At 37.5% G+C, this 144,179-nt stretch overlaps 1 pseudogene; it reads right to left on the bottom strand.

Moving 5' to 3' along the window:
* Positions 1-53,476: 53,476 nt before the first annotated feature.
* Positions 53,477-111,903, bottom strand: LOC149190978 (OBERON-like protein pseudogene; annotated as a pseudogene).
* Positions 111,904-144,179: the final 32,276 nt, after the last annotated feature.

Below are 144,179 nucleotides of genomic sequence, written 5' to 3' on the forward strand. Positions count from 1 at the left end.
GATTTGTTCCTGGCAATCCATACTCCCCATGAAATGATGGGAGGGAGATTTCTCCAGGTCCCCCCCGGGTTCTGATTCCACCAAAGCTCCCAAGCTGTCATAATGGAAGCCCCTTCCCATCGAAGATTCTTCTTTAAAAGGCCTTGCACCACTTCCCACACCTTTTTTGTGAAAGGGCAAAAAAGGAACAGGTGGAGAATGGATTCTTCATCATTTTTGCACAGTGGACATCTGCCTGGACCTTGTAAGAATCGAGCTTGTAAAACATCCCACGTTGGGGCCTTCTTCTTCAGAACACACCAAAAGAACAACCTAGATTTTTTTGGGCATTTTAATTTCCAAAGAGATTTTGCCCACCAAACTGGTTCATCCCAACCTTTCCTTGACATTAAAAAACTATACCCTGCTTTTGGGGCATATGAGCCTGAGTCAGCGTGGGCCCATACCAACTGATCAGGTCTATCCGAGATCCTTACATTGGATCTTGACAATTCCTGGGTAAAGCTGTGCCATTCCTCCCACCAGGTTGGATCTAGATCGAGGTCTTCACCTGATTTCCACGCTTGCCCCCATATGGAGGAGTGACCAATTTTCTCTATCTGGTGCAGATGGAGAATATCTTTTGACTCCAGATGTCTAATGAGGCCCGGAGTTAAGGCATATTGCTCGCTACAACCCACCCAAGGGTCCCTGCCAATTTTTACATTTTCGCCGTTGCCCACCTGCCAGGACAACCCTTGTTCTATGACTTTGAAAGCTTCAGAGGTAGCTTTCCAAATGACTGAGATATTCCTCCTCTGTTTATTTGGTTCTCGGATCCAATTTTCCAGAGGCATTGGATCAATATACTTGCGCTTTACAACTCTTGTCCAAAGATTCTCCGTGGATATTATCCTCCACCCCGATTTGGCTGCCAATGAGGTGCTAAAATCATTAAGATTCTTTATGCCCCATCCTCCCCATTCTTTTGGTCTGGCAATCTTGTCCCAAGCAACCCAAGGGAGAACCGAGTCATCCTTTGCCCCTGACCAAAGAAACCTGCAACAGATTCTCTTAATCTTGTGGAGTATGCCTTTTGGGATCCAGGTCAAGGCTGCCCAGAAAACCGGCATAGCTTGCAAAACTGACTTAACCAGAGTCAACCTACCTGCTCTAGACAACCATTTGTAGCTCCAGTGGGTTATCTTTGCTTCTAATTTTGCCACCAGCCAGTTCCAATCTTGCTTTTTATAAGAATTTGGCTTGAGCCAAAAGCCTAAATATTTGAAGGGAGAGTCCATACTGAAAATTTCAAAAGGAAGAATAGCAGTGATCTGAGAGCTTTCATTCCTGTTGAATCCTTCCATAATAATATGGGATTTTCTGAGGTTGATCTGCATTCCTGTGGCTTTCATGAACAGGTCCAAGATGTTCTTAAGTTCCTTCACTTCACTCAGACTTCCATTAGTAAACAGCAAAATATCATCTACAAAAAGGAGGTGTGAAATGAAGAGATTTACAGCTACTTCCAAACCTTTTATCAAACCTGTCCTTTTTGCTTCCATAATCAGCCTGCTAAGGCCCTCTGCCACAAGGAGAAAGAGTAGAGGCGAGAGGGGACATCCCTGTCTCAAACCCCTTTGTCCTTTGAAAAAGGAGGATGCTGCCCCATTTATTAGAACTGCAAAGCTTACACTGGTGACACACCCCATTATCCAGTTTATGAAATCCAGCTTGAAACCAAGGTGTGTTAGCAGCATCCGGAGGTAAGTCCAACAAATTCTATCGTATGCTTTCGAGAGATCAATTTTGATCACAGCCCCTTTCTTGATTGTCTGTCTGATGCTATGAATTGTCTCCTGGGCTACCCCTATGGCTTCATGAATCTGTCTTCCATCCAAAAAACCAAATTGTTCACTTGAAATGTTGTTTGACAAGATTGGTTTCAAGCGCACAGCTATGATTTTTGCTATGATTTTATACACACAGTTGCAGAGGGAGATTGGTCTAAAATCTTCAAAAGAGTCAGAGTCTTCCTTCTTTGGGATGAGGGCGATAAAGGTAGCATTGAAAGGAGCAAAAATCTCACCCTTCCTTCTAGATTCTTCCACAACTTCAGTGAGCTCATCACCAATAGATTCAAAGAAATGTATGAAGAGCTCAATGGTCCACCCATCAGGGCCTGGACTTTTGTCTTTTGCCATGGATTTGATAATATGCTCCACTTCTTCCTTTGTCACAACCTCCAATAAACTTTCAGCTTCCTCCTCTTCAACAAATCTTGGGAAACATTGGGCAGTTCTGATAATTTCTGCTAGGGTAATCCCTCCCTGAGCTGAAAAGAGATTTTGAAAATGGGCTTTACCCATTCTTGACAGGTCCTCAAAGGAGGATGCTACTCTTCCGTTTTGATCCCTCAGCTTCCAGATAGTGTTAGCGTTTTTCCTACCCCTTGCAAAATTGTGAAAGAACTTAGTGTTCTCATCACCAGCTTTCAACCATATAGCCCTGCTTTTTTGCCTCCACTCCTCTTCTCTCTCAAGGAGGATCTTACTTCTTTGCTTTTCTAGTAATAAGATCTTGTCCTTTGAGCCTTGATTTTTATACCCATCAGCCTCAGGCTCCTCCAGATCTCGAAGTTCAACATCTATTTGGGAGAGATCTTCATTCTGAGACACCTTCCGGGCTTTGGCCCACTCCATAGTTGCTTTTTTGAGTCTTTTTAAATTATCCCAGAAATGGGCTCCCTTATCTCCCGGTGGGGTGATGCCCGGATGTCTCCAAGTATCCCTGAAAAGGACGTTAAAAGACTCCTCCTGCAACCAAGCCGCATTAAATTTGAAAGGCGAAGCAGGTTTTGGGGGCGGACTTTTACATTCCAGTAATATGGGAAAATGGTCTGAGTTCCCCCCTTCTCCAACCCACTGACGGAACATAGGGATGGTGTTTATCAAGTCTTCACTTATGAGAAACCGGTCCAACCTCTTTGCCACCCTCCCCTCCCCAATTCTTCTGTTCCTCCAGGTAGGCTTGACTTTTATAAGATTGACATCAATCAAGTTATGAGAGAAGAGGGTGTTGGTGAAGAAATCTGAGAGCGGATCTTCTCTGGCTGAGGGACCCCAGGCTTCCGCAGACCCAATGGAGAAATTGAGGTCTCCACCCAAGATAACACTCCTATCTTTGATAAGCTCTTTTGATAGTAAGTTATTCCAGAATAACTCACGCCCTTGGCATGGCCCGTAAATATTCAGCAGTAAAAAAGAGGTCCCCATATCAGGGTTTGAGACCTCCAGACCAAGAGCATGGTCCATGCCCCAAGAAATGTTGATCACCATCTTACCTTCTTTAACTCCAATGGCCAAACCCCCCGAGTGGCCTGCTGCATCCAGGGCAAGAAAAGTCCATCCAGGGAAGGAGGACCTGAGCATAGACTCCACCTCTATACTCTTACCAAGGGTTTTTTGTAAGAAAAGAATATCTGGATTGTAACGAGAAATTAACTCTTTTAGAGCCAGTTTTTTGGGTTTACTGGCTAACCCCCTACAATTCCAGGACAAAAGGATCATTTTACAACTTGGTCAGGGGTTATCGCTGCTCTAAGCGCCCCAGTAATGGACATTTGTTTCCCATCGGCTACATCAAACTTTGCTTTGACCTGAGCTTTTGACAAATTTGATTTCCTACCTCTGCCCTTACTTTTGGTGGGTAGGGAAGAAGAAAGACCTAAGCCACCTATCGGGTCAGGAGATTCTAAAGACTTTTCTGGTCTTTTATCCAAAGATCTCAGATTATAATGACAACTCAGAGAAGGAGTGGCCTGCTTGAGGAGACTGTGAGACACATCTTCGCAATTCAAATCTATGCTGGGAATGGCATCAATAAGCTTTTCTACAGATAAACCATCTACAATCCTACAAGGGGTAGAAGTATTGTTTTTAATATTTCCATTTGGTTCAGAAGGAAAAGAATCAGAACAATGAATATGAGGCATACCAGAGGGCTCCTCCATTGCAGTATCAGGATCTTCAGCATTTAGTTCCTTAACGCTCTTTGCTGGGGATTCATTGGTCTTTGGAGTCTTTGGCGTAGGCGTTGCACCTTCTTTGACCGGCACCTCTGCATTTCTGTTCTTTTCCGCCCTATTCCCGTCCTTTTGACCATTCAAGGATTCGTAAGAAAAATCCTTTCTCACCTTTTTCTCCCTCTGTTCCTCTGATTTCTGCGGTCTTCTACTACGATTACCCAGAGGGCAATCCTTAGCCAAATGCCCATATTCGTGGCATCTGAAGCACCGAAAAGGAAGGTGTTCATAATCCAGGGGCTGCTCAAACACAAATTCTCCATACTCAAGTTTTATAGACTCTGCTAGCCCTTCTTTAGGGTTCAAACGCACCAGGATCCGAGCCATTGTTCTTTCGAAAGTATGATGAAAAGACATATCAGCATCGAGGTAGGTGCCTAATAGGTCCCCAATGGCTTTAAAAACTGATTCGACCCATAAGAACGGGGGAAGACCCGGAGCTCTGACCCATACTGGGAACTCATCCGCCTTCTCCCTGTTTGCATCAAAATGCGGTGTCCATCTCTGGAACAAGACCGGGCGATTATCTATAATCCAGTTCCTTTCGACAACCCAGTCAGCATCTTCTCTTTTGGCAAAGTTGACCATGAACCATCCTTTTACTAACAACGCTACTCTAAATGAGTTCGACAAAGAATTTTTCCATTGAGACTCTGCCCACTGGTTTAGTGACTTACCAGATAGAGCCCGCCCTCTGATTCGTCCAACCAGGGTGCATTCCGCCACGATCAAAGCATCTTGAACTTGAACATCCATGCCGAGCACCAGATTGCCTTCAAAAGTCCTCTTCTTTAAGGAGAACTCCTTCTTTCGGCTTGACTCAGGCTTGTCCCGACCCCTATCTGAGACCTCTCCCTGAGGGTTAGGGTTCTCACCCTCTTGAATGCCTGGTTGGATCCCACTGATTACTGCAGGATTTTGGGTCACTGAAGCTCCCCGCGCGCTCTGACTATCTGCCTCCGGAACCACCGTCTCGGCATCCCCTTGTCCTGATTTCCTCGAGTCCCTTCCAATTAATGGGGATTTTCCCACCTTCTCGAGTCGTAACAGTGCATTCCCTTCAGGCAAAAACCCTTCTAGGTTTTTGCTAGGGTTTTGAGGCAGATTTGAGGGAGGACTCCTCACCGTCTGCCGGTTCCCTCTTTCTGAGTCCACAATACCTGCCTTCAAACCCCCGCCTACTGATCTCCAGATGCCGTGTTTGGTCGGGAAGTTGATAATGTCTTCGAGCCCTCCTGAGATCCTGGCTGGAATTGAGATGGGTTTTACCTTGCTGCCCTGTAACCCGACTGAAACCTGTAATGGGTTCTTCTCCGGAGGGAAAGGTGAGAAGGAGACCTTCCTTCCTTTAGATCTTGACCCGTCCACACCTGCCTTAACCTCTAAACAGTCGGGGTTTCTCTTAGGATTCCATGCGGCCTCCGAAAACGGCTCCGCCTCAGCATGGCTGCCGAAAAACTTGACTAGGTTATGAGCGGTTACCTCTTGTCCCCAAACAGAAAGCAGGTCCTCCGGCGCCGGCTCCAGGTCAACCTTCTCGGTAGACTTTACCATGGTGGACAATAACAGTTAAACTGTAATAAAGAAGCCCCGGTATCTGACACTCCACTCTACGCTTAGTTGTAGCTGTCGAAAAATGCTTCGGAACGGGTATCTGACGGTTTCCCAAAAAACCAGCTGCTGCTTCTCCGTTGAAGTTTATCTCGCCGTTCCCTATTAAGCTTCAGTTAAGGCCTAAAAAAGACTGTTAACATACCATAACACCCCTGTCTCTCCGATTAAGGTTAAAAACCGCTGTCTTTACGCTGAGGACCGCCCGAATAAACAAAAGTTCTCCCAAACCGTGACCTTCTTGAGATCCGCCCGCCTCGAACCGTCCGCCAAATGTCTCACCCGTACCGTAGCTGCCATCCTCTGCCCTGGACCACCTAACCCCTGTACTGTAGATGCCTGTCTATGCTAGAACCCTAGGTGATACCAGCTCGAATCCTGCGGCCTCCGTTCGCCTCCATCTCTAGGGTTTCGTCCTCATTACTACAGTCTTCTATCATGGGAATAAGAGTGCATGAACTTGCTTAATGTCGTATGCGTTTCATGTATTATTGTATATAATATTTATAAAATTAAATAAAATAACCATATATTTAATATAAAAAAATTATTATCAATTTTATGGTTTAAAATTTTTCTAAAATAAAAATATAAAATTATAATTTTAAGTGGTTCAAATTTCATTGTAATTCACTTGATATTTATAATATTTATGGGCTTTTCCAAGTTTATGTTTTCTACTTTATATTAAATATGATTGATTAAAATAACAATAAATATCTACAAATTTAAATAATTGCATGGAGAGACTTTAGTCCAACATGAATGATTAGAGGGGGGACTTTAGCCCAAAGTGAATGAGATGTTCTAAGCTTATGTAATGTTATTTAAACTTGTTGATTTAGTCAAATTACATATATATATATATATATATATATATATATATATATATATATATATATATATATATATATCTATATATTAAGAATTATAATTATTAATAATTAAACCATTTTAGATTCAACTTAGCTCTAGATTTGCATAGCCTACAAAGGGATCAAATTTCTCAAGGTGCAAGCTTTTCCTCTAGATCCATCTTAACTCTAGATTTAGTGAGCATAGAGAGGGAATTTTTTTCTTGATGATAATGTTAATGTTTGCTCTATTTGCATAGTTTGGGAAATCTTACAAAGACCCAGGATTTCACATGAGTGAGAGAAAATATTTACTTGATGTGGTTTATAAAGATGTATATGCATCTCCTAGATAGGGAGGAGCAAGTGGAGGGATATGGAGATGAGTGTGGAGATGGGTGTGAGAAATCCATCACAACTTGTTAGATTCCGCACTCTACAATGTTTCTATGTGCTTGAGTTTGTGTTAAAAGGAAATCTAACACATGTTAGATTTTCTTTTACATTGCAATGTTGTTAATCTAGCACACATTATACTTATTTGGTCCTGAAATGTTGTTATGTTCCTGTGTTTGTGATAGAAGGAAATATAGCATGGGTTAGATTTCTTTCAAATTTAAATGTGCTTGTGTTTGTGTTGGAAGAAAATTTAACACAAGCTAGATTTCTTATACTCTATAATGTTGTTGTTGGCAACGTGCGTGTATTTGTGGTTGACATAAATCTAGCACTTGTTAGATTTCTCACTCTATTATGTTTCTATGTGTTCAAGTTTGCGCTAAAAAGAAATCTAACACATGTTATATTTTATTTTACATTGCAATGTTGTTAATCTAGCACACATTAGACTTATTTAGTCCTACAATGTTGTTATGTTCTTGTGTTTGTGCTTGAAGGAAATATAACATATGTTAGATTCCTTTCAAATTAAAATGTGCTTTTGTTTGTGTTGGAAGAAAATTTAACACAATCTATAATTCTTATACTCTACTATGGTGTCGTTGGCAACATGATTGTATTTGTGGTAGACATAAATCTGGCACTTGTTAGATTTCTCACTCTACAATATTTCTATGTGCTTGAGATTGCATTAAAAGGAAATCTAACACATCTTAGATTTTCTCTTACATTGCAATGTTGTTAATCTAGCACACATCAGACTTATTTAGTCCTAAAATGTTGTTATGTTCTTGTGTTTGTGCTAGAGGGAAATATAGCATGTGTTAGATTTCTTTCAAATTTAAATGTGCTTGTGTTTGTGTTGGAAGAAAATTTAACACAAGCTAGATTTCTTATATTCTACAATGTTGCTGATGTCAATGTGCTTGTATTTGTGGTAGACATAAATCTAGAGCTTGCTAGATTTATCACTCTACAATGTTTCTATGTGATCAAGTTTGCACTAAAAGGAAATCTAACACATGTTAGATTTTATTTTACATTGCAATGTTTTTCATCTAGCACGCATTAGACCTATTTAGTCCTACAATGTTGTTATGTTTTTGTGTTTATGCTCGAAGGAAATACAACATGTTAGATTTCTTTTGAATTAAAATGTGGTTGTGTTTTTGTTGGAAGAAAACTTAACACAGTCTAGAATTCTTATACTCTACAATGTTGTTGTTGGCAACATGCTTGTAATTGTTGTAGACATAAATCTAGCAGTTGTTGGATTTCTCACTCTAGAATGTTTCTATGTTCTTGAGTTTGCACTGAAAGGAAGTCTAACATATTAGATTTTCTTTTACATTACAATGTTGTTAAACTAGCACACATTAGGCTTATTTAGTCCTAAAATGTTGTTATGTTCTTGTGTTTCTGCTAGAAGGAAATATAGTGTGTTAAATTTCTTTCAATTTTAAATTTTCTTGTGTTTGTGTTGGAAGAAAATTTAACACAAGCCAGACTTCTTATACTCTACAATGTTTTTGTTGGCAACATGCTTGTATTTTTGGTAGACATAAATCTAGCACTTTCTAGATTTCTCACTCTACAATATTTTTATGTGCTTGAGTTTGCGCTAAAAGGAAATCTAACACATGTTAGATTTTCTTTTACATTGCAATTTTGAGAATCTAGCACACATTAGACTTATTTGGTCCTAAAATGTTGTTATGTTCTTGTGTTTGTGATAGAATGAAATATAACATGTGTTAGATTTCTTACAAAATGTGCTTGTGTTTGTGCCAGAAGAAAATTTAACACAAGCTAGATTTCTTATACTCTACAATGTTGTTTTTCACAATGTGCTTGTATTTGTGGTAGACATAAATCTAGCACTTTCTAGTTTTCTCACTCTACGATGTTTCTATGTGCTCAAGTTTGCACTAAAAGGAAATCTAACCCATGTTAGATTTTATTTCACATTGCAATGTTGTTAATCTAGCACACATTAGACTTATTTAGTCCTACAATGTTGTTATGTTCTTGTGTTTGTGCTTGAAAGAAATATAACATGTGTTAGATTTCTTTCAAATTAAATTGTGATTGTGTTTGTGTTGGAAGTAAATTTAACACAATCTAGAATTCTTATACTCTACAATGTTGTTGTTGGCAACGTGCTTGTATTTGTGGTAGACATAAATCTAGCACTTGTTAGATTTCTCACTCTACAATGTTGTTGTTGCCAATGTGCTTGTATTTGTGGTAGACAAAAATCTAGTAATTGCTATATTTCTCACTCTAGAATGTTTCTATGTGCTTGAGTTTGCGCTAAAAGGAAATCTAACACATGTTAGATTTTCTTTCACATTGCAATGTTGTTAATATAGCACACATTAGACTTATTTAGTCCTAAAATGTTGCTATGTTCTTGTGTTTGTGCTAGAAGGAAATATAAAATGTCTTATATTTCTTTCAAATTTAAATTTGCTTGTGTTTGTGTTGGAAGAAAATTCAACACAAGCCAAATTTCTCACTCTACAATGTTTCTATGTGCTTGAGTTCGCGCTAAAAGGAAATCTAACACATGTTGGATTTTCTTTTACATTGCAATGTTGTTAATCTAGTACATATTAGACTTATTTAGTCCTAAAATGTTGTTATGTTCTTGTGTTTGTGCTAGAAGGAAATATAGCATGTGTTAGATTTCTTTCAAATATAAATGTGCTTGTTTTTGTGTTGGAAGAAAATTTAACACAAGCTAGATTTCTTATACTCTACAATGTTGTTGTTGGCAACGTGGTTGTATTTGTGCTAGACATAAATCTAGCACTTGTTAGATTTCTCTCTCTACAATGTTTCTATGTACTTCAGTTTGCGCTAAAACGAAATCTAACACATGATAGATTTTCTCTTACAATGCAATGTTATTAATCTAGTGCACATTAGACCTATTTAGTCCTAAAATGTTGCTATGTTCTTGTGTTTGTGCTAGAAGGAAATATAGCATGTGTTATATTTCTTTCAAATTTAAATGTGCTTTTGTTTGTGTTGGAAGAAAATTTAACACAACCTAGATTTCTTATACTCTATAGTATTTCTGTTGGCAACGTGCTTGTATTTGTGGTATACTTAAATCTAGGACTTGCTAGATTTCTCACTCTACAATGTTTCTATGTGCTCGAGTTTTCTCTAAAAGGAAATCTAACACATGTTAGACTTTATTTTACATTGCAATGTTTTTAATCTAGCACACATTAAACCTATTTAGTCCTACAATGTTGTTATGTTCTTTCCTTTCTGCTCGAAGGAAATACAACATGTGTTAGATTTCTTTCAAATTTAAATGTGCCTGTGTTTGTGTTGAAGAAAATTTAACACAGGCTAGATTTCTTATACTCTACAATGTTGTTATTAGAAACGTGCTTGTATTTGTGGTAGACATAAATCTTGCACTTGCTAGATTTCTTACTCTACAATGTTTCTATGTTCTTGAGTTTGTGCTAAAAGGAAATCTAACACATGTTAGATTTTCTTTTACATTGCAATGTTGTTAATATAGCACACATTGGAATTATTTAGTCCTAGAATGTTGTTATGTTATTGTGTTTGTGCTAGAAGGAAATATAACATGTATTAAATTTCTTCTGAATTTAAATTTTTCCTGTGTTTATGTTGGAAGAAAATTTAACACAAGCCATATTTCTTTACTCTACAATGTTGTTGTTGGCAATGTGCTTGTATTTGTGGTAGACATAAATCTAGGACTTGCTATATTTCTCAATCTACAATGTTTCTATGTGCTTGACTTTGCGCTAAAAGGAAATCTAACACATGGTAGATTTTCTTTTACATTGCAATGTTGTTAACCTAGCACACATTAGACTTATTTAGTCCTAAAATGTTGTTATGTTCTTGTGTTTGTGCTAGAAGGAAATATAGCATGTGTTAGATTTATTTCAAATTTAAATGTGCTTGTGTTTGTGTTGGAATACAATTTAACACAAGTTATATTTCTGATACTCTACAATGTCTTTGTTGGAAATGTGCTTGTATTTGTGGTAGACATAAATCTAGCACTTGCTAGAATTCTCAATCTACAATATTTCTATGTGCTTGACTTTGCACTAAAAGGAAATCTAACACATGTTAGATTTTCTTTTACATTAAAATGTTGTTAATCTAGCACACATTAGACTTATTTTGTCCTACAATGTTGTTATGTTCTTGTGTTTGTGCTAGAAGAAAATATAGCACGTGTTAGATTTCTTTCAAATTAAAATGTGCTTATGTTTGTGTTGGAAGAAAATTTAACACAATCTAGAATTCTTATACTCTACAATGTTGTTGTTGGCAACATGCTTGTATTTGTGGTTGGCATAAATCTAGCAGTTGCTAGATTTCTCACTCTAGAATGTTTCTATGTGCTTGAGTTTGCGCTTAAAGGAAATCTAACACATGTTAGATTTTATTTTACATTGCAATGTTGTTAATCTAGCACACATTACACTTATTTAGTCCTAAAATGTTGTTATGTTCTTGTGTTTTTGCTAGAAGGAAATATAACATGTGTTATATTTCTTTCAAATTTAAATTTTCTTGTGTTAGTGTTGGAAGAAAATTTAACACAGGCTGGATTTCTTACACTCTACAATGTTGTTGTTGGCAACATGCTTGTATTTGTGGTAGACATAAATCTAGCAATTGCTAGATTTCTCACTCTACAATGTTTCTATGTGCTTGAGTTTGAGCTAAAAGGAAATCTAACACATGTTAGATTTTATTTTACGTTGCAATGTTGTTAATCTAGCACACATTAGAATTATTGAGTCCTAAAATGTTGTTATGTTCTTGTGTTTGTGCTAGAAGGAAATATAGCATGTGTTAGATTTCTTTCAAATTTAAATGTGTTTGTGTTTGTGTTGGAAGAAAATTTAAGACAGGCTAGATTTCTTATACTCTACAATATTGTTGTTGGCAACGTGCTTGTATTTGTGGTAGACATAAATCTAGCACTAGCTAGATTTCTCACTCTACAATGTTTCTATGTGCTCGAATTTGCTTTAAAAGGAAATCTAACACATGTTAGATTTTATTTTAAATTGCAATGTTGTTAATCTAGCACACTTTATACTTATTTAGTCCTACAGTGTTGTTATGTTCTTGTGTTTTTGCTCAAAGAAAATATAACATGTGTTACATTTCTTTCAAATTAAAATGTGCTTGTGTTTGTGTTGGAAGAAAATTTAACACAACCTAGAATTATTATACTCTACAATGTTGTTGTTGGAAATGTGCTAGTATTTGTGGTAGACTTAAATCTAGCACTTCGTAGACTTCTCACTCTACAATGTTTCTATGTGCTCAAGTTTGCACTAAAAGGAAATCTAACACAAGTTAGATTTTAGTTTACATTGCAATGTTGTTAATGCTAACATTTTTATGTTTAGGCTAAAAGGAAATTTAGCTTGTGTTAGATTTTTTTTGCCGTGTAATGTTGTCATTGGAAATATTTATATGTTTGTGTTAGAAGTAAATGTAACGTAGACTAAATTTTTCACACCCTACAATGTTGTTATGTGATTATGTTTGCATTAGAAGGAAATAATATATGCATTATATTTCTTTCACCTTGTAATGTTGCTATTTGCAACATTGTTGTGTTTTTTTATAGGAGGGAATATTTGTACACTATCCCATTCTTAGACCACATATTCCATATAAAGGGCCTTCTAATCACTTCAGGGTTTAACATTTTTAATATTGTAACAATAGTCTATGTAGGCATGGACTAAAACCTCATAGTATCTAAAAAGCATGGTCTAATGTCATAAGCATGGAGATGTCCTAGGAAATATTATTATTGCAATGTTTTTATTGAGATTTTGTTTATGTTTTTTCTAGAAGGAAATTTAGCATCCACTAGATTTGCTTTACAATATGTTGTTGTTGTTGGCAATCTTCTTGTATGCAATAGAATATAGTCTAGCATGGGTTACATTTCCTTTGCCTTGCAATATTTTTAATGACAATGTCTTTGTGTTTGTGGTAGAAGGAAATCTAGCTTGTGCTAGATTTATTTTGTTTTGCAATGTTTTTCTTGGAAATATGAATGTGTTCGTGCCAAAAATAATTCTAGCACGTGCTAGATTTCTTTCACCTTACAATGTTCTTTTTGACAATATCCATGTGTTTGTAATAGAAATAAATCTAGGATCCAAATATTTCTTTTGCTTTGTAAGATTCTTGTTGGCAATATGCTTTTGCTCGTGTTAGAAGTAATTCTATCACATTCTATATTTCTTTCACCTTGAAAAGTTGCTATGTCTTTGTCTTTGTGCTAGACGAAGATCTAGTAGAAAATCTAATGATTGCCATAGTTAATGTTCTTTCATTGTGTTTTGCTTTTATTTTTTCTAAAACAAACTAAGAATATACATGACTATAAGAGATAAATTTTGTGTATATATGATGTTGTTGTAGTCTCTACAATTGTTTTTATTTATTCACAATGTAATGTCTTTTGGAAATGTTCTTATGCTCGTGCTAGAAGGAAGCCTAGTAGATGTTTGCTTTCCTATATTCACGATTAAAAGAACATAATAAATTATTTGGGGATGCCTTTTTTCTAACCTTGATTAGCTATTATTGTGAGTTCTACACTTGTTATTGTTCTTGTCCATTTTGTTACACATATAATGGTGCGAGTAGTTATAGTATTTATAAATTCATATTTTCTTCAATAATTCGAAATTGTGATAACAATTTTTTACTTTATTTTCAGATACCATGGACTATGAAGCTAGTGAGAATACAAAGGAAGCATCCAAGGAAAAAGGAAGTTCAAGAAACACGACACCAAATTCTTTAAATGGTATGACAATTTTAGTTTATACTTTGTTACAATCGTTAGAAATTGTGTTAATAACTAGTTTTTGATTAATAAAGCCCATGGAAATAGCCTTAGGAGTGGGGTTTTAATGAGGACAACCCATACTAACATGGGTATTTTTTTTTCCAAGCAATTTTAACTAGGTGATAACATCTAGTGTCATATACTAAACTTTCATAACATATGTACTCATTTGTTATTGTGCATGTAAATGTAAATCATGTATTGTAAGGTTGTTTAATACTATTTGTTACATCATGTCTTCCATATTTTCCTTTATAGAAATTGTGGACACTGGTGTGCGTGAAATTAGAAGTAAGATAGTGAAGAGAGAAGAAAAATAAGTGATATACAAATGATGCCCCATTCAATTGGTATGGTGGTTTTATATTTTATGTACTCTTTTAGAAATGGTTGGATTAGGTGGTTTCTTTTCTTAGCAATTTTACCCAGGTGATAACTTTTGGTGTCATATAGTAAACTTGCATAGCATAAGTACTCATTTATTATTGTGCATGTAAATGGAAGTCGTGTATTATAAGGTTGTTTAATAATATTTGGTATTTCATGTGTTCCATAATTTTTTTTCTAGAAACTGCGGAATCCGGTGTGCCTGAAATTCGAAGTAAAGTAGTGAAGAAGAAAAAAACAAAAGTGATATACAAACATTGCCTCCTTCAACTGGTATGGTGGTTTTATATTTTATGCACACTCTCTTAGAAACGATTAGATTAGGTGGTTTTTCAATATTTATAAGAACATTATGTGACAATATTTGAAATTATATTTTCATTTTGATTAATGAAATTTTCCTTTGTTGTTATTTGTAGAATTGGTTGGCCCTAAAGAAAATGAAATGTTACAACCATCACTTAAGAAAAATAAAAGTTATTCAACTAAAAAGGCAGTATCAATAACCCCATCTACCTCTACTTTTGAAATGATTAAAAAATATAATGCATATAATAAATATGAGGTTGTGCGAGATTGGTACATCCAAATAGAAGCTCTCATGAATATGTTTCCTGATATTTATCTATTTGGATCAATAGATGGAAACGAGCCAGAGATATTAGGAATAATAATTAATTTCTATTCTTACAATGAAAATGACATTGACTTTGAAGTGGAAGTGATTAAAGAAAATGAGGTAAAATTAATTTCATGTCAAGTGGACTATACAAATTTTAGACCAGATTTGATTGAAGCTTTAAGTACTAACTCAAAAAATACGATAAAGAATTCAATGTTCAAGTTGGATAACTATGAGAGCTTCTCTAAATCTAGACCAAATAGTTTTGTAGATATTTTAAAACACATCGCCATCGTTTTGAGATATCGCCATGTAAGAAGTAAAAAAACATCATCTGTACTTATTCATTTACAACAAAAAGGTAAATTTCTTGATACAATACCAGATGATAAAATCGATTCTCAATTACTTGCTTTTAGAAGGGTATATTTATCTAATTTGGAGAACATAACAGAAAGTGATTTCAAGCCCACTATAGAATTTCAAAAAACTAGGAAAGTTGAATTTGAGACAATAAACCTTGCAAATCAATGTGATGAGATTCATGAAGCCTTCAAGCATTGCTATCTATTTTCAGACTCCTTTAATAGAAAAGTGGCGATTGAAAGATGTAAGGAAGCCCCCAAAGTGTTCAAATTAAGATTACGAGATAATTTAAATGTTCAAGTATTAGTGAAATCATTCCTAGAAAAATTTCAAACCTCATTACCTGATGCTCTTCTAATTCCATTTGACATCAATGAGCTAGATCCATTGGTTAACTCTATCAAAATTATAAATGAGAAATATCTAAATTCTAAGAATATGAATTTTTGGATAGTTGATGGTCAACATACCATTCAAGCAGTGAAAGAAATTTTATCAAATCCTAAATATAATGTATCGACAAAAGCGAAAAAAAATATAAAAAATGTAATGCTTGATTCTTGCATCCATCAGTTGAACCCACTGAGGTGATCCACATTTGTTGTCAAATAAATTCTGCAAATAAGGTATTCTTTAAAACTCCATTTATTGATTATGTGTGCTCGAAAAGACATTTCTTAATTTCCAATCACAAATTAAAGAAAAGGAGGATTGGATGTTCTAAGACGGCTGAAGACAAGGTATGTAATTTTAATTATTTTTACATTTAACATTTTATTATTGTATCTATTTTTATTGTAGATAAATGACTAAAGCTGATAATATAAGTCATTTAAGTATGGGGGAATTTACGCAGTGCATTATATTAGATATCATTTTTTGGGATTCAACTGCGTTAAGTAAGTCATTCAAACGTATGACCATTTTCCATGAGAGGTAGTCGTAACTGACTAATTTCTCATGATTTTTGAATAGTTCACTTAGCACTCATTGCATCGGGTGATGCTCACAGGGGTGAAGAAGTGGGATTGAAACTAGTGAAATGTGGAGAACGAATCACATAGCATCAATCATCACTTCCGGGGCTTGCACCCGGTAACCAGGACTTCCCAGGAGGTCACCCATCCCAGAACTCCTCTGGCTCAAGCGCGCTTAACTGTGGAGTTTTCCCCACAATCAAGCCCACTTAGCTTGCTACCCCATTTGCAAAACCTTAGCAAGTATTGTGCCTCATGAACCATTCAAGTAGAGATCCCTTGACTCTTTTTGAATTTAAGTATGGGGGAATTTACGCAGTGCATTATATATCATTTTTTGGGATTCAACTGCGTTAAGTAAGTCATTCAAACGTATGACCATTTTCCATGAGAGGTAGTCGTAACTGACTAATTTCTCATGATTTTTGAATAGTTCACTTAGCACTCATTGCATCGGGTGATGTTCACAGGGGTGAAGAAGTGGGATTGAAACTAGTGAAATGTGGAGAACGAATCACATAGCATCAATCATACGTTTGAATGACTTACTTAACGCAGTTGAATCCCAAAAAATGATATCTAATATAATGCACTGCGTAAATTCCCCCATACTTAAATTCAAAAAGAGTCAAGGGATCTCTACTTGAATGGTTCATGAGGCACAATACTTGCTAAGGTTTTGCAAATGGGGTAGCAAGCTAAGTGGGCTTGATTGTGGGGAAAACTCCACAGTTAAGCGCGCTTGAGCCAGAGGAGTTCTGGGATGGGTGACCTCCTGGGAAGTCCTGGTTACCGGGTGCAAGCCCCGGAAGTGATGATTGATGCTATGTGATTCGTTCTCCACATTTCACTAGTTTCAATCCCACTTCTTCACCCCTGTGAGCATCACCCGATGCAATGAGTGCTAAGTGAACTATTCAAAAATCATGAGAAATTAGTCAGTTACGACTACCTCTCATGGAAAATGGTCATACGTTTGAATGACTTACTTAACGCAGTTGAATCCCAAAAAATGATATCTAATATAAGTCATATTTTCTAATATTTATAATGATTTCTCATTAGATTATAATAGCTTATTTAGTTTCATTTTTACATTTAATTCTTATTAGTTTATATTTATTATTTTATCAGGTTGATGATGAAATGTTGTGCTCATTCTTCGACTATCCAATTACAATTTTTTCTAATAAAAAAATTCTCTTATATCTTGATGAACGTATTTGGGATAAATGGGACACTGTTTTTAACTGTTACCAACTAGCTACATTAAAGTGTTCTCCAAGCCAACCTGATTTTGAGAACTACAAGAGAAATAATCAGCACAGTTTGACAACAACTACTCTTCGGCCCCTTCAGGGATTAACCATGGAAGAAATTGCTTCAGTAGCAAATAAGCTAATGGATGGAACCATTTGGTTTTCTATTCCACTTAATCATCCAGCAAATGCCATAAAATTAAAAGATTATTATTCTAAATTCAAAACCAACAGAACAATATTGGATGCAATGTTTACATATTTTCAAAGTCATGATCAAAACTTGAATGAGATGAATCCTACCACATTCAACATTCTTGAGCATTATGAAATTAATGATATCATATTTACCAATTTTTTCAACATGGTGGAGGGATCTACTTATGTCAAAGGAACACGTAATAAAAAGATAGAGTCCCTTTCTCAACAAGCACGTGGAGTCCTCAATAGAATGATAAATGGATCAACAAGTGTTCACAGGTTGATAACAATTTTGAATTTGGTTGTCATTTTGGGGGCCCTGATCTTTTGTCAACACTTTTTCACTCTTTTCCATGTCATTTGCTGTTAGGATATTCCGACACATAGGATATAGTTAAGTTCAACTTGGTCTAGTATAGAGTTAGGTTAGAGTTAGGTAAAGTGTGTTTCTTTACCGTTGTACATTTTGTAACTTACAATTCGACGGTCACGATATGTAGTGATCCGACGGTTCACTCTCACCTCGGTATTACCGACACTTGATCCATGGCTTGACACCCGATTGGTCCATGAGTTCTATTTAAAGCGCATGGAGGGTCATTGTTTGGGTAATCCGTGCATGAGAGAAGCTTATGTAAATTTTCATTCTTTGATTAATAAATTGCCTGTAGTACCCACGTTGGGACACGCCGTGGACTATTTCCCTCCTTGCACTCTGAGGGTTTTAACCACGTCAAAAATACTGGTGTATTGATTTGAGATCTGGTTGTGAGCGGTGTCCTTTTGGTGTTCTTTCTGAGGAACTTACCCTGTAAATTCCTACATGGTATCAGAGCTATTTGAGGGCCGCGTCCGTTGGTGATCCAAATCTGAAGCCGGTAGAACTGCATGCGACTGTCGTTTCCTAGATCTGCTATTTCTGACTGCTTTCGGGCCGAGAGGACTGCTCTGTTGCGTTCGGAGCATCTGTTCCAGTGAGAAACCCCTTTCGTTTCACGCGAAAAGGTTTCCGGTAGCCCTAGCTGCGTCATTTTTCAGATCGGGAGGTATACAGTGTTTTTTTTGCAGTTTACTGTTATTTTCTCTCTGCTTATTTCGGCCTCAGTTTATTTAGCCTTTTTTTTAATCGGATCTATACCTTTCATTTCTACGTATGCTCTTTGCCCCGCGACTCTGTGCGATCTGGGCAAATCAGAAACAGAAAGGAAGGATTTTTCTCATGCGTATGCTCTTTTCCCTGCACCTTAGTGTGATCTCGGAAAATCAGAAACATTGAGAAAAATATTTAGTTTTTCGGCTAAAGCTAACTTTGAGATTTTTTTTAAAAATTTCTAGTTTTTTGGCTAAAGCTAACTTCGAGCCGCAAGGTTCGTTTTTCTTTGCATATTCGTGTTGGGTTTTGTGTTTTGTGTTTTGTAGGGAAAAAGAGCTTTCTCAAGGCAAGCACGCAAACCGAGGCCCCCCCCCCCCCCTCTCTCTCTCTCTCTCTCTCTCTCTCTCTCTCTCTCAAATTTTTTGTATAGATCAATTGGTTCAAAGCTATTTTAAGAGAGTAGAGGTCTTGGGTTCAAGTCTCCATTTTGTGGGGGCGGATTTTTTTTTTCATTCCCGCACATTCGCGCACTTTGCCGGCAACGTCAACAATGTTTTTTCAAAAAGCCATAACTTCTTCATCCGGAAGCCTTTTTCAGAGCCGTTTTTTTTAAAACCGCCTATTTTTTCGAGATCTATCCATTGGAACACTTACTTTCAGCATCTTCAGCTTCAGGTTTTTTTTAAAAAATGGAAAGTCCATGCCAAGTCATCCTTGACAGCACTAACTACTTCCAATGGGTAGCCTACATGGAAGATTTACTTAGAAGTAAAGGTCTCTTCAGAATAGCCACAGACCAAGAGAAGAAACCAAAAGATGAAGAAAAGGTTGCAAAATGGGAAAATAGACAAGATCAAGCACGTGGTTTGATAGGGATGTCTATTTCTCCTGATCTTAGATTCCACATTGCAGATCTTGAGACTCCTCATGAAGCATTAGAAAAACTCGCTAAAGTTTTTGGGATTAAAAATGAAATTAGAGCCCATCAACTTGAAAATGAGCTGCTTACTTTGGATCCTAATAATTTTTCTTGCATTGAAGATTTCTTGTCCAAATTCAAGACCCTTAGATATCTCTTGGAAGGTGTTAAAGTTAAGAAAGAAGATGGTAACCTTATTTATTCCATCCTTACTAAGTTGGGACCAGCCTACTCTGTATTTGTTTCCACTTTCCATTCTACAAGGGAAGCTTTCATTTGTTAAGGAAAAGACTACAAGGCCCCTTCCTTTGACTCCTTTTGTGATTCCTTAATAAGAGAACAAGAAAAACTCTTACACCTTGGTCTTCTTAATCTTGGAAACTCTTCCACGAAAGCGTTAGCCGCCCAGCAGCAACCAAATTCAAAGAATCCTAAGAAGTCATATCCTCAAAAGAATGGTCCTAAACCATCTCAGCCTCAAAATGAAAGATCATTTCAGCAAAATGATAAGACCAATAAAAACAAATGGAAGAAGACTGATAGACATTGTAACTTTTGTAATCGAGATGGCCACTTAGAATCTAAATGCTTTAAGAAGATGGAAGCCTTGGAAGCTGCAATGAAGAAACATAACATCCATGTGGAGCCTACTTCAACTTCAACTTCCGGAATGGCACTTTCTGCATGTCATTGTCAATCATCTCAGTCTGGTTATGCATTAAATGTATCTTCTTCTTCTTCTCATTCTCATGAGTGGCTCATTGATTCTGGAGCCTCTTGTCACATGGCCAAAAACCAAGCCATGTTTTCTTCTTTAAATGATTGTAACACCAAAAATATATATATTGGTGATGATAGATCTCTTAATGTTGTAGGGACTGGAACTGTTCATCTAGACAATGGTCAGTTTAATGATGTATTATGTGTTCCAACCTTATCCTGCAACCTTCTATCTGTCTATCAGATAACTCATTCAGGTGAAGGTAAAATTGTTGAATTTTCACCTCATGATGTTGTAATCAAGGATCTAAAAGATCCTAAACAGATTCTAGCTACTGGTCTTGCTGATGATTCCAAAAGGTTGTATAAGTTTCACAACTTTGGGTCATCAAATCTTCCCTCAGTATTTGTTGCTCATAATGATGAAGTGAGCAAACTTTGGCATGAGCGATTTGGTCACTTAAACTATCGCTCCCTTCAGCATCTATGTAAAGAAAATATGGTGACAGGTCTTCCTATGGTATCTTGCAGAGATGGTGTTTGTTCCGGATGTGTACTGGGAAAACATCATCGGGACAGTTTTGACAAATGTGCCTCTTGGCACGCCTCAGCCCCTTTACAGCTTGTGCACAGTGATTTATGTGGTCCTCTTCCTGTTGCTTCATTCTCTGGCTGCAAGTACTTCTTAACTTTCATTGATGATTTCTCCAGACGCACTTGGGTATACTTCTTAAAACTCAAGAGCAAAGTATTTAACACTTTTTTGGCCTTCAAAGCCTTTGTTGAAAAACAATCTGGACGTCAAATTCTTAAGCTAAGAACTGATAATGGTGGAGAATATGTTAAAAACACATTCATCAACTTTTGCACCGAAAATGGAATTCAAATGCAACATACTGTTCCATACACTCCACAACAAAATGGTGTAGCTGAAAGGAAAAATCGCACCTTAAAGGAAATGGCTAATTGTATGCTGCAATCTAAAGGACTCAGTCTTAGTTTTTGGGCCGAAGCAATTAATTGTGCAAATTATATAATCAATCGCACTCCTACTAAGGTTCTAGAGAATATCACTCCAGAAGAAGCTTGGAGTTCCATTAAACCAGATGTAAGTCACTTTCGTGTGTTTGGAAGTGAAGCATGGGCCCATATTCCAGATGAAAAGCATAAAGCTTTAGAACCTAAGAGTGAGAAATGTACTTTTGTTGGATATTCTGAAGATGTAAAAGGTTATAGACTTATTCCATTTAAGTCTAAAAATGTTATCATTAGAAGAGATGTAAAATTTGATGAAAATAAATCGGCCTGCGAGCCTAGTCCGGCGGATGTGCCACCTCTTCCTATCTCTTCTACTTTTGAAAACATTTCTTCTTCAGATGATGAAAGCGAGGATGATAATCCTCCCCCACCTTCTCAGGATCCTCAACTTCCACGATGGGTCCGTGCTACTCGGGATGCAGCAGGTGATCTTGCCGGTGATCCTACAGATCAGCGACGTACACGTTCTTAGTTTGAAAGAGCCTCTTCTTTACTGGCTCAAGCTCCAGTAAATCATGATCCTGACACTTTTGCAGAAGCTTCAGGCCATCCACATTGGGAAGCAGCTATGAATGAAGAATATCATTCATTGATGACAAATGATACATGGGATCTTGTTCCTCTACCAAAGGGACGCAAACTTGTTAGATGTAAATGGGTTTACAGAACCAAGTATGGACCAGATGGGAAAGTTGATAAACATAAAGCTCGTCTCGTTGCTAAGGGCTTTTCACAGGTTGAAGGCAATGACTACACTGAAACCTTCTCCCCTGTTGCCAAAATGAACTCAATCCGCCTTGTTCTTTCCCTTGCTGCCTCTTTAAAATGGGAAGTCCTTCAGATGGATGTTAAATCTGCCTTCTTGCATGGGGACTTGCAGGAAGAAATCTATATGGAACAACCCATTGGCTTCATACAAACAGACTCCAGCCTTGTTTGTCGACTTAAGAAATCCCTTTATGGCCTCAAGCAAGCTCCTCGGGCTTGGTATGCCAAAATGGATAGCTTTCTTTTAGAATCTGGCTTTTCTAGGTGTCATTCTGACAATATTGTCTACACCAAGAAAGTGGGCAACTCTCTTATCATCCTTGTTCTTTATGTTGATGATCTTATTCTTACTGGTAGTGATCCCAACCTTATAAACCATGTGAAGTCCAGCCTTAAAAAGAAATTTGAAATGACAGACTTAGGACACTTACACTATTTTCTCGGTCTTCAAGTCTTGCAATCCCAGGAGGGTATTTTCCTTTCCCAGTCCAAGTATGCTTGTGATATTCTTCGTCATTTTCACATGGAAGACTGTAAGCCAGCCCCTTCTCCCTTTCAGTCTGGAGTCAAACTTTCAGTCTCTTGTACTTCTCCTGAAGTTGATGCTACCTTATACCGTCAACTTGTCGAAAAACTCTTGTATTTAACCCATACTCGTCCTGATCTTTCCTTTGCTGTTGGCCTTGTTGCTCATTTTATGCAAAACCCCCGTGAAAGTCATTGGACAGCAGCTAAAAGAATACTTCGTTATGTTCGAGGTACAGTACAGTTTGGGATTCATTACAGTGCCAAAGCAGCTCCTCTGTTAGTTGGTTTCACTGATTCTGATTGGGCTGGTGACCCTGATGATCGGAAGTCTACTGCCGGTTATGTCTTCACTCTTGGTTCAGGACCTATTACATGGGCTTGTAAGAAACAGGCTGCCATTTCTCTTTCATCAGCAGAAGCAGAGTATCGTGGTGCCGTGGAAGCTAGTAAGGAAGCCTTGTGGCTTCGTCAGATCCTATCAGAGTTTGGCTTTGAGCAGCAGCATCCAACCACACTTTGGTGTGATAATCAAAGTGCCATTCAGCTATGCAAAGATCCAGTCCAGCATCAGCGCAGCAAACACATTGAACTACACATGCACTTCATCAGAAAGCTCATTCATGACCATGTTCTTGAAGTGCAATATTGTCCAACAGATGATCAGGTTGCAGACATCTTCACAAAGGCTCTCACAGAGGCGAAGTTCACTAAACTTCGATATATGCTTGGAGTTCAGGAAGTTGTCACTAAGGGGGGATAGGCTCTAGTGCCTCCTTCCTTCTCCTATTGTGTCATATTTGTAAATCCTTCAATCCTATCCCAAGTTGTTCTTAACGGGGGATGTTAGGATATTCCGACACATAGGATATAGTTAAGTTCAACTTGGTCTAGTATAGAGTTAGGTTAGAGTTAGGTAAAGTGTGTTTCTTTACCGTTGTACATTTTGTAACTTACAATCCGACGGTCACGATATGTAGTGATCCGACGGTTCACTCTCACCTCGGTATTACCAACACTTGATCCGTGGCTTGACACCCAATTGGTCCATGAGTTCTATTTAAAGCGCATGGAGGGTCATTGTTCGGGTAATCCGTGCATGAGAGAAGCTTATGTAAATTTTCATTCTTTGATTAATAAATTGCCTGTAGTACCCACGTTGGGACAGGCCGTGGACTGTTTCCGTCCTTGCACTCTGAGGGTTTTAACCACGTCAAAAATACTGGTGTATTGATTTGAGATCTGGTTGTGAGCGGTGTCCTTTTGGTGTCCTTTCTGAGGAACTTACCCTGTAAATTCCTACATTTGCAACTAGTTTTACATATTGACCTTGTTGTTTTGGATACACTGGCTTTGAAAAAAGAACAATTCCACAAGGGATATTATACTGAAATTTTGCGATTTCTTATAGAAAAAAATGAGTTGAATGAATTTACTACAGTTATGTTAGTATAACTTTGGTTTTGTAATGATGTACGCCAGTCTTTGGAAATTTCCATAAAGAACTCCTAGTTCAACTATAAAATGACTAGAGGAATTTATGAATATAAGTCCCAAAAGAATTATAGTTATGATACAATTATTACTATACATTTCTATACTTCAGAATTAAAAATTTTGGAGGCTGTAAAATAGTCTCACACATTGCAGACACATTTGATGAAAATGAGAGATATTATGATTTCTGGATGAATTTAGTGGAAAAACACCAACAATGTAGTGATGCAAAAGTGGTTATTTCTCTTTATGCAGGGAAAAGTTTAATCAAGGCTTATTGTACATATGGAAGACGAATTTCATGTGTTGTGCAAATAGATTCAGAAAGGACTATCATGTTAAATAATTACAAATCTTTTCAATTATCAAATCTGGGATCAATTAACTTCTTGGAAAATTCAGGTACTACAATTCATTTAATTTTTTTTCTTATAATACTTTGGATACTTTTTTTTCATATTTATTAATTTTCAAAGTGTTTACTAAAATGATTAATGATGGAGATTCTAAAACAAATAATGATGAAAGTGGGAAGAAAAAAAATAATCAACATAGTGCTTATGTTGTTGAAAAAAGTATGGAGATGGAAATAGGAGGAGAAGGAGGAGAGGTAGAAGTTATCATACCAGGTACATAATTTGTTTGGTTTTTTCTCTTGATAATTTTTTAATTTATTTAATTTCCATATTCATAACATTTTTTGATGAATATTATAGGGAATTATGAGATGAATGAAATTAATCAAGACAATGACCATGGAAAGATGGAGATAGAAATGGTTGTTAATCATTGTAACTCTATATTGTTTTATTTTATTATTATTCTAAATTATTATTTTTATTATTGTGATTCATATCATTTCATATGTTGATTATAGTTGGAAATAAAGAGAATGAATATAATGACTAGGGGACTGTCCCACAAAACTACAATCAAGACCAAAATATTATTATGGACGATTATAGATGATTCTTTTTTTGTATACTTGTTTAATGAATTTTGTTCGTTGACAAAATTTATAACATTTTTTTATGCTTATTATAGTAACAAGCAAGGAGAACCAAGGCATTGATCAAATGAAAGCTAAACAAAACTTTAATCAAGAACAAAATATAACATCAGGTACTTATAATTTTTATGCTTGTTTTGCTTGTTATTTAATGATTCTATTCATTTTCACAATTCAAAATATTTTATATGTTTAATTTGGAGACAAATAAAGGTAACCAAGATGATGATGAGGTGCAACGTTACAAATACGAAGATAATGTCATATCATACACTTATAACTTGTCTTCTTGTTTATCTTATTATTCTTCAAACTCTAATGCTTGTAACTACCATAACGTTGTATATTTTTATTATAGGAACAAATAAAAAGGATAAAATTAACAATCAAAATAATGTTAAAGGTGTGTGTGTGTGTTTCTTTTTAAAGGTTTCATTACTAATGTTTTTCTTGGTATTGGCATTTGATTGAAGGTTTAACATGTCTACTCTAGGTCCTATCAAGATGATAAAAGAAATTATTGTTTCATCTATAAATAGTGCAAAAACCACTCAAGGTAAGTGTATCGTTTCAACAATTTTTTTAGTAATTTTTGTAACATGAATAAAATGGTTTGACTATATTATTTTCCATTGTATTACAGTCAAAATAATTTAAAAGAAACTAGTTATTTTTGAACTAAAGGACATTTTCTATCTAGCATCGATGATGAAGCAAAACAAAAGGGCATATTGAGAAAATGGGAGTTGATGTTGATTACACAATAGAGGAAAAATTATTTTGGATTCATCCACATGCCAAATCATTGTTTGAAATGTGTTTCAAAAATGAATCTCTTGACATTGCAATTTGGATGACATCTTTGAAACAAAGGACAACAAGATTTCTAAAAAGGTTGGTTTCAGAAACATTACAAGATAAACTTTTGTTTAAGTGGACTACTTCAGACTGTAAACCACAAAAGGGACATAAGGTCATTGACAATCCAATGAAATTTATACACACTAGATCATTGAAAAAAGTGTGGGAAATGCATACCCAATATGATGCAACCAGTACTGTTGTAGTTGATTATTTAATTGAGAGAGTAAAAGAGAATCCAAAATAAAATGTGATTCTTGCCCTTCCATTCATTGGAGCAAATCAAGGGGATAATTGTTTGATCAATGAGCTATGGAGAATATTGCATAAACTTAACACGGCTACAGATGTGTGAGCTATTTTGAAGGATGTTCAATTACATTTAGAAGTACCTTAAGATTATAGATGTCTATATCATTCTATTATATGTATGAAATCATGAATTATTGATTTTATTTCACAACACTAATAAAAAAATTGTTGATTTGGTTTGTCATTACTAAAAATAAAATATTTTTATTTTCTTTATTTTTGGTGAGATGAATGGTCATTTAATGTTTTCATATCAAAATTTCCCATGCTGTATATCTTTTTTTTTACAATGGATTACATTGTATGTAAAACTAATAGATAACTGGTCTATTTGTTTTAATTAGATCATTATAGTTATTTGCTTTAAATGTGGTTTAAGTTATCGCTATACCTCTTAGAAATTAGTAATGTGAAGGATGACCCATTACATTCTTATAAACCTTTTTATTCCATATAAGCTGAAAAACTATACTAAGTTGTATGTAGCACCAACAATAAACATACAATTTGTACTAAAAGAAGCACAAAAAAAACTAAGGTAGAAACTCTATAAATTAACATATAATTAATTATGTTTGAAATTTAAAAATTGTATTATATTGTATGTGAAAATTAATATATAATTAGTTTGTTTACTTGCACTAGACCATTGTAATTATATTTTTCAATTGCAATTAAATAAATCATTATAAGTCTTAAAATCAATGATTTAAATGGTGGGTCAATGCATTCTTATAAGACTTTTATTCCATACAAATTAAATAAAGGTATTAGGTTGTATGTATAAAGTAAACATATTATTTGTTTGTTCATTTTATTGGGGAAATTGTATTTGTATTTTGTGATACTTTGAACTCATTGTAAAATTACCTTTGCATACAAATGGAAATAATTCATAATAAATATTATCATCATTTTTAAAATGATAGGTTTTTATGTCTTGAAGCAATCAAGTGTTGAAGTGGAGATATGTTAATATCATACATGTGATTGCAGTGCAGATGCAGATGGGAATTACTACAAGTCAAAAGATGTTGTTGATATTTGAAATGGAAGGAGTATTCTTCCAATCATACACCAAAGATGAACAAAAGTTTCATATTCAAAGAGAACCAGATTGGCATTTTGGTGATAGGTCCTATTTTTTAAGCCATTTTCAGTCAGAAGTATTAAAATATCACTTAAGAAATTATGATGTCGCAATATGGACATTAAATATCACTGACAAGTACATCCAAAAAGTACTTGAAAAATCAAATATTGATATATAGGACTTTAAATTTTCATGGGATAGTTCTCATTGTCATTTTGCAAACAAAATTGGATGTAGGGAGAACAAGACAATTTTATGAGAAAATTTTGATTGATGTGTGGTCCCAATATGGCAATAATTATGAAGAATCAAATGTATTGCTAATAGATACAGAAAAGAATACTTATTAATTCATCGTATATCGATCAAACCACATATTGATAAAATCATATACAGGAAAAGAGCAAGATACATGGCTTATGCAAGTTTTATTGCCCTTCCTTAAGACACTTCATCATATCAAACAAGAACATGAGTACATTCGAATGTTCAATAGAACATGTACTTCATTGTAGTTCATGGAGATAATTTCTTTTATAAATTTGTTGAAAAGTACATTCCAATTTTTCAATACATTTTGGACATAGCTTTTGTTGAATCAATTTCTATGATTTTATCTTTTTTGAAATATATGGGAATTTCCAATTATATTAATATGTATATTTCTTATTATTTATAAATGTTTTTGCAATGACTTTGTTGTATCAATTTTTTTCTAAGATGTGTGTGTGCGCGCACATGTTCTTAAATGAATTATTTTCCATTCAAATTATCTTACATGAACCATTGAGGCATGCTATTTTTAATGACATATGTTTACTTATATGTATCAATAATCATATATAAATGTGAAACATAAGTTTTGAAATAGAAATCCTTGCAAAAAAACGTGTTATTCATACTAAAGAAATTATAATAATTTACTTGATAAATGTTATGTGCATTATTCACTATTCACAATGCATTATTCAATATTAAGGCTAATGAGAAATGTGTCATAGGTAAATGATTTGATCTTTTTGAAGAATAATATATGTGATTTCTCAATCGGTAGTTTTCATAAATTTATATTCTTAAATCAATTAATTGTTGTAACTGCAATCATATCATATTGAAAATAAACAAGGCACAAAGTTAGTTATTCATTGTTTACATATAAAATGCACTAATATGAGTGCATAAATATGATATACAATTTTTTGAGATAAAAATATATTTTAAATAATTTTGTATTTCTTAAAAAACATATATATGATGATAATGATCGATAAGTGGATTACCAAGGTTTGATTAGATACTATCATGGATGAATTATGTCATTGTTATAGACATTTTTGGGCCCTACAACCCCAAGCATGAAATGTCCATAAACCAAGGGCTCCTAAGTCCCTAAAAGTGTTGTTCTAACCCCTAAAGGAACAAGGTCAACAGATTACAGCTTCTCCCAGAAGTTCTCCATGAGAAACTGCTTAGAATTGGTCAAAACAGGATCATTGCAGCTGCTCCACTGGCTAAGTGCGTTGCATCTCACCCAAATACACTGTGAGGTGCGTTGCATTTCAAAAGTCCCTTCTGTGGGGTGCGATGGGTGAGAAATGACAAATGGCAGTGTCATTCCGCGAGGTGGAGAGGCAATGGAAGCTTCCAGAATCTTCTCCTGTGACACTTGCCTCACTAAATTTGACCAAGGATGAGTAAGAGGCCCTCAGTCTCCAAGTGGAAGCAAGAACTATCAGAGAGAAGACACTAATCAAATCACAAGCTGAATCATCCCCCTTACAGATATCTATATATGGATCCCTCATCCCAGAGATCCAGAGGCTGGAATTTTGCATATTGTAAGGAATTGTTGTTGGTTTCCTGAGACAAACATCAGATTGTTGGGTGATCTAAGCTTTGTTTGAGGTGAAGAGGGGCTTCTTTGCTGGGAGGTTGATGCTCGGTCAGAACAACCGGTTGTAACTCCTCTTGGCTCTTTCCTTGTTTATCAATAAAAGCTATTTGAGTTTTCCTCCATGCTTTTGTGTCATTGATGCTTGTTACATTTGTATGGTCAATTTACATCTGACCCTAGATTGTTTATGATTATAGATCCATGTCTTTGTATAGTGCTATGCTTATGTGATCTTACAGGTACTTTGTGAAGCTGGGCGTGCAAGGGAGCAGGTAGCTGAGGACTATCAAAGAAGAGAGGGATCAAATCAGGAGATTGGTGCAAGACAAAGGTTGGTCTTTCTGTTCCTCTCTATCTATAATTCATAAAGGAAAAACAAAAGTAGCTTTTCTCTATTTGTTTCTAAGGCATCTGTCACACCTTAGTGGGATAGAGCAGTTCTAAATAGACACTTTTCCCTATAACAAAATGGCGACTCCACTGGGGAAGAATTAGTTTGTTTGTTTATCATTCTTTGTTGTTTGTTTCATAAACTTACAAGTAGCATTCGAACTACATTTGCCATAACAAATGCAAAGTAGACAACTGCTACTTCAATCCATCTACTGGATCTGTTTATGATTTAAACAACTGATTCACAAACTATCTGATTGCCCTTGTGATAGCTCTCAGATCCTCCTTAGATCTACCCCTGATTGTTGCATTACTGATTGCTTTTTTTTGGGCCAAAACCCAAGAACTTAATTGCAAGTTGTGACCCGGAACCCGAAAAGAGTCTCGTTTCTAGCCTAGCGCAGGTACTGTTTAGAGATTCTGAATTTCAGTGCACTTCCCGAGTGGACAACCTGCGCTGCATTTCAGATTATCTGTGTTACAGGTGTGCTGATCAGACTAGCTCTGTGCAATTGTGGCTTCTGTGATTCATTCTTTCCAGTTCTATTCCTGAATTTTGCTGCCTCTGATCAGTATATGTCTGTTTGAAACCCCTCTTCCTTACTGTTATTCCGCCTCCTTTGTACAAAAGAACTGTAGATGTTTTGTTTGTTTGTTGAGTCGTTTACAGTTCTCCTTTGCAAAAGTAGCATAATTGTAGTGTCGTCCTTTGATTTGAAACTATCGCAAGTGTCGATTTCAATCATAGGAAAAAGTTTAATTGTTGTTGATGGTCGATTATCCTGTTACTGTTGCTTTTGGTCTGAATTTGTAATTTTCTAGTGTCTAGAACAAGTATTCATTTCAAAATCGTAAGGTGTTGTGATCGTCTCCATTTTTTGATTTCGAAAAGAAACTTGTTGATATTTGTTGCTTGAAAAGAAATTCAGATTCGTGCATCAACTTTCTTTTTAGCATTCATATACTAAGAAAGTCGAAAAAAAATACATGCATGTTCATTTGCATATAGACAATCTGATTGGCTTGATTTAGGAAAGTTCATTTAGAGTGTGCTCTTTGCTCTTTGTGAAAAGATTCTGTCTTTCTTTTCCCTAGTAGCTAGGATTTTCATTGCATAAAGGAGATAAAAAGTTTGTTTATCATCTTAGATTGTATTTTAGGAATTACATCTACATCTCGTGGTGAACCCGAAAGGCAAACTTCATAAACAAGATCAACTTAAAGTAAATTCAATGAATCTAAAAATGCTTTGGAACTTAACGCACAACATTTAGAAGTCTAGGCTAGAGAGGTATTTCGGCGTCGTAAAGCCTGGTAACTGTTGTTCTCACTGGTGGTTGGGTGATTCCTCCACTTTGAGACGATAAGTGCCAGTACGGACTTGTGTTCCCACGTACCGTCGAGTATATTTTGGGAGACCCCAATAGGCTTAATCCTTTATCCATAGGAAGCCGTGTCTGCCACCCTATCGATCGCAATGCACTGAACACAGAATTCAGGAAGATTGACTGTCGTACCGTAAAAAGTATTCTGCAGTTTTGCGATTGGTTTGGTAATCCCTCTACCTAGATTTCCAGAGCAGTCCCTTTCGTTCCTTTTTAGACTCCTTAACGGAAAAGGTCCATCTGAGCACTTGTCACTTCAGGCTCATTAAAAATCGAAGGAGACTAGAGACATATTTTGTTTTTTCTCGACTCTTAAAAACTGAAAAGACAAGTTGTGTCAAAGCGTCTAAAATTCATTTAATTCGGAAACATACTTCCCCTTTATTTTATTTGATCGAGTAATCCGCAATCGTGGAAGAAAGTCAATTGAAACCCTGTCATTCGCGAAGGCTTACGAGTCACACGTCTTTGTCTCCGGAATCGAAGCCAGTACGGACAAAGAGAACTCGTTTAACCAGTTCCAAATCTCCTATTAAAGTTAGAACTAGTGTTCCAACAACATTAGAGACTCCGGTTACTCCAAAAATTTCTGGAATCCCTGCCTCTACAGAAGAAGTTCAGCAGCCACAGAAGGACGGTGATACTGATCCTAGTCTGAGAGTAAACACTTCTGTTACCGAACCAGTTCCATTTTCAACCGGTTCAGAGAGTCTTGCTCTTCAAATATCTGTCGCTACCGATTCCATACCTTCTTCGACACCAAAAATATTCTACAGACCTGACGGTCTTCCCCTTCCACTTGGTCTGATTGCCATAGAAGAAATTGTGGAAGATCCTCCAACAAGTACTCCATCACAATTTGGAGTTGGGATCACTCTATATCCTTCTTCATCAGAAGTTAGTCTACCACCAGAGGAAGCTCCTGTATAATCTCTAGGTAATCTTTTGGATAGACTACAAATGTCTGAACAACCGTAAACATCTAGGACTGTGTCATTTGACACAGCGACGGCAGAACTCCCTACTATCACTCCGACAATGTTCGTCGGTATACCATCCGTCCCGACTAGCTCTCAATCGCTAGAAGGAGCCCACTCAGGGGCCATTTCGACAATATGGTTTGTTCCTATTTTTTCATCCAGAATAATATCTGGAAACTTTTATGTTGAGTCTCAACAAATTGATCCATTTGGAGGTCAATTTGGGCAATCCGGTGCCCAAGGGCAAACCATTCCCTTGAGTTCTATATTACCACCGTATGGGGGGCAGTATACCCTTTCATTATCCCCTCCGGGAGGATATCCATACTGGAGTTCACAACAACATTCAGGTTATACTGGAATCACCTCAAGCGGTTGGGTACCTATACTACCTCAACAACCAAGAGTTGTATATTCAATGCAACAATGCTTACCTATGTCAAATATACCAACTACGCCAGCTATTGTGACGGTGTCGCAAGTTCAAGCGCTGCCTGTCATATGCCAACCTCAGGTTTCTCAGGTTGTAATGCAACAGCTCCTTGACCCTGCGACTCAACCACAATCGCCGACTGGTGGAATGACACAGGTTCAGACGAGCACAATTACCCCTCATCTTGGCCAAACTATTAGTATCGGGCAACATCACATGGCTTCACAACCATGGCTAGTGCAATACCAACAACCGCAATTCCAACAAGTATACCGAGGATCTGATCAACAAATATTTGCTAATAGTGGACATCCGTACATTCAAAACGGTCAGAATCAACCATTTTACAATGGTCATGCCTACCAACCTTACCAAAGTTACCAGCATCAAATGCATTATGCCGGTATGCAAAGACCAACTGCTCAAGAAATCCCATCTTATCCTGGGTATGCTTCACCTAACCTGAATCAGCAGTTACGCTTTGTGGCAACTTTAGAGTTACCTGATTTAAATAGGTTAACAAACGATCCAATCGCTTACGCCCCTTGGTGGCCAGCGATCCCACATAAACTTCCATCAGATATTCCTAAATTTAATGGAAGTCCAGGTGAAGATCCATCGAATCATGTGATGACCTTTCATCTATGGTGTTCATCAAACACCCTAAATGATGATTCGATAAGACTTCGCCTATTTCAGAGGACGTTAACGGGTTTGGCGACAAAATGGTACATCGAATTGCCTAGAGCTTCGTTCGACAACTTCAGTACTTTAGCCACAACCTTTTTAACCCATTTTCAGTTACCAATAAGGTACGAAACAGGAACAGAACTTCTTACCAATTTAAAACATACAATGGCCACTCACATATTTGATCATATACATGAGTGGCGGCGTCATCGTAGAATGGTAAAAACATATGTCCCCGATCAACTCCTAGCTGAATGGTTTATCAAGTCATTACTACCTTCCATCACGGAAGATGTGGCAAAGGGGGGAGTCGTAATAGAAGAGAAAGTTATTGCTCGTGCGCAATATCTGGACTTGATTTACACTCAGTCCAGCACCAGGGAAAATTTTAAGAACCCCCCCAAATTTATAAATATAATAAATGGGCAAATCTCCATGGTATATAGGAAAAATGGAAGGCTATTTTATCAATAATATAATATGTATATATAATTTTTTGGTGAATCTCTCACCAGGCATGGCGAATATTTTACTCAATTATAAAATCTTGTAAGATCTTGGAAAGTCTTTCACTAAATAATAAAACTTTGTAAAGTCCTAGTGAATCTTATCATAGGCTACATGCTGGTTTAATTCCCCCATTTAAATAGGCTACATTCCAGGTGAATACCATGGGTCAATACCATGTGCCATTTTGGTGAATACCATGGGTCAATACCATGTGCCATTTTTATTTTTATTAATTCTAATATTAGGGTTAATAATGGTTTTTTGCATGGTATTAATAACAATCTAGTCCATGGTATTTGTCCCATGGCATTTTGGCCATAGGTTTCACCTAAATATAAACCATTTTTTGAGTGTTCGTAAATATAAGGTGACTTATGGAGTAAATATAAAAAAATGTTTTATTTTAGATAGAGGAGGAATAACCTGTTGAAGAGTTTTGTGAACCCAATGTTTCGGACTACCAAGTGAGTCCATCATCAGGGGACGCGACAATAGATAATCTTCAATCAATGATGTATCCATGAGCTGGGTTTAGGGTATATATATCTAGGTTATGAGTTTAGCTCTGGACAATCTTAATTTTTCGAAATCTGATGCGTATCCATCATATCCCTTCCATGGTAGGATTTGATATTGTTAAATAGGGAATCCATCCTCTCGTTTACCATACCTCTTTTACAAATATGGTATTTGGTCCATGGGATTCACTTAAATAAAACCTCTTTCTTGAGCCTTCATAAATAGAACGAGGGTTTGGACTAAATATAAAAAGAGGTTTTATTTATTTACGATACATCTAGTTTATTTATATTTTTATACCTTTTGAGTAAGTATAAAAAGACGTTTTATTTATTTACCATACCTCCACTTTACTTATATTTTTATTTGTTTACACCCTTACATGTATATAAGGTGGCTTATGGAGTAAATATAAAAAATGTTTTATTTATTCACCATACCTCTCATTTATTTATATTTTTATTAATTTACCATGCCTCTTTTATAAATATGGTATTTGGCCCATAGGATTCACTTAAATAAAACCTATTCTTGAAAATGGGCGAATGGATTCACTTAAATAAAACCTATTCTTGAAAATGGGCGAATGGAAGGCTGCAAGTCCTAATTTCAAGGGCTAAATTTACCTTTTTCACCCTCTCCCTTAAAATAAGGTGGGCTATTTGAGGTGATTTGTAAAAATGTACTATGATACAAAATATTCGCCCACTAAAAATTTAAAACCCCTTAATTTCGCCAAAGGGTGAACATTCGCCCCTAAAATTATCCTTGTCCGGCACGCTCTACGATAAAATACCTTACGCCCCTAGACCGGAATTATCAATTCCTCCTCCTCCTAAATCAAACAATGACTCTCATGCCAACGATGGCGTGATTGGCACAACAAACACGAAATCGACAAAGGCTACATCCAAAAAGGCCCGTAAGATTTCAAGTCAAAATGAAAAAGATGAACTTCTTGCTTCAGAAGTAAATGCCATATCAAAAGATAAAGGCAAAGAAACCAAACAACTAGGGAGCAGGAAGAAAGGCAAAGGGAATAAGAAGAAACAAGAGGAATCATCACCTGAAAAATCTTCTTCAAACCCTCCTGGAGATAGGAAACCAAAAAATCCATGCCTTATATGCGAAGAGGATCATTGGACCGCAAGTTGTCCACACAGATCTGAGCTTAAGAAATTCTTCGAGAATCCAAAAACCTCCGCAGTGTTAACTGATCCGTTTCCAAATCCAAGAACAAATCTGGTTGAGAGTGGAAATGCTTCCCCGTCTCAAGTGCTAATGTTGTCGGTTTCAAAACAGTAAAATGATGCTTTGATATCGACAAGGAACAAAGATTATAGGAATCCATAGTTGTCGAACAACAAGGATAAAGATCAACCTAGCAGTTCGACAACCACTTCGACAGAGGTTGTGCCACCCACCATTCTTGAATTGACGATAAAACTGCCAAAGGGAGTAGTACACAAGTCGACGTTTAATCCTCACACTAGAGCGGCACAGCATTATAATATAGTGGAAGATTTGGCCCAATCGTCATCCGCTATGTCGACTCTTGAAGTACTACAGAATTGCCCATCCCAAAGGTAGGCTTTATTATCAGCCATTGGTGGGATAGACCCAAAGGATTCCAATCTTGTATCCTTCAACCATAAAGGATACGATCCTCAATTACCAGCTCAACTAGCTTTCCTTGTTCAAGTGAAAGCCCTCAACAAAACTGTTCATCGAACAATTATTGATGAGGGGGCATCAACATGCATTATGTCGATGAGTTGCTGGAAAACTTTAGGATCTCCAACCTTGTCGCGATCTTCGACGACATTAAAAGCATTCGACGGAAGGACATATACCCCATATGGTATCCTAAGTAACTTGAAAGTTGAACTAGGAGGGAAAACGGTAGAAATAGATGTTGAAGTCATCGATGGAAATATTGATTACAACATCCTACTAGGAAGACCATGGATATATGCTATGGCGGCTGTTGTGTCGACCTATTTTAGGAAGATTTCATTTCCCTTTCAAGGAGGGATTACAATCGTTGATCAGCAGAACTTCCTCCCCAATGGTTCTCAAGTTACAGGAAGCATTCCCATGATCCATGGAAGCCCCCATTCGCTTCAAAATATTAGAGTAGGCCTACTAAAAGATCCTATACTAATGGGAACTTTCTCCCTTCCACCTCCAATCAACCTGGCGGAAGTAGCATCGATAGGAACCTGCAATATGGTATCTTCTAAAAAGATCTCAGAAAACGATATCGACATGGATCATGCAATGGTTTTAGCCCCAAGACCAACGGAAATATTGTAGCAATCAATGTTCCTAGCATGGGAGGCAAACCCAAATCAATGCTCATCAAGCGTTTGGATAGATAGGTCTAAAGAATATGGTACCCCTTTAGATCCTTGGTCGCGAGTGCATGTCACCGACGAAGGAATTGTCCAATCAATGGTAACTGAAGGGGCACCATGGAATGATTCCCACCATCGTTCCCTTCTTCTGGATTGTGGAGAAGATACTCAAGATGACCTTTATCATCCTTCAGTTTTTGATTTCCTATCGAATATTGTAAACACAGTGGATTCCGAGCGAAACTTGTCCAACATTGAAGAGACTATCGCCATAAATATATCCACCAAAACAAATGTTGTAGAGAATATTTATGTTGGCAAATGTTGTTCTCCTTAAGAACTGGAAATATATAACGCTCTTTTTCGCGAATTCGGAGATTTCTTGCTTGGTCATACAGTGAAATGCCAGGCATTGACTCGAGTATCGTTGAACATGAAATTAAGATGTATCCAGATGTCAAACCAGTACGACAACGGCCAAGGCAGGTGCACCCCAAGAAGGCTGCTACCATTAAGGCAGAAGTTGAAAAACTTCTCCATGCTGGTTTCATCTACCCGGTTCCTCTAACCGATTGGGTATCGAATATTGTCCCTGTTATGAAAAAACAAGGAACAATTAGAGTGTGCGTCGATTATAGGGATGTAAATCAAGCTTGTCCAAAAGACAACTACCCTACACCCTTCATCGACTAGATAATTGATGAATGCGCCAGATACGAAATCTTTTCATTCATGGATGGATTCTCCGGGTATAATCAAATAAATATCCGCCCACAGGACCAGTCAAAGACTGCATTTATTTGTCTGTGGGGCACGTTCGCATATCGAAAATTACCCTTTGGTTTGAAGAACGCAGGGGCGACGTTTCAGAGGGCAATGAATTATGCCTTCCATGACATCAAAAACATCGTTCAACCGTACCTCGACGACCTACCGGCTCATTCGCAAAGGCGGACTGATCACCCGCAGCATTTAAGAACGATATTTCTACATTGCCGACACTACAAGATATGACTCAATCCACACAAATGTGTATTTTGCGTCAGTTCTGGTCATTTACCTAGCTTTGTAGTCTCAAAAGACGGGATTTGTCTCGACCCATGTAAGGTCTAGGCAATCATAAATTTGCCTCCACCTTCGAATTTGCTTCAGATTCAGAAACTCCAAGGGAAAGCGAATTTTCTGAGGAGGTTCATTCCAAATTACGCCGAACTTGCTAAAGGTTATACACGTCTTTTGAAAAAGGAAGTGCCCTTTGTCTGGGATCAGGTTGCGCAAGCTTCCTTTGATGCTTTAAAAGAATCACTAACGAAAGCATCATTAATGTACGCTCCTGATTATCAAAAAGATTTTAATTTGTATCTAGCTGCAGCAGATACGACCATCGCAATGGTTTTAGTTCAAGAAGTCGATGGAATTGAACACCCTATATATTATTTAAGTAAAAACTTAAATGATACAGAAAGCAAATATTCTTACGTTGAAAAGCTAGCACTTACAGCTGTTCAAGCGATACAGGGATTTCGACACTATGTCCTCTTTCGGAAAACTACCATTCTGTCAGATTACAATCCCATGACTTATATATTGTCGTGACAATTGCTGGGGAGCAAATATTCAAAATGGATAGCAATCCTACAAGAGTTTGATCTGGAATTTGTAAAATCCAAGTCTAAGAAAGCTCTAGTCTTCGCAGAATTATTGTGCGATCTCCCATCATCTTCCAACGATGAAACATCCGAAGAAACAATCGTGGACGAAAGTTTCTTTCTGATATCTTCAAGCAATGAGTGGTATGGAGATATAATAATTTATCTCCAAACCCAAAAATACAAGCCAAACACCTCCCACTCCAAACAAAAAAGTATTTGATACCAAGCAAAAGACTACAAGATCGTCGGTGATACACTTTACCGTCGTGGTATCGATACAGTTCTAAGAAGGTGCCTCACCCATGAGGAGGCCGAAAAAGTCCTGAATGATTGTCATTCAGGCGCGTGTGGGGGGCATCAATCTGGATATGCTACGGTGCAAAAAATATTACGAGCAGGATACTTCTGGACAACAATGTTCAAAGATTGCATAACCGCAGTCAGAAGTTGCCATGCTTGTCAAATTTTCGATAGCAAAACCAGAATACCACCCGCACCTTTGCAGCCAATAGTGGCAGTTGGGCCATTCGCCAAATGGGGCATCGATTTCATGACATGTAACCCCACCTCGACCGGGGGGCATGGGTATATCATAGTCACAGTTGACTATTTTACCAAATGGGCTGAGGCGATGCCTACATTAGATAATACTGGTGAAACAACTGCCCTCTTATTTTTCAATCATGTGGTCGCCAGATTCGGCGTACCACAGGCTATAGTCACAGATCATGGATCGCATTTTCGCAATCACATGATGGTCGAATTAGCTGCCAAACTAGGGTTGTCTCACGACAGCTCTACTCCATATTATCCACAAGTCAACGGACAAGTTGAAGCAATCAACAAGGTCCTAAAGCGCATGCTGCAAAGGATGATTGGAGTTCACAAAAGAAGATGGCACCTAATCCTGTACTCAGCTTTGTGGGATTACCGAACATCGGTAAGGAACGCAACTGGGTTTACACATTTCCAACTGGTATATGGCCTAGAAGCAGTCTTACCAATCCAGTGTGAAATCTCGTCTCTCAAACTCGCAATTGATCTCCTCCCCGGAACTTCAGAAGAAGAAGCTCGTTTCTTGGAATTAATCCAATTGGATGAAACCCGTCGTGATGCCACTTTGGCTAACGAAGCCCATAAGAAACGAGTCAAAGCGCAGTTTGACAAAAATGTCAAACCCCATGTGTTCTCAGAAGGTGACTTGGTCTTACTTTACAACCAAGAATCCGATAAATTGGGAGCAGGTAAATTTAAGTCTTTATGGATGGGCCCCTATATTGTTAAACGAGTGTTAGCAAAAGGAGCCTACGAGTTAATGAATTATGACAGAATTCCACTGGCGCAACCTCGTAATGGGTTGTACCTCAAGTGTTACTATGCATAATGGTAACCGGTATGCTTTTGTTATGTTTTTGTTTTCGCTAAAGTGTTTATTTTGGTCGAGTAATTCACTTTTTACATTTGTTGCAGATGTCAAACCTATTGGAGTCATGTGTTGGATATGCTGACGGAGCGAGTCGTAGTTCGCGGAACCTATCCTCCGCAGCCTGGGCTATTTTTGATCCAAGCGGCGAGTTAGTAAGTTTCAGAGGGGTATGTATTGGTCGATCAACAAATAACATCGCTGAATATAGCGCGTTGATAGAACTTCTCTCTGATGCTATCACACATGGTATACGCCAACTAATTGTCAGTCTAGACTCACAACTCGTAATACTACAACTCACCGGTATATATTCCGTTCGAAACCCAGCTATTTATCGCATGTTCCTAAGGGTTAATATTTTGGAAAGACAATTTGATTTTATTCAATATCAACACATTTCCAGAAACTTAAACACATCAACTGACTCATTAGCAAATTATGTGTTAGATAGACATTTGCAACATTTATAAAAGAAAACATACCATCAATGTTTGCATGTGGATCGTGTAACTTAACCAAAATAAAACTCTGAAAATCAAAAATATATATAACTGTTTATGGTTTACACATAATGTTTTGTAACCAAGACAAAATCGGTCAAATGACCAAAAAACTCAAAATGTTAGGGGGCACCCTAGTCTAATGATGCTCGTGATAGCAAGTCACAGCCTGTGCAATCATGCGTAAGAGACGAGTCCATCTTCTTGGCACACCAGTAGTATGCTGCTGTAACCTCAAAGGTAGCTCGTCAGTCCTCACATCTGGAATACCAAGAGTGAGGCCCTCAACTTGCTCCTATAATGTTGTGAGAGTCTCGGCCACATCGAGGTCACAAAGGATAGCCCTTCTGACGGCCTCTCCTGCTGGGGCAGAAGCTGGTACTCTCAGGCGAACTACTGGATGAATAGGACCAACATCTGCATGTACACATGAGTTTGATTAAAGTCTTGATAGAATAAATCACAAGGACATTATAAATGAAAAACGATAAACAGGAATATGGTCAAAGATTTTACCAATGGCGCCCCACTGTTCGCCATCTGACTGTACTAAATCTGGATCACCCCGGAAGTCCATACCCGCATATGGATACTCAGAATAAACCATCTCCTGACGATCAAACCACCTGAAGAAGGTATCAGAAAATGAAATCTGAGACTAACCAGCATGCCTAGACATATGGTCAACCCATATCTGCATACGTGGTTCAATAGGTGAAGGTAAATCGAGTGCAATATATTGCGGCTGCATCAGTGGTATCTTCTCCAAGGCAAAGGCGGTCAAAATAGAACCATACCCAAAGTTCTTCAACCTCCCGCTCTTTATCTTGGTCAACTGTTATTTCATCACAAGAAGTACTGCGTCGCACCAGTTGAACACTTTCGGTTGGAGCATTCCAAGGCATACTGCATATAAGACCGGTTGGCTACATGAAGAGCCGCACCACCGGCCATCCTACCAAAAGTAAACAAAATAGTCCTGAGGGACCTATCAATGACATCACGGATGATGATCTTGCCGTCTTTACTCGGCTGAGATCCCTCTCTACAGTACTGGCGAACATAATCTCTCACGGAGTCACCTCCTCGGGCCGAACCTGATAAAGAGATGGGGGCACCCCGCCTCAATAATCCAGTCAAGAAATAGATGTCTACTATAGTCAAGGGGATAGATTTGCCCCAGATCTGGAAAACCTGGTTGGTAGGATCCCAAGCATCGAGCAAATACTGCAGTAAGTTGATCTGCTGTCTCATGCTAGAAATGCGGAAGAACTTCAGCAAGCCACAGTTCCGTAGTGCGTTTACTGTAACTGGATCATGTAGGGCAAGCATGTCCTCTTCTTCATGCTCACTTTCTCGCCATGTAATGGTCATTTTACTCCAAAGATCTCTGAAAAGCAAACAAGAGAAGAGTTAGATCCTGATTTTGGTAAGAAACAGGAAAAATTTCCATCAAAAATTGTGCACTAAATTCCTTTTCTGTGCCCAACGCACCTACAGCAGTGTTCTAGGTGCGTTGAATGTCAGATAGCCTTTAGACAGGCCAACATTCAACGCACCTTTCGATACAAAGAGGGTGCGCTGAAAGGAGAACGTGTTTTTCAAACCCCAGGGGCTCAGAAAAACTAGGAATCAAGCTCAGAATGTAAAATGGAAACCATGAAATGGAAGAGCTCAGGTTTAGCTCCTACCTGGTCCAGACGGCGCCGAGAATTGTCCACAGAATCTCCCGAAATCAGCTGATGAAAATCAAAGGGGAAAAGCACCTCCAAAGCTCCAACAAACCAAAGTTCAAATGAAATGGTAAAATGAGAGGTAAAAACACTTTTTCATTACTTTTTACGTAGTTCAAAGTAAAATATTAGTGTTCTAACTCGTTTTCAAGCATATATTGTTCATTTCTGACTAGTTTTATGAAGCATTTGAAAATACAGTACAATCTTTGAAAGAACAAAGCTATTTATGGTAAAATCAAAAAAGGGACCATTCAATCGAGCAGTTTTAGCACATAGTTCAAGCTCATTAAAAAATAAACATAAGACATGAGCAAAGGTTTCCCCCCATGTTTAAGCTCGTTAAAAAATGAACTATTCCCTGGTAAATAACCATCGTGAATGTAGTACTTCAGCCGTTAAAGCCTTGGTCGTGTTTGCACCGTCACCTCCACTTTTTCATTGGCCAATCATTCACCTCTATTTGATTGTTTATCCATTTTGAGGAACAGCTGCGAAGAGTGATTTCACTAGCCATCCTTGTGACACTGCCATGATTGGAAAATTCCAAACCTTACCTGGAATCAGCTGCTACCCGTTTTATCACTCGTTCCTCAAAAGACGAGTCTCCTTTAAGATCTTTTCAACTGACTCGTAAAATATGAAAAGATTGTCGAGCCATTGGCCTCTCCAGCTCATTAAAGGGACAGGAAGTGCTATCCCTCCTCTAGATTTTAATCTTTTTGGACCTGAGGGATTATTACACAAAAAGATCGAGCGCTTGTTTTGTTCGGCTCGTTAAAAGTATCGAAAATTAATCCCTTCTGTATTGTTTTATACTTTTTCGGACTTAAGGGATTAGATGACGAAAAAGGAATTTTGGAGTTACCTTTACGTCCATTTTCAGACTCTCTAAAATTGAAAAGGACCGAGTTATCTTTGTCGTTAAACTCGTTAAAAAGATTGATAGCGACAAACTTGTCTATAGACGAGAACGAGTTTCACTGTCGCTAGGCTCGTTAAAACATAGCGATGGGTTTGCCTGAAGGGCAAATTATAGAACAAGCATATGTTATCCTCCTCAAGCTTGACAAAAATAAAGAGGTACTGGTCAGCAATGGCTGGGGAAAATTGGGAAGAAAACTTAAAGAAACTTTGTTGGTAGCAAGTCGCTCTTGAACATGACACTTCCACTCCGTGTCCGAGTCAGGTTGGGTTGTTTCATTCACCGGTCACATCACCATGGTTACGCCATACCATCCACATTTGGGTTTAATGCTACCAATCCATCACATCAGTGTCGCGGATATGTTCAAGAGAAGTCATTCAGAGAATTCACCTGTGTCTCACCCACTACCATACATTATACTCCATTCTTTCATGACCGCCACCTTGAACCTTATATCACCAGATCGTTTTCACCTTCATTAAAATCATTTGCTCCGTTCCATGTCATTGATGTGGGATTCATTAAGGCCCTCCTATGACGAATCACTTCTTGTCGACATCAACTCATTATCCAAGAAGTTGATCTAGGAACACCCCATTCAGTACTTTGAAGCTTGCATACCTCAATGGCAAGTTTCTCACTTCCGGCGACAGGTTTACATCAATGGCCTTCGACCGAAAGATTTTGCGTGGTATTCGACGCCAAGTCCTTTATTCACACCACGTGAATTGTACTTCAGTACCTTGAGGGTCATTATCATTATCGATGATTCCTCTCGCGCTTGTTAACAGTTTACATCATTGACTGGTAAACAAGCAATGTCTTTCCATGTTCGACTTCAGAACATTTCTCACATGGATCGACTTGTACTTTGAGTGAAGATCAGACGAGATTGAAGACCCCGGATCTAGTTTCATCTATCTAGGCTGTGATATATATTCATGGAAATAAAGACATTAAATGTACATCATTGCTGCACAGATAATCATCCACTCAAAAGGATGATGGCTCTATCAGAATCATCAGTCTACACTTAGACGATTGTCTGTCCTATGTAAATGAAAATGAATTTATAAAATTGAGCATGGGAATGCCCGCCTCAGCTAGATCATGAAAATAGTATGAAGGTAATGTATTGTATTGTATCTTATTACAGGTCTCCTCCCAGCATTGAAAGAACTTCAGATCCTCATAATAAAGCATTTCACCCAACACTAAAAGATTAACAGCCTCATACTTTAGGGGGCAACTGTTATAGACATTTTTGGGCCCTACAACCACAAGAATGAAATGTCCATAGATCAAGGGCTCCTAAGTCCCTAAAAGTGTTGTTCTAACCCCTAAAGGAACAAGGTTAACAGATTACAGCTTCTCCCAGAAGTTCTCCATGAGAAACTGCTCAGAATTGGTCAAAACAGGATCATTGCAGCTGCTCCACTGGCTAAGTGCATTGCATATCACCCAAATACACTGTGAGGGTGCGTTGCATTTCAAAAGTCCCTTCTGTGGGGTGCGATGGGCAAGAAATGACAAATGGCAGTGTCATTCCGCGAGGTGGAGAGGCAATGGAAGCTTCCAGAATCTTCTCTATGACACTTACCTCACTAAATTCGACCAAGGATGAGTAAGAAGCCCTCAGTCTCCATGTGGAAGCAAGAACTATCAGAGAGAAGACACTAATCAAATCAAAAGCTGACTCATCCCCCTTACAGATATCTATATATGGATCCCTCATCCCAGAGATCCATAGGCTGGAATTTTGCATATTGTAAGGAATTGCTGTTGGTTTCCTGAGACAAACATCAGATTGTTGGGTGATCTAAGCTTGTTTGAGGTGAAGAGGGGCTTCTTTTCTTGGAGGTTGATGTTGGGTCAGAACAACTGGTTGTAACTCCTCTTGGCTCTTTTCTTGTTTATCAATAAAATTTATTTGAGTTTTCCTCCATGCTTTTGTGTCATTGATGCTTGTTACATTTGTATGGTCAATTTACATCTAACCCTAGATTGTTTATGATTATAGATCCATGTCTTTTTATAGTGCTATACTTATATGATCTTACAGGTACTTTGTGAAGCTGGGCATGCAAGGGAGCAGGTAGCTGAGGACTATCAAATAAGAGAGGGATCAAATCAGGAGATTGGAGCAAGACAGAGGTTGGTCTTTCTGTTCTTCTCTATCTATAATTCATAAAGGAAAATCAAAAGTAGCTTTTCTCTGTTTGTTTCTAAGAAAGCTGTCACACCTTAGTGGGATAGAGCAGTTCTAAATAGACACTTTTCCCTGTAACAGTCATTGAACTTTTTGAAACGTACGACATCTAATTTCATTATTTAAAATCATTTTTTTTTAATTTGTATTTTAAATAAACTGAAATCATATCGCTTGAGCTATAATTATATTATTGACTTGTACTTAGTTATGTCCATTAATATGTGTGTATAAATGTGATTTATAATAGCCATATATTATGATGCATGTTTTCGAAAAATAAGTCATTTAATTTCTTGATAATAAGTATTAAGTGGACTATTTATACTAATGGGTGATGGCTCATAAGTGAATACTACTCGTTAAATTGTAGGGCATTCAATTTTTAACCCATATTTGTTTTTCATATATTCTTGAATCAACTATTTGTATATGAAATAATCTCATCTCATTTAATTTAATAAGGAATCCATTTATTGACTTTTATTTGTCTATCACATAATCTATTAAGACTGTATTAATCTCATATTGTATTGTTTTGAAACAAAACTCTATGGAAAACAAAATTCTCTTCTTAATAATCATGGAATAGTTAATTAAAAATGTGTTAAGTGGACCATCTAGACTCATTAAAGATATTGTAGGAATTTACAGGGTAAGTTCCTCAGACAGAACACCAAAGGAAACCGCTCACACACAGATCACAGATCAATACACCAGTATTTTGATGTGGTTAAAACCCTCAAAGAGGGAAACAATCCACGGCCTGAGCCAACGCGGCCACTTCAGGCAATTTATTAATAAAAGAATGAAAATTTACATAAGCTTCTCTCATGAACGGGTTAACCTACAAATGACCCTCCATGCTCTTTAAATAGAGATCATGGATCAATCGAGTGTTAAGCCACAGATCAAGTGTCGGTAATACTGAGGAGAGAATGAACCGTCGGATCACTACATATTGTGACCGTCAGATTGTAAGTTACAAAATGTACATAGTAAAGAAACACACTTTACCTAACTCTATACTAGACCAAGTTATACTTAACTATTTCCTATGTGTCGGAATATCCTAACATCCCCCCTTAAGAACAACTTGGGATAGGATTGAAGGAATTAAAAATATGACACAATGGGATAAGGAAGGAGGCACTAGAGCCTATCCCCCCTTAGTGACAACTTCCTGAACTCCAACCATAAATCGAAGTTTAGTGAACTTCACCTCTGTGAGAGCCTTTGTAAAGATGTCTGCAACTTCATCATCTGTTGAACAATATTGCACTTCAAGGACATGGTCATGAATGAGCTTTCTGATGAAGTTCATGTGCAGTTCAATGTGTTTGCTGCGCTGATGTTGGACTGGATCTTTGCATAGTTGAATGGCACTTTGATTATCACACCAAAGTGTAGTCAGATGTTGCTGCTGAAAGCCAAACTCTGACAGGATCTGGCGAAGCCACAAGGCTTCCTTACTAGCTTCTACGACACCATGATACTCTGCTCCTGCTGAAGAAAAAGAAATGCCACCTTGTTTCTTGCAAGCCCATGTAATAGGTCCTGAACCAAGAGTGAACACATAACCTGCAGTAGACTTCCGATCATCAAGGTCACCATCCCAATCAGAATCAGTGAAACCAACAAATAGAGGAGCTGCTTCGGCACTGTAATGAATCCCAAACTGAACTGTACCTCGAACATAACGAAGTATTCTTTTAGCTGCTTTCCAATGACTTTCATGTGCGTTTTGCATAAATCGAGCAACAAGGCCAACAACAAAGGAAAGGTTAGGACGAGTATGGGTTAGATACAAAATTTTTCCTACAAGTTGATGGTATAAGGTAGCATCAACATCAGGAGAAGTACAAGTGACTGAAAGTTTGACTCTAGGCTAAAAGGGAGAAGGGGATGACTTACAGTCTTCCATGTGAAAATGGCGTAGAATATCACAAGCATACTTGGACTGGGAAAGGGAAATACCTTCCTTGGATTGCAAGACTTGAAGACCAAGAAAATAATGTAAGTGTCCTAAGTCTGTCATTTCAAACTTCCTTTTAAGGCTAGTCTTCACATGGTTTATAAGGTTGGGATCTCTACCAGTCAGGATAAGATCATCAAGATAAAGAACAAGAATGATAAGAGACTTGCCCACTTTCTTGGTGTAGACAGTATTCTCAGAATGACACCTATAAAAGCCATTTTCTAAAAGAAAGTTATCCATTTTGGCATACCAAGCTCGAGGAGCTTGCTTGAGACCACAAACGGATTTCTTAAGCCGACATACAAGGCTGGAGTCTGCTTGTATAAAGCCAATAGGTTGTTCCATATAGATTTCTTCATGCATGTCCCCATGCAAGAAGGCAGATTTAACATCCATCTGATGGACTTCCCATTTGAAAGAGGCAGCAAGGGAAAGAACAAGGTGGATAGAGTTCATTTTGGCAACAGGGGAGAAGGTTTCAGTGTATTCAATGCCTTCAACTTGTGAAAAACCCTTAGCAACAAGACGAGCTTTATGTTTATCAACTTCCCCATCTGGTCCATACTTGGTTCTGTAAACCCATTTGCATCTAACAAGCTTTTGTCCCTTTGGTAGAGGAACAAGATCCCATGTATCATTTGGCAATAATGAACAATATTCTTCATTCATAGCTGCTTCCCAATCTGGATGGCCTGAAGCTTCTGCAAAGGTGTTAGGATCATAATTCACTGAAGCTTGAGCCAGTAAAGAAGAGGCTCTATCAAACTGAGAACGTGTACGTCACTGATCTGTAGGATCACCGACAAGATCACCTGCTACATCTCGAGTAGCACAGACCCATTTTGGAAGCTGAGGAGCTGAAGGAGGATCCTGAGAAGGTGGGGGAGGATTTTCATCCTCGCTTTCATCATCTGAAGAAGAAATATTTTCAAAAGTAGAAGAGATAGGGAGAGGTGGCACATCCGCCGAACTAGGCTCGTAGGCTGATATATTTTCAGCAAACTTTACATCTCTTCTAATGATAACATTTTTGGACTTAAGTGGAATAAGTCTATATCCTTTGACATCTTCAGAATATCCAACAAAAATACATTTTTCACTCTTAGGTTCTAAAGCTGTATGTTTCTCATCTGGAATATGGGCCCATGCTTCACTTCCAAAAACACGAAAGTGACCTACATCTGGTTTGATTGAGCTCCATGCTTCTTCTGGAGTGATATTCTTTAAAACCTTAGTAGGAGTGTGATTTATTATGTAATTTACATAGTTAATTGCTTCTACCCAATAATTAAGACTAAGTCCTTTAGATTGAAGCATACAATTAGCCATTTCCTTTAAGGTGTGATTCTTCATTTCAGCTACACCATTTTGTTGTGGAGTGTATGGAATAGTATGTTGCATTTGAATTCCATTCTCAGTGCAAAAGTTGATGAATTTGTTGTTAACATATTCTCCACCATTATCAGATCTTAGCTTAAGAATTTGATGTCCAGATTGTTTTTCAACAAAGGCCTTAAAGGCCAAGAACATGTTAAATACTTCACTCTTGAGTTTTAAGAAGTATACCCAAGTGCGTCTGGAGAAATCATCAATAAAAAGTTAAGAAATACTTGTAGCTAGAGAATGAAACAACTGGAAGTGGACCACATAAATCACTATGCACGAGCTGTAAAGGGGTTGAGGCGTGCCAAGAGGCACGTTTTTCAAAACTGCCCCGATGATGTTTTCCGAGTACACATTTGAAACAAACACCATCTCTGCAAGATAGCATGGGAAGACTTGTCACCATATTTTCTTTACATGGATTCTGAAGAGAGTGATAGTTTAAGTGACCAAATCGCTCATGCCAAAGTTTTCTCACTTCATCATTATGAGCAACAAATACTGAGGGAAGAACCATATTTTCTTTACATAGATTCTGAAGAGAGTGATATTTTAAGTGACCAAATCGCTCATGCCAAAGTTTGCTCACTTCATCATTATGAGCAATAAATACTGAGGGAAGATTTGATGACCCAAAGTTGTGAAACTTATACAACCTTGTAGAATCATCAACAATGCCAGTAGCTAAAATATATCTAGGATCCCTTAGGTCCTTAATTACAAGATCATGAGGTGAAAATTCAACGATTTTACCTTCACCTAAATGAGTTATCTGATATACAGATAGAAGGTTGCAGGATAAGGTTGGAACACATAATACATCATTAAACTGACCATTGTCTAGATGAACAGTTCCAGTCCCTACAACACTAAGAGATCTATCATCACCAACATATATATTTTTGGTGTTACAATCATTTAAATAAGAAAACATGGCTTTGTTTTTGGCCATGTGATAAGAAGCTCCAGAATCAATGAGCCACTCATGAGAATGAGAAGAAGAAGATACGTTTAGTGCATAGCCAGACCGAGATGCTTGACAACCACATGCAGAAAGGGCCATTCCTGAAGATGAAGTTGAAGCTGAAGAGTGATCCAAGTGGATGTTATGCTTCTTCATTGCTGCTTCCAAGGCTTCCATCTTCTTAAAGCATTTAGATTCTAAGTGGCCATCTCGATTACAAAAGTTTCAATGTCTATCAGTCTTCTTCCCTTTGTTTTTATTTGTCTTATCATTTTGTTGAAATGATTTTTCATTTTGAGGCTGAAATTGCTTAGGACCCTTGTTTGGTTTAGGACCATTCTTTTTAGGATACAACTTCTTAGGATTCTTTGGATTTGGTTGCTGCTTGGTGGCTAACGCTTTCTTAGAAGAGTTTCCAAGATTAAGAAGCCCAAGGTGTAAGAGTTTTTCTTGTTCTCTTATTAAGGAATCACAAAAAGAATCAAAGGAAGGGGACTTGTAGTCTTGTCCTTGAGAAATGAAGGCTTCTCTTGTAGAATGGAAGGTGGAAACAAACACAGAGTAGGCTGATCCCAACTTAGTAAGAATGGAATAGATAAGGTTACTATCTTCTTTCTTAACCTTAACACCTTCCAAGAGAAGTCTAAGGGTCTTGAACTTGGACAAAAATTCTTCAATGAAAGAAAAATTATTGGGGTCCAATGTAAGCAACTCATTTTCAAGTTGATGGGCTCCAAGTTCATTTTTAATTCCAAAGACTTTAGTAATCTGTTTCATTACTTCATCAGGAGCATCAAGTTCTGCAATATGGAATCTAAGATCTAGAGAAATAGACATCCCTATCAACCCACGTGCTTGGTCTTGCCTATTTTCTCATTTAGCTTCCTTATCTTCATCTTTTGTTTGGTCTCTTGGCCTGAGGCTATTCTGTAAAGACCTTTACTTCTAAGTAAATCCACAATGTAGGACCACCATTGGAAGTAGTTGGTGCTGTCAAGAGTAACTTGGCATGGAATTTCAATTTTAACAGAAACTGAAGCTATAGATGCTAAAACTAAGTGTTCCAATGGAAAGATCTCAAAAAATTAGGCTGTTTAAAAAAGAACGGTTCTGAAAACGGCTTCCAGATGAAGAAGTTATGGCTTTTTGAAGAAAATTTGATGAATATGCCGACAAAGTGCGGGAATGTGCAGAAATGAAAAATCCACCCCTACAAAGAGGAGACTTGAACTCAAGACCTCTACTCTCATAAATTAGCTTTGGACCAAGTGATCTATACAAAAAGTTTGACAGAGATCTTTGGACCAAGTGAGCTATACAAAAAGTTTGAGAGAGAGAGAGAGAGAGAGGGGTTGAAGCTTTGGGTTGCGTGTTTGCTTTGAGAAAGATCTTTTTCCCTACAAAACAAAAAACACAAAACCCAACATGGACATACAAAAAAAAACGAACCTTGCATATCGAAGTTAGCTTTAGCCGGAAACTAAATATTTTCCTCAATGTTTATGATTTTCCGAGATCACACTAAGGCGCAGCGGAAAAGAGCATACGCATGAGAAAAATCCTTTCATTCTGTTTCTGATTTCCCCAGATCGCACAGAGTCGCGGGGCAAAGAGCATACGCAGAAATGAAAGGTATAGATCCAGTAATAAAAAAATCTAAGTAAACCGAAACCGAAATAAACAGAGAGAAAATAACTGTAAACTGCAAATAAACACTGTATACCTCCAGATCTTAAAAATGACGCAGCTAGGGCTACCAGAAACCTTTTCATGTGAAACGAAAGGGTTTCCTCACTAGAACAGATGCTCCAACACCACAGAGCAGTCCTCTTGGCCCGAAAGTAGTCAAAAACAGTAGATCTAGGAAACGGTAGTCAGATGTAGTTCTACCGGCTTCAGATTTGGATCACCAACGGACGCGACCCTCAAATAGCTCTGATACCATGTAGGAATTTATATGGTAAGTTCCTCAGACAGAACACCAAAGGACACCGCCTCACACACAGATCACATATCAATACACTAGTATTTTGACGTGGTTAAAACCCTCAAAGAGGGAAACAGTCCACGGCCTAAGCCAACGCGGCCACTTCAGGCAATTTATTTATAAAAGAATGAAAATTTACATAAGCTTCTCTCATGAACGGGTTAACCTAGAAATGACCCTCCATGCTCTTTAAATAGAGATCATGGACCAATCGGGTGCTAAGCCACGGATCAAGTGTCGGTAATACTGAGGAGAGAATGAACCGTCGAATCACTACATATCGTGACCATCGGATTATAAGTTACAAAATGTACATAGTAAAGAAACACACTTTACCTAACTCTATACTAGACCAAGTTATACTTAACTATTTCCTATGTGTTGGAATATCCTAACAGAGATGGGTAAAAAATGGTTGTATTTAAAACTTTTGCACCAGAAGACATTGATTTTCCAATCCATATTAGCATTTTGTCATTTTAAATTCTTAAATAGTTTATTTGTGGTTTAAATAATTTCATAGAATCCAATATGACTTGAAGAATTCTATTTGGCTATATGCATTGATAGAAGTTCATAAATGTGATGCATTTTTTAAATGTAACTCTTAATGTAAGTAAATATATATATTTTACAAAACAAATTATAATTAATTGATAATGAGTTTTAAGTGATCTATATAAAGCCATTTATTGACTTTTATTTTCATATCATGAGGTTTAATCTAAGTGTGTAAATGTGGCACTTTTTTTTAAAATAAAAGTCCATGTAATATGAATTGTTTTTCCTAACAACACATGGATTAATTAATTGGTAATGAATGTTAAGTAGATTGTAAAAGTTATTTCAAGGCACGGGTCATAAATAAACGTATTTAAACTTTATGCAACACATGGCATTTGATTTTTCCACCTTTATTAACATTTGGTAAATTTCAATTATTAAATAAATTATTTGTAATTGAATTACATGGCAAAAATGGCTATCCAAAGAGAAATGGCTAAACCAAGGCCACAATGAGAATATAAACCCTCTTTTACAAGAATTGGACCAGCGCAGAATGCTCACATCGAATAGAGAGAATATCCTTTAGTGGGGAAATAATCCTAAAGGAACTTTCAACCTCAATGAAGCCTAAAAAATCATGGCTGCATCTCCTAACTCGCAACCGCACCCCAAATGGCACGCTCTATGGAATAGAGGAACATGGTCCAAAATCACCCTGTTCTCTTGGCTGGTCTTGCATAACAGAGCACTCACATGGGACAATCTTTAGAGACGGGGCTTCATAGAACCTTCTCACTGCGTCCTCTGTGAGAATGATCAAGAAAATATCAATCACATTCTCAATACCTACCCCACTATGTGCTCTCTTTGGGATGACATGGCCATCATCTTCAGGCAAACTGATAGAAACAAGAACTCAACCTGTCATACACTGAGCAACTGGAGATCCTCCATATCCTCCAACAATCTAGTCAACAGAGCATGGAATCTCATTTTGGGAGCCATAGCGTGGATCATGTGGAAAGAGCGTAATGCAAGAATCTTCAAGAATTCAGTGATGACAGCAGAAATGTTAACAGGAAAGATGCGACAGCTAATCACTTAATCCATCCATGCTATGGATATATTGCAGTAAGAGGGCAACATGTCTTTGAATGACCAAAGGATAATCTAGATCCTAAATCTCAAAGCCAATATCACTCCTATAGGAAGGAACCAGGCCTCCACTGTGATGACGCAGGGTAAATGGGGTCTACCTCCGTTTCAAACATTCAAAATGAATTTTGACAGGGTGTCAAAGCAAAAATCGGGAAAAGTCGTTTATAGTGGAGCAGTCAGGGATCACGCCAGTAACATCCATCTTATCTACCATGGAAATCTTGGCATGAACACCAATAATGCTACAGAGCTAATCGCTCTCATCAAAGGCATCACCCTGGCTGATCGCTATAGACTCCTACCTCTGGTGGTGGAAGTAGATTCGTATATTGTCATCAAGATGATGAGAAAACTCCAAAATGGCACTTAGGTGGACAAACTAACACCCAGCTAGAGGCTCTCGACAATCCTGAAGGACCTACAAGGCCACCTCAACAACATTCAAGGTGTCATCCTTCAAGTGGTTCGAAGAATAGAAAATCAGTTGGTCGATGCCATGGCCAATGCTGGCATTCAATCCAATCTTGAAGATTACCACATCCTTTGGCAAGACCTGGAGGAAGGGGAACTCAAAGTGAAATGCATTACCATAAACAATGCAAACCATTAGGCCCTGTAAACATGTAGAGCATGACGGTCTCAGTTTTCCTTAGATTCTTCTATGTATGATTCTATATCAATAATTCTATAGGATGTAAGTGTTCTACTAAAAAAAAATAGGGACTAGACTCGCGCAGATGTATGAAGGCAGACACGGGGAGGTCCCCTCGACTCGCACTCTGCATTATGTATTCTACTGTATTATATTAATATAAAGTCCCACTAAACCTTCACCAAAAAAAAAAAACAAGACAAGTATGTACTAAATTATATTTAGAATGTATGTATGTATAAATGGAATTTATTTTTGAAATAATCATCTCATTGTAAGTAAAAATATATTTTTTAGAAAATTAATAATTTAAAATCAATTATTTATCAATTCTAACTAGTTTATTCTATTTTGAATTGACAACTTTTTCTAACTATGCATTATTAAATCAATTATTCCTATATGTAATCATGTCATATAAGTCAATAAGTCAAGAAAGAATTAATTTATTTTTATTTAACTATCATGTGGTTTAATACGAATGTATAAATGTGAAATTGCCATTTCTAGAATAAAAAACCATGTAAGGAAAATGAATTTTCTAATAAAACATGGATTAATGAATTCACCATGAGCATTAAGTGGACTATTTAAGCTCATTCAAGAGATGGGCCATAAATGGATGCCTTTAAACATTTTACACCATATGACATGCTTTTCCCATCAATATTAACATTTTTTAAATTTCATTCTTAAATAAACTATTTGTAGTTAAAATAATCTCATAGAATCCAACAAGATCAGAAGTTATTTATTGAATTTCATTTAGTTATATGTATTCATATAAGTTTATAAATGTAATTTATTTTTTAAATAAAGCTATAAATCTAAGTAAAGATATATCTTATGACTTCTTTTCAAAAGTCCAAATAAGACTTGGGCATTTAAGGGGTGAGGAGCGGAGAAGCTAGAATTGGAGTTGAAGATAGGGTTTTGGATTCAGGGTACCATGACGGGGAGTGTTGCTCCCTCTGATAGCCAGGCAGTTACAGGAGGAAGTCAGAACGTGGGAAAGAAACATTTCAAAAAACCACTGAGCAAGATCTCAGAAACCAGAAGTCAGGGGACATCTGGGAGAAGCAGAGATTAGGATCAGGAAGGGGATCAACATGAAATGAGAAAAGAAAAGGAGATCGGAGGCAGTAGTGAAAAACCGACTTCCAGCTAGACTACGGGAGTCTGCAAACCTAAGTCAGGCATTATTCCTTGGGCCATATTGAGCAACTTAATGATAGAAGCTCATAGAGATCATATGATGAAGCATGCAATTATATGCAAGTTCATGGGGCTATGGCCAATAGAAAGGGCTTTACATGTCTTGATAAGGAGCCATTGGAAGCCAAAAGGGGAAATAGATTTTCATCTGGGTTCTAAGGGATTTTTCACTGTAGTGTTTGCGAGCATGGAAGACAAAGACAGAGTGTTTCAAGAGGGGCCCTATTTCTATGTTGCGGCAGGACTCTACATGCAGCCATGGATAATGAACTTTATCTTGGAACATGAAACATTCACTTCAGTACCAGTCTGGATCAAACTATATTCCCTTCCTATAGATTATTGGTTGCCAGAATCTTTGAAAACCATAGGCAACAAGCTGGGACATTTTCTAAAAATCTCAGAGGTAACTCTGAAAGGGAGATACACCTCCTTTGCCCGAATATGTGTGGAAATGGATCTATATATAGCCTTGATGGAAGTGACAGTTTTAGAAGTATATGATGAATAATGGGTGCAGACAGTGGACTATGAGCACATACCATTCAGATGTCGCAAATGCCATGAACATGGGAATCTATATAAAGACTACCCTACAATCAACAGGGAAGATAATAAAAAAACCACCGTCGAGAGAGACCATGAGGGTTTCACCAAAGTTGGGAGTAAAGGAAAAGGAGGAAAGCGTCCACACAAGAAGGAAAATGAGGTCAAACGCACAAGACAAAACAGCTTCAAGATCCTAGAGGAAGAAGAGGGGAACAAGGAGACAGTCTAGAACATGGAGAATGTAACAAAAGAATAAGATAGGGTAGCTGATATGGAGGATATCACAGTAGACAACCAGAAAAAGGATGATCTACCAAGCCTAATGGAGATCAGTAGGGACTAGGAGATGATTCCAAGTGAAGCAAGAAAAGAGGACCATGAATTACAAGAGATTCTGGATAGGGAAAATCTAGATCTAGAGAAATTTCTGGAATAAGGAAAAACAATAGGGATGGACTCCCTGCCAAAAGAGGACTATGATAGAGTACAACAGCTCTTTCTCTCGAGGTCACAAGTGAAGGAAGCGGGAGTCAAAATAAATCATGAAAGCTAGGAGCCAAGTGGGGTCAAGATGATGGAGAATCCTCAGGCACAATCTCCAAAGAACTCAGGTAGGAAAAGAGGAAGAAAGAGGCAGAATGAACTGTTGAACGAATGTGGAAAACTATTAATGAACTCAATTTGGATGAAAGATATCACCATTTATTCCTTTACTAATATTTCTTAATGAAGTTCACAACCTGGAACATTAGAGGAATAAGTCATCAAAGGAAACAAAGAAATCTTAGTAACAGAATGAAAGAAGAAAAATCGGACATGGTTTTTATTCAGGAGACAAAATGTTCGATGGAAAAGATAAGAGATATTCATAATAAGTGTTTATGCAATTATGAGTATTTAGAGGTCAAGGAAGATCATTCAGCGGGGGATATTCTCACTTTGTGGGACCCACAGAAATTGGGAATTCTAGATGTTGAAGCATCCAGGAACTACCTTTCCCTGATATGTCAACTTCTAGGGGACAAGGAGATATACATGATTACGAATGTTTATGGACCTTAAAAGCTAGAAGATAATCTCAAGCTTCTCACTTCCCTGGAGGAACTTAGAGAGAGACATCCCACTATGCCCTAGATTGTTGCAGGAGATTTCAATATGATAAGATCTCTTTCGGAAAAAAATGAGGCACTAGACAGCTAGGTAGAGACTCTATGGCCTTCCAGAACTTCATTAGCAACATGGGGCTAGTGGATACTAAAACAATAAATGGAACCTTCACCTGGAACAAAAAAAGGGGAGGGGCCCATCAAGTTGCTTCCAAACTTGATAGATTCATGATTTCAGAGGACCTTTTTCTCTCAGGACCTGCCATGACAACCTCCATTCTACCCTTTGGAGGATCTAATCATTGGCCTATACAGCTGGAAGCCACCTTTATGGGTACTCCAAGAAACAGGCCTTTTAGGTTTGAAACTTCCTGGCTCTCACATCCTAATTTCACTAATAACGTTGAGACATGGTGGAGAGAGGAGTTGAATATTCAAGGTTCAAAAATGTACATGCTCCATTAGAAACTTAAACATATAAAATCTCGTCTTAAAGTTTGGAACAAAAATGAATTTGGATATATATTCAAAGCCAAAAGAGCAACTGAAATGAAGCTCCAGGAGATCAATCAGATCATCATCACAGATGGCTTCACCGAAGAGAGGCAAAAATTAACTGACTCTCTGCAGGAAGAATGGGAGAATTGATGCTTACAAGAAGAAATTTTATGGAGGCAGAAATCAAGAAAACAACGGATTAAAGAGGGAGAAAGAAACACAAAATTCTTTCACAAAACCACCATAGCTTACAGGGCACACAACATAATCACAAAGATCAAAGATTCTTAAGGCATTGAGCTAGTTTCTCACAGTGATATGGAATCGGTACTTGTTCAGCACTTCTGCAACATTGCAAAGGAGCCTGTGGAGGATAGATCTAGGTTCATTGAACATTTCACTCAATATATCCCTCAGTTGATTACCATATAGGACAACCACAATCTCAACAGGCCAGTTTCGGAAGAGGCGGTCAGTGAAGTGATTAATGAAATGCAGAGTGGAAAAGCACGAGGCCCGGATGGATTCAATGTAGACTTCTTCAAGGCTTTTTGGGATACTATCAAATATGATATCCTTAAGGTGGTGGAAGACTCAAGAAGATCCAAAAAGGTACTAAAGGCTCTGAATTCATCCTTCATAGCTTTGATTCCAAAGTAGGAAAATGCCATGACTCCAGATGGTTTTAGACCCATACACTTATGTAACGTGGTGTATAAAATTATCTCCAAAGTATTAGCCAATTGAGTCAAACGACTTCTTCCCTCTCTCATTTTGGAAGAGAAAATAGTCTAAGTGGAGGGAAGGCATATCCTCAACAATATCATCCAAGCTCATGAGGTGGTACACTCTCCCAAAAGCAACAAACAAGATGGTATGATCATTCAGTTGGACCTCACAAAAGCCTATGACAAATGGAGTTGGGCTTACATAAGATCAATTCTAAAAGCCTATGGTTTTGATCATAACTAGATAAGATGCGTCATGGCATCAGTTACCTCAACCAGTTTTTCCATACTACTTAATGGAGCTCCCTCAAGGACCTTCACTCCCTCGAGAGGGCTCAGACAAGGAGATCCACTTTCACCGTTCCTCTTCATCCTCATGAAGGGCTAGGTAGAGTGATTAAGATGGAAAATGCTGAAGGAAGAATTTATGGTATCAAACTTACCACAGATGAAGAGGCCAACACTCATCAACAATTTGTAGATGATACTATGTTGCAGGGCATACCCACCATCAGGGAGGCCAGAGCAATAAAAAATATCTTAAATAACTTTGCTATGGTAGCAAGCACTGAGGTAAGCCTTAGCAAGTCCAAAAGTTTTTTCTTTAATACTAATATTGCTATTCAGAGAAATATTACCAGAATTCTTGGATTTCAAAGAGAACATCTACCTTCCAAATACCTTGGCATTCCTCTTACTGACAAACCGCTAAGCAAGGGAGTGTGGAAACCCATTTTAAATAAACTTCAGGACAAGATAAAAAAAAATGGACATGTAGTTCACTAAATCTCGTAGGATGCCTTATGCTCACACAGGCAGTCTTGCAGGCCATTCCCATTTATATGTTTTCAGCTCTTCCTTCTCCTCAAGGTATGAAGTAGCTAATAAGAAGCATTCAAAGGGAATTTTTGTGGGACAGAGGGCAAGAGAAAAAGAAGCGGGAATTAGTAGCCTGGGACGAGCTTTGTAAACCCAAGAGCCATGGTGGTTTGGAGCTTCATGATCCTGAGACCCTCAGCAAAGTCGCGGGAGCCAAGCTTTGGTGGAGATGGATTAAGGAACCAAATGCCCCCTGGGCTAAGCTTTCGAAACAAAAATATGCCAAGAACTAGTAGGAAAAGGATCATATTAGAGTGTCAGGGAAAATCAAGGGCTCCCATATTTGGAGCCTTGCCTTGGATAATAAAAACATTGTACAACACCATTATTTTTTGGAAATTCAGGCAGGGGATATTGCTCGATTTTGGGAGGATAACTAGAAAAGGGAACCCAACCTTTATAAGGATGAATTTGGAGATCTCAAAAATGACACGGACAAAAAAGGTATGGTTCTGGTAAAGGACTTCTAGGATCAGGGAAGGAACAGTGAAAAATGGAGGGAATTGAAGGAGATACGATACAATGACGAAAACCAGCTGAAAACCAAGGTAGAAGCCCTCACCTAGGAGCTCGAGCACAGAAGAATTCTTGTCTCCTCCTCAACGGATCAATTAAGATGGGGAAAGAACATTGAAGGTAACTTTAACCTCAAAGAGGCCAAACAGGAAGTCACAGTATTTAACTTTGTGAATCTTGATCAGATCTAGAAGAAACTTTGGCAAAGTCCACATTGGATGAAAATAAAGCTTTTCATCTGGCTAGTGCATTAAAAGAATATCTTAACTTGGGAGATTATCCTCAAGAAAGGCTTCATTGGTCCTTCCATTTGTTACCTTTGTGGTGCGCATGAGGATACAATTGAACACCTTATCAACCTCTGTCCTTTCACTTCAAAGGTGTGGGACTGGGTGGCTGCTATCTTTAGACAAACTGACAGGGACAATCTCAGCATATCCAACACTCTAAAGAACTGGAGGAAGAACTTATCAAGGAATGAGATAGTAAATAAATCCTAGATTCTAGTTCCGATTTTTGTCATCTATCATGTGTGGGAGGAGCGCAACAGTCGAATCTTCAAAAACAAAACTCACAGAAACCAACACATAATTGAGAAAATTCTAAGGTGGCTCAAAGATATAGTTAGAAGCTTGCTAAAGACCCTTCCTAAAGATCCTCCCCTGCCCCATGAGGAGATAATTTTACTTCACTTGGGGCTCCAGTCTATTAATCCTTTTGTAATAATGAAGATAGTGAACCTTCTAAACATGTGTGCTACCATCTGGTAGCCTCCTCCATATGGTTTCTTAAAAGTCAATATTGATGGAGCAACGAAGGGAAAGCCAGGATTAGTAGGCTTTGGGGGTGCCATAAGAGATGATCAGGGACAAATACAAATGATCTTCCATGGCCACTTAGGGAAGGCTACAAAAAACATGGTTGAGCTCATGGAATTAGAGTAATCCTTGGAAATCCTAGTGAACTCTGGTTCACACAATGTTATAATTCAAGCGGATTTGGAATTAATTATTAGAGAGACTAAGAAGATTAATAATGGTACCTCTCCAAATAAAGTGTCGAAGCACTGGAAGCTCTTGTAGGTTTTTTACCGCATCTATTATCACCTGCGAACCCTCAAACTATCATATTTGCTCATGTAAAAAGGAAGGCTAATATGTTAGCGGATTGGTTGGTGAATGAAGGAATCACAAATAGGGACAGGGATTCTAGGAATGCTTGGGATTTGCTTCTCCCAGGTAAATTGTAGGAGGATTCTCTATGTAACGCTATCCAGGATATGGATCTATGGACTAACAGGGAGGATCAGAGGAACCATGAAGACCAACGGGAGGTTGGAGGATTGCATACCATCCAACCCATCATGGTTCAGTGATTTTCCAAGGTTAGGATTCCCTTTGTTTGAATGAAGAACGGTTTGATTCAAACTTTTCCATAGGGCAAGGTAGCCCTCGTCATTTGGCCTAGGTGGTGGTTAACAGAGAATCCAGGTGAATGGGATTGGCTCAAGTACTACCCACTGGAAGGAATTAAGGGACAGCATGTGGCGAAAGGTCGGGTGGGTTTTTACGTGAGTCAACTAGTCCAATACCACAATCGGTATATCGGGTGGGGTCTGAACGGTTTTTCATTTTTCTGTGTTTGTCTCCAATTCCACTCTTTGAGCGACATGTTGCGAATGAGGAAAGAAAAACCGCCCTCATCAGGTAGTTAAATCTCGCGTTTCTCATCCTTCTGATATCCATGATGACTGTTGGATCTTAATCAGTGGATCAACAGTGGCGGTTGTGTGTGTGCAGTGGTCGGACCTGAAAAATATTAGAGTGTTATGCTTTAACTTCCTTCAGGTCTATTTGTCTGTTTGTCAGTTTGTCAATTTGCCAGTTTTCAATTTGACTTGTGGTGGAACCTCTTGTGGTTCCATGGCAGGTTTTGGACTTTCCCTTCAAGGTTTACTATGCTCCTTGTGCTTTGTTTGGCAGTTCTCCCTGGTTTTCCGGTTTAGGTTCTCTTAGTTTTGGGAGATTGGGTGGTTTGGCCTGCCCGGCTAATTGTTGAACTCTCACAAAGCGGGTATGGCTCCTTATAAATTATGTATATTTGACTAAGTTTAATAGAAGCTCCTACTCTTACTTGATCAAAAAAAAAGTAAAGATATATCTTATACAAAACTATTTAGAGTTAATTGATAATCAACTTTAAGTGGTTTATTCAGACTACATGAAAAATCAAGTGTCATAGATGAATGCCTTTTAATACATATTTAATCTTCAAAATCAATATCTTAATGATAATTTATTTGTATTTACATTAAGTATTTAATAATTAAAGAACATGGGGACTTATATAAATTTCAACTAAAATACATGAGTTATGTTTCACATTTATTTCTTCCCCATTAAAAATGCTTATCATTTTCTCTTCTTAGTTAAAGTAATGGTCAATCATGGTTTTCCATAGAATTGGTTGACACTAAATTTACATCGAGACTATTCTTGGTTTAGACAATGTTGACAAGGAGAGATCAATATCCACACTACCATCAACTGTGCTAATATTTGAAAACCCTTGCCTCCACTACTTACAAGAAGTCACCACTAAAGTTTCTTATTCACTTCAATTTGTGACACTGTCCATCATAATGCAATGACTTGAATACCAATTTAAGAACTCTCATTTGATGTACTTGGATTTGAGTGGAGATAGAACAATGGTGCCTAACCTTATTGAAATACCTAGATCAACAATGTATAACTTTTATAGTGGATACCTGCATGCTATGGAGATGAATGATGACCCCTTCATTAGTGCTTCATAAAGGCTCAAAGGGACTATAGGAAATTGAGCACAAGAACATTTTAATAAGTTTTTAGTAGACTAGTTCCAATGTAATGCAAGGGATGCCTATCCTTGTCATTTACAATAAGATCCTCACATCACCATCATTCAATCAACAAATCCCCCATAGGTTGGGGGAAAGTGGGTTGGAGTTGGAAGACATAAAGTTTAAATATCGAGGAATCTAGTATGTTATCCATAACTATAATATCTTTATTGGATGTTTGACGTACTAATATGATTTAGCTTAAATCAATTTCTTCTAAGAGTTTAATTTCACACTCCTATTGTGTATTGTTACTATTGTACATAACAACCCCATGTTTGACCTATTCATGATCTGTAATTGGTTTGAAATTACTTGCAAATTATTTTAATGTTGAATCAAGTTAATATGGAGATTTACAAAAGAATGAATGTTGTTAAGGCCTTGTAATAAAATACTTCCAAATTTAATGAAATATGTGTTGTGGGTGAATATGTATGTATTGTGTTAGTTATTTTCTTGGCTTCAAATAAATCCATGGTAAATAATTGGCTAGTGTTTGAGTCTTGATTATGTCTACACACTTCAATTCCTTATTATGTCCATGCAGTTCCCAATGCAGTTGAGTTCCATATATTTAGCTCTACCAGACTGCCCGCATAGATAGTCAATGCTAATGTAGATTGAATATATCCCAAGGATGCCAAATGAAATTTTAGCCATCGAAGGAATTAAATTTTTAGCAAGACCCACTAAAACCCATAAAGTTGCTGCTAAAAAGACATGAATGCATGAGATTTGGGTCCTTCATCTCTTCACTGAATTCATCGATCTAGGCCACAAGGATCAAAACATAGTATCATCTAACTTTCACAATATGTTCATAGTTGGGATTAGCTAGGGTTCCATTTTCATGAGGCATAATCTTTGCTTGTTGTTTATGAAAATTTATAAATTCATTGATGAGGTTTTTTGATGAACATCAACAAAAGTTGTTGCAATATTCTTATATTATGAGCTCATAATTAGATCATTCAAGGGGCTTTCCAACCATTTCCTTCTAAATTTTTTTAGAAATATTTATATTGTGCTCCATGGGGTGTCGATTTGAATCATATGAAATCCAACTTTGATTATGTGCAAAAGGATACATGAGATTGGATTTATGTTTTCTTTGTAGTGTTTGTGAAATAGGGCCAACAAGTAACTTGGTGATATCTATTGAGTTCATATTTTCCTTCTTATTTTAGTTATCATTAGCTTGTCAAAGCCATTTATGAGATCATAAATAGAAATATTTATAGGTTATTCGACTACATAGGCTTATTACGATCATTGAGAAACATGAATCGATTCATTAATGTGTTTACTCACATTTATATTAATAAATGATGATAAATATAAATGAATGTCATGTTATAACATTGAATATGGATACATTCATTATCTCGACCAATTTCCTACATCATTATAGAAATAAAAATAAAAATACATTAATCTTACATTTATTCATTTTTAATAGAGGACAATTAAAAATCACACTAATATAAATTCGTTTTTATTTTTGGTAATATTGTTAATTCTATTAATCTAAAAGAAGAAAATTCATATAGAAATTTTGAATACTGTTATTGACCTTCCAAATTGGAAACTAGACCAATAGTATTGAAGAATCTATCCAAAGGATCTAAGTTAAACTATTTAATTAAAAAAAGAGGATGATGATGATGATGATGATGATGATTAGTAGTTTCTATTGATATGTAGTGTTACACAAAATATTGTCACCATGACTATTTGTAGTTAGTATGGGTCTATCATCATTCATATTGTCCTCCTCAGCAAGTCTCAAACCTCAGCTCTTCATGTCAAGCTTTAAAAATGAGAGAATGTCCTTGAAAATCAATAAAGCTCTGGTTCCGCACTTTCTCTTACTGTTACTTGCGGTCCCGCACCCCTTGGTCATGTTACCTACGGACCTGCCCGCTCTGTCTCTAAAGGAGTGGGTGCGGACCCCTGTGAAAGTCAAAAAGGCGCAAGTTTATTCTTAAAAACTCACTTGCGGTTAATTATGGATGCTTCTAGAAGGAATCTTGATGTGGATGGTTCACTCCTAGGTGGTTCATGCATCCCATAACTAAAGGAACTAATCCCTTGATGAGAGGAGCTTATCCCTTTGAAGGAGGGCTTTATACCTTTGAAGGTGGACCTAGTAACTTCCCTCCATTGCACTTTAAATTAAGGAATTGGGCTGGTTGCTAGGGAGGTTAGAAGCTGAGCATTTTTGAGTGTAAATGCTGTTGGAATTGAGACTTCCTAGTTTAAGCTTGAGAGGAGAGATTACATACCTTTTGGCTTCATTGGGAAGAGAGTGAAACTTGTCAAAGTAGAGGAGATTCTTGCTGGACCCTGGGAGGAGCTTCTACACAATCAAGGCACCAAGGTTATAAAGTTCTTCTTTGATTTAAGTTAATACAATCAGATTCATTTTTCTCAATAAATTGTCTTATATGGTTTGTTTCATGAATTCCTTGATCATCATGATAAATATGCTTTATTATATTTGCTTTTCAGGTGATATTTAATGTGTGTGCTTATTTGTGTTTGCAGATTCTTTACAAGGGATCTCATTTGGATCAACAGAGCGTGGCTTCCACAAACTTGCATTGGACCCGAGGTAGGCATAAAACACCTGTTTGCCTTTATTTATAAATTGCATATTTAGAGAAAGATAGAATTTGTTTGGTTTTCTTGTCGCTAGATATCATTAGATACTAGGGAGGTCGGTCTTGTCTGCAAGAACGACTTATCTGGCCGAAAAAATGGCGACTCCACTGGGGAATTGAATTTTTTATTTTTCCTTTGCTTTTACTTTGACTTGAGAAACTGTGTCTTCGTTTCTGGTTTTTGGCTTGATGTGTGTGGGATTGGGTAGGTTCAGTAGATCTTGAATTATTTTTTGTTTTTCGTACTTTTGGAAGAGGACCACACCCTCTTCTTGTAACACAATGCGGACATCCCCGCACTTTTGTTTTACACACATAGCGGTACCGCACCTGGGTATACTGGGGGCCTACGGACCCTGCCAAAATTTTGAAAAACTTGAAATTTTCTCATTCAATCAACTTAGAATTTGTTTATGTGTTTTTAGCCTCTACCCAGATCTGCACATGACTTGTCAGAAACTTTTCGTAGGTTAATTCCATTGGCATTAGGGTTCTAGGTGAAATTCCTAGAAGTTTTGTGTGCTGGGGTTGATTTTCGTTTTGGTCTTTGTAGTAACTCAGAGCTTATAAGCCTTAGAAATCTTAGATCACCTTGGTTTTTGTTGGCCTTCTTATGAGTCTGACCGTTTTGTAAAATCTTCCTTTGTTGAGGAATCCATCTTGTTTTTCTCGTTGCGAAACTTCGAAAGAACTTGTGTTGAAAGTTTTGGATTTCATTTTTAGAAAAGAAAACAAAAGTTGGTTGTTTTTTGATTAATTTGTGATTCTGGACAAATTAGTCCTTAGTTTGCTCATAACTAAGTAAAACATCCTTGAAAAGAAATCTTGTAAGCTTTTACTTCAATTAGTTTTTTAGAATTTATAGATCTCAAGATTAGATTTTTCAATAGTTTTGAGTGTTTTATAAAAATAAAAAAAATATCTTTTGAAAAAGTTTGTTTTTGTAGTATTTGAGTGTTTGAAAAGAAAAAGGGAAATTTTCGTGAGCATAACTAGTTGTCTCGTTTTTGAGTTCATTGGAAAAGAAAAAAGTTCTTCTTTTGATTTGTTTGTTAAGGAAAGATTTGTTTTTACAAGCATTTGCATTCTCAACTCTTTCTCTAGCTAGAAATTCATTGAAGAAAAAGGATTGTTTTTCATCTTAAGTGCATTTTTAGTGATTTGGAGTCAAGTCTTCACGCCATAAGTTTCATCTCCGCACCTTTTGACTTAAGAAAAAACTAATAAAAATTAACGCTTAAAGTAAAATATATCTAGTAATCTTTTTATTTCTAGGGCTCTTTATCACCAACATAGCTTAGGCTAGCATCTTGGAGTAGGGAGTAATTAACTCTCCAAGATAGTAAAACAAGCAAGTAGTTGTATCTTGTGGTAGGAGATAAATTCCAATTGTTACATCTATGCTCTGGGAAGCTCCTCTTATAGGAGTCAAGCACAAGATCATGTCTGAACCAGTGGGGTAATCAATCCTTCCTCATTGGGAATGATACTAGATATACACGTATTAAAAATGGTAAACCTCGAATTAACCATTGTCGAGGAGCCTGGGGTCACTTGTTGGTAAACCTTGGATTATGTCAAGAAGCCTTCAAGGGGATTGAGCTTGCTACTCTGCCCTTGCGTGTGTATCGGATCACAGACTATTCCCCCGGGTATATTTGTTTCCGTTGGTAACCATAGTGACCATATTCCATAGGATTCTTTCCTAAGGTGACAGTGAAGGGAAGATCCCACTGTACCTGGAGCAGACGTCGGCTAGACTCACTTGGATTTTCTGGGGGGTTCTCTTCACTTGAGACGGTTTAGTGGAGAAAATTATGCCAGTCTATTCATTAAGCAGGTTGTCGAGGTAACTGTTCCAACCGCCATTTTTGTATTGAATTCTGCGATGCTGGATTTCATCACCAACTAGTGTTTTCGGTACGGAAAGTTACTGTTTGTGTGTGGTTTGACTTCCTAGATTCTTTAGGCATGTGATTCAAAAAAATTTGGTTCTTTAGATACTTTAGGTGGTTTTCATTGAGATTTTTCTTTGTTTGTGTGTGAAGTACTTAAAATATTTAATCATGGTTGAATTACCGAGGAAGTCTCGTAGACATCAGGGCCAACCTCCTGATTTTTCACCAAGCCAGCTTAAAGGGCTACAAGCCCTTGTAACTCCTAGTGACAGTAGAGTTGGGTCACCTGAAGAAGGAGATTCTTCTTTGGTTGTACATCCTGATTACCAAGTTCAAGCACCAGAGTAGCAAGTTAGAACCTGTTTCTTTTTCCGAAGTTACTGGTAGTTTTTCTTCTACTAGTGATTTAGCTGAGGAACCTGAAATATCTGGGAAGGTACCCAATTACCGCCTGGGGGGAAACCTCAAGGATAGTACATACCTACTAGACAGTACATTCCTCAAGGTCAACCCCAAACTCAGTATGTACCTCAAGGTCAACCCCAGTATCAATATGTACCTCAAGGTCAACCCCAGTATCAGTACGTGCCTCAAGGTTATCAACCTCAAGGTCAGTACCCAACCCAAGGTTTCCAACCACCTTCCAGTCAATCATTTGTCCAAGGAACTGGAAATGTACCTTTGAATTATCAACCGTACCCTCAATCTGGTTATGGTCCTCGACATGTTCAACCTGCTATGGGTCCATACCCTAGAATGAACTTAGTGTGGGATCCATCTCAATCTCAACAGACCTTGCAACCGAATGTGTAGTTGTCATCTCAATCTGGACAACCCTTGGTTTCTGGTTCAACCTAGCAACCTGTCCAGCCTACTATTCAAACTTCTGCACATTTTGTAGTTTCTCAGCCTGGGCCTAGTTCACCTCTAACTCCGCCTCAAATGACTGCTGCAACATCTGTTCAATCTACCCGCCTACTTCTGGAGTATCTACAGCTCCGGTTTCTACTGTTCATGTATCAACTCCTCAAGCATCTTTACCTCAGTTTGGACCCACAATTCAGACTTCGGTTCAAATGCTTGTAGGACAACCTGGTCCAAGTACAGTTGTCATAAGTCAACCTCAATTTACTTATCAACCGTACCAGGGACGATAACAATTCGGTCCTACTGTGCAGCAGCCAGTCTATCAGTATCAACCTTACCCTGGATATACTTATCAACCAACTCAAGAACCCCAGTACGGTCCGTTTAATTCTGGTTTTCCAGGAGGATATAATATACCAAATGCAATTCCAATTCCTAGTTATCCTGGATATCCTCCTCCTGGGGCTGGTCTCATGACCCAGGGTTTGAGGGACCCTATTCGTCAGTTTCCATTCATTGCAACTTTGGACTTGCTTAATTTGTCGCACCTTACGAATGATCCAATTAACTATCTTCCATTTTGGCCACCAACGCCGAATCAGTTGCCTAGTGATATTCCTAAGTTTGAAGGAAAATCAGGAGAGGACCCGTCAAACCATGTGATGACTTATCACCTCTGGTGTGTGTCTAACTCCATTTCAGATGATTCAATCCGTTTAAGGATTTTTCAACGCACTCTAATTGGTCTTGCGGCCAAGTGGTACATTGAGTTACCGCGAGCCACATTTTATAATTTTAGTTAGTTAGCTACTTCGTTTTTAACTCATTTTCAGTTGCCAGTCAGATATGACAATGGCATGGAATTATTAACTTCATTAAAACAGTCAACGTCCACTTACATTTTAGATCACATTCATGAATGGAGACGTCGACGGCATTTAGCGAAAGTTTTTATTCTGGATCAAATCTTAGAAGAATGGTTTGTCAAATCTTTATTACTGAAAATCACTAAGGATGTAGCTAAGGCAGGAGTCGTTACTGAAGAGCAAGTAATTGCTCAATATCAGTACCTTGACCTAGTTTATACGCAGTCAAGTACGTCACACAAGAAAATCTCGACCTTCCGAAACAAAATCAAATAACTGCAGCTCCTTCAGGGTCTCATGTCGCTGATGGTATGGTTGGTACGGTTAATACTAAAAGTAAGAAGAAATCTTTCAATAATTCTTCTACTATCATAACTTTACCAGATTCCCCGACAGGAGATTCTTCCGTGGAAATTTCTGCCGATATTCATGTTGTAGAGTCATCTACAGCCAAATCAAAATCTGGTGGTAAAAAGAAAGGGAAGAAGAAAAATAAAACAGATAAAAATTCGAAAGAGAAAACGGAAAAAACAGAATCTACTGATGAGAAACGCAAACCTCGTTATCCTTGTCTCATTTGTGACGAAGAAAATTTTACAAGAGACTGCCCTCATCGCACTGAGGTTGTGAAAACTGTCAAAGGTTCCAAAACGCCTGCTATTTTGAAGGATCCTTTTCCTAGTCAAGACAGTAAGATGATAGGTTCTTCCTCAAATGCCTCCGAAGAACCCATAATGATGATGTCCCATGTTAGGATTGCGATGCGATCGCAAGATTATGGAAGTAAAAGTCCTGTTGGTGGTAAGGAAGTAGAATCTTCTAATTCGAACCCATCAACTTCAACTCTCGGTTCCGATCCACTACAGATCGAGAAACCTAACCCAGACTTAGTAATCAAACCGCCCGCCAAGGGTATACTTTGAAAGTTAGCTTTCAATCCACATGCGAGAGTGGCTCAGAACTATAACATTGTTGAAGATTTGGCTATTTCACCTTCAGCAATGTCGGCTTTGGAGGTGTTGCAATCATGTCCAGCACAGCGTAAATTGCTATTGTCGGCTATCGGAGCTGTTGACATTTAGGACTCAAACCTTATAATTTTCGATCTAGAAAATAGTACACCTCGCTTACCTCATCAAATGGCTTTCCATATTCCAGTGTTAGTAAAAACCAGACCTTGCTATAGGACTGTGATTGATGAGGGAGCCTCAACGTGTATGATGTCGATCCAGTGTTGGAGATCGCTTGGTTCTCCCACACTTAATCAATCCCCGACGATTCTAAAGGCCTTTGATGGCCATGGGTTCCATCCTTTTGACATTCTACAAGATTTACCTATAGGTGTTGAAGGCAAAACTGTTAATCTAGATGTGGAGGTGGTTGATGCCCCTCTAGATTACAACCTTCTCTTGGGTCGTAGTTGGTCTTATGCTATGACAGCTGTTGTTTCATCGGTCTTTCGGCTTATAAAGTTTCCTCATAATGGAAAGATCGTAACTATAGACCAGCTAACTTAATTTTCATCTGACCCAGCCTCTTTTGAAAGTATCCAGCATGTCGGCAAAACAACTATCCCTTATAAGGATGTTGGAGTAGGACTAGTTAAAGATTATGGTTTACTAAGAACTTTTCCCTTTCCTCCTCTCAACGTATCACCTTCTACTGCAACCATTCATATGATTTCATCAGACACTATTGTTTATGATGATCCTTGGATCGTACCTTCCGAATCTGAGATAGATTCATTTGGTGATGCTATGCCTTTGAGTCCATATGAAATTGCGTATTAGGCCGTACAGTCGTTTTCCGACCCTTCTTCAACCGAAATTGACTTAATGAATGTGGTCCATGAAGAATCACTTTCAACATAAAACTCATATTCAACAACGTTTTCCGAACTTGTTCACACTGATGAGCAAATTCGTGAAATCCTGTGTGTTGATGATTTACCATGGGAAGATCTTCATCATAGATCTTCGTTTTTACCTGAGATTGATCGCTTTGAAAATTATTTTTCATCTATTTTTACGACTGATTATGTGAAGTAACCTCAGAATCCAATGAAAAATCCTGATTCTGAGTTAAATTTGGGAAACATTTCTCAAACTATTCCTATTGACATTTTGATTAAGCCCGGAATTGTTGAAAACATTCATATAGGTGCCTCTTGTACGGAAGATGAAATTCAAACATATAAGGCCCTATTTCAAGAATTTCGCGACGTGTTTTCCTGGTCATATGAGGAAATTCCAGGAATTGACCCAGTAAGAGCCATGTCTTACGCGTTTCATGAAATCAAGCACATTGTGCAACCCTATCTCGATGATTTACCTGCTCATTCATTACATTGAGCTGATCATCTCATCCATTTACGAGCAACCTTTATGAGGTGTAGGCATTATCGAATTCGGTTGAATCCACATAAGTGTGTTTTCTGTATAGAAATGGGTCAGTTACTGGAGTTTGTTGTTTCAAAAGATGGCATTCACGTCAATCCCTCGAAGGTTGAAGCTATTGTCAAATTGCCTCCTCCTTCGAGTCTTCGTCAACTCCAAAGTTTGCAAGGGAAAGTAAAATTTTTACGTCGATTCATTCCTAACTACGCCGAGATCACAAAGGGTTTTACCCAGTCATTGAAATAGAATACTCCATTCTTTTGGGATGAGATAGCTGACAAATATTTTGATGCACTAAAACACGCATTGACCCATGCATCGTTATTGCGTCCTCCCAACTACAACCAGGACTACTTCTTATATCTTGCCACCTCGCATTCCACCATTGGAATGGTGTTAGTTCAGGAAGATGAATTCGGTAGTGAACATGTGATATATTACCTTAGTCAAACCTTAAATCCAACTGAGCTAAAATATTGACCTGTGGAGAAATTGGCTCTGACAGCTGTTCAAGTTGTCCAACGTTTTCGTCATTACATTTTACTATGCAAAACTATAGTAATTTCCGATTGCAACCCTATGGTCTATATTTTGACCAAACAATTGCTAGGCGGCAAGTACTCCAAATGGATTATGATCCTACAGGAGTTTGACTTGGAATTTGGAAAGTCTAAGTCAAAGGAATTTTTAGTTTTTGCGGAGTTAATGTGTGACTTCCCGTGTGCTGACACTGAAACTGTGGCGGAGGAGCCCATTGTGGACGAATCCTTGTTTCTAATCAGAACTTTAGAACCATGGTGTGGAGATATCATCGTTTATCTCCAAACCCAATCCTTTCGGCCAAAAATTTCAAGATCATAACATCGAAAAAAACGATTCCAGTCCCAACAATTCAAAATTATTGGAGAGACACTTATCGTCAGGGGGCGGACTCTGTTTTCCGAAGTTGTTTAACTCATGAGGAAGATGAAAGGGTTTTAAATGACTGTCACTCTGGAGCATGTGGAAGTCATATGTTTGGGTTTGCCACAACCCAAAAGATATTGCGTGCTGGCTATTTTTGGCCATCTTTGTTTAAAGACTGTATTAACGCGGTCCAAAAATTCCACAACTACCAAATTTTTGATCGAAAGATGCGCGCTCCACCTACTCCTCTCCACCCTATAATTGCCATCGATCCTTTTGCGAAATGGGGTATCGATTTTATTACATGTAACCCTAACTCGGCCGGGGGGCATGCGTATATCATCCTTGCGGTAGATTATTTTACTAAGTGGGCCGAGGCGATGCCTACATTTGAGGCAGACGGAAAAACTGCTTCGATTTTCATGTTCAACCATATAATTGCTAGGTTTGGTGTTCCATAAGCGATTATCACTGATCATGGGTGTCATTTTGGAAATATTATGATGACTGAATTTACAGGCCAATTTGGCTTGCGTCACGATAGTTCAACTCCATATTATCCACAGGCTAATGGTCTGGTTGAAGCCATCAACAAAGTTCTATTCATAATGATCCGACGAATCATTGGGATTCATAGGTTGAATTGGCATAACATGTTATTTTCAGTTCTTTGGGCGTATCGAACCTCAGTAAAAACATCAACCAGTTTCACTCCTTTCCAACTAGTTTATGGTTTGGAAGCTGTGTTACCCATTGAATGAGAAATCCCATCATTGCAAATGGCCATAGAATTACTTCTAGCCACTTCCAAAGAGGAAAAATGTTTGTTATACTTGGCTCAGCTAGATGAGAATTGATGTAATGCTACACTAGAAATCGAAGCTCATGCCAAACATATTAAAGCTCAGTATGATCGAAATGTTACACCTCGTAATTTTTCGGAAGGAGACCTAGTCTTACTGTACGATCAAGCAAATGATAAATTAGGCACTGGAAAATTCGTACCCATGTGGCATGGTCCTTACGTTGTTAAGCGAAAGCTAGAAAAAGGGGCCTATGAATTGGTAGATTTTAACGGGGTCTCTTTAGGTAAACCCAGAAATGGTCTTTACCTGAAGAGATACTATGCTTAAATCTGGGTGTGGAGATTTTTAGTTAGGTTAGTTTTCTTTCTAGCTGGTGCATTTTAGATTTAAAAGTGTGCTTAGCTTAGAGAGAGTTTTTTGTCATTATTCCTGCTTATCTTGATTTTACTCTTGATATTGTAGATGTCGACGTCTCTCCAAACATACATTGGTTTTGCTGATGGTGCTTGTCGTAATAAACAGAACATTTCTTCCGCAGCTTGGGTTATCTATTCGCCCTCTGATGAGTTGGTATCTATGCATGGGGTAAGCCTCGGTTAAAAAACGAACAACATTGCAGAGTATAGTGCAGTGATTGAATTATTATTTGAATCCATCTCATTTGGGATTCGGAATTTGATTGTGAGGTTAGATTATGAACTCGTTGTATTATAGCTTAATAGAGTGTATGCCATTAGAAATCCAGTGTCATTGAGATTATTTTTGAGAGTTCGTCTCTTGGAACGTGAATTTGACTATATTGAATATCAGCATATTCCAAGATATTTAAATACATTAGCAGATGCAATTGCTTCTCGAATGTTAAGTAGACATTTGCAATAATCATACAAGTAAATTTAAAAACATTCCATAACATGTTTTACAAGATAAGCCGGTAATAGTGATCTAGTATAGCATAGAAGTGTGTCAAATATACATCGTCTTCAATCATAGGTTGAAAAACGCCTTATGATCGGCAAAAATGATAGTACAAAAAGAAAAAATGTCATATGAGTCTACAACAATCGATCATCCTATCACTGGTGATGATCACGATAAGAAACCACTGTATGGGCCACCCTACAAAGGAACCTCCTGAAAGGTCCTGGGACCCCAATCACATAGCGTTGTAGCCTAAGAGGAATGTCATCTATGTTGGTCTTTGGAATGTCTGTTGTCAAACGCTCTAGATGGCTTTCCAATTCGGCCAAGGTCTCTGTAGATTCGTCCTATGGGGCTGGTGCTGCTGCAGCTGGCTGTTTCCTCTCATAGGGCCAGAGAGTGGCTAGTCGCCATGGACCTACATCTGTATTTGAAACCTTTTACTATCAATTTTCGGACGGTTTAAAAACAAACAAAAAAATTAAATTAGAAAATGTTGAAAATGATTTTACCTGAGTCATCCCATTGCTCTCCTAGTGGAAGAGCCATGTCTGGGTCACAACGATAATCTATCACAGCATAAGGAAAATCCTGAATAAAAAATACTTGGTTCTCCAACCAATGAAAATACTTAGGAGTAAATCGAACGACTTCTGTTCTCTCCTCAAGATGACGGACCATAACTGCAACCCAATGCATCAGTTTGGGTTCTCGGGGAAGTCCAGCTCCAATGGTAAGATGCCGTGGGACCAACATTTGGACCCTCTATAGACCAAATCTCACAACTAAAGCACCATATCCAAAGTTCTTCAGTTGTTCGTTCTTTGCTCTAGTCAGTTGGCCTTTTACATTAGCCAACACAGCCTCGCACCAGTTGAAGATGGTGCCTCGAAAGCAGTCTACTGCCATCCGCATTTGGGATCCAGTGGCCACATGTAGTGCTACGCTTCCGCAGAGTCTGGTAACAATAAATGCAATCACTTTGAGTTCAGGATGGGAGATGGTTTTGATATCAATCCCTTTGTCTCTAGTTTGTTCGTTGCAAAACTCTAGCCGGAGCTATTGACAAACTGACCACCTGGCCTAGTCCCTAATAGAGTCAAATGTTCACCTCTCTTAGGCAAACCAGTCAAAAAGTAAATGTCTTCTGACTCCATTTCGAGCTGGTGGCTACCAATAAAGAAACATTGGTCCTGTATATTCCACCTTTCTACTAGCCACTGCAAAAAGTCCACCTGGGCCCTCATGCCAGGTATGGCCCAGAATTTGTATAAACCTTATGCCTTCAATTCATCAATCGAAGGTTGATTATTAATCGTGGTGAGATCCACATCCTCGTGCTCGTATTCCCGCTAGTCAAGCATGATGTATACCCTACATTCAATAAAAAGGTGGATTAGAATATTTAAAATCAAAATTGTTGGGTGAAATTTGAAAATTTTAAGTTTGAAAACCTATTCTGCAGGGACCGCACCTTCTATGTTAGAGACAGTGAATAGGTCCGCACTCTGCCTTCACGGCAGGTGCGGGCCCCAGACTTTTTTCCTTTTACGAAAAAGTCGGGGTCCGGAGGTTTCCTATGCTATGCCTGTGGACCCCCGCGCGCGGGTTTTTAACCTAGAAATTTCCTAAAAAACAAAATAAAAGCCTAAAAACAAATTTCAAACGAATGAAATGAAAGAGTATGATGATGTGAATTACCTGGAGGTGACAGCATTCGATTCCAATGGACGGATTTTCCGCAATCTTCACGTGAAGTTTCTGACCAAAAGCTCTCTTTTCTCACTCTGAAGTCAAACGGTAAAAATGAATTTACAAAAGCCCTTTTTATAAGCTTTTTTGAATAAATGAATTTTTAATTTGTTTATTTTTCACTTTAAAGAGGTAACTTTTGAATCATTTTTATCTATTTTAAACAGGTATGAGTAATGTTTGAGTTTTTGTGCAGGATAACGGATTTTTCAGGCAAAATTGATCATTTTTGACAAAAAACATTAGTAACCTTTAAGCTCTTTTCTGACTCCTAAAATATAAAAATATTGTTGAGTTTTTCTTTTTAAGCTCGTTAAAATGGAACTAAAAATACGGTCCACTTACAGCCCTTTTTCTGACCATAAAAACATGAAAAGATTGCTGGATTTTTGTCGTTTCAAATTTGATATTGGTTATAAAACGACGTGTCATTGGTCACTTTTTTACTTTTTCGGATCAGAGGCACTAATTATGAAAATTACTCCTTGGTCGTAATGATCAAGTGGTTCTCTCAAGTATTATTTTATACTTTTTCAGGCTTGGGTGAAACAAATTTATGAAAAAGGACAACCATGGAGTTTTCTTAAGTTTTTTCAGACTCCCTAAAATTGAAAAACGTCGAGTTTATACTATAATGGACTCGTTAAAATTTAATAGTAAAGGACCTGTTCAATTACAAACAAAAACAGACCACTCCTTCTTAGGGTTCGAATTTAAACTAAGTTGGACTCATCGAAGGATGAGCTTATAATCAAGAAAATGTTATCCTCCTCAAGCTTGTTAAAAATAAAGAGGTACTTGCCAGAAATGGTGGGGGAAAAGAGAGAAAAATGAGCCTGTTTGTCATACTTTGTGTCTCAGAAAACATTTAACCACTCTTGAACACGACACTTTTTATTCACCTGGGTTGGGAAATCCTTTGCCTAACAGTTGATCAAACCATATTGAATGTCTTCAACCGGTTTCTAGGTATTAACTTTGGGTCAATTGTCACCAAACCATCTGTTGTGTCATTATGTGTTCAAGAGGTCAGTGAGAATAAACCATTCATCCGCAAAATATCTATCATCCATCTTGACCATCCCTGAGTCGGTCCTTGCAACTATATTTCTTCAAACTTGATCTATGATTTCGTGTTGTGGGCTTGCCTACGATGGATCACTTTCTATCGACTTCAGCTCATTATCTAGAAAGATGATCTAGAAATCGTTAGTACCTTGGGATCTGCATGCCTCAATGGCAGGTTTCTCACCTTCGATGATAGGTTGCATCATTGACCTTCGATCAAAGGATTCCGTGACATGTTCGACATCAACACATCTATTGACATCTCATGGATTGTACTGAGTACTTTGAGAGCCATTGACATTACTGGTGGTTTCTCTCACACGTGTTAACAGTTTACATCATTGACTGGTAATCAAGTGGTTTCTACCATGTTCGACTTCAACACATTCATTCACATGGATAGAATCGTACTATTTCGGGAAGTAGAAATCAAGACCCTGGATCTAGTTTCCACCATCCAGGCTGTGAGGAATTTTGTATTTATTATACAGTGGACTATTCATAAACAGATGGTTGTGTCCATACTATGTCTGTACTTGTGATGTATTACAAGATCATTCCTATATCAGAGTAGTAGTTAGTTTTCTAGTCAGTTTTGATCTGAGTATGGGAATGCCTACCTCAACGATGATATGATCTATATATATATATATATATATATATATATATATATATATATATTGTATTGAATTTTTTTACAGGTTCCAACCGGGCTCTCAACAAGATGATCCTCGAAATGATAAAGTACTTCACTCTTGTTAGATGATAAATGAAATCATCATCTACTACAGACTTCGCACTTTAGGGGGCAATCCGTTACACAAAATATTGTCACCATGACTATTTGCAATTAGTATGGGTCTATCATCATTCATACTGTCCTCCTTAGCAAGTCTCAAACCTCAGCTCTTCATGTAAAGCTTTAAAAATGAGAGAAAGTCCTTGAAAATCAATTATGCTCTAGTTCTACACTTTCTCTTACTGTTACCTGCGGTGTCGCACCCTTTGGTCATGTTACCTGTGGACCTGCCCGCTCTGTCTCTGCAGGAGTGGGTGCGGACCCCTGTGAAAGTAAAAAAGGCGCAAGTTTATTCTTAAAAACTCACTTGTGGTTAATTCTGGATGCTTCTAGAAGGAATCTTGACGTGGATGGTTCGCTCCTAGGTGGTTCATGCATCCAATAACTAAAGGAGCTAATCCCTTGATGAGAGGATCTTATCCCTTTGAAGGAGGGCTTTATCCCTTTGAAGGTAGACCTAGTAACTTCCCTCCATTGCACTATAAATTAAGGCATTGGGCTGGTTGCTAGGGAGATTAGAAGCTGAACATTTTTTAGGGTAAATGATGTTGGAATTGAGACTTCCTAGTTAAGCTTGAGAGGAGAGATTACATACCTTTTGGCTTCATTGGGAAGAGAGTGAAACTTGTCAAAGTAGAGGAGATTCTTGTTGGACCCTGGGAGGAGCTTGTACAACATCAAGGCACCAAGGTCGTAAAGCTCTTCTTTGATTTGAGTTAATACAATCAGATTCGTTTTCTCAATAAATTGTCTTATATGGTTTGTTTCATGAATTCCTTGATCATCATGATAAATATGCTTTATTATATTGGCTTTTCAGGTGCTATTTCATGTGTGTGCTTGTTTGTGTTTGCAGATTCTTTACAAGGGAGATCATTTGGATCAACAGAGCGTGGCTTCCACAAACTTGCACTGGACCCGAGGTAGGCATAAAACACCTATTTGCCTTTATTTATAAATTGCATATTTAGAGAAAGATAGAATTTGTTTGGTTTGCTTGTCGCTAGATATCATTAGATACTAGGGAGGTCGGTCTTGTCCGCAAGAATGACTTATTCGGCCGACATGTAGAAACCTAGAAAATATTATAAACTAACAAAACTAATATGTATAAGCAAAGGACATAAAGTATCTAGAAACACATACATGTTGAATATTAATAGTGGAAATTGAAATAAGTATTTATGGGGGCCCATAGAAATTTTGCATTGGAATGATAAACATAAGGATATCAATGGTGGTCTGCAGTTGATGTCATTGAGAAACAACTAGATTTCATTTAACTATAATAAGTTCACCTCCCTAACTTTTTCACTATCTTACATAATCTTCCCCACAACTATTTTGATATATCAGTAAACATGAACTATGTTTTAGTATTTCATTTCTTTTTAACTTCAATTATTTCAATCAAATTTCTCAACTTTAAAATGATATCCCAATAATGAATAGTTCCCTTTCAATACAAACCTCAACCTTTATAGACTTGGTTTCCTCATAGATGGGAGTTGGAATCCATTCCTAGTATTCTAGGATAATCCCATTTTAATGAAAACTGATTTTAACTCTTAAGCTAATAAATCCAAAAATTATAACATCCCAAACAAAATGGTTTAATGAATTGTTGAAAAAGGTAGAATACTTGACAAAATATGTACTCCTTTTAAAAGCATAATGATATGGCATAAATTTTCATCAAAAATTTGATGTAGGTGTTTCTTCATACTTTTACTAGATCTGATGTGGGCAGTGATAACCATTTAGGTGGAAGAATTTTAGTTTAAACGAACCTTTTCCATCACCATTTTGTGTTTGTCTAGAATGATATTCAACTAAAGGTGAAGAACATCAAGCAAATTAAGTTGCTCTTGGTTTAACGTTTCACTATATTTATGAAATTCCCATAATAATTTATGATATATAATCAACTCCCACTTATGTCATACTCTTATAATTTTCTCTCTATCATACATGTTACAATTATTCTCCATTACAATCCCATGGTCATCTCTCCTGTTATTTCTTCTGTTTTGGAATGGTTCACTGTATTCCCTTTATTTTTGAATCCATTGTTATCCTTTTAGTTCTAAATAATTTAACCTTCTAACTTCTCCATCAATTTTTTGAATTGTGTTGCATTTCTCATTGGTGATTGTTTGCAGTCTCTTTCTTCATCAACCTATTTGATCAAATGTCTTCTAGGAGAAGGAAGTGGGTCATTATCATTTTCTTTGTGGTCCTCGAAATCCTTTACACCATTTCAAGTCTTGTGAGTTTTTTAATCTTCTTATCTATAATGAGGGATAATATTTGTAATTAGCCTCCGCCTTTTTGTTACACTAGAAATTGTGGAATTATTGCCAACATATTCTTGTATACTACAAGGTACATATTTTTCAATCAACATAAGTTGTATATTTGCACCAAAAAATGTTGAATTATTGCTAGTATATTCTTGTATAGCTAGATGCATAATGTTTATAAGTATCCATTTCCTTTTCCTTCCACCAGAAATTATGGAATTATCCCAATAGGAGTTGTTGTCTTATGTGATGAAATTTACAATCATATTCTTTATGTGACCTCCATGAGACACTGGGGTCACATTTGCTTTAGTAGGAAAATATTTCGCTTGAGCTTTACTAGAGTTACTTGTGGTCAGAGACTATATTACTTACTCAATGATTAGGTCTCTTTTCAATTTAGGTGGATCCCCATGATTGCTAAAAATAAAGTCTCCAAATGTTGATACAAGGTGTGCCATGTTGAATAGCTTGGTGAGATATATCTGACTTTGCTTGAATGGGCTCAAACAAAAATTATATGAATAATTTATCACATTCTGAAGTTTTCAGGAAATGGGAAATAAAGTCAGTAGTGGTGCCATGTGGCAACACCACAAGAGGGCACATGGAAGTGCTTTTAGATGACGAATGTTGATGTGGGAGTACAATCAGATCACATGGCAATACAAACATTGATGTGCAAGTACAGGTGGTCCAATTAACATGTGACATATAACAAGTTGATTTTGTTGTAGGAAATGTGGTAGGATGGCTCAGTTGACAGGTGACCTAATCAGAAAGTGACATGTGGTGTAAGGAAAACATGTGGCATTTACATGGTAAGGTGACATGGCATCCAACTTGATACCCGATGTGGTAGGGGTGATAAGGCAAGCAACATAGACCAATTAGAGAGCACCACGTGGTAGCTCCTAATTAGCCAAGAAGGTTGTATGAGCAAAGAGTGGGTGGTGTGGTCTATTAGGATGGAGCCCCCTAACTTTGGAATGTAGGCAGAATGGATTACTGGTATGGTAACTATGACCATTGAAAGCCATGAAACAAAGTTACTATATAAATTTCATATGGTTTGAATATTGGAGCTCATGGAGTTTGACCCTAAGACCACTTAGTTACTGATAGGGCATAGGCCCACATTGATTACTGATCAAACAAACAATATATAAAGTTTGAGTTTTATCCACTTTCTAAATTTGTATTGCTCATGTGACCTACCCAACCACTATGCAATGAGTTAAACATTATACCAATCCTTCAATCCATTTTTGGAATAATAACACAATTTTGTTTTGTTTTAAAAAATTGCAACAACTCGTTGGCTCAACCCTAGGTTTTTTGTTTTATATGTGATAATTTCACCACTGCACCATGCATATGGGTTATGTAATTTGGAAAACTGAATCCCTTTGATATCGTAATGCTAACTTGCAACTATATTAAAAGGTGGTTTTAGAGCTTGGTTTTGGTAGTAGCCCAAAGTATGTTTTGTGGTTTTGAGAAGACCAGTTCATTTAGTAGTAGAGGAGGTCGTTTTTTATGTTGTTTAGGACACATGAACATAGATGTAACATCAGAATTTGAAGGATAATAGATTTGGTTTCCTAGTTGGAAGCAGGACCTAAAGACACACCACAAATATTGGGTGAACTTCGTTATCAAAATTATTTTGTCTCTCCCTGTTTCTCTATTTCTATTTCTTAATTAATCATTAAAAATTTTAATAGATTTATTTCATTCACATGTATGTCAAACTTCCAAACAATTCATAGATATCTTTCCTACATAACAAAGCTGAATATTACTTGCTTGTTAAGCATAAATTAGAATATAGTGATTCAAGGTTAATTGAATTAGTGAAAGTGTTTGTATTTTATTATCATAATGTTGGAACCATTAGGATGGTGCATCTCTGCAAAAAATTAAAATTAAAATTACATAAAAGTGTTTTTTATTTCAGACTTTTGTGATCCATATTGATTTTAAGAATGTCTTTCAGATTAATCAAATCATTATTTGTTGGTTGACATTTTGAACTATCTAATATGGTTCATCCTCAAGACTTTAGAAACTTATTTATTTATGTGAAAAATTAGGTGGACAATAGAAATTTAACTTGCATGAAATATCTAGGAAATATTCATAATATTATAGCGAGATCAATAGCTTACACTACAACATAGACGGGGGTTTTAAGGCAATATTTGAGACAATTTTCAGGTAACTTGTCTTAACATGAGACAAAAAAAGACTTGTGTATTGTCTTAAATAGTGTCTTTAATTGAGTGTCTCAAATTATTGTCTTGAAAAATTGTCTCTATAAAGACAATATATAACACAAGTGTTATTGTCTCTTAGGAGACAATTTCATTTTGGTCTCTATGGAAACAATTTCATTTTTGTCTCTCTAGAGACAATAGTTTGGATTAAAGACATATTTTATGTACAAAGACAATATGTACTTTGTCTCTTTAAAGGCAATATAAAACAATGAATCCAAAAAGTATCTCACCATTGAAATAAATCAGTATAAAATTATTTATTTAAAAATAGATGACAATATCATTGATTAATTCATGTTAGGGCACACTGGAATCGAACCACCGACATCCTTCTTATAAATCGTGTACTCTTCCATTGAGATAGCACCCTTTAAAAAAATATATGAGTAGTTATGACAATCCTTGAAATTGCACATATATGCATTGATGGTTCACATGTTAAGTTCATAATTTGTTGGGCTCATCATCCGATTGCAAATCTTAATACCAAACGTCAACTGCCACCATTAATAACATAACTTCTAGATGGGCATATTCATCTCATACATCAGTTTTAGATTTCATAAGATCCAAAATAATTGCTAAGAAACTGAATGTTCTACCCAGAGAGTCACTCTTCATGGATCTCAATTTCACTGTTGAAAATGTCAACAAGAAATGCTAAAAATAGAAGTGCTAAAAATAGCAAGGCTATAAATAGCAATTCAGGTACTAGTGCTGGACTGAGCAACAAGGAATGAAAAATGGAAGTGCTAAAAATAGCATTGCTATTTTTAGCAGTTTGAGATAGATTCCTATTTTAGTTAGTCCCTGAACTAAAATAGAGAAGTAAAATTCGAATTTGATCTTAGCAGTTGTTCGTAAAATAATTAATTAATTCATCTTGAGTTAATTAGTTATAAAAAATCAAACATGAAGTCTATGTGAAGACATGCAACAGTTTCTCCATCGATTGAGGAATTTATCCATAAGTTAAAGAGATAAGGACAAGTTGTAATATTGAGTTGTAATTAGTTGGTTTAGTTAACTGAGTCAAGTCCAGTTAGATTAATTCAAACAGTTTGTTGAATTAATTGTGAGTTCAGTTAGTTAATGCTTGCATGCATGTAACTGTTGCACTTCAGATAACTGAATATTCTCTCATAAATAACTCATGCATGTCAGTTCAGATAGACCCAGTTGAGATCAGAGGAGGGATAGTGTACTATCAGTTGGATGGATTTTTCCTATAAAGTAAACTCATCTATGCAGAAGAATTCATCTCCTTCAGGTTTGTGTAGTTATTTCTGGGCCAAGTGAGCAGTTTGAGGTGGGAATTCACATGTGTGGAAGCACTGGACCCCAAGAGAAATTACGCAAGGAAATAGGAGGCTTGGAGGGTAGAGAAGAACGTTTGTGAGAGGCCTTTGACTGTCTATGAGTAGTAGAGGGATTATACTGAAAGTTGGTTGGCTTCCAAGGTAAGGCTTTGTGTAATTCTATGACTATTTTGCACTTGTATGATAATATAGAGTTGGGGTTTTAGGCCGAGGATTTCCCTGGGTTATTTCTTCTTTGTTATGTGTGATTGATTCTCATTCTCAGTTATATGTGTTCTCATTGATCATGCTCATATTCGATTAAGCTTCCACAAAGTTTGTTGTATATGTAGATCTTCTATTTTGCTTTAGTATATATGCATAATCTGTTGATCTACAGTGGGAATTTCTACATGGTATCATAGGAAAGGTGATCAAGGAGAAGAACAATATACAAGAAGGGAGAAGTTCAAAGTTTGTGGTTACTGAATATAGAAATCGAGTTCTTATCACATCTCAATTTCACCAATAGCGTTTAGTGATTTAAGACTCGATTATGCCCTTGATGGAAGCTCAAATTATATAGCCTGGAAGGATCACATGGAGGCAGTAATATAGGATAACAGTCTAAAGGACTTCATTGATCAAGAAGTACCCAAGCCGACTGATGCTACTCAACTGGAGGAATGGAAGAAATGGGTGGCTAGAGCAAGGAGAATCCTCTTGGAGGGAGTTCAAGACCACATTGTCTCAAGCTTCCATGGCAAGGAGACACTGTTTTCAATGTGGAAAACATTGAAATATTTATATCAGAACAACAACGATCAGACGAAGCTGGTGCCAAAAGACAAGCTTCATAAGATCAAGTGTGAAAAGGGCGACACGATCTCTACATATCTGAACAAGCTTACCACATGCAAGGATGAGCTTGGAAGTGTAGGGATCATGACCGTTGGTGATGACATGGTGACTGTTGCACTCCTTGATCTTCCTAAGAGTTGGCATAGCTACCAAAACTCGATTAATGAAAGAGAAAAACTACCAGATTGGGAATGACTTTGGTTAGATTTGATGCAGAAGGAGATAATAAGAAGCACCAGAGATGGATCTTCTTCATCCAAGGAGGATGAAGAAAATTGTGCCTTAGCGAGTGAGGCAATGAAAGGGAAGGAGAAGGATTCTCATCCCAAATTGAGTTCTTCCTATGGTGGGAAGAAGGTTGACAAATCGAAAGTGCGATGCTTTCGTTGTCATGAGGTGGGATATTTTGCTACAAATTGTCCACTGAGGAAATCCAAGAAGGGATCCATGGAAGGATCATAAGGTGAGGCACTGGCCTCATAGTTCGAGTTGCATTTCACACTTTTCACATGCATGGTTTCATCCATGGTGGGAAATGGTTGGTTTCTTGATAGTGGAGCTTCTTTACACATGACCAGTGACAAGAGTTTGTTCAGTACCTTGGAGGAGAAGGATCTCCAGATGTAGATCGTGATGGGTAATGATGAAAAGTATGGTGTCTCAGGTGTAGGCACAGTTGTTTTTTAGAGGGAGCATGGAGCTCGCATTACCTTGACCGATGTCAAGTATGTACCAGGACTGAGGAAAAATTTGGTGTCGATCGCCATGCTGGAAGACAAGGGCTATGATGTAGTTTTTAGTAAGGGAAAGGTTTTCCTTCAACACATCACCACAAGACAGGTGAAGAAGATTGGTTCACAAGTCAAGAACCTGTATGCTCTTGAGGTTCTATATGCATGCAAATCCTTGAGGAGCAAGGCAACTGATGGAGACTTGGTGGTTGAGAGGGATAGTACATTACCTCTCAACATGTAGCCACAGGAGAAGTCGCAAACGATTGTGGAGGAGCCATGATTGGTGAAGCAACTTTAGGAGGTTGTGGAGCAGCCACAACTGGGGAAGCCGAGAGGAGACATAGTGGAGGCATCTACTCATGTAGAGACCTCCAGTAGGGTAAAAGTTTGAGCCAAGTGGGTAGAGGGATAACATCCATCCATACCTCCAAGTAGGAGGTGGGGCGATGTGGAGTGATCGTCCCATGAAGGCTGGAATAGGAGCTTGATCCTTGAGGTACCCAACCTTTTGGATTATACCTTGCTACAGGAGCCCCGATGAGGAGTAGCAGGACTAGCTGAGTGGGTAGAGATAGATGTAGATGGAGTGGCAGAGAGAACTACAGTGCAAGATGGTACAGAGAGGTGTGCAACAGTGCAAGATGCATGGAGTGTTGCAGCAGCTCAAAGGTCATAGAGGGAGAACTTGTTAGTGACAGAGGGAGGTTCAACATTAGAGGATGTTTCTAGCCCAATAGGGAGGTCAGTTGGGAGAATTTTTTTGCTTCTAGAGTTGCTAGAGTCTCCACACTTGGAAGAAGTGTTGCATGCAGAACATTACAAAGGTTCAGGATCGGGTTCGAGTTGCAGCCATTCTTGTTGAGAGGGAGTGTTGAAAGTGGCAACAAGAAATGCTAAAAATAGCACTGCTATAAATAGAAGTTTAGGTACCATTGCTGGACTAAGCAACAAGGAATGAAAATGGAAGTGCTAAAAATATCATTGCTATTTTTGGCAGTTCGGGATAGATTCATATTTTAGTTAGTTCCTAAACTAAAATAGAGAAGTAAAATTCGAATTTGATCTTAGCAGCTATTTGTAAAATAATTAATTAATTCATCTTGAGTTAATTAGTTGTAGAAAATCAAACATGAAGTCTATGTGAAGACATGCAACAGTTTCTCTACTAATTGAGGAATTTATCCATCAGTTAAAGAGATAAGGATGTGTTGTAATATTGAGTAGTAATTAGTTGGCTCATTTAACTGAGTCAAGTCCAGTTAGATTAATTCAAATAGTTTGTTGAATTAATTGTGAGTTTGGTTAGTTAATGCTTGCGTGCATGTAACTGCTGCACTTTAGATAATTGAATATTCTCTCATAAATAACACATGCATGTTAGTTCATACATAGACCTAGTTCAGATCAGAGGAGGGAATATGTACTATCAGTTGCATGGATTTTTCCTATAAAGGAAACTCATCTATGCAAAAGGATTCATCTCCTTCAGGTTTGTGTAGTTATTTCTCGTCCAATTGAGTAGTGTGAGGTGGGAATTCACATGTGTGGAAGCACTGGACCCCAAGAAAAATTGTGCAAGGAAATAGGAGGCTTGGAGGGTAGAGGAGAAGGCTTGTGAGAGGCTTTTGACTGTCTACGAGTAGTAGAGGGATTACACTGAGAGCTGGTTGGCTTCCAAGCTAAGGCTTTGTGTAATTCTGTGACTATTTTACACTTCTATGATAATACAGAGTTGGGATTTTAGGCTGAGGCTTTCCCTGGGTTATTTCTTCTATGTTATGTGTGATTGCTACTCATTCTCTATTATATGTGTTCTCATTGATCCTGCTCATATTCGATTAAGCTTCCACAAAGTTTGTTGTAGAAGTAGATATTGTATTTTGCTTTAGTATATTGCATAATCTGTTGATCTACAGTGGGAATTTCTACATTAACTTCGTACCAAAATTCAAATTCTGAAGTATTGAATCTCTCAACATTACAATTGAACTTAGTTTTTCATAAAATAGTCAGTGCGAGAACGATTTACTTCCGGCATAGCTCCAAATGAAAATTTTCCTTCCTGGACATTTGAGTTTGTATGCAAGGGTAATTTACCTTCCAACGCACATCAATTGGGTTATCTATACCTTCCAATGATTAAGAACTATATTTATGAACTTTTTTGTGAACACATATTAGTTACATATACTATCATAATTCTGGTATATTCAATCTTGGCCATCAATTTCTCACAGAGAGTGCCCATGAACTTTCCATAGTATATTCGCTTAGTTCTAGGAAAAGCTTCAAGTAATGTTTCCACAATAGAGTACCAAGATATATTAGCTTGACCACACCTTAGTCAATGATCCATCTAAGATATTCCGCAACAATTGAATCGGTCAATATTGCCCAGCATAGAAAAATTATCCCACCAACCACAATCCAATCCATCTAGTTTGATCGTTTTTTTATTCCGTCAACTCCTTCAAAATTGCACCAGCAAATTCAAAAGGTAGAATCTTGAATCAGTCTAATAGAGCACATTTTCCTCTATCTATTGCTTTGTGTGGATCATGTTTTTGACATACCGCGAACTAATTCGAAGAAAATAGAATATTTGTATCTACTTTTAATCAATATCACATAATAACAAGATAAATCTGCATCAGATAAGATCAAGAGAAGGGGAACAAAATCAATCAAGCAAGCCATAACGTATAATGTATTAAGCCAGAAAGAAAGGGCTTTACATGGAATTATTCATGAATCCCATATACATTAAATATTTTTACCTATATCAATTATCTAAAAGACAATGATTTGATGATAATTACAATTCAATGGTGATACATAAGAATGGGTTGTCAATTTGTTGGTGGTAGGAAAAATTTCTAGTAATTAAAGTAACAACAAACATTCATTACCCAACACCTCCCACAATATAAAATGTAATTTAATTTTCCTCAAGAACAAAGAAAAATGTTTCATGTTTAAGGTATTTGAAATTCTAACAAAGGTACTTAATTTTATAATACCATCTGTTGCATTTGGATTTTATAACATTTGGAAAACATGATTTTAATTCAACCTTCACACAGATTTAACAAAAATGTTGTGGAAGGTGTCTTCAGTAATTTTCATTGAATCTTGGAAAGTGGGATCTCCATGTGCACAAGATAAGTTAAAGGAGGGTTGTGGCATTTGTGAGGTTAGGGTTGAGGAGATAGATCAATATCCAATATGCACAATTCTTCTACTTTGATGGAAAAGTTTGGAAACAAAATTCTCAACAATTGTCTACCCTAGAACTATTTCCTTTAATTTGATAAAGGAAAAATATGAAATTCATAACTTAGGTTCCTAAAAAAACCTAAAACATGCATTTATTTTCTAGAAGTTAAAGGTTTCTTGCTACTGTGTCGTTTCTCACACTTTAGCTTTTTTCTCCTCTACTTTGCTATCATAGCTTCAAACTCCTCTCTACTCAAAACTAGATCATAGTTGTAATCACCCATACCATAATCCATATATTCTCCAAAATTTTCAAATTTTCTCAATTAGTACAAAATTGAAATGCCTCTAGAAAGTTAAGAGTAAGTCTGACTCAGAATCATAAATATTCAGTAAAACAAATTCAATATAAAATTTTGCTTCAAAAATTAATTTAGGAATGCGATTTTTATTCTTGGTTTGGGCATGTAGATGGGGGACTTCACTCAATGAACCTTTGACAAAGCACATGCATTCGTGGAATACCAAACAATACCCTTCATTTGACTACATATTGGAAAATAACTCTAAAAGTCGCATTATTTAACCCCCTACCAATATGAACCCAATACACCTTCCCAACTCAAGAAACCCCTACTTTTTCTATATATTGTAGGTGTCCAATTTTTCATTAACAATTTTGATATGCTTGTTGTAGTGAAAACACAACACCCTCATTTTATTTTATCATTATACACATGGGGAACCTTTTTTGCATTGCATGTAGGCTTTGAGTTTGATTGCTTCATTTCAAATCTAATTTCTTTTTGTTTATATTCATTTATTTTTATAGTTTGCCTAAGTTTGATTAAGTTTGTTTGTTAATAAACTTTGTAAATAAGTTTTTATTTTAAACATCTTAATTAATTATATTAATTAATAAAACATAGCCCCTTAAGACCAAGCGTGTGTTACAACATGTGGCAAATGTTTGTTTAACAAAAATAGTGGAACTTTAGAAAACCTTTATAACCAAAGTTCAATGAATATAAAGTGAGGATTAACACAAATAACATTAACCCTCCTCCGCTCCCTTATATCGGAGAATCCCATATCAGAGTTCTTGTTATGACAATATCATCTAAGCTTCGATCTTTCAGTATATCCACTTCAAACAAGTTCTGAATCATATTTCACTGTGATCCAAGTGGCTCCAAACACAGGAAGAGTCCAAGAGGACTCAGAAAGGGTCAAAATTCAAAATGGTCAGATTTCTCCCAAACTAGCAACATATCAAAGTACTCATTGTCTTGATTCCAATGGTGTGAACAGTACTCAAATACGAGCTTGTATAAGGGAAAAAGAACTAGTCAAAGTTTCAGTCAAAGTTAGGCAGTGGGCCAGGTTTAATTGTCCTACAAATTCGCCATCAACTGGTGTGGGAACCTAGCTCCCGAAAATCGGGCAAAATTGTTGGACACTTAATTTTTCTAATATCCCTAATATTAGACCAAATCTAAAAAAGAGCATTATTATTAAAAAGATTAAAAAAATATAACAATAGGTGGCAGGCCATGACCCCCACGACCTCCATCGGACCCAAAAACGTGTTAAAACAAATATTTATTTAAAAAAATGGGTTGATGACCATGACCCCGCCAGACCCTCCAACCTTTGAACGAAACATACAAGACTGGTGGGAGTTGAAACCATGGTTGGGTCCATCAGCCCTGCCCATGCGGTGGTCCCACAATTAAATGCGCCCATCACACAACAGTCAACCCAAAATGACCGCACACTAAAAATTAACATGTTGCGTATATTTTTGGTGGTGGGCGGAATTTGATCCCCTAAGCTCTCACCTTTGGTGCCAATTCCCAACCATTCCACCACGTGGAGCTCATGGAAAAATCTGCCACCCATTTATATAAAAACCTTTCAATTCATTTGCACGGGGGAGAAGAACAGGAACAGGGAGAGAACGGAGGCGTCGAATGGGGAATGGAGGTGTCGTGAATAGAGTTCCATACATCAGAACCATGATTTTCGGAGATGAGGCAGAACCATGATGGCATGCTTTTCGAGACAAAATTTTTGTAGAGAAACTTAAGATGCCAAAAAGATTCCCTAAGAGGTAAAAATTCATTTTATCAAAATGCAACCAAGTTTACAGTCATTTTTCTTAGATTTTTGTAGGGAACGCAATGGTAAGTTTGGATTCGCCTTTTGAGAAGTAGATTTGCATATTCCTAGTGGAGAAGAATATTCAAGAATGTTGAGGGAATCTTCTAGATTCCTTAGAGGCTGAAATTTCCCAGATTCAGAATGCAGCCAACTTTATACTCATTCTTCTCAGAATTTCGCCAAGATCTCAATGGTGAGACCATTTTTTTATCTGAGCAGTAGATATTTAGATGACTTGGAGGAGGGAATCTTTGAGGAATCTAAGGAAAATCTAAAATATTCCTATATCCCCATATTTTTCACTTCGTCAAAATTCAGAAATTTGACAATCGATTTTCCACTATTCGACGCCACGAATCTGATGGCATAATCAAATTTTCCATTTGATCATTCCATTTTTCGGCCACTTTTCAAAGTGGAGTGCAGGTGTCAACATTCAATGTGCGAGCAATGATTTCCATGAGATTCGACGCCACAATATTGATAGTGTAGCCAGATCCAGTAGTTTATCATCCTCTTCTTCATATAACTCCTTGATGTGAGGTATATGCAGTGTGATCATGTACTTATTTGTCTCTTTGCTTGACATGCATTATGTTGTATAGATCCATGTTTGATGTTTGATGTGGGATCTTATTTTTTTCTTAATGTGAGATGTACTTATTATCATGTTTTCATTGAGATCCCTTTGTCGCCATGTTGACAGGATACTCATGTGTCTCCATGTATGTTTAAATTGAGATCCCTTTGATGCCATGTTGGCGGGATGCTCATTGTTATCATATGTGAAATTATGTCATCCTGATAGAAGTCCTTTTGTGAATAAGAGTTCCTGCAGCGAAACATCTCGTGGAGCCACTCCTGCGTGAGGGCATATTCCTTGCATGATAGAGAAACACACTGATGTACATCATCACTCTTTCCAACACTTAATGCAGTGGCCTACACCATCTTGACACTGAGGCCAGGAGACATAGTCCCTCTTGTATGAACTCCGTTATCAGTGTTTTTTGTTTTATGTTGTTGATTCTTGTCATGTTCCCTCTTCTTTATAGAATGCATATGTGTTCATTTATTCTATTTAAAATGCAATTCTAACAACATCACAAAAGTAAAAGATCTTTGTTAAATCTGGGAGTTGAGTCAACTCGGATCAAGTTTGGTATCAGAGTGGTCTTTGCATGGATGTGAATTCCAAGCGTGAACAATGGAATGTGTAGCAATGGAGGATGACAAAGTGATGTATGAGACAATGCTCAGAACTTCCAAAAGTGTGGAAATAATGTATGAATCTCTACAAAAAGATAGAGGAAGAGCAGTGATTGCAGCTTCAGTTGCGAGCCACGAAAAAGGCCCTAGAAGAACTGAAGCACAATAGCTAGAGTCTTCAAGCAAAGAACGTTGAATTGAAGATCTTCTGCATGAATAGAAAGAGGAGAAATAGAGTTTTCTATGACAGTTGCAAGCTAAGGATGAGGCCTTGGAAAAGCTACAGCATGACCCACGTGTGGTAAAAAGTATTTCTCCATCTTCATGTATGTTTCCTGATGATGATTTCACTGTTTTTGAAAATCATACCACAAGAATTGGCTCCAAACTATTGAAGAAAATGGGGTACGAAGGAAAAGGCTTGGCATTAATGGCCAAGGCATTTTTAAACCCATCAATGTAGAAGAATTACCTTATCAGGCAGGATTTGGGTATGTTAGGAAAGAAGTTGGGGAATCTGCCAAGACAGACAGTGAACCACCAACAAAAGATGATGAGAAACCCTCATCACTTCTTTCCAACTCAATAGGGAAGGTAAATGATGTTGATTTCCCTTCAGTTTTGTGTTCACATAGTATGATCTATGTTGGATATGTGGAGATACCAATTACAGGGACAAACATGAGGCTCCCTACCAGGATAAGGTACACAGAGGAAGAAGAACTTGGTGTTAATAACCAAGGCATAACTAAACCATTGGAGGTTGTGCATAGACCTCAATTTGGAGCCTTGGGATGCACCAAAGTAGAATGCTCGAAGGTGTCAGATTCTTCCAAGACATCATTGAAATAGTCAAGGAAAGAGAAGGATGGGAACACATCACCATCATCCCATGGCAGTGCCCATTATAGGGAAAGAGCTTAGGGAAGCTCTCATCTCCATAATGACACCAGAGGAAGCAAGGAAAGGTATAACCAGTCTCGATATTCGAATGATCATTTCAATTATAATCATGTTGTTAATGATGGACATAAATCAAGGCATCGAAAAGCATGTACCTTTTGTGGATTACATAACCATACATTTTTTGAGTGCTTGTAAAGAATAGCAGCACACAAAACGATGAGGCGTGAAAGACCCTCTCAAAAGCAAGCGAAGAAGAAGCATGTTAAGCAAATATGGAGGAAGAAGAATTATTGTAGTCACTGTAACAAAAGTGGTCATCAAAAGACCACATGTTGGAGGCTCCATCGAGAGAAGCACCTTAAAGACAAAGCATCGGTGCATGAACTAGGTGAAAAAATTGCTCGACAAGAAAAACCACCACAGGGGGATCACCATTCACATTGATAAGTGAAAAATGGTTTCTAGATATGTTAGCTTGTCATGGTTGTGTTTTTGTGAATCATTTGTTGCATTTTAAAATGTAAAAGTGATGATTTGTTTTCCATCACTCGTTGAGCAATAGTGATGTCTAGTTTTATTTTGTGAGGCATTTTAAACTACGAAAGTGATGTTTTGTTTCCATCACTTCTCAAAGTAACAATAGTGTTTGGCCTTATTTTTTTAAATCATGTGTTGTAGTGATGATGTGTTTTCCATCACTTGTTGAAGTAACAATGATATTTTGGCCTTGTTTTCATAGATGGGGTATTGTTTCCATTTTGATGTAAGCTTGACCACCGAGTATGTGCTATAAACTCGTGGAAGGTATGGGATGCTTGGGTCATTAGTTGGTCATGTAAGTCAAACATCTAATTTCAAAAACAATGTACTACAGGTTTGTAGAGGTTGCAAGTGTCAGCTCATCGCTTATGGCTCTGAAGGACAAAGGTGAAGGATAAGGAAGGGTGACATATAAAATACTTGTAAGTGCAGACAAGGTACAAAGAAGTGGTAGATTATTTTCATGATTTTGGAGGACCAAAAGCTCCTCAGTAGGGAGGATTGATCCAGGTGGCTTCCGACACAAGCAGAAGTCCAAGAGGACTCAGAAAGGGTCAAAATTCAAAGTGGTCAGATTGCTCCCAAAATAACATCATATCAAAATGACACTCAAATCCGAGCTCGTATGAGGGAGAAAGAGCCAGTCAAATTTTCAGTCAAAGTTGGGCAGTGAGCCAGGTTTAATTGTCCTACAAATTCACCGTCAACTAGTGTGGGAACCTAGCTCCCAAAAAGCGGGCGAATTTGTTGGATACTTAATTTGTTTAATATCCCTTATATTAGACCAAATATAAAAAAGAGCATTATTATTAAAAAAAATTAAAAATATAAAAGTAGGTTGCGAGCCATGAGCCCCGCCACCTCCATCAAACCCAAAAACATGTTAAAAAAATCTTTATTAAAAGAAATGGGTCGGTGACCATGACCCCACCGAACCCTCCAACCTTCTGGAACATATGCTATATATGACATATGAGACTGGTGGGAGTTGAACCCACGGCCGGGTCCACCAACCCCGCCCATGCGACGGTCCCACAATTAAATGTGCCCCTCACACAATAGTGAACGCAAAATGGCTGCACACTAAAAATTAACATGGCATGTATATTTTTGGCAGGTTGGGGGGGTGGGGGGGCACAGGGTAAGTGGGGAATTTGATCCCCCAACCTCCTGCCTTTGATGCCAACACCCAATCATTCCACCACGTGGGGCTCGTGGAAAGATCGACTGCCCATTTATATGAAAACCTTTCAATTCATTTGCACGGGAGAGAAGAACGAGAATGAGGAGAGAACGGAAGCAGTGAACGGGAAACAAAGGTGGTGCGCACAAAGTTCCATGCAGTAGAACCATGATTTTTAGAGCTAAGGCGAAACCATGATGGCATGCATTTCGAGACAGATTTTTGCTGAGAATCTTAAGATGCCAAAAAGATTCCTTGGGAGGTAAAATTTCATTTTATTAGAATGTAACCAAGTTTACAGTCATTTTTCTCAGATTTTCATAGGGAACACAATGGCGAGGTTGGATTCACCTTTTGAGAAGCAGATTTGTAGATTCCTAGTGGAGAAGAATCTTCACGAATCTTGAGGGAATCCTCCATATTCCTTGGAGGCCAAAATTTCCCAAATTCAGAATGCAGCCAACTTTATACTCATTCTTCATAGAATTTCTCTAGGATCTCAAAGGTGAGACTGTTTCTTGATTTGAGAAACAAATATTTAGATGAGCCAATGGAGGGAATCTTTGAGGAATCTAGGGGGAATCTAGAAGATTACTATAGCCCCAGATTTTCACATTGTCAGAATTTAGAAATTTGACAGTCAATTTTACACTATTCAATGCCACGAATATGATGGTGTAATCAGAATTTCCATTTGATCATTCCATTTTTTAACCACTTTTGAAAGTGGAGTGCAGGTGTCAGTATTCAATGTAGGAGCAATCATTTCCATGAGATTCGATGCCATGAGATTCATGGTGCAGCCAGATCCAGTATTTTATCATCTTCTTCTTCAGATAACTCCTTGATGTGACGTATATGCAGTGTGATCATGTACTTCTTTGTATCTTTTCTTGAGATGCATTGTGCTTTATAGATCCCTGTTTTATGTTTGATGTGGGATCTTGTTTTGTTCATGATGTGAGATGTACTTACTGTCATGTTTTGATTGAGATCCTTTTATCGCCATGTTGACATGATACTCATGTGTCGCCATGTATGTTTGGATTGATATCCCTATGATGCCATGTTGGTGGGATGCTCATTATTATCATACTGAAATTATGTCATGGTGATAGGAGTCCTTTTGTGAATGAGAGTTCCTACAACGAAACATCTTGTGGAGCCACTCCTGTATGAGGGAATATTCCTTGCATGATAGAGAAAACACATTCATGTACATCATCACTCTTTCCAACACTTAATGCAACAACCTACACAATCTTAACACTCGGGCCCAGAGAAATAGTCCCTCCTAAACGAACTTCGTTATCAATGTCTTCTGTTTTATGTTGTTGATTCTTGTCATGTTCCCTCTTCTTTATAGCATGCATATGTGTTTATTTATTCTCTTTAAAATTCAATTCTAACAACATCAAGAAAGTAAAATATCTTGGTTAAATCCGAGAGTTGAGTCAACTAGGATCACCCTGACCTCCGATCGTCAACATCCCTAAAGGCATCCGCTCCAATATGTCGATAATCATACACCTCTAATCTCTGACTTCTGATATAATTCACCTCTGATCTCTGATAGGCCTTTGCTCCAACCTCTAACATAATATTTCTTCTGATAAGTGGAACCAATATGAATAATAACTATGGTCTTATCCAAATTTTGGGTCTGCCTTAATATCAAAACTTTTAAATGGTTACAATTGTAAGAACTTAGATAGAAAACTCTGATTTAATGGACTTGATAATTTTATTAAAGGGATTTGATTATAATATCGCATCCACTCCGCATCGGAGCTTCCTAATATCACAAATACACTACAATAAAAAGGGACATTGGTGAGGGACGAAAAATGTCACCATAAGCTCATTGGTGATGATCAAAAGAGCCTTCATCACCAAAAATTGAACGTAACCAAAAGTGGTGCCGCCAAAAGTATAGTTGTTGTAGTGACATTCAAAGTCCGTCACCAATAATGATTTATAATGACAGATAGCCACCGACACCATTTCATATGATCAATGGTGATGGACCATAGCCTCTGTCAAAAAAAACTAAACGTCAACAAAGGTGGTGTCACCAAAAATATAAATATTGTAGTGACATTCAAAGTCTGTCACCAATAATGATTTATAATGATGGATAATGACCCTCACCATTTCATATGAGTAATGGTGATGGACCACAGCCTCTGTCACCAAAACTGAACATCACCAAAGGTGGCATCGCCAAAAGTATAGGTGGTATGGTGACATTCAAGGTCCGTCACGAATATCGGTTATAATGACGGATAATGACTGTCACCATTTCATATGAACAACAATGATTTATTGTTATGGATCTCTCATGGACATCACTATTGGTGCATATATATGCTGACATTCGATGACCATCACCAAAATCCACATTGCTAGAAGTAGAGGTGTTGCGGTGACATTCAAGGTCTGTCACAAATAATGACTATAATGATGGATAGCGACTGTCACCATTTCATATCAACAACAATAATTTATGGTTATAGACCTTTGAGGGTCATCACTATTGATGCATATATATGGTGGAGTTCGTTGACCATCACCATTTCATATTTTGGTGAGGGTCGAAAAATGTCAGCAACGCTCATTGGTGATGGTCAAAAGAGCCTCCATCACCAAAAATTGATCATCGCCATTCCATATGGATGTCAGGGCATGATGGAATCATACCACCAACCTCCTTCTTGTAAAGCAAGTGCTCTTCCATTGAGCTAACACCCTTTAAAGAATTAGATTTTTAAAAATTAGACATTGAAACTTCATAAATTGTAAATTCTACAACTTTCAATAAATTAAAGTCTCGACAATATTTTACTAAACAAGCAAAGAAACATTGAAGCTGCAGGTCCCTACCTAATAGTTATCGAAGTTATGAAAAGTGGGTGGAGAGAAAAGTAATTATGTATAAGAGAATCAATATGTACAGTTGAATACTCAATTAGAATTGAAACTCTGAAGACATTTATAATCTATAAATGACCTATAACTAGAAAATGCACCAAATATTGCAAAGGAAATGTCATAAGTGGATAGCATATGGAATAAGAACATTGATGAAGACATATGCAATATGTTATAGGTTGAGTGAATGAAAAATATCAATACTATTGCTGTTTGGTGTTTATATATCTGAATGATATCTAAACTTCTATGCAAATGTAACACGGATCTCCAAAAACCATGAACGAAATATCATATATATATATATATATATATATATATATATATATATATATATATATATATATCCTCTTTATATAAACCAACATGCAATTTGGAATTTCACAAGTCTGCACTCAAAACATGACAACAACCAACAAATAAAAGAAATTCACTTGGACAGAAAAAAATAGCTTCACCTTCATTCTTGAGTTGCTTCTGTTTATTTGAATTTGACTCGTGTCATTCTTTATCTGAAAAGGAATCAAAATCAACACTAGTATTAAATTCATCCAACATAGACTTTGGATATCCCACTGACATCTGTGTTTTTGTTTCCATGCCTAAAAACCATGGAGTTTCCTATCGATAGTAGAATAATATGTGTGCCTACTACTCAAGAACACATTCCTTATTAACCATTGTTACTTGATAGAAACCAAAGAGACAACACAAAATCAGTGTACACAAAATCCCCTATCGAAATATAATCATAACTTAGCAATGAAGTCTAAAAGATGTTCTTAATTAATAAACTTTGTATTTGGGAATATTGTATCTTTAGATTTAAAAAAGACTATGTTGTACAACACTTCTGTCTATTTATCCAGGAAATTATATCATAACATATGTCACATAGTAGAAATCTACAGTACCTAAAGTAAAAAGACAAATTTTCTCAAGAAAATAGATTTAGAAAAGAGCTTTGAAAACTATAAGTTTGTCATCTTGCAAGTTGTGCAAGCTATGCATGTAGCCATTATTTCATAATGGTTGATGTTTCAGCCCTAATAGTTGTTGTGACAACCAAAATGAGCTAATCAATATAGAATCTAATTATGTATTCCATTGTGTAAGATTACAGCGACAACAAAGTAAAAATACGAAGACTTGAAAGGATATGACGAATACTTATGAAGTTTTAGTTTACATATAAACATAAAGGTATAAAATCATGTTTAACAGTAGAAAGAGATTAATAAATATGGGAGATACTATAGTCAAAGCACTGAGACTTTTGTAAAGGTAATTTAATTTGCAAGGCTAAAAAAGGATGTCTACCTATAACAGCACAACACCATCTCCATCCCCAAAAAGAATGCAGGAGCTCTAGTCTATACAATCAACATATCTAGAAAGAGCATCTACTCCAATAAACAGAACATGTTTAACTCCACCACCTATCATTGTTCCAAAAAAACAAACCATAAGTAAATGAATTATACAAATAAAATTGGATTTATCAGCAATTAGAATAGACACAACAACTCACCTATTAGGAAACATGTAGTTGTTACAAGACCCAACACAAAACCATTACAAGAAGTTGTAATGTCAAAAGCCAAGGCTTTTATACAACCCACCTCACTTTGCACCTGATATAAAAATTGCATTTTTTTTCTAATATAGAATCATGAGTATGAATAAATAATGCAAAAATTTACAAAAAAAATCTAAAATCTACACGTAGTAAACCGTATTTGTTAAAATTATACAAACTGACACAAAAAATACCAATTTAATATGGTTAAGGGGAAAAAAGGTTATGTCCTAAAGACATATGTTGTCAACATACAAAAACTTAATCCTAATAATAACATGAAATCCAAAAAAGTTGGAACTTTTGAGAGTTGAAAACAAAATATTTTATAGACCCTTGGTTTTGTCCTGATGATGGATCCCGGTTGGGATTTGAAACGTTGGCAGAAAATGGTTCTTACTGTGGATTCTTTGGTGACTAATTCGAAAACAATTATATATTTCCATAAAATCAAAACATGCACAATCATTAATATCAAATACTTTTCATTTGGATATCACGAGGCAATCCACTTTGTGGTGGCTACCGCATGCAAATTTCATTCAAACCTAATAAGAGTGTAGTTGCAGAAAGATGTTCATGTACCAACACAATTATCGATATATATGGAATACTTTGTGGTTCCATTTTATTACATATGTGAGAAGCAAATACTACTAACAAAGAACTGACAATTTTTTAAAAAACATAATACACACATGCACACAAGAACAAGTTTTCAAGACACCAAATCATGCAAGTGATTGCAAAATGTATCCCAATGAGAAACTCTTACAGTGAAGTTCTTTAATTAAGTCTGTGTAAATACATTTGAAAACGGTTTCTACCTTGCATAGGTAACAAATGTAGCTGCATTCACAAGGCCCATAACATTGAAGGAAGCTCATTTGTTGAAAATTCAAAACACGAAACGTAACTATTGACTGAAGTGTGGTTTACTAACCATAGGACATGTGGGTTAAAGGACCATCAAATTCTGTTGAATGATTAAAATAGTATCTTCTTAACTATGATATTTCATATGCTGTGTCGGTTAGTCTAGTTAGTCATATGAAAAATATGCTCACTTTCTCATCTTGGTTATGGTCTGCTTCTAGTTTCCCTGTGTTCTAACCTCCATCTAGTATCAATTGTTTCAACCATTTGTAATTTTTTGTCTTTATGCAATATGAAAATAGGTTTTCAGTACCTTTTAGATCAAATAGGGCATGTCTATATCACCATATATAAAACTCTATTACAAAATTTTATATATGGTGATCTCGACATGCCCTATTTGATATGTAAAGGTATTGAAAACCTCTTTGGATATGCTGGCAAGTGGCAACTCTCAGCTATGAGGGTTTCACTGTCCAAGAAAAAATTCAACTTTAAAAATGGGAACAAAAAAGTCTCCTTAGAGAATGAAAAAACAATTACAAGCTTCTTTTCTATATGTCTTACAGGTTATTTCCTTAATGACTTTTTGATTGGATATTGAACTATTGTGAGACTCAACTCAAACAAATTCATGAATAGGTGGCTAAATGGTAAATACAGGTATTCCCCAAAATGATAGAGGATATTGACATTGATTTCATTATAAAAAAGTCTCTTCCGTCACTAAGAAGCAAGCTAATAAAATAAAGAAAATAGGGATGCTTTTCATATATTATGACAAGTCACTATAAACTAATTGCAAGGAATAACATACTAAAATATGATATAATGATCAGCTTTGACTCATATATTTGCAAATAGGAGGGACAAGTTCATTTAGAAAGCAAAAGTATTTTCACAAGACAATACAAATTATTTGTGAGAAGCAACAGACTAAACTAGGATAACAATCATATGCTTTAAGTAAAAAATTTGCACAACATGCACAGGTACCTCCACTTGCAGCAAAAGAATTTTGATAAGAAAAATTATATACAAGACCTACCCTATATAAGAGAAATTATATACAAGAATGTCGCTAAAATTTTCCAGGAATGTCTTGGGTATGGACAGCAAGTCCCTTCATCCCCAATGAAATCCATCGCACAAAGGGACATTTCCTTACTCCCCAAAAAACTAGAATAATGGGTATGATATTTTCTTTTTCTTTTCTAGGGGTAAGGGGGGGGGGGGGGGGGGGGGGTGGGGGCACACGAATAGAAAAGGATAATGTCAACAATTTTATCATCAACTCATAGTTAACATCTTTAAATCCATGTTCATCTCAGTGTTGCTTAAATTTGAAAATGGACAATCCAAACTAAAATCAACTAGTTCTAGTACTGCTTTGAGCATTTCTAGTCAGAACCCACCCATGAAACTAGAATTGATTAGTTTTTCCCAAAACTTCCAGTTCAGGAAAAAACCAATCAAACAAGACAGTTTGATCAATTTTGTACCATTGCAGCCCCAACCCCAAAAAAGGGAAAAAATAAACCTACAAAAAATCCTAAAACTGTCATAAACCTCATTTCCCATCTATTTAATCATTCCCCCTATATTTGCTTCACAACCTTTTGATTGATCATTTGAGCAATAAAGAGCATTGATTCAACAATATTCTTGTGCTAATTCATAGTGTTTCTCAATCTGATTCAGAGAGTTTCATCCAATGATTTGGAGCACTAAAGGTTTGATTGTGGAGTTTCTCGGATCTATTACTAAACCTGATTTGGATAAAGACTTGGAGGATTGATTTTAAGATTTGATTGGGGTGCTTATTGTGTTTTTGGTAATTTTGTAGACATCATGTTAGCAAAAATATCACCAAGAATCAGGAAAAGAAAATATTGACAACATCATGAAAATATCACAAAATATAGGCAAATTTAAAAAATACAGAATTATTCAAAGACACAAATAATTGACTTTATGCCCCTCCATCCATGAGTAGGGAAAATAATTTCATGCATCTCATGATAATATCAATATATTTACAATATTCTCATGTTATTTATGAGAATGAAAACACTGCACAATTTATCGGCAATAATATCGTTCTAGGGTAAAATTTGTGACATTGCAATAATACTAGGACCATGATAATTGCAATGTTTGCAACATTGGTTTTTGGAGCTACTCTTTTGCTGATTCTAGATTTTGATTCAATCTTTTCTTGTAATTTATTTAGATATGCTCCTGGAACTGATTCAGAGTGAAGACTTGGAACTTGTAAAGGTATTTACAAATATTCTTAAAACCCTATTTCTCTTAAGAGAGTTTGTTAGAAAAATCTAGAAATTGAATGTAAGGATTTATTTTCAAATTATTTATGTGGTAGAAAAAATTCCATGCTCCCAAACATAAAAGGGATCCTATGTGGAACCATTGCCAAATAGTTGGGGAGGAAATGGTATGCAACTATTGTCGCATGGAAATTGGTGGGGCAGTGGTTATACATAGACTGATAGTCGAAACAACACCTACAAAATATACTAGGGAAAATTCAATATTTATCTAAAAACTCAGCCAAATTATAATCTGACATGCAAGATGCTATTAAAAGCTATAACATGAGGCAAAATATATGCAAGAATAAATAGGAAGAAATGGAAGTCAACATGATAATGAAAACCATAGTTTTGAAGACTCCACTACTCATCCTTCTAGGGATACCTTTAAAATCCCAATCCATCCAAAACATGAGGGTGATTATGACACAAAGAACACAATCCTAATAGGAAAAGAGTTGACTCAATATTTGTATCCAACAAGGAACAACACCATTAGTTCTTAGCCCACCATTGATAACAAATGGAGGAAGCTGCTTGGGAATGCATGGCTAGATGGTGACATGATGAAAAGATAAATAACAATCTAAGTTCAACAAGATATCGATAGGGATCTAGACACAGATTTGCCAAATTTTTGAAAAGCCGGGATCTAGATATAGTAGGAAAATGGCAAGTACAAAAAAAATTTGTAATATATATAAAGAGAGACAATTAAAAAAAAAATAGTCAATAACCAAAACCATTCAGGAATGGCAAGAGTAAAACTACAAGTTTATAAGCAAAACCAAAAAAGAAAATTCTAATGCATGTTACTATTAGCCATCCATTTATTATAACCGATAATTTGATAATTCATAACCACCATTGACTATTAATAATTTTGAATACCATCTCGGCATGAGAACATCACAATTTATAACAATATTTTGTAAGCAACATCCACATGTCCATATCAACAATGAATAAAGGGGTGTCTTGAAGACTATGGCAAGACTAAATAATGGTGTTAGTGAAGTGACCAACATTGTAGCACAGAAGGGTAGAATATACATTGAGAACAAACCTTGAACATGATGATAGATCAAACCTTCTCAAACCTTGACATTGTATGAAACATTACGTAAAATGATTGACCTCCAGTTTCTCACCATATCCCTTTCTATTCCTTTAAGAATAAGCTTGATCAAATCTGCATTTACCTGCTACCCCATGTGCCTATTTCCAAGGATTTTCATCACACCCCAAGGAAACACTTACATGAATTCAAGATACATTTCTAGCCATTGAAATGGTAATTATAAGAAAACAATCCAACATCAAAGTGATTCCCTATAACAGAAACTAACATTAACAAGTTAACGAATAAATGAATGCAGAACTTCACATTTAACTTCAAAGTCACTACAGTTCATTTTTAGGTTAGGCAGATTCTTCTATTTTAATCAATGCAACAAAGGTAATGAGTGTAAACTTTAAAGGCATACCCTTATATCAAATTATACACAAAAATTGTCACAAAAAAGACCAAATGTTGGCTACAAACATCATCCCATAACAAAAAACACAACAATACGAGGAGTTTTGGTATCAACGAAACTGTGAATTGTATAATTTGAAAATTCAACACCTCTAAATTGAGATTAGCCTAGACAAATGTAATTTCCCACCAAGATAATCAATACATGATAAAAATGAATTGTTTGCCACTCAATGAAATGAATCTAAGCTCAATGTTAACTACAATAACATCAATAAAATATGATACCATCATGATATAGATTCTATAACTAATAAATTCCCATAAAAATGCTAAGGATATAGTATAATATCTCTAGTCCAAGTAGCTCCCATATTATGGAAAAAATTAACTCAAACAATTTGAACCAAGCTAAAACACAACAAAACAAAAAAGTATGGAGTACAAATACATTAAAGTGTCATAGCAAAGTTAACAATAATTATTCAACTATAGATCAAATAAATACCATATGATACTTACTTAGGGAGCACCATCAAAAAGATCTTCTAGAGTAGACGTACACATCAAACCTAGACAACGTCCTCTGGCTTGACTTTCACCATTTCAAGGGCTCTTCTAGATGACACTACAAAGAAACCAATTAGTGTTTCATCACTTGCAAGACAAAGTGAGCTTAATGAAATTTTATTCCATGTAATTGAGGAGGTTTTGGCAAGCCTTTTTTTAATATCCACAAAAAATATCAATTCTAGACTTTCCTTCATCTATTCCTTCCTTTGAGTACAATTATTCAATCCCCATTCTTACACAATAATCCTTATTTCCTTCCATATGCAAGAGTTCCTAATTAAGTGTTCCTTTAATGATGCTCCCTAATTCTTCATTAAATATAAGATCTAGTACTACTTGGACTCTCAATATGTAGGGAAAATATGTTTTCAACTTATAGAACTTTAAATGGTCATTCTAGTGAAAATACCTTCAACAACTTTGTAGTCTTTGTTGTTTCTAAGGTCTTTAGGATTGCACATATAGTACCAAGCCCTATTGGCTAGGGATAATCTTTCTTAACAGCCTGTTAGTGCTACATCCACTCATGTTCCCAACATAAACATCAAAGTTGGGGTGCCTCATTTGATTAATCCACAAAAATGGAAATGATTTGATTTCATAGTGACAATGTGTTTGTAACAACACTTTCCCAATAACTATAAAACTTGAATATAGAATTTTGGTAGCTACCTCACATATAACTTGTTAGCAATTTGGAAATCCAACATCTCTATCCACTTTCTTAATCTAACAAATAGGATTTTCTAGCAAGCAATCACAAAAATGTATATTTACATAAAATCTTTGGAGGCTTTCTAGCATTAGCTGCAAAAGCAATAAACAAAAAAGATTTTACAATAGCTCTAGTCATCATCAAATAAGTAAATGATACTTGGAGTGTTACTAAAGTGATCCATAGAATTAGAATTTGGTTGTGTTGTAACTAGAAGGAGTGAAGGTGGCACTAGAAATTTTAGGGCACAAGAAGTTGCTTCTGTTATCAGAAAAAGATGATTAGATGCAATATTTCAATAATCAGATGATCCTCCAACATCACCATTATTTTGAAACAAAACACCTTCCTATTCGACATATTGCATGTCAGTTCTAACGGAATTTTCTAAAAGACTATTGCTACTAGTTTGTTGCAAATTAAAAGATGAAAGATGGGGCATGCCTAGTGTTTTTCTAGGCATGCCACCAATGGGAATGGAAATGGAGATTGTAAATTTCCCACTGCAATCTTAGTATCACCTTCTGTGCCTATTTCTATGACACCAGTGGCATTAACTATAGTCAAGTTTGCACACTGAGCATTTTCCAAAGAAAATCAATTGCGCAAAAGGGAACTTAACTGGCTTTGTTGTAATGCATTACAACCCAAAATCAATGATCCAGAATTCAAGCTTCTATTTAAGAGAACTACGAATGTGACCAATATCATCATGTCATACTCTTTGAGAGGTGAGAGAGTTTATATTGGGAAACATCTAATTTGATATTATTGCTCCAATATCCGTTGGCTTATAATCTTGTTCCAATCACAACTCCACCTACAACAATTAACCCTTCACATGAAAAATGTTTCTACTTGATACGTCAGGGATGGAAAGATTGTGGGGTGAGGAATTTCCTTGTGATGCTTGTCCAAGTTGAGTATTTTTCAACATCGGGCATTAATTAAACCTTTGAGCAGAGACCTGTGAACTTAGGGACAAATGAAAAGCCAAATGTTGTTCCAATTAAGATTAGTGAGTGAAGCAATTATTGTGCCTTTCTTATGTTGTATTTAACATTAGAATTCAAGTTAAGCATGAATAATTGAATTTTTTTTGCCAAAGGTTCTCCATAAACAATGCACATGGAATAGATACAAACCATGACCTAGTGCACTAAAAGTGTGCTTTCTCCAAAATAAGTAGCCATGTATGTAATAAATGTGTAAAATTCCACCTTGGACATAAATGTTAGAAGTACTAGACTAGAAAGAAAAATAACTTCTTGTTCCTCCATATAGGAAATGACTCTAGAAAACGGATTGTATTCTTTGTGATGAATGAATCTCAACGTCAAAAGAGATCCAATAATTTGTGAAGCTGTTGTTGCAAATTTGCTACAGACACTTTGGGAAACCATACCAATTATCATCAATAGCCGTGCATAACCTCGAAGCTCCACTATTATGCTTATCATGTCATCCACGTATTTCAGATATCAAACCACTATGCCACTTGTCAGCTTACCATGAATTATGAGGGTATGCTAAAGTTTTTTTCGAAAACCACTTGTGGGGGTTGAGCCCAACAGTTGGCTACCAGATAATCCCTATAAATTCGAACTTGGTACACATGGTTTTTTGCCTACAAGAATTTATCAAATTGAACAATGAAAGGGTAGAAGACTACTATGTATTTCATAGAACATAATGCCCTTAATGATGCGTATGGGCTCAAACTCCAGTAAATGACTATTGATGGGCTCTAAGAGAATCACACAGCCCAAATCCTTCATAAATTATTAGAGTCACCAGTTTATTAGATGGTTCTAGTCCAGTCTGACCCTTGACCAGTTTCAATACCAATTCCAACTTCTAAAACATTGTTTGTTTGTCTTGATCAATACATTTGTTGTGCAGTTCCTTGAAGCCAATCAAATATTTCATAGCACATATCTACTTAAATCTCATGGATCTTCTAAGCATTATATCTTTTTGTTAGTATTAAACTAACATAAATGCATAGATTCATATATAGATAGGCATTCTGAATGAACAATATTTGAAAGGAATCCACATTATCGTTACCTTGACTCTAGGGTGTTGTATTTTAAAAATTTGGCAAGGTCTTGAAAGCTTTATTGTTGGCTGAATGATATTTTTTGCCTTTAAATTTGGATATTGGTTTATTTCTCGTATTGTTGAAACATTCAAGAACAGTCATGTGAATATATCCACACAAGGGAATGTTGTAAAGCACGTTCCAAACCTTATGCCATAGAAAGATAGTGGAATTCGTGCCATTATGCTCCTGCTTTCCTTTCTAGAATCCATTGGAGACACAAGAATAAAGCTCAATCAGGACCTGCATATAAATGATGTATGATTAGAGGGATTCCACCCAATACCATGCATCAGAAAATGGTGAAATCCCAAGGATGATACTGAACCAATATTTTCATATAAATGATGTTTGATCAGATAGATTCCATATATTAGCATGCATTATAAAATGGTGAAATCCCAAGGTTGTTGTAAGAGTTACACCCCATCTTCAAGATTTTCATGTATAAAATGAGAACATCACTAATTACTTAGGTTAAGCAATCCAAAATAGTTTTTTAGTAAAGTCAAAGTGGCTAGGCATATTGAAGCCTCTTTCGACTAAGGTTTAATGCTATTGCACTAAACCCATGATACCACAAGATTGACTCATAAAGCTCTAGTAAAGAAGAGACGTGGAAGGGTAGTCAACACTATCATGAGTAGCACACTTAACCTTGTACATCTCCCCAGAGTCATAGTTATCTAGTTTGTGTTCATGTTTGAGCATCAAATTCAAAAAATAATCACCTCATACAAAAATTCAATAAAATTCACCATTATATATATATATATATATATATATATATATATATATATATATATATATATATATATATATATATATATATATATATATATAACTTAGATATAAATTTTTCAATATAACATATATCAAATAATAAATATATTAAATTTAACATTTATAAAACATGCTACATATAACTTAATAATTGAAAAGAGAATATTGACAAGATTTATTTATTATACATTCAAAGACATGTTTAGGCCAAAGAATTTATGGATATGAATTCACTAAAGATAAGAATTCAAGAAGATTCTATTGAAAGAACGAACCAAATGCAAAAAGGTGAGTCTCAATGTATAGCACAAGGTTTCAATAAGTGGCACGAATACAATGCAGTTCATAATCTTGGCAAACTGGAGGAGCAGGTTAATGGAAAAAAAGCTGCTACCAACAACAAGCATATAGAAAAGGACTTGTCTCACATCACCCCCAATGTAGAGTTTTCAAGAAACAAGAAGAACAACCCCTCTTTGACCATAGATCTATAATAGCATGCTAATGAAATGATAACTTGTTACATGGAATAAACCTCAAAGAAGAACCCCCTATTGAATGGTATCAAAGGGAAGCTACAACAATTCAATGATGAATACTACTTGTTGAAAGCCCTCCAAGGTTCAGAGCTTGCTCCAAAAGCTAGGGATGAGAGACAAAGGGAAGACCATGAGGCTAGAGAAGACATCCACCATCCCATTTCCTTGAAGTGAATGAATAACATGAAGAATCTTAGGTCCCCCTCTCTATGAGAGTTTAGTTTATATATTTTATTTCTATTGTTCTAATAGTATATGATTTAGTGGCTAGTAGCCAAGCTATATACAACATTGGCATGTCTCGCTTCTATTATATTTAGTGGAAAACAACCCAAATATACTTAGTATTATTTTCTTTTGAGTATATTATGATACATTGAACAAGGGCCCAACACTATTGTTCTAAAACTTGGTCTGACATGGCTCGATGGGCTAGTTTGGTACCAAATAAGTCCTACTCAGCCAAGTAGATGCATGATGACCTCATACAAAATCCAAGAAAAAAATTCATTATTTAATTAAAAAACTCAAAAAACCAAAGCATTAAACTGATCAAATTTCTATAAAGAGATATCCCACCCCTCTATTTGTCTCACACCTTTCTCATAGAGCATTTGTGAGCATTTCAAGTTTTGGAGCAAAGCTGAAATCTTGAAGAGAAATGTGATGCTTGAGCTTGGTGCTAGTTTGGAATTTGTTTGAGGTTGTTTGCAATGGATTTAGGCAGCTTAATCAAGAGGCTATAATGTATCTTGAAGCTTGGAGGAGTTGTGGACCAAATTCTTGTGCCCACTGCCCATTATTTTCATTTCCAAGAATGTTTTCCCTCTCTTTAAATTGCAAATGTATATGCTCTGAAATCTGTCCCTGTTTTTAATCTTCTTCTCTTCAAAATTCAAATATGTGCCTATTTAAATTACAAATGCAAATCATCTAAAATATGTCCCTGTTTTGAATTTGACTCAGACTTTTTAATTTGCATGGGCCTAGAATTATGCTACTTGGATTTCAGAAATATAATGTTCTCTTTCAAACCATAGATTGGAATTTTACCATGGCTTACACCCTTAGAGTCAAAGATCCTACATGGATTCGGGCTAATCTAGATGATGTGAAAATTTATTGCAAATATTGCAATAAATGCATTAAGAAGGGCAGGGGAGTGGGAATTTATAGATTTAACGAACACTTGTATAGTTTAAGAGGCCAAGTTTCCCATGCATGGCCCAATTAGAGGAGATTGGACATATGAGATCTGAATTGCAAAACCAGCGTGCAAAATTTGAAGACAAGGCTAGGCCAAAAGGAGATGGTTGTGGCATGTTTCTCAGACTCTAAAGCTTATGGAGGCCATTTATAGTCTCATTGTTGCTGATATATATTAGACTCGGTGCCAAATTTTTTTGATATATTTAGCCTTACATGGAATATGTATGTGTCATGAGAAGAGTTTTTCATACTCTGTTTCAATGGTTTGGAGTCGTATGTTTGGTAAATCGAGTCGTTGAAATAATATTAGTTCGAGTCTGATTTTTCAAACATTGACCAACACATATAAAAACTTTCCAAACTTCATATATGTGGCTATGGAAAGCCAATCAGTAATAGCTGAAGATTCAAATTCAGACTCTTCTATAAAAAATAACTCTAGGGAAATGTTTCAATTGAGTTCTAAAGTGGGAATCTCGGTACTCTTTGACTCAATGCATTTGCCTACAAATTCTGCTGGCGACACTTGGTTATTGTCTTCTGAAGTTTCGTAGATATCACTATGAAAACAAAATGTTGTGGTACATGAAAGATATATAAATCAAATGGAAGAAAATATTGCCGAATGGAAGCATTTTTTAAACTTCAGGGAGAAAATGCTTGCTCTTAAATTTAGAATTCTCAGGGAATGGTGGAAACAAGAACAACTTATTTTATCTTCTATGAAAGGTCATGGAAAGCACCATCAAATTGATGGATTTTTTGACAGTGTGCATCTACCATCTTATCAATTCCAATCTTCATTACCTGGTATGTTTTCAATTGAAATACATGAAAAGAAAGATTTCTACTAATTTATTTTTTATGTTGGAAAGGTTTGGCACCAAACATTTATTTTCTAATGGAGAAATTTTGTGTTTGTCAATGTATTTGTAATATAATATCCATCGCTATTTAGAAAACCAAAATAGTGTAATGGGAAATATCATTTTAAGTGGAATGGGAAAACAATCACAGTTCAAATTTCTTTCTTTGCATCAATGAAATCCCAAGAGTTTAAAATAGTGCAAAATATTTCACATCAGAAAAGGGAGAATTTCAAGGCAGGATAGCGGTAATTGGGGATCATCATGTTGTAGTCTCCACACATTGTATCCAACAACCTGCTGCATAAAATCCTTAGCATCTATTACAAACCCACAAATGGCATGCACGAATATTTGGAGGGAAGGAAGTCACAAAAGAAATTATCCCCATGCTTGTAAAAGTACAACAAGCTTCAAAAAATATAAATATCATTGTGAAGTGCAATTTCTTTTAAAATAAAGGTTTTATTTAGCATTTAAGTTCAAAAGGTGGTGTTTTACTACAAGGTTCAGCCCACCTTGTCTTATAACCACATAGACAAGTAGTAGATTCAATTGACAATTCTAAACAATATTTTTGTAAATCTTTTGGTTGGTCCAAGATGCCTAAGACTTGTTACATGAGTTTATAAGCATGACACAACCAAAATGCAAGGAAAGAAAATAGAGAATTTAGATGGAAAGGTAAGCTTACCAATTGAATATTGTGCATCAAAAGAATTAATTTAACAAAAAAAATTGCCAAACTTTCCAATAATTCTTCATACTTCCAAAATAATTTTCTTCCCCTAAAGTCCTCACTTCCATGAAATATCCTCTAAAAACAATCAAATTCCTTCATGAGAGCTTCCTTGTCCAAATCAAGGCACAATGCTGAAACACATCTTTCACCCAGCCTAATAGCTATGTTATCCTCTTAAAGGCCCTACACCTAAAAATCATTTCTAATGACCATGTACCACCCTTAGGACTGGTACCCATGCTTATTTGTCTGACACATATTGCAGAATCTGTGTGTGTCAAGTGGGAACAAGTATCACAACCTACCCATCGACAAGTATTCACTTCAAAGTCAAATTTACTACAAATAACCCACATGCAAAGGCTACAAAATCCACTCTTTGTGCTACAAATTTCATAGCTACAATCATCCATAGGAATTTAACTCTGGCATGCTATATTTCTACATCGTTTGTGGGAAGGATCTCAACGAGGACCGTTTGAGTGACAATGATATCTAAATGCAAAATGGCTTGAATTCTTGATTTTATAGCAACAAATACTTCTAACTTAACTCTATGTGCCCTGGACATTAACCCAGGTGGGTGGGGAACCAGAAGTCTCAAACACCTGATGGTGTTACATATATTTACTATAAGTTTCAAAACATCCCTGCATGCATGGCAAATATAAGCAAGTTGTGCAGCAAGCAGTTTGAAAGCGGAAGAAAAGGGGGGAGGAGTCTAAAGTTTTGATTCTGAAAATGAGAAGTATTTATAGAACCCGTATCTAAGCCAAGTATCCAAGCCAAGCATCAAAACCAGGCATCAAAATAGTCAATCTAGCCCAGCTATGCCTGGCTTCCAATGATTGGCATGCAAGCTTTGAAATATTCTCATATAATGGTTGAACAGATTTGATAAAAATGCCTCATTCGCAGGCTTCATGCGATAAAGTATCTTTTTGGGTAAGACCATAGTGTGAAATCACTCATCGGGACACTCAAACTAGATTTGATTTGGGCTAGTAGAAGTTCGAGATCAAGATGGAGATCTGTCTCTAGGCCCAGTCTCAATTTAAGAGCAAGAGCCGAAGGTAAGCTTACAACCTATGTCGAACTAATTCAAGTGGTAGTTATATGTCGTTAATTACGTGATTCTAATTCTAATCTAATATGGATGGATCTTCCATTGTAGATTCCTTTTCCCGACTTCCTAATCTAATCGGGTCGATGCCCTTGCTTTCCTATACAAGCATTTGCAAAAGTGTAAATTATTCCCTATGTTGAAGACCTCCTATGCCTTCAAGGATCACCCAAAGCTCTAATTTCAGATCTTCCAGAAATTCCTTTAGTTGTTCATGCATTCTCTCTGCCATTGCATCAAGCCCTCCCCTTGGTACATCTCGAAGCAATATCTAGTATTAATTTAGTACTCTATGGACTACTGTCTGCTCTGGTCGTTCACTCATGTATGCTCAGCTGGCCATGTTTTTTCTCCTCTAGCTCGATAAGCCATAGTCTTTCCATACCCCATGAGAACATCTCATTCACAGATTTTGACAAGCACTTTGCTAATATACTTCCCAACCCTACTGCACTCGCCATAATCTAGGGCACCATGTCTTGCTAATAGCTTTTAACAAACACATCAGATGCACTAACTAATTTTTCATGCCTCCCATGTAAGCTTGGTTTTCCACCTTACAAATCAGCGTAGGACAGGAAAGCAGAGTGAGATAGCCACTCATCTAGTTGAATGTCTGTGTGTTGATCTCTCAATAAATCCCATTCCTCTAGCTTTTTGCAAACCACAAAGCTTTCTTCAACATCTAGGGTTTCAATAAGCCATGTCTGCTTAGTAGGCCATTTTTCCCATGAGCTCACTCTCTGAGGGAGACTCACGCACATTGTTAGGATGGGAAATAGGCCCTCATAGGTTCGCTGATCCATAAGCTTAAGATTATGCAAGGGAAAGAGAGGTTTGTAGGCCAGGAGTCCTAGAATATTGCCAAGGTGGACGCATTTTCTGTCATTTTTGCTGAAAGGATGCTCCAGAATAGGTCCCCATGAAATCAAAGGACTTCTATTGGAGTCTCCATGCAACTACGATTTTCGTTTGTGCTATAGAAATACAATCAAATGTCTATTTCATCAAAAGTAATCATAAATTCAAAACCTTCTTAAACCTGTGCGTAATACACAGGCCTATTTGACTTGTTGAATACCCCTCATCACCTTGGAATCCCTTGACTCGACCAAAGTTCCTCCAGATACTCAAAACATATCTTTTCCACTATGGATTTTTTGCTGTAAAATTACAAATGCATCATGGTTAGGTTAGGTTGAACCTTAAACTAATGAGAGGTCTTGAGATTTAATATCGTATGGGAAAGTGCAGCTACCCATTTGGTCTACAAGGTTAAATGGAAATAATCTAGCAAAAAATACACAAATGCAAACTACATGTAGAAATTGAAATATCGTAAAGGCCAAACTTCATCTACACAAGAAACAGAAGCAAGGATTTCCAACAGTATCATGTTCTTTCGGGTTTGTTCAACCTCTACCTTGGGAAATAAAAAATAAGGAAAGGAAGCCCAAAGAATCTACCTTTGAACAACCTCAGAGATTTAACCTCTGTAAATAAAATAAATATCAACACAAACTTAGAATACACTGCAACCTACCCTTCAACGACCCCACCCAATAGAAAACCTGAAGAAAAGGGAAAAATGAAGCAAAACTCTACCTCATAGTGAGAAGTTGTGCATATGTAGAATTGCAAGTTAATGGTTGATTTCAATTGAAGGCACCATGATTCAACCCTGTAACTTCCATGCCATCCCCAACTAAAAATAACAATAATATTTGACATGCAAAATCAAATTTAATGGTCGATTTCAATTGAAGGTGCCAGAATTAAACCCTATAACTTTCATGCCATCCCCAAATAAAAATAACAATAATATTTCACCAACACTTGCAGAATTGCAAGTTAATGAACAATTTCAAATTAAGGCTCCATAATTCAACCATGTACCTTTCGCGCCATCCCCAAATAAAAATAACAATAATTTTTTACCCGCTCTCATCCTTGAAACTAACTGAATTAATTCCATATTTTTTTCTTCTTCCTCTTTAGAGACCAAAGTTGTAAGGTGTGTAACTACTTTCATTAATTCGATAAGGAGGCAAGACTTGCAAGGTGTATTTTGAGGAGACAATTACAACTATATTAGAGTGTAATGGGTTGTACTATGGAGATAGGTCCACTTGCATGGGTTGAGGTGTAAAGGTACTCATAATTTCAGGAAAATGGTTGCAATGTTTACTTATATAAAAATTTTATCATATATGATTAATGATTTTTTTGTTGGAGAATGGAAGACGAATATAAAAAAGGAGAGGCACTGAGGTTTGTTGTAAATCAATAAAAAGGAAGGAAAAATTTCTCTTATTAGCAGGATTTTTGCAGTTGCTTCTTCAATAGAACTAAATTTTAGTTGGATCTAAGGAGTTGGCCTCAAAAGCATTGATTCGGTACTCTAGAAATCCAAGACCTAACATATCTAAGCTAGGCCATTAGATAGATTCGTCTTGGAAAAAGGTTGCAAACACTAAGGTGAAAGTATCCCCTTTTTAATGTGGGTTTTAAACCTTCCATTTGAGAATGATAAAAATGAGGTCATGATCTTGAAAGGGGGTCCTTGATTTTACCAAAACTCAATGTTAATGCTTAATCCATGGTGTGATTCTTTTTACTTGGGTTTGGCCTTGAATGTTGAGATCTCTCTTTGGGTATAGTTATCAGTCTATCATTTCATTTAAGTGTTGACAAGGTTTTAAGGGATATAGGTGATAAGATGGTTATTTTCCAATACCCCTCCCTTGAAACCCTATAAATAGATGGTGTTCCCAATTTATTGTCATAATATTTCAACCACAATCTCTTCCTATGAGGATGCCCTTGAGGGGAGGGTATATAAAGGAAGTGAAAAAAAACAAAATTTCATGTTGATTCACAGGAGGGGTATAGATTGCAATTATATCTAGAGGTCTTGACAAAGGTGAAGGGGAATGGAGTTTACCTGCTATTGCAATGCCTTCAATTCCACCATTTGAGGTTTTAAGGACACTGAGTTTAAGGAACCTCATAGTCATCACAACCCATTGCAAGAATATGCAAAAATTTTGTTTATTATGAGAGAAATTTGGTGGAACAAATGGATAACACACACCTCTATTCTCTTGACTGACCATGTCAAGAGGGAGGAATTGTGTAGGATCTGTTGTTTCAACTTCTTGAATTGGCATGCACTTTTCTTTCTTTCTGGATGATGGCCATTATATCATAATTATGTGCATTGGGATAATTAGAGTATCATAATATCATGAATAAAAGAGATAAATCATTCAATTTATGCTTTCCTTTTGTCATTAACACTTGACTTGTTCATTAGCACACTAACACAATAATGCAAAAAAGAAAAGAAGAAAATGACCAAAAAAATAACAAGTAGCTTTATTGTGAAAATGAATGAAAACCAAGCACAAAAGGCATGCAATAAAGTAAGCCCTCTCTTTCTTCAAAGGTTAGTTATCATTCCTCGTGCCTTTGGAATGGAAAATAAGGCCTCACTATTTCCTATTGCATTTGAGAGAGATACTTTACCTCTACATGCACATGAGAATAAGATGAGTTGTTGAGGTTAGATTTAACTAAGCTCCTTAAGGTCAATGGGTGTTGATCCTCAAATTTTGGTACATGGCTATGAAAATTTTAGAGTCATTATCGAGGATATTACATAAAATCATGATTATATATATATAAATATAATATAAGTCACTAACATACCTTGAGGTAAATGGGTTGTTAGTCCAAGGGTTTATAAGTATTATGAATAAGTAATGGCATTACCTTAGTTAGAAGGTAAGTTTCTCCTTAATTCTTCAAACCCCCCCCCCTCCCTCCACACTTCAAATGTTCAACCAAATAAGAAAGCATAGACAACCTTATACTTGTGAAAATGAGAAGAATCAATACTTGACTAGATTGACCTCCCCTCCTCACTTCTTGAAGCATTCACTCACCTTACTAAAATGGTTAGATGATAGTTTAGTTTTGCCTTTCATCATACTCACACTCTCATGAGGGTGGAGAGAACCTCCATGTTTTCTCCTTGGAATAAAATGTACTTTAATGAAATCTATATAATGATACGTTCCTATATTTATCCTGCATTCAAGTCATCAAAATTTCAAGTCAACGATTTACTACGCTTCTGCCAAGATTTGTTGCGTTTATGTGTGACCAACTTCAAGCTTGGAATCTTAGCAAATGGGAAAGTATTTTTGAAAATGGGAGGAGGTTTTTGTTCATAACATAGCCAAAAACAAAAGCCTCTCTCGTTATTTACACATCAATTACTATCTTAGATTTACAGATGGAACTTTGAGACCCATTTTTCACAATTTCGTCGGGCCAGAATTATTGACAGGGTTTTAGAAATTTTTGAAATTTGACTTGGTTGACCTCCAACTTGGCATGGTTGACTTCAAATATATTTGGATAATGAAGCTTGAGGATTTATATCATATCCCATGATTAGATCTTCAGTTATCACATTTTTAGTTAGTCAAAAACCAAACCCTAGAGAGTAGGATATGGCAAATTTTGCAAATATTTTATCCATGCATGTAGGGAGTGTGAGGGCCAAGTGTCAAGGAAACACAAGGGAGCACTCATTTCAAATGCATGGAAATTAACTGTCAGGGAATTATAGGTGTGCTAAGGATGGAGTGAAAAGATATACTAGCTAGTGCCAATGCATCACAAGGGAGAACTAGGTCAAAATACTTGGAAATGAACAAATAAGAGTGCAATGTGCCAAGGAGTGTTAGGGAATTACAGGTGTCCTAAGGAAAAAGTGTTTAGGATAAGTTCATAATAGTACTTGAAGGATGAAATACTATGGTTGTGATAAGGTGTGTATAAAGTAATTTCATACAAAGAGAGCATTTGGGTTGGGCACAACATTGTTTTGTCAATGACTTGGTTGGGTTCCCAAGTCGCAAAAAAAGTAAGGCCATCTATGAGGGCATGACAGGTAGGGAGTGCCAAGGTGTTCCAGGGAATGCCAAGAAGTACTAACATGTGCTAGACATTTCCAAGTCATTTTACGCATGCTAAGCCATGCCAAGTGCTAAGGCTTGGCAAGGAGTTCCATGTGCCAGGGTGTGGCACCAACACATGCTAGGGAGTGTTAGGGCCAAGTTCTAGGGAAACACAAGGGATCAATAGTTTCAAATGCATGGAAATGAATGAATAAGAGTGTGACAGAGAGTGTTAGCTAGCAAGTACGAGGTGTGCTAAGTGTCAGGGAGTGCTAGGGAGTGCCAAAGCATGCCAAGAAATGCAGGGGATGCTAACATGTGCTACATAGTGCCAAGGGATTATTAGGCATGCCAGATGTTATGGCATGTCAAGATGTAAAATTTGTTGCTTAGTTGTTTAATTTTATGACCATGGTTGGCTGTGAGCCTTGTCTTCTTAACTTTTTAATTTGGATAAGTTGAAATTATACATGAGTAGCCTAAGATGAGTTACAGAAAGTTCTTAGGTGAACATGGCATAATCTAGTTGTAGTAATTATAACTTGGTCAAGTTGTTGTTATAGTTGAGGGAGGATTTTTTTGGGTTCCCATGTTGCAAAAAATGTAAGGGTAGTTGTGAGGGTATGATAGCTAAGGAGTTCAAGGGCATGCTAAGGAATGAAAATGTGTTATAATACATGCCAGAAATTTTTGTGGTCTGATGGTTTGATTTAATTTTATGGTGTTATTTTTATTGTCCGCTTTGCACAACACTATTTTTCCTAGTTTAGAACATGACAGTTAGCGAGTTCCAAGTGTGCTAAGGAGGGGGTGACAAGGTATGCTATGAATTACTTCCAAATCATGCTAGAGTGCTAGGGAAGCATACCAATATGTGCCAAGTGCCAAGGTGTGCCAATGCATGCTAAGGAGTGTTAGGGAGTGCCAGAGAAATATGAGGGAGAACTAGGTCAAAATGCATGAAAATGAAGGAATAAGAGTGTGTGGCAGGGAGTGTTAGTGAGTTCCAAGTGTGCTAAGGAGAGAGTGACATGGTATGCTAGGTTGTGCTAAGTCATGCTAGATGTTGTTGTGGGGAAAAGTATCCGATGCGGATGACCCTATCCCTACTCTAAAGGTGACAGTCTTTAGCAACAACTGAAAGTAAAGCTTTGATGTTTTCCTTTATGAAAGTACAGAGAGAAAGAAGAAATGATTAACCAACCTGGTGTCCTTCGCTTAGTCGATCTTGATCCTCTCTCTTTGTCTCTTGTTCCCAGCTCCTTGCTCTCTTTGCCGGTCCAGCTACACACAGATCCTGCACAAAACAAGAGAGAAAACTACAAGATACATGTACTCATAACTGATGCATGGATTAGAGTGAATCAAATATACATGTAAATACAATACATCAATGCAATACAAGTATATAGGAGAACATGCAAAACTTTATTGATAGAAGTAACAGGGTTCTGAGAAGGTTACAACCAATGATGGCTCCAATCCAGCAGCACCTCCCCAGCAGCAAGAACTCTCCTCTTCACCTCTAGTAAAACAATCACCCAATAGCTCTAACTGTAATCCAACAGCACCTCCTTGCTTTACACAAAATTCCAGCCTCCTTAGACCTCATAGAAGAGCTCTATATATAGGATAGAAGAAGAGAGGATGAGTCAGCTTGAGACTGACATGAAGCTGCCTTGTGTCCTCTCCCTCTTCAGTTAATCTTCAGTTCTTGAGTCCACTTGGAGATCCTTGGTTACACATGGTGATCAAGTACCTCTTACTCATCACAAGGCGAATCTGATGAACCAAGTGTCAGTTTGGAAGCTTCCTGGGAAGTTGACACCTTGCAGGATGACTGTGCCACTTGGCCAATCTCGCCCAGCGCAGGTAGCCTTCATTAACTTTGACTTCCAGCGCAGGTGCAAGGAGGGACAGTTGCATTCCAGCGTAGAAGCTCAGTGGAGCAGCTGACATGATCCAAAATAAGCCTGTTTTGAAGTGTTTTCAGGTGGAGAACTGATTGGAAGTGCTGTTGTTTGATGACCTTGTTCTTTTAGGGGTAAGAACAACATGTTTAGGGACTGAGGATCCCTGTAATTATCGACACTTCATGCTCCATGATGCGAGGCACAAAAATGTCTATAACAGTTGCCCCCTAAAGTATGAGGCCGTTTATCGGGTGAAATGCTTTATCTAGAGGGTCCGAAGTTCGTTCCAGTGCTGAGGAGGAGCCCTGTAATACAATACAATACAATACATTATTTTTCATTCTATTTTCATGATCTAGCTGAGGCGGGCATTCCCATGCTCAGCTTTTATAAATACATTTTGGTACATATGACAGACGATCGTCTGAAGGTAGACTGATAATTTTCTGCTGAAATTATCATCCTTTGAATAGGATGATCATCTGCTGCAATAATGTACATGACAAATGCTTTTATATTTCCTGAATATATATCGCAGCCCGGATGGATGAAACTAGATCCGGGGTCTTCAAACTCGTTCGATCTTCACTCTAAGTACAAGTCGATCCATGTGAGAATTGCGCTGAAGTCGAACATGGAAAGACATCGCTTGATTACCGGTCAATAATGAAAACCGTTAACAAGCGCGAGAGGAATCACCAATAATGACGATGACCCTCAAGGTACTGCAGTACAATTCACGTGGTGTGAATAAAGGACTTGGCGTCGAACGCCACGCAAAATCTTCTGGTCGAAGGTCATTGATGTATACCTGTCGCCGGAAGTGAGAAACTTGCCATTGAGGCATGCAAGCTTCAAAGTACTGATGGGGGTGTTCCTAGATCAACTTCTTGGATAATGAGCTGAAGTCGACAAGAAGCGATCCGTCAAAGGAGGGCCTTAATGAATCCCACATCAATGACACGGAACGGAGCTAATGATTTTAGTGGAGGTGAAAACAAACTGTGACATATGATTCAGGGTGGCGATCATGAATGGATGAAGGATAATGTATGGCAGTGGATGGGACACGGTTGACACTTTCAGAATGACCCCTCTTGAACATATAACGACACTGATGCGATGGATCGGTAGCATTACCCCAAATGTGGATGGTTTGGCGAGGACCATGGTGATGAGACCGGTGAATGAAACAACCCAACCCGATGTGGTACGGAGGAAAAGTGTCATGTTCAAGAGTGACTTGCTACCATTAAGCTTTGATGTTCTCCCAATTTTTCCCCAGTCATTTCTGACCAGTACCTCTTTATTTTTGTCAAGCTTGAGGAGGATAACATATGCTTGTTCTATAACCTGCCCTTCGGGCAAGCCCATCGCTATGATTTAACGAGCTTAGCGATAGGGAAACTCGTTCTCGTCTAAAGACAAGTTTGTCGCTATTTAATCATTTTAACGAGTCTAACGACAAAGAAAACTCGGTCCTTTTCATTTTTAGAGAGTCTGAAAAGGTACAGAAAGTCAACTCTATGATTCCTTTTTCGTCATCTAATCCCTTAAGTCCGAAAAAGTATAAAACAATACAGAAGGGATGGTTGTTCGGTACTTTTACGAGCCGAACAAGACAAGCGCTCGATCTTTTTGTGCAATAATCCCTCAGGTCCAAAAAGATTAAAATCTAGAGGAGGGATAGCTTTCGGTCGTTTAACGAGCTAGAAGGCCAAAAACTCGGCCAACTTTTCATATTTTACGAGTCAGTGAAAAGAGCTCAAAGAAGACTCGTCTTTTGAGGAACGAGTGATAAACAGGGATAGCAGCAGATTCCAGGTACAGGTTGGAATTTTCCAATCACGGCAGTGTCACAAGGATGGCTAGGTGAAATCACTCTTTGCAGATGTTCCTCAAAATGGGTAAACACACAAATGGAAGTGAATGATCGGCCAAATGAAAAGTGGAGGTGATGGTGCACAAACACGACCAAGGCTTTTATGGCTGATGAATTTACGATTTCAAAAGGTTATTTACCGGTACTGGGTTCATTTTTTAAAGAGCTTGAATGCGCCAAAACACTGCTCAAAAGCTTATGTTTATTTTTTAACGAGCATGAACTATGATGCTAAAACTGCTCGGATCTTTTGCATGCCCCCAGCATCATAATGACGCATGTCAAAGGAGGGTGCCCCCAAGCTTCATTGCAATCAACTCGGTGATCGGAATGAAGGTTTACCTTTGAATTTTGAAAAAGGGGATTTGTTTCATTTTTTAATGAGGTTGACATAATAAAAGAATTATCCTCATGACTCCTTGTTTCATTTTTTTAACGAGGTTGACACGAGATAAGAACCGTCCTCGGATCTTCATTTTTTAACGAGGTTGACCTGAGATAGGAACTATCCTCGGAGCCGACAAAATATCTAGGAATCTTCTGAATCCAACCAGAAGATTGGATTACATTTCATTTTGTAGGTTTCCACTGTGGCCACTTCCGCCAGATTGCTTGTAGGCGGTAGGGCGAAAGTACCCATTAAGACAGGGTCTTTTAGGAAACCTACTCCGATATTTTTGAAAAAATGATTCCTTGCATGGATCATTGGAATGCTTCCTGTAACTTGTGAACTGTTGGGGAGAAAAGTTTGTTGGTCGACGATTGTAATTCCTTCTTGGGAGGGAAATGCAATCCTCCTGAAATAGGTCGACACAACCGCGGCCATGGCATAGATCCAGGGCCTTCCTAGTAGGATGTTGTAATCGAGGTTTCCATCAATTACTTCAACATCAATTCCTACTGTTTTGCCCCCCAGTTCAACTTGCAAGTTACTTAAAATCCCGTATGGAGTGTATGATCGTCCATCGAATGCTTTTAACGTCGTTGACGATTTCGACAAGGGTGGTGAGCCTAATTCTTTCCAGCAACTCATCGACATAAGACATGTAGATGCCCCCTCATCAATGATTGTTCGATGAACAGTTTTGTTGAGGGCTTTCACTTGAATAAGGAAAGCTAGTTGAGCTGGTAACTGAGGGTCATATCCTTTATGGTCAAAGGCCACAAGATTGGAATCCATTGGGCCAATCCCACCTATTGCTGATAATAAAGCTTGCTCTTGGGAGGGGTGATTTTGTGGTACCTCAAGTGTCGACATAGTGGACGGCGATTGGGCTAGGTCCTTTACTATATTGTAATTCTGTGCTCCTTTGTCACGAGGATTAAATGTCGATTTGTGTACTACTCCCTTTGGTGACTTTATCATTGGCTCAGGAACGATGGGTGGTACAACTTCGTTCAAAGTTGTTGTTGAACTACTAGGTCGTTCATTAACCTTGTTGTTCGACATCTTTGGATTCCTGTAATCTTTACTCCTTGTCAAAGCATTATTCTGTTGCTTAGAGGTAGACAACATAAGCACTTGGGATCCGGAAGCATTTTGATTAGCAACCAGATTTTGACTTGGATTAGGAAACGGATCAGTCAGCACTGCTGGGGTTTTTGAACTCTTGAAGAGTTTCTTAACTTCAGCTATATGTGGACAATCTTTCGTCCAATGATCCTCATCGCATATATGACACCCTGTCGGGGGTTTCCTTTTTCTTCCTGTCTTTTTCTTCTTGCCCCCTGGTTGCTTCAGTTGTTTGCCTTTGTCGGTCGACATGGCATTTACTTCTGAGGTAAGAAGTTCTTCATTTGCATTAGAAATTTTGCGTTTTCCAGTCACGCCATTACTGGCGTGAGAGTTAGTATTCGATCCAGGAGGGGGAGGAATTGAAAATTCAGGTCTAGGGGCGTCAGGTATTTTGTCCTAGAGCGTGCCCGACTGAGTATATACTAAGTCTAAATATTGAGCACGAGCAATGACTTGCTCCTCTGTTACGACTCCTCCCTTGGCCACATCTTCCGTTATAGCTGGAAGTAATGACTTTATAAACCATTCAGCTAACAATTGATCGGGAACGTAAGTTTTCACCATCCTACGACGACGTCGCCACTCATGTATATGATCAGATATGTGAGTGGCCGTTGTCTGTTTAAAGTTGGTGAGGAGTTCTGTCCCTGTTTCATACCTTATTGGTAATTGAAAATGGGTTAAGAAAGTCGTGGCTAAGGAGCTGAAATTGTCGAAAGAGGCTCTTGGCAATTCAATGTACCATTTAGCCGCTGGACCTGTCAATGTCCTCTGGAAGAGGCGAAGTCTTATCGAATCATCATTCAGGGTGTTTGATGAACACCATAGATGGAATGTCATCACATGATTCGACGGGTCTTCACCCGGATTTCCATTAAATTTAGGAATATCTGACGGAAGTTTATGTGGAATCGCTGGCCACCAAGGGGCATAAGCAATTGGATCATTCGTCAGCCGGTTTAGATCTGGTAGTTCTAGAGTTGCTACAAAGGGCAACTGTTGATTCAGGTTAGGCGAAGCATATCCAGGATAAGATGGTATCGCCTGAGCAATGGGTCTTTGCAGACCAACATTATGCTGACAACTTTGACAAGGTTGATGGGCGTAACCATTATAGTATGGTTGCCCATTACTTACAAAGACTTGTTGCTCAGGTCCTTGATATGATTGCTGGAAAGGCGGTTGTTGAGATTGAAGCAGCTCTGGTTGTTGGACCATTTGCTGTTGACCAATACTGGATGATTGACCAGGATGAGAAGTCACAGTACTTGTTTGAGCCTGAGTCGCTCCAGATAAGGAGGCACTACCCTGAGCTTGCGATTGAGTCGCTAAGCCAAGAGGTTGTTGTATTACAACAGGTAACGCTTGTACTTGCGACACATTCGCCATAGCAGGTGTGGTGGTAATATTTGACACAGGGTGGACTGGTTGCATAGAATATACAACTCCTGGTTGTTGAGGCAGTATTGGTACCCAACTGTTGGATGTAATTCCAGTTTGACCTGAACTTTGTTGTGAACTCACGGATGGGCATCCTCCCGGAGGAGGTAATGAAAAGGCATACTGCCCCCCATATGGTATCAATCCGGAACTCAAGGGGATCGATTGCCCAGGTTGACCTCCAAATGGATCAATTTGGCGAGTTTCAACATAAGAAATACCAGATGATAATCCGGACGAAGAAATAGGAACTAACCATGTCATCGTCCCTGATGGGACTCCGGCTTGTTGTTGACAACTTGCCGGGACAGATGGTATTCCAGCGAACATCGTTGGAGTAGCAGTAGGAGCCTTTGCTGTTGCTGTGTCGGACGACACAGTCCTAGATGTCGACGGTTGTTCAGACATATCTAGTCTATCCAAAAGATTTTAGCGATTTTGCAGGAACTTCCACTTGTGGTGGACTAACTTCGAAGATCAACGAGGGAATGGTGATGATTATTCCGCTTAAAATAAATTTTATAACAACGCTTTTAGACACAAACTTGCTTTTTCATGTTTTAAGAGTCGAGAAAAAGCTAAAGATGACTCTAGTCGCCTTCGATGTATTAACGAGCCCGAAGTGACAAATGCTCGGCTGGACTTTTTCAGTTATAGAGTTTGAAAAAGGCCAAAAGAAACTGCTCTGGAGATCTAGGCAGAGGGTGTGCCAAACCTTTCGCGAAACCACAGAATACGTTTTACGGTACGGGTGGTCGATCTTCGTGAATGCTGTGTTCACTGCATCGCGATCAGTAGGGCGGCCGACACGGCTTCCTAAGGATAAAGGATAAATGCCTATAGGGGTCTCCCAATATACGCGACGGTACGCGGGAGCACAAGTCCGTGTTAGTGCCACCGACTCTCAGGAGGAATCACCCACCTTCGTAGAGATCGACAGTCACTATGTTTAACGACGCCGGAACACGTCTCTACTTAGACCTCTAGATGTTTGCGTTATGTTACAAAGCGTTGTTATGTAAATTGGGTTTATTTTAATGTTGATCTTGCTTAACAGTTTGTCTTTCAGGGTCATCACGAGATGTATTGGTACAAATTCCTAAATGCAGCTAAAATGATAAGCAAGCTTTACAATCTTTTTAGCTTTGAAAATCCTAACTACTAAGGGGAGAGAAAAACATTATCTTTCCACACAGAGCACAAAGCACAAACTAATGCACTTTCTCCTAGATCAGTCATGCAAACTTATCAAAAATGCAAATGCAAGATGCATGTATTTCTTTTCTTTTCCCTTAATGTTGATGTAGACAAAAGGAAACTGTTGTATAATTTTCGAATTCAATTTGAAGCGTAAACAAACAAGTTTCGTCTAAAATGAAAAGACACCTTACAGGTACTTGTTTCAACACTAAAAATATATGAATTCAAACCATAAAATGAAAAACAAACAAACTCAAATAGCCATGAACAGTAATAAAACTAGCTCTTAAGATCACAAAGACACTTTTACAGTTCAGGATCTAAGAGGCCACAGCTATACTGGTTCGCTTTTCACAATGGGAAACTGTAACTGAAGCAAGAAATACTGAAAGAACATTCACAGTTTCATCACACAACTGAGGCGGAATAATTTCAAGGAAAGTTGGTTACAGCAAGTACAATGACCAGCAATCAACAGCAAAAAATCAGTGAAAACAGGGCTAAGACACAGTGGAAAACCTCTGGAAGACACTGGCTAACAGGTCCAGCGCAGGCTCTGGTCTGTCAAATTGACTTCCAGCGCAGTTCCCGAAGGGAGTACCTGCGCTGTAATGCAGACTGCCCGTGGACAGCCTGCTCTGGGACACGAGAGTTGCGTTTACAAGGGTTTCTGGGTCATAAAAAGCTCAAAAATGCATTGTTTTTGCTGAAATAAAAAGCTATAGGTCAAGTACAGGCTAAGGGATGATCAAGAGGATGAAGATCTATCACAAAGAGTAAAGAGTCTTTTGTAGATAAGCTCTTCAAATCTTGAATTTGCTCAGCAAATGAGCAAGAGTAGCAGTCCCTCTACTTCGCTTTTGATATAGTCAAAAGCTTTTCGATTTGGTACTCTTTTCTTCAAGAAATGAATAACAAAATACTACAAACACCAACAAGATACTAGGCTCCCCAGCGGAGTCGCCAGTTTGTTGTGGGGAAAAGTATCCGATGCGGATGACCCTATCCCTACTCTAAAGGTGACAGTCTTTAGCAACAACTGAAAGTAAAGCTTTGATGTTTTCCTTTATGAAAGTACAGAGAGAAAGAAGAAATGATTAACCAACCTGGTGTCCTTCGCTTAGTCGATCTTGATCCTATCTCTTTGTCTCTTGTTCCCAGCTCCTTGCTCTCTTTGCCGGTCCAGCTACACACAGATCCTGCACAAAACAAGAGAGAAAACTACAAGATACATGTACTCATAACTGATGCATGGATTAGAGTGAATCAAATATACATGTAAATACAATACATCAATGCAATACAAGTATATAGGAGAACATGCAAAACTTTATTGATAGAAGTAACAGGGTTCTGAGAAGGTTACAACCAATGATGGCTCCAATCCAGCAGCACCTCCCCAGCAGCAAGAACTCTCCTCTTCACCTCTAGTAAAACAATCACCCAATAGCTCTAACTGTAATCCAACAGCACCTCCTTGCTTTACACAAAATTCCAGCCTCCTTAGACCTCATAGAAGAGCTCTATATATAGGATAGAAGAAGAGAGGATGAGTCAGCTTGAGACTGACATGAAGCTGCCTTGTGTCCTCTCCCTCTTCAGTTAATCTTCAGTTCTTGAGTCCACTTGGAGATCCTTGGTTACACATGGTGATCAAGTACCTCTTACTCATCACAAGGCGAATCTGATGAACCAAGTGTCAGTTTGGAAGCTTCCTGGGCAGTTGACACCTTGCAGGATGACTGTGCCACTTGGCCAATCTCGCCCAGCGCAGGTAGCCTTCATTAACTTTGACTTCCAGCGCAGGTACAAGGAGGGACAGTTGCATTCCAGCGCAGAAGCTCAGTGGAGCAGCTGACATGATCCAAAATAAGCCTGTTTTGAAGTGTTTTCAGGTGGAGAACTGATTGGAAGTGCTGTTGTTTGATGACCTTGTTCTTTTAGGGGTAAGAACAACATGTTTAGGGACTGAGGATCCCTGTAATTATCGACACTTCATGCTCCATGATGCGAGGCACAAAAATGTCTATAACAGATGTCTAGGGTGACATGAAGCCAAGATGTGCCAATGCATGCCAGGGAGTGTTATGGAGTGCCAAGGAAACAAAAGGGATCGCTAGTTTCCAATACATGTAAATGAATGAATAAAAGTGTGTGATAGGGAGTGTTAGTGAGTTCTAGGTGTGGTAAGGAGGGAGCGATAAGATATCTTAGGTTATGCCAAGGAATGCTAGAGTGCCAAGGCTACATACCAAGATGTTCCATGTGCCAAGGTGTGTCAATGCATGCCAAAGAATGTTAGGGAGTGCCACAGAAACACAAGGGAGAACTAGTTCAAAATTCATGAAAATGAAGAGATAAGAGTGTGTGATAGGGAGTGTCAATGAGTTCCAAGTGTTCTAAGGAGGGAGTGACAAGGTTATATGCTAGGCAGTGCCAAGGTATGCTACAGTGTCAGGCCATGTCAAAGAGTGCTAGGGTGTGCTATGGAGTGAAAAGCATGCCATGAAATGCAGGGGATGCTAATACACGCCATAGATGACTAAGGGATTGTTAGACATGCCATGTGTTATGGCACGTCAAGATGTAAATTATGTTTCTTAGTTGTTTTATGGCCATGGTTGGACATGAGCCTTGAATGGGTAACTTGTTAAGTGGGATGAGTTGAGATTGGACATGAGTAGCTAAAGATGTGTTATAGGTAGTTCTTAGGTGAAGAAGGCATAGTCTAGTTGTAGTAACTATAACTTGGTTAAGTTGTTGTAGTCGGGGCAGGACTTGGTTCGGTTCCGACCAAGTCTAAAAAAATTAAGGGTAGTTGTGAGGGCATGATAACTAAGGAGTGCCAGGGTATGCCAAGGAATGAAAAGGTGTCCTAACACATGGTAGACAATGTCAATGGATGGTGAGGAGTGTTAGGGAGAGTTAGGGGAATATAAGGGAGAACTAGGTCAAAATGCTTGGAAATGAACAAATAAGAGTGTGTTCCAAGGAGTGTTAGTGAATTGCAGGTGTCCCAAGGATGAAGTGTTTTAGGAGATTTCAGAATAGGAATTGTAGGAGGAAATCCGATGGTTGTGATAAGGTGTGGACAAAGAAACTTCAGAGAAAGGGAGACTTTGGGTTGGTTACGATATTGTTTTGCTAATGAATTGGTTGGGTTCCCAAGTCGTAAAAAAAGTAAGGTTATTTGTGAGGGTGTTCATGTTAGTCAGTTCATCCTATCACCAATGATCAAATATGCTCGTACAAGGTGTAGTTAGGGTGTCAAGTCAAATCTTTGTCATTTCAGTGAGTCTTCAAATAAAAATTTCGTTGCTGGCTAGTGTGTCTAGGGCTATTTTCACTCTCTCAAGAATTTCATGTGTCGGTCACTTTCATCACTTAGTTGAGTCTACCATCATGAAAACATCATTAATATCACTTCAGTCACATCATCATGGTCTCCATTTAGCTCAGTGTCACCACTAGTTCATTAGGGTTAAGGTCACAAAATCAATCATTTCATGTATAAATCCCGCAAATGAGGAGTAGCAATAGGTAAATTTGTTCAATAACACTTGATTTCAAATGCAATTTATGATTTTAGATGTAATCATGTTCCTAAGGTTCTAAAGTTACAAGAAGAGGTCCTAAGGCTACAAAACTCAAAAAGAAAGTGAATTAGTGAGGTGGGCCATCCTACCTCATTAATCACTTACACACCAAAAGAAAATTATAAAAGCACATGTAGGAGCTCTTTCACACTATTTGCACTTGTCTACCATCCTAGAATTGAGTTCCCCCCTCTCCTTTGGAAAAAAAAATGATTCCATAACTGCTATTGGCAAAAATTTACTCTCGCGGCACACAAAGAGCCTTCGTTGCGCACTTAGACACCACGCTGTGCATAGGAAGCCTTCGCTGCGCTTGGGGCAGAGTTGTCAAAAATTGTTGTTTGACAAACAAAATTCATTTTTCAAATCTCCTCTTTAGTCATTTCATCCTCCAGGCTCTATAACAAGTCAGTTTAATAATTTTCATGCCCTCCTTTGCCTCATATGTCAAGAAAATGATCAAATACTTCTTCTTCTAGGGTTTACATGATTTTCATGGTTTTGATCCTAAAATGATGAGTTTTTGCCCTAAACCCTAGATTCGTTGTCCCTACACCTCTGTTTGAAGCTAATACACCATTTCCACCCATCACAAAGCCGTATCCCCTCATTTTTTATCATTTTCCTCTAAACCCTAATCTACCCTATCTCTTTCTAGGATAGGCTTATGTTTTGGCCTTTCCCACCCCCTCCCCTCACTCATTTCCGAAAATTCATTTTTCCCCTACTCACTGATGTCATTCCATACCCTGCTAAATTTCATTACAGATTTAGGCAACTCATAAGTCCATCAAACCACCTCATTCCCTCACAACAACAAATTTCATTGTTTTTCTTGCCTTTCACCTAGGGTTTGAAGTATGGAGTCTGACTCATCACCATCAGAGAATAGGAAGTACAACAAGGGGGGAAAGATACTGAGGTTTGAGTCCTCTAATTGCAATGAAATCACCTCCTCCCCATTTTTCATGGAATGCTTTGAAGATGTCAATTGTTTAGGGTTTTGTGAAAGAGTGTAGGAAGTAGGTTACCATGAGCATCTCACAAGTATATTTTCCCTCACATTGAAGGAAGAAAAGATAACCATTACAGTAACTTATTTCATGCTTTCAGTGGATTCCATCTCTCAAGCTACAAGCATACCAAACCATATTGAAAACTGGTTCAAAGGCATGAACCTAGACCATGAAGTGTACAAACCCTACCTGAAATCTCAAAACAAAGGAGCTCACTCACATGTTTTCCCATTCAAATACTTGTTGGAGATATATGCACCATTGATGAAGGCTTTCATGAAGTTCTTCACATGTGAGGGCAGATTTTTCATGCTATGTCAATACCACATAAGACTACTCATGCACTTTACAGCTGCCAAGTCTCTAAATTTGTCTAGCTACTTGTATAGGAGCCTAACCAAAATGTCTGAAAGGGTGAAATTGAAAGGAAAAGTGAATAATCCTATCCTCTTTCACCATAACCTAATAAAGGTTATAGTACTCCATTAGTTGATAGAGAAGAACATGATATGGGACACCTTCATTGAGGCAGCCAAGAAAATGCATATAACCACTTCACCAAGCCAACACCAAACCATGTCAGTACATCCCATGGAGGTGGGGTCGTCAAGAAAACATGATGAGGTTTCCAAGGAACCTAGGCCTAAGGTGACCAAGACATATCAAAGAGGTAGAATTCTTGTGTTTACTCCTCAAATTGAGGAAGGGGCCAAGCCTACTGCATCAGTAGAACAAGGATCACCATCACATCATGAGGCTTCTTTGCATGATGAGGAGCCCATTGAGCATGAATTTGCCCTAGTTGACTTGGAGGCACATGATGAGCATAAGACCATACAACAAGTCATAAAAGAGAAGGATTCTCTGATCATGGAGCTCAAGGACAATTTGGAAAGGGCCAAATTCATCATTTCATTCCTTGAGCAAGAAAACAATCAACTTAAGGAAAAATAACTAGTCATGGAGAAAGAGAAATTCAAAGCCAAGAAACAAGAGATAAAAGTCAAGGAAATGGTGGACCATGAGGACACTAAGTAGCATGAAATACATGTGGAAAGGAAGAGACCAAGGACAATGGGTCTTAGGAAGGAACTTTAGAGGGAAAGAGAACAAAAGTCACCAATGGAAAAATTGACCTTTGAACCTAAGATTGCCATGGAAATAAATGAGGACAAGGATTTTTGGCTTGACAAAGTCAATTTCCACGTTTAGAAGCTCCTTGAAAAGGCCAACAACGATAAAAATTTTCAAAATAAAATGGCCATCCATTATTACACAAGGAATTAGGTTGCCAAGGTCAAAATCAAGCAGTTGAAGGAAAAACTCAAGGAAACCCTAATCATCCAATAGAAGAAGGGTAAGTTATATTTTATAGCTGATGCATAAATGATTGCATAACATACCTCATTAGGCATCTCTGGACAAATTTTGGGAGGATTTTGAGAAATTTTTGTGTTTTGGTGCAGACTGGTGCAGACTTGCAATTTTTTTGGCTAGGAGCGCAGCGACCTGACGTTGCGGTTCTTCCTCAGGGATCCAAATGATGGAAAATCAGAATTTTTGGAAATAATACCCCTGCTCAAAACACATTTTCCCACTTTCCTATTCTGGGGCTCAGTTTTTGAGAAATTTGAGAAAAAGAGGCCAAAAATCACATTTCTGCCCCTCTTTTTCCACTTCATCGCACACTTGGAGACACCTTGGGAGAATGGCCATATCACAGCCAAAAATGGGTCTGTTTGAGTGCAAAAATACTCTAAAGTCATATACACTCTCTCATATTTCTAGAATAGGCTTCAGATCTGGATTTGGACTTTAGAAAGACAGTCAAACATGGCCTCCAATAGCTCATTGCGCACTTGGAAATTTCTTAGATTTTTGTAAAATTTTCATTGTGTAATTTTTTGTAATTCCTAATTTGACTTTGGTATAAGCCAGAAGGGTGAAGTAGATGAATATGAGAGGTAAAATTAAATGTAAATAATGGGTGTTTAACCTTTGTAAGCTATTTTTATGTAAATTTGACCTCATTTATGAGATAGGTTGGAGTCAAAGTTAATTGTAGAAGTTGTTTCTAACTTCTCTAGATATTAGGGTTTGGTTAGAACACCTCATGGAGTAGTTCCTAGAGTCATGGATTTGACCCCTGAGAGTGGGGAGATTTTTTTTTTTGGTCTTTATGTATCAATTTATCAGTGATAGAACGGGTTGGATTTTAAAGGAGAGAACTATTGTAGCTTGTACTTGGACATTTTCTGGAAATCAAAGGACACAGTTTGCAGCTATTGTCTAGGAATTCATGTGTCAGAAGCCTGTGACATTTTTTTCTCTCTATTATAGCTTTATATGAAATATATTCATCTTATTTTTCCATTCATCAATTATTCAATGGCTTTCCTTACAGTATATAAACATAATTATTTGCATAAAGCTTTGTTTTGATGAAAAAATCATTATGTGTTACTTTCTTTCTTGCTTAATTAATTCATGTTTCATGCTCATTAAGACCTTTTTCTTCTTCTAAACACTACACTACACCAAAAAACCCTAAGATACATCACAAAAGTAATTCTACCTTGCTCCTTTATATCTTTGTTGTTGTAACCCTTTGATCCTTTGACCTAGCTACCTAGTTTTTCTCCCTTATCTAGCAACAAAACACTAAATTTTCCAAAACCCACATGAGCCTAGCTATCTAGCCTAAAATCCTTTACATTCCAGTCATATCTTGGCTATGATTTCATAGGGAGAGCCCTCTCTGGTTTGGTAGGGCTAGCTACGAAACTGAAATCTTGGTCTGTGGTTACCTCCGTCGATCTCCTCATCAGCCTTTGACATTATGGAGGATAGCAAAGGGAATTACAACTAGGGAGTGCCAAGGTGTTCTAGTGAATGTCAAGTTCCCAATTCATGGAAAAATGTAATGCTCATTGTGAGGCCATGATTTCCAAGGTGTGTTAGAGAATCCTAGGGCATGTTAACATATGCTAGATAGTACGAAGACAAGGGTGTAACAATGCATGCCAGGGACTGTCAAGGGAACAAAAGGGAGGAACAAGTTAAACTACAAGAAAATGAGCACATAATAGGGTTAATAAGTCATCAATTTACCTTTTCCATGAGGGGCATGCTAGGCACACCAACACTAGGTGCCAATAGGTGCCAAGTGCCAAGTGTCAATGCCTTCTAAGTGCCAAATCTTCCTCTGTTTCTTCTCATATATTTTCCAATAATTGATCTCAAATAACTTGAATATTAAACCATGCCAAAGCATACCAAGTCATCTCAACACATTCCAAACATGCTAAGAGTTTCCAAGTGCCAATGTGCGTCAGGGAGTGTGATGCATGCTACAAAGTGAAAGAGCATATTGAAGAGTGCTAAGGTGAGCTAGAGAGTGCCAATGCATGATGAGTGTTAGGAAGTACTAGGAAAACACAAGGGAGAACTAGGTCAAAATGCATGGAAGTGATTAAATACAAGGGTGTGTCGGGGAGTGTCAATGAGTGATAGACGTCATTCTAAGGAGGGAGCAACAAGTTATGCTAAGCGAGGGTAAGGCATGCCAGGGAATATCAAGTCATGTCAAGAAGTGGTAGAGTGTGTTAGGTAGTTCCGAGGTGTGCTAACATTTGCCAAATAGTGCCAAGGCATGCTAGGTGCTAAGACATGCTAGGATGTGTAGGGTGCCAGAGTATGCCAATATGTGTTAAGGAGTTTCAAGGCAACAAAAGAAATAACCAAGCTAAAATGTAAGGAAATGAACACATAAGAGGGTTAATAAGTTACGACTTTATCTTTTTCAAAAGGGGTATGCTAGGCACACTAATAATATGTTCCAATACATGCCAAGTGCCAATGTGTTCCAAGTGCTAATGTTTGTCAATGCAATATTATGCCAAGGTGTTCCAAGGCATGCTAGGGACTACAAGGCATGCCAACACATGATAGGGGAGTGATATGCTATGCTAGGGCATGCCAACATGTGCTTGGGCGTCCTACACATGGCAATATGTTCTAGGTAAAAAGATTTTCTAGGTACAAATATGTTCCATGACATGCGAGGTGCCAAGGAATGTTAGTGTACTATTCCCAAGCATGGTCAGGTGTCCCATGAGTGTTGAGGAGTGCTAGGTCCCTCTAATGAATAGAATTGACAGAGATTGATTATGTATTAAATAATATAGCTCCTACACACACTAGTGGAACTTTGTTTAAAGGAAATTTGCTAGATAATACACCTAATAGAGATGAATCATGTGTGGACTCATAGGAAAACTATATTCTTATTACTTGAGGGAAATGGTACACATTAATTACTTGTTAACAAATTCAATGACTATAACCATTGCGACATTGGACACATAATTAAAAAGAATCCACAACAATGGTATTAAATTGTTATCTTTTGATAAATAATATAGTAACAGGTACATATCGTCATCAAAAACTCATTGGAATGATCAATGATGACAAACATGTTTTTACTGTCACCGGAAGTAACCAAAAAGAGAATTAATGAGGGCCAATAAATGATCGTCACTAGAAGTGTCACCAAAGAGAAAATTAGTGATCGGCCTTTAACAACCCTCACCAAAAGTTTCACCAAAGTGAGAATCAGTGACAAGCCTTTAACGAACCTCACCAAAAGTGTCATTGAAAATTAAAGGACCATCACTATATACACTTACAACAACATTTTTTAAAGGTTGTCACCATATGCGACATTGGTGGTAAACCTTAAAGGTCTGTCACAAGCATGAATCGTCATAAAAACCTCATTGGAATGATCAATGATGATGAAAAGTTTTTGACTGTCACTAAAAGTAACCAAAAAGAGCATTGGCGAGGGTCAATAAAAGATCATCACTAGAAGTGTCACAAAAGAGAGAATTAGTGATGGGCCTTTAACGACCCTCACCAAAAGTGTCATTGAAAATGTCTTTGGTGACAAACCTTAAAGGACCATCACTATATACACTTGCACCAACACTTTTTTAAATATCATCACCATATGCGACAATGGTGACAGACCTTAAAGGTTTGTCACAGGAATGACCTTAATCAATGACCTTTTTTTTTGCAGTGATATTTCGTGTTGTCTCATTTTAAAAGTTGTGATGAGATTTCCTTCGATACCACTAAACTCCTACCACTTGTCACTTCCATATGTTGTTGTTGTTATAATAATTGAAAATCCTATTTTCAATGGTTTTCTAGGAAGTTTGTTGTGTTTAGATTTTGATTTGACTTTTAGATAAGTTTAATAATAGAACTAATAAGCTATGATTGGTTGAAACAGGGATGAACCCAAGGTTGATAAGGAGGAATCAACTCGGTCTGTGATTTCCAAAGACTCTCTCCCATGTGACACAATTTCGTTCTAAACTGGGAAGATTGTTGTAACATAGACTAAAAAAGGCCATCACCATGAGCAACCAATTAACCGTTCGGCTAAAGAACAACACTTCATTGTAAATATTTCCCAAATTTAGTCTGTATTCAACTAAAACAATTTGTTTTTGACCCGCTGAAGAAAAAATTCAGATTCATTTGTTCATAATTCAAAGGGATCTGTTAACTTTGAAACTTTGCATAAATACCCCTGTATTCAATCTTGTAAAAGAGGAGGTCGTGATCCACTAATGGGGGATTCTCTGTAGTTGTTAGATTTGTGCAATAACACTAATGTAATGTAAATAAAGGTCGATTATAGAGAAAACGGAGGATTTATCTCGTTCTGTTCTCATTGCTTAGCGCTATTGCAGGCATTGTGATTATGGATCTAAACTACTCCAGGACTACATATTTTGTAATAAGATTTGGCATTGTTTAATTAATTATTGTTCTTGTGTAATATTACTGGAACTTAAGATTATTATCTCACTATTAAAGTTTCACTTTTGGTTCTTATCTTTATTCTAAACAATATTATTTTTCTTTGATATTATCCACTATTGTTGTGTCATTGACATTTTATTGTTGAATATTTGCTAAAGATATCTTTGCAGGGTATAATGAGATCATAATAAATCTTAATTCATTGAATTATTCTTGTGGTGACTAATAACTATGTATTATTCATTTGCATCCTTATTTTTTTTCACTTGTATTAGTTAAGTGTGAACTACTTCCTTTAATTAATACAAAGTCATTTTATGAATTATATCAGCCTTTCCCCTATTTTAGTTACCTTTCTCTCGTATTAGGAGAGGGCTATCCCATTCTAGTTTGAGTTAGGTTTTTCATGTTTTAGATTATTCCCACATTTACATCATAGTTTTCATCAAGTCCTCTCTTAAAGAGGAAAATAAATCATGTAATTGTGGTTTTATCAACCTTTAATTCCATCAAACCTTTGTGTTGATCTATTCTCTTAATTTACATCTTTAAATATTGATATAAAGGAAATGTAACATGATCTACTATAGTTGTAAATAGATTAACTCTTAGTTTAGTTTAGTTTTAGATTATATTAGTTTTAGGTTAGCATTATATAATAGGGTAACTGGACCCATAACTAGTCAAAATCACCATCTTCAATTCAAAAGGAGTTTCTTTAAGTTCCCAACTGGGTGGTCTCCCCTAATGTTGATGGAGGATATTTTTGCCGATCAACAATTTTTGGCACTAGAAGGAGGGACACCATCTACTTGGTTTCTTTAGAGAGCTTGTGTTTTAAAAGTTTTATTTGATTTCAATGGTTCCTCTTAAGAGACCACTTTATAGTTTCTTTACTGGACTTTCACTGACATCGAATCCAATTCAGGTAGCCAAAATCTTATCAAAGAATAATTTTAATGGTAAGGATATTACCTATGCTTATGAACATGTTTATCAATTTATTTTAAACTGTAATCATTATGATCTTGATGAAGGTTTAATGTGCATGTTTTTTACCCTTACTTTAGCAGGAATCGTGAGAGGCTAGTGCAAAGGCCAACCATTCACTTACATATGCACTTGGTATGCTTTTGTAATTCTTTTCTTACACACTATTCAGGATTATGACTTTGAAACTGTATGTGATCAATTCGATAATCTTCGTCATTTTCAAGGTGAATCATTAGATAACTTTCGTATTAGATTCAAATTAATTTATTCTTACTTTCAACCTGATGATTTACCTCCAGAATTTCAATTAATTGGATGGTTTGATAAATTAACTTCTTTCCTTTGCATACCTAACCCATATGAAACAATTCCAACCTTTAGTGAATCATCTTCAACTTCCATTAACATGAATGAAAAATATGAAATGGAGAAATGTGCTAATCACGATGAAGCTGTCAGACCAGGTGTTAACGCTCGAATTTTCCCCAGGCTGAGGAAGGCAAAACTCAAGGCAACATCAAACCACGCTCAGCCTCGTAGCTAGCCCTACGAGGACAGGAAAGGGCTCTCTCCAGGTCAATATCGGAAAAATATAATCAATGAGGCTCGAGATGACTGAAATTGTAACTAATCTTAGGCTAGGTATTAAGTGCAGAGGTTTAAAGGTGTTTTTTTGGGGCTTTTGTTGAATCAAAGGGAAAGGCAATTTTGGGTTCGGGGATGAGACACAGTTTCTACAGAGGTCTGATTGGAGCAAGGTAGGCAATTGTTTGATGCCTTAAAAGCTAGTGAGTTGAATAGATCAGACAAGTGAGGAGCTAAGGAGAGCAAGGAAACCTCAAGAATTCTCCTTAAACAGATGAAAACATAGGAGATCAAACAAACTTAAAGGCAGAGCATTACAGATTATGAATTCTATCTTAACACTTCATTTGTTCAATTGCAGAAGATGACAGAAGGAAAATGATACACATAACAACTTACAAGTATTGAAAGAAGCACACCATCAAGACATAAAGCCACATGAATTCCAAACAATGCTGCAAAACCCTGGTTTTCCTTTGCCAAAATGCTGAAGTAAAATGTACAATAGAGTCTCAAAACCTTTTCCCCAAGAGTCCAACCATGAAAATGACTAAGAAAATACATAATATAGGCAAGCCAACCCATTCCCTTTCCTCTAGGGGTCGAGCTCATCATCCTAGGAGCTGTTTCAACCAATTCTAAACATGGAGCAAGAATCTAGTTGACCAAAACAAACTACCTCTAAAAATAAGGAAACTGATTCATTACATTAATTTCTTGGTAATTTGTGAATGAACCATCTAGAAGGAGATAAATAAGTGCCATGTTACCTCACATACATCAAATTACATCATGTTTGGTTAAATATCATCTCAGGGGGTGAAATTGGTGAAGACTGGCCGAGTTTCTGAGCTGAAAGGTGAAAACTGTGCTGAAAAACTCTGTGCGTCGTGCGCCTGATCCCTACGCGCCGCTCGCCTTTCCACCTGCTTTTGGGGCACTTCCCGGCATCCAAATTGAGCTCATGATAGTCCGTTGGAAGTCTGGATGTCTACTTTCCAACCCAAGTGGAATTTTCTGATTTGGTGTCCATTTGCCCCTCCAAAAGTTCATTCTCCCAAGACTGCTTCCTGTGTGTCCAAAAAGGGGCTGTGAGGTCATTTTTTTCATGTTTTTTTACCTTTTGGGGACCCAAACCTAGATGAAATGCCTTGGAAATAGCTGAGCAGGTATATTTCATCATGAAAAATCCAAAAATGCAAACCATTTGTGATTTGGACCTCCCAATCTTATGGGTCGCGCGCTGCGCGCTAGGCGTTGAGCTAAAAAAACTGTTTTTTAAACAAAAAATTTCAAAATTGACAAAATTTTCCCCAAACTTGTTGAAATTTGGGCTGGGTCCCCAATCAAGTACCATGCTCAGCCAAAGAGGCTTCGGCCAAAATCCAAAGATGATCAAGCTCCTTTTGTCTTTTTTTGCTTCTTGACCACTTTCTTCAATTTTGCCTTAAGACTCCTAATTCGCACCTTGCAAACTAGGTTCCGGACCTTGTAATGCATAGCCATGTGTTTCAATAATGCATTGTCTCTATTGGCCTTTTTCAACTGTTCCTCCAAGTAGATGTTGACCCTCTCAAGATTAGCCTCTCGATCCTCATTTACCTGTTGCTCTAGAGAGGTGAACTCAATTTCTCTATGTTGGGCAGCTTGGTGATTCTCACGGATGTTCTGTAGCTCTATGATCATGTGCTGGTCCTCAAGCTGTTTATTCTGCTACTCTAGATACCTGATATATTGGGTCTTCTCTGATTCTGAAACCGTCTCATCATCATGAATAGTAGCAAAACCTGATGGCTCACCTGAAAGCCTCTCCTCATGCTTGGGTTTCTTGCCCTTATCCTGTACCTGCGGTGCTGCTGTCGAAAGCGAGGCCCCTTCCACACGAGGTGGAGATAACACTTGCTGTGCTGATGAAGTCAACGAGACCCCTTCCACCCCGGGTGGAGATAGTACTCGTCGTGTAGATGCAAATAAGGCCCTATGGCCTCGCTGGTATGTCACATATGGAGGAGCACTTATATGCTCAGTATCGGGAATGCCTGGCTGGTGTGAAGGTGCTCCCTCATCATGAACTATCTCGGGAGGTGGCTCTAATGCTGCAAAGTAATCACGGGAGATTAAATCTTCCCAAGTAATGCCCTATTGTGCCAACTGATGCATCACTACGATTTTAATCAATGCATAATGATATATGCTCTTATGCTGATGTGCTGGGCTCTTACTTTGTACTAAAGGCACCATCCTCTCTATGTTGCGACACATGAAAAACGGAATGTTCATCATACATACCCTTGTGAAATGCATCATCAAACGAACATGGTACACATAGAGACGCGAGAATCTACCCTCGCAACTGAAATATCGAATGATGAGTTTCATCAATGGTGCATACTCATCCCTCAGGAATCTGAAAGGAAAAACTGCGCTCAAGTGTCTCATATACCCGGGTTTGATATATGGCTCATAGTAGAATCTGTCTAACAGCTGGAGTTTACTCCATTCCTCCCCTACATTTGGTATCTTGGTGGCCTGAGCAATAGTCTCGGGTGACAAGGTGAAATTCACTCCGGCAAGGTTTACATGACCATCCTATAAATGTAGAACAAATAAACGGACTAGTTCCCGATGATGCTGGATTTGTGAGATCATCTCACAGTATTGGAAACATGATTGACACCGAAAAAAATCCATTGCACGTGGGCAAGCTTGCAATTGGGCCAAAGAAGTAGGCTCCTCCCTAACATGCTGACCACTTTTGCCACTTCTGCGAGACCTCCGTGGCATATTTGGCACATTTACCTCCGGTGTAGAATCACTATCATACTCCTGCTCATAGACTGACTGGGTCTCTGACATGTCTTTGAAATCAAGATAGCTGGAATATATATGCTGATGTATAAATTGCGTGCACACTTGCCTGTAAACTGTTCTTTTGCTCTAAAAATGCTGTGACCAAGGGGACACAAATGCACAAGGGAATATTAGGAAAGGGGAAACATTAGGGAATTATGGAATTTGGAAATAAAAACAAGTGACTTAGAGAAGGGAAGGGAAACGATAAGGATAATGTGTTTTATAATAGAGGTGAGGGACTTAGGATTTTGAGGGATTATAGTGTAGGATGAAGGAGGGAATTAATGGGGAGAATAAGGGTGAATTTGGGAATGGGAAACAAAGGGAAAGGGAGAAATAATGACAACCTTGGTTACACTCTGTTTTTGAAACCCTTATAGCAATTTCATTGACAAGGAGGGCTCTCCACTTGGATTTCAAAGGCAAACATATCATGAAACATTACATTTATCTTTCAAAAGCCAAGGACAAGTGATAGATGTGAGCCTACCTGCAATTTTGTGCAGAGAGGGGGCGAGTTCATGCACTTCTAACCAAATTTCGGGCTTAAAACCCCATTGCGTCGTGCGCCTTACCCAACGCGTCGCGCGCCTCTCATGCGCCGCGTGCCTAGTCCAATGCGTCGCGCACCCCTGAAACTGCTCCAACTTCCTCACAAACTCACAATTTCGCTTTGGAACGATGTTCTTCACTCTTGGCATGCAAAATGAGTTGAAAATGTCATGAAATATCTTTATCAAGACTCCCTTTTGATTTTTGCTTAGTCCATGACCCATTTTGTAATGTTTTGTCGTTGACACGTTTTCAGGATTAATAGACTTCTGACCTTTTTGGTTTCCTCCTTAAATTTGGTTGAAATAATGATCTTATTTGCAATTCTTTGTAGGGATAACTGTGATATGATCTGGCAAAGGAGACCAAGGCTGCGCTTGGACGATTTAAGAACTAATTTTTTTTAAGATTTTTACAAAAATGAGATGACGACTTATCTTCAAAACAGAGTTTTGAAGAGAAGTCCTAATTTATCTATATAATGATGAAAATTATTGAAGTAACCACCTATCGAGGACATCCCTCTAGCTTGTTGGTCTTCTTAGACTTTGAAAAGCAAGACTGACTCAACCCAAGACCTAATGACCAAGAACCATTGTTATGACCCAGAAATTTGAAACAGGACTGTACATGACCTTTGAAGACTTGTTTTTATGAATAGACCTGAACCAGCAGTGCCAAGCACGAGGGGAATGAGTAACACAAACCATTCCGTCAGAGTTATGGCATGCCTAACGAAATGCAACTAATCGAAACTGATGGGACACATAAACATGAAATGCAAAAAAAGAGCTTTGATCTCTGACGGAGGGATAACTAGACCGACTCTAACATTGGCTCCAATGGGGATGGTAGCTCCTTGGAGATGCCAAGAATTGCAGATCTCTGCAAGAGCTAGACAGTGCCTTCATCCATTGGGCGATGGAGTCATTATTCCAACAGACAACACGAGACATATAACTCATTTATGGACTGAAACTTGACTGAAATGCTTAAAAAGCTAACTCGGCAAACTTCAAACTAAACTGTAGTGAAACTGGAACAAAATGCTGCCTTTTGGCTGCTTATTTATTTACAAAATCTACCCTGCTTTGCTGTAAAAAAAATAATAGATCAGGTAATACTGAAATGCCAGATCAACAATTCAAGTAAACCTGAGAAGAACGCTGCTTGAGAGTGCTTCAACCATATCACAGATGTAATTGTTGGCAGCCCTTCATGCACGTAATGAGCCTGGTCACGTAAAAGACAGCCTGATCTATCAATCAAACTAAAAAACATTTCCATGTATATCACAAAAGGATCGCGAAAGCTAGACTCTGTTTGCTGCCCCAACTCTGCAATACATACCTCTAGTTGCACACTGTCAATGCAAACATATGTAGGCAACTCTATTATTTCTTGTTTTGGAGGAAGAGTTTCCAAGAATTTTTTAGGGTCTTGGAAATCATATGACTGGATCTGCTCATTCAAATACTGAATCTCCTTCTCAATTTTTTCAACAACTAACTCGCAGAAACCAGTTTTAGCTTCAAGAGGGAACTTTGGAGATTTCAAACATTGAAGCAAGGCACTGAAAAAATCTTCATTAATTTCAAAATCTGCTAACTGATTTCTTACTTCTTCTACAGCTTCACATAGTGCAGGGTTTGCCACATACCCTACCATTGCATAAATGGATCAGCGAGCATTGGACTATCTGGATCGAGTTGAAGTCGCCAGGTGAATGTTTCAGCCTTCATATATGTTCGACTGCTATCCACCATCAGCATCAGATCTACAACTTGATTTAATGTACTGGAGCAAGACAATCTACAAGTTAAATGTCACATCAATAGCAAACCATCTTCCCCAGTATGGTCGCCACTATGTTAACGCTCGAATTTGCCCCAAGCTGAGGAAGGCAAAACTCAAGGCAATATCAAACCACGCTCAGCTTCGTAGCTAGCCCTACGAGGACAGGAAAGGGCTCTCTCCGGGTCAATCTCGGAAAAATATAATCAATGAGGCTCGAGATGACTGAAATTGTAACTAATCTTAGGCTAGGTATTAAGTGCAGAGGTTTAAAGGTGATTTTTTGGGGTTTTTGTTGAATCAAAGGGAAAGGCAATTTTGGGTTCGGGGATGAGACACAGTTTCTACAGAGGTCTGATTGGAGCAAGGTAGGCAATTGTTTGATGCCTTAAAAGCTAATGAGGTGAGTATATTAGACAGGTGAGGAGCTAAGGAGAGCAAGGAAACCTCAAGAATTCTCCTTAAACAGATGAAAACATAGGAGATCAAACAAACTTAAAGGCAGAGCATTACAGATTATGAATTCTATCTTAACACTTCATTTGTTCAATTGCAGAAGATGAGAGAAGGAAAATGATACACATAACAACTTACAAGTTTTGAAAGAAGCACACCATCAAGACATAAAGCCACATGAATTCCAAACAGTGCTGCAAAACCCTGGTCTTTCCATTGCCAAAATGCTGAAGTAAAATGTACAATAGAGTCTCAAAACCTTTTCCCCAAGAGTCCAACCATGAAAATGACTAAGAAAATACATAATATAGGCAAGCCAACACATTTCCGTGCCTCTAGGGGTCGATCTCATCATCCTAGGAGCTGTTTCAACCAATTCTAAACATGGAGCAAGAATCTAGTTGACCAAAACAACCTACCTCTAAAAAGAAGGAAACTGATTCATTACATTAATTTCTTGGTAATTTGTGAATGAACCATCTAGAAGGAGATAAATAAGTGCCATGTTACCTCACATACATAAAATTACATCATGTTTGGTCAAATATCATCTCAGGGGGTGAAAATGGTGAAGACTGGCCGAGTTTCTGAGTTGAAAGGTGAAAACTGTGCTGAAAAACCCTGTGCGCCGCGCGCCTTTCCACCTGCTTTTGCGGCATTTCCCGGCATCCAAAGTGAGCTCACAATAGTGCGTTGGAAAGGTATGGATGTATAATTTCCAACACAAGTGGAATTTTCCTATTTGGTGTCCATTTCCCCCTCCAAAAGTTCATTCTCCCAAGACTGCTTCCTGTGTGTCCAAAAAGGGACAGTGAGGTCATTTTTTGCATGTTATTTTGACCTTTTGGGGACCCAAACCTGGATGAAATGCCTTGGAAATAGTTGAGCAGGTATATTTCATCATGAAAAATCCAAAAATGAAAACCATTTGTGATTTGGACCTCCCAATCTTATGGGTCGCGCGCTACGCGTTGAGCTAAAAAACCTGTTTTTTAAACAAAAAATTTCAAAATTGACAAAATTTTCCCCAAACTTGTTGAAATTTGGGCTGGGGGTCCCCAATCAAGTACCATGCTCAGCCAAAGAGGCTTTGGCCAAAATCCGAAGACGATCAAGCTCCTTTTGTCTTTTTTTCTTCTTGACCGCTTTCTTCAATTTTGCCTTAAGACTCCTAATTCGCGCCTTGCAAACTAGGTTCCAGACCTTGTAATGCATAGCCATGTGTTTCAATAATGAATTGTCTCTATTGGCCTTTTGTAGCCGTTCCTCCAAGTAGATGTTGACCCTCTCGAGATTAGCCTCTCGATCCTCATTTACCTGTTGCTCTAGAGAGGTGAACTCAATTTCTCTATGTTGGGCAGCTTGGCGATTCTCACGGATGTTCTGTAGCTCTATGATCACGTGCTGGTCCTCAAGCTGTTTATTCCGCTGCTCTAGATACCTGATATATTGGGTCTTCTCTGATTCTGAAACCGTCTCATCATCATGAGTAGTAACAAAACCTGATGGCTCACCTGAAAGCCTCTCCTCATGCTTGGGTTTCTTGCCCTTATCCTGTACCTGTGGTGCTACTATGGAAAGCGAGGCCCCTTCCACACGAGGTGGAGATAACACTCACTATGTTGATGAAGTCAACGAGACCCCTTCCACCCCGGCTGGAGATAGTACTCGTCGTGTAGATGCAAATAAGGCCCTGTGGCCTCACTGGTATGTCACATATGGAGGAGCACTTATATTCTCAATCTCGGGAATGCCTGGCTGGTGTGAAGGTGCTCCCTCATCATGAACTATCTCGGGAGGTGGCTGTAATGCTGCAAGGTAATCACGGGAGATGAAATATTCCCAAGTAATGCCCTGCTGTGCCAACTGATGCATCACTACGATTTTAATCAATGCATAATGATATATGCTCTTATGTTGATGTGCTAGGCTCTTCCTTTGTACTAAAGGCACCATCCTCTCTATGTTGCGACACATGAAAAGTGGAATGTTCA

This window comes from Pinus tabuliformis, chromosome 3_1 (genome assembly GCF_031772625.1).
Source record: "Pinus tabuliformis cultivar Carrire ecotype Pingquan chromosome 3_1, CPIR1, whole genome shotgun sequence".
Classification (NCBI taxonomy): domain Eukaryota; kingdom Viridiplantae; phylum Streptophyta; class Pinopsida; order Pinales; family Pinaceae; genus Pinus; species Pinus tabuliformis.